Here is a 144,179-nt window from a genome sequence, read left to right on the forward strand (position 1 = left end):
TCTTGAGCACGATCGGAGATATGCCCTAGGAGGAATTATGTTGCTCCGGCAGAGAGAATTTGTCCCTGGGCTACAGGCACGTGAAGGGGGAGGGTCCGAGACATGAAATACTGTGGTCATCACACAAGGGGCTTGATCATTCTAAACTATTTTACTGGAACATATATTGGTTCGTTTAACCACAATTTCGTAACGGGGAGGGTGGGCGTGACATGAAATTCTGGAGGACCAGGAGCTCTATCAATCTAAACTACTTTACTATCAACATATATTGGTTTGTTAGGACAATAAAATGAGGATATATTGATAAGGATTTTAATAACAAACTATGAAGAAATCTCGGGTAAAATAATTAAAAATGTATTGAAATTTTTTTTTACAATATTTACGTCCTTCCTCTGTTCATTCAAATATAACAATTTTCCTTTCATTATGATCTCAACTATTATTAAAAAATACATATTCACTATTATAAAAAGTACGTGCTCAATAATGTCATGAAAAATATTTTACAATATTTGGGTTCCTTTTTCTGTTGAATCAAATGTTAACAGAACTTTCTTTCCACATAAATTTTTGTTTTTATTATTTCATCAACTACTGTCTGCTCCAAGTGATAGGTTAAAGGAGCAGTAGAAACTTGTTTTTGAAATAACATGTTTGACACTGCAAGAATGTATTGATGAAAAATTATGATAAAAAATATCCACGTTGTTACACAACGGCTCTATGCTTTCGGAAGCTTGAAATCTCCCTGACTAGTAGCAGAAATTCTGAGAATTCCGTAACTTTACTAGAAATTTCAAATTCCCTGACTCTCCCAGGATATCTCACTCACCTCGCCACCATGTATTGCAAGTAATACAAATCTCCTTATAAGAAAGAGTAACCAAAAGCTTCCCGTAGTTTTTATTTTTAACGATGATCCTTCTTTTTCTTATTTCATTTTGTTCCATCCTTCCTTAATTTTTTTATTTCTGGTCTCGCAGGGGGTGGTCCGGGCCCCCCAAACCCCTTGGCTGCTTGCCTGTGGGCTAACACTTGAAATCAACTGAAAGAGGTATCAGTTCATTTAATCTCACGTTATACATAACCTCTGGTTCCCTTTCTATCATATTTTCTTATATTCGTTATTCTATTTGAGTTATTCACCATAATAATAATAATAATAATAATAATAATAATAATAATAATAATAATAATAATAATAATAATAATAATAATAATAATAATAATAATCTATATACTAAAATGTTAGGTTTATATGTTCGTCTCCAATCTTTTTGACAATGATATATCAAAAACCACAAGTGCTAGAAACGTGTCGTTTTCACTGGTCGATTCCAAATTTTGTGTAGATTGTCCAGTTCTCATTTAAGTTTTCAAAAAGCTCATTATTCTATTCAACATTTCAGGGGTCTTTTTGAGCCCATAAGATTAACATTGTTGCAGGCCGAAACTACGGTGTTAGGCAACTAGTAGAGAAGTTACGTACGGCGGGTTGACGGACATTGCAGGCGCTTCGCTTAAATCTAAATGGTAAAACCTATTGCGTGCTGGCAACTTCAAGGACTTCAAGAAACGCTATGAGGAGTACCCGGACGGATATGTATTTATTAGAAAAAAATATTTCCACTTGATATCGTGTTACTTCTACAAATTTGCTAAAAACTCACTCCAACATATATAAATAGGAATTCATTTCCTTTGTGAGTCTCCTATCCTTTACTTGTGTGAGTAAGGACACATGCACAGTGGGATGGAGACTTCTGGCCATAACAGAACGATGCACTGAGTAGACAGTGTAGGTTCAGCTAGTCTCTATGCTAAAATGCTAGGTCTATAAGTTTGTCTTTAATCCTTTCGACAATATCTCGAAACCCACAAATGCTACAAACGTACCGTTTTCACTGGTCAATTCCAAATTTTATGTAGATTGTCCACTTCTAATTGAACGTTTAAAAAATCATGGCCGTTATTTCTTTATTACGTTTTAAGAGGTACACTGGATATTTTGAAATTTTAAAAATAGCATCATATCCTACGAGTTATAGATTTCAACACCCCATAGTTCTATACAGGGATTGCATGTCTCTCAGGCGTTTCTTTCATGGCCAAATGATAATGAAAAACGAACGATAACCATTTCACCAGTCTAAGATGAATCTTTATTGTTTGGAGTGTTTTGCCCAATGAACAAAATATATATCACCGACATTATAATTAATTTTGTGTGCAATGTATTTCCTTATTGCATACTGCATGCAAGAAGACAGAAAACACTGGTCATACATGAATTAGAAACTCCAACCGAAAGTAATCTCAAATCTTGCAAACGATGCGAGACATTGAAAAAATAACGAAAAAATCTCCCCCTTTATGGTACCCTTTGCCGATTTTTATCAAGACGTTTTTCACTTGTGTCTATAAAGGGACATGTACTGATGTGAGGAATGACGAAGAGATTCATGCCCTATGTGAATGATATGTTGTGTAGAGAGTGCTGGTTCAGCTAGTAATAATAATAATAAAAGTACAGATAGTGTGAAAAAAGTTTCTAAGGTCTAGATCAATTATGTGAAACACCCGGACCCCGGGCAGTTCCAGCCTGCCTGACCAGTTATGGAAAGTGTATTTTTTACTTAATTTCATAAACCCAATTTATTTTTTTTCTGGTTAACTGATGTCTACATTGAAAATATTCTCCGCATTGGAACATCCAGTGTACCACCGAACATTGAGAGACTAGTTCAGAACATAAAGGGTGAAGTTTTCCATTAAAATGGTACTAGATAAGTAGATTTATCTGCTTTTCTTTAGTAAGTAAATATGTTGGTTATAGTTATAACAGATTTTGTGTCCCTATGATATTATTGTATGATGAGTGAGTTTCTCCGTTGAATACGTAAGGCCCTCGATGATAGTAAGCCCTCTGTAAATGGACCACTCCCTGTTCCAACTTGGACATGCATGATGTAGATAGAGAACAATCCAAATTTTATAGCTGCGATTGTCGTGGTTTTATTACTTCTTAACTAATTAATGGTCTCTTTATGAAACTACAATAATTTAAAACAGACCAGAAAATTTGTGATATAGAATGAATATTAGCAGGTTAAGACCCTTGTCAGAAGTTTAATATATTCACATTACAAGGTTAAAGCTGATTACAAAACAAGATTAAAATAGATATACTCAATATCATAAAACACTATTTACAGAAGTATGGAAATTAAAGCTTCATTTAACTATCGTTTAAATAATAAGTCAACTTTGCTTAAAATTTCGTATCATCTATGTAAAAGATCCTGGTTACCTATTGTCACATTTCCACATAAAATATTGGTTCTTTGAATAAAATGTTATAACTAAAGATATTCTGAAGACATATAATAATATTAAAATCAAGACCCTTGTCATGAAGTTAAAACAGTTTAATCTTTGGAAAAAAATATAATTAAAATAATTGTTCTATTGTTTCTCCCAACATATGTTCATTTTAAACTGTTATAAGAGATTGCCACTCTTCTCAATATTTCACGGATATTTCTCAGTATTGAATTTAGAGCTACCAACGTTGACTGACTTCTTACCTATAATGAACGGCTTCTTACACTATACTGCTTGGAAAATATAGGAACCGCACTCTTATTCCTATATTTTTCAAGCAGTAGTCGCTACTATATTTATTATATAATACCATTTGAATAAAGTATTTATCCATAAAATTTCTTCTTTGTGCTAGAGATTGAAGTCGCCAAAAGGTTAACCAGCATTCATAGTCGTGTGAATAGTAGTTCTTTTTCATTTTATAACATAGTAGTCGTATAAAACATTTCTGTACTGCTTCGAGTTTGTTCATAAGTATATTAGACGAACTGTTCCAAACGACTGAACCAAATTCAAGTTTGGATCTAACAAGTGTCTTATATAAGTACACATAAGAACTGCCATTTAAAATATCAGGCCATTGATTAAAGATAAAACCTATTGTTTTTCTCGTTGGTTGCACTAAATCATTTATGTGATTACTAAATTTCAATTTTCAGTCATAAATAATACCAAGATCTTTAATTTGTTCTACTTTGTTTATTCTTACTTCATGAATTTTATATTTACTCACAAAGTAATGAGTTTTATTAGTAAATGTCATATATATATCTTTTTTTTCCAGAGTTAATTGTTAATAAATTATTCTCGCACCAATGATTTACTGCATCTAAGGCTTTCTGCAGGAGATAAATATCCTGTTATGTAATAATAATAATAATAATAATAATAATAATAATAATAATAATAATAATAATAATAATAATAATGCATTGGATCACAAAAAATATATCTTTACGATTCTTTAGTTAATGAAAAGTTAACAGAATACAAATAATTTTCAGGCTTACAGATAAATTTAAATAAACTATAAACACAAAAATTATAACTAAGGATGTTACAAAAATTATTTAAATCATTAATTAGTCTTCCTTCTTTCTCTGTGATGTAAGGGATAATATATATTTTTGTATTGTTGATACATATTACTGAACTTTACTTTGTTGGATTACAAAATATTTGCGACATGGTAAATAGTTAATGAATCTTTCCATCAAATACTTTCTTATTCTACTCTTTAATTTTTATTAAGAACAAAAAATTCGGTATTAGGTTGCATTTACAGGAACTATCAGGATAAAATTTGCATTCTCTGTTACTATGTCTTGGAGAACAATTACGCTATTACGTCATTTCCCATCCTGTTATTGTCATTTCACAAGACATGAGTCGTTCATATTTCCTGTCGTGCTACATTCTTGTCATTTCAATAGGAATAAAGTAATCAATACTATGTTACAATTCCAAGAAAACCTACACCATTATGTTTATCACGTGCAGTTTCAACTTCTGCCTCCATAAGTCACGTATGGTAGATGTTGAAATACACCGGGAAACAATGCAATATCCGGTAAAGAAGATTCTAGAAGGAACTGGAATGTTCTGGAGTCACTCGACTTCCTATAATAGCTTCGTCATTTGTTTGCAGAATTCGACACGCTGATTGGTTCTTGGTGAAACACCTTGTATGTAATTGGCTGAAGAATTCAATTTAAAGCTCACTGGTGGCTACACCCTTATTAGTCGTCAAGACATTCTCTTAGTGTTCAGCTCGAGGAGAGGATTTGCAGGTAAAATACAATTCTTTTTACTTAAGTGTTTCTCAAAGTGATTGTAGCTACTTTTCTACGTAATAATTTGTACAGTACGTGAATAATTGTTTTTGAGTAGTTTTAATTAATATTTTTAAAATTTGAGAAGCTTAATTATACAAAATAGAAATATGATCTTTCTAAAGTGTGTGGATCATTTCCGAATACACTGTGCTTTTAAATACGTTTTAAATACATTTATTTCTTTATTCTTTAAAACGTATGTGATATTAATTGGGTATTTTATACATCGTGAACTGCCAATTAATGCTATTGAGAACCTGCGACACTTTGGTTACTCGTCAAGTTGACTGCAAACTTGAGACATAAGGAAATATTCTTGTCTATCGAGAAAAGCATGATTCAGAATCATTTGGTGGTAGTGTAAGCGAATTCCCAAAAGAAGGAAGGTATTCCAATATATTCATCCAGTGCATTAAAAAATATAGATTCAATTCGTGACGTACGAAACGACAGAATGTTGATACCATGAACGCAATCAAGATGACGAAATATTTTTCACGTGTTGTGCGTAGTTGCATAGTTAGAGGAGGAATGAATGTGGTAGATATAATTAATTTAATCCTTTTCTCATGATTTTTTTAGCAAAAAAAAAAAAACTGTATTGGAAATCCTCATATGGGAACTTGAAAAATGAATTAAAACTTGAATTTTAGATTTTTCACTTAATTCCATCGAGAAATAAGTAAGTGCCATATATGACACACAACTCACAAATAACACGTCAGATGACACCAAAATCTCTTATTCATACACGTTAATATCTCACACAACAGACAAAACAGTCATTTGATGCCTTTGATAAATCGCAAAAAAGCTAAAGTGAAAAAAGAGTGTGTGCCATATATGGCACGGCATGCGGTAAAAGGTTAAATAAAATCTTTAGTGGCTTCGGGCCACGAATATGTCCTGTTGCCTATTGAGGACATGTGCTTAATGAAAGATGGTGATCGTGGAAGACTTGACGTATCAATAGTAAGCATGTTGGAAGAAGAGGGAGTACTACAGAAAACTCACGAACATGATGCTATCTATCACAAATTCACTCATCCCGGGATCGAAAGTAAGACTGCAGTAGAGGTGAACGGTATAGCACTTAGTCACAGTTCCCCCTTTCCCCAGACTGTAGCAAACAAAAACCTTTCTGACATCATTTTGGAGGCAAACAAAAACGGCTATATAGTAAAAACTTTCCAAACCGCTTAACAAGGTAAAGATCTCCGAAAGCAATGGAACATGAATAGTCGAAGCAAGTAATGACATGAGGACAATACTACAGAAGTATGGTGTCAGGCAGAATGTAGAAGAAATTAACATTGACTGTCGAGGTACAAAAATTAGATGTCTAAAATGAGTGTACTCTGCTGTGCGCTATCGTGTTGATACATGAATAAAAGAACTCAATTTAGTTTCCTCTTGATACGTCCATGATTTGTATTATGAAGTCAATTGTAAGCCCTGTTTCTTTTTTTCATTTCATAGTTGTGCTTTTAGGCCAAAGGAGACGCTTGATTAGTGAATGATAAAAGAATTGGTGAATCGAAAAAGTGGGGAAAATGAGAGAATCTTGAGACAACGTACGAACACAATTTTGTCTAGCATAATTGACTAACAAATCTCCAATGGGAATACGAATGTAGAATAGTCTTATTCAGATCTATTCATATAATTTCCTATGTTGCTGGAAACTTGGCATTTTAGCAAAGATGCAGCCTCCGGTTGTGGAAATGAGGAAATAATATCTTCTTTGTCTTTTGTTGTTTCTCATGCTTTAAGAAAAATGTTCAAGGTTAAGAAGAGGTCTTCTCACTCTACAAGGGGCGGTCCCAATTCCAAAATACCTTGTTTCACGAGTATATGAGCTCTGGTTCTCCACCCAGACTAATAAAACCTAAAATAGAGCGTTTTATAAAGATGATTCTGTGTTTGTCTACACACGGTGAATATAACATTGTAGAATAACAGAAGCCCGCGAGAGGTTGCTAAAAAGTCAGTAAGATGGATAAAATATAACCATGTTCTACAGCTTAGAGAAAACAGAATCAGTACCGAAATCACAGAACCTGCCATGCCCAAGAAGGAACATTCTAGGGTAATTTCTGGCCAAGATATGGATTTTTCAAATTTGACTGATTTAATGAAAGACTTAGCTTTGGGTTGCCATACGGTCCATTAAGAAACCTTGATGTTTCAACAACAACTCCAGCCGGATTTGACGGTTATAATGTGCGGTGTGTTCGACAGTACTAAAATCTGATTTGTACGAAATGTAAAACTGTCTGTAAATTCAAACTGTGTTGTCTAAATTTGGTCTAACTGTGTTCTTTAGTGGGTAAGTCGCAACCTGAACGAGAAATAGAAAGTAAAAGCGTAGTTTCTAGCGTCAGTTCAGCATAATATATTGTTTTGTTTCTTGAAAGCTCAGAAGTTTAACGATAATTTTAACATTTTCTGTAAATTGTCATCAATTCTAGTGAGAGATAATCTTGGAAAGAGCTGAGACAAACGAAACCCCTTTTACAAGCATAAACTATAGCTATTAGCGTTAATATTAATATCATTGAAAGAGTATTTAAATTTTCCCGTTTTTCAGGGCAAGTTTGGTTAATTTTGACGTTTATTTAAATTTTTCCTTTTACCTGAAAGTTAGATTTTATACCATCTAGCAAGTTTGCCCGATGAGAATTACACCGAATTTTGATCTGTGGACCTCAATTCAAGGTGATTCTCAATGATATTGAATTTTCCCTGAAGTTCCGAGTAGTCTACGACAATTCTGATATTTTTTGAAATTTTCTTGAAATCTTAACGCGAGTCATGTATGGAGTCCTAAAATATTTTGGGTCTGTGGCTATTTTTGAATATTTAGAGGAACTTATGATCAGAACGAAATTTATATGAATTATACATAACGATGGTGCCTAAATTAATTCGATTTAATGTAAAATTACTGCTTTCCGACTTCCCGACACCAGTAACTGCACTCACAATAAAGGTATGGTGTTGGCCCACTCTCGCTAATGATGAAAGGTATCTGAAGGACTAGAAATGACTTATGGGGATAAATTAAAGTATACATTGCGAAATTAAAGAATTGTTTCGGCCCTATCACTCGGTAATCATTCCGCTCTTATACAGGGTGTTCATTTATTACGTAGCCAAAATTCATTGCTGAAATCCTAAACAATAGAAAATTCTATATGAATATAGGGCGAAAAACGCGTTGCTTCAAAGTTACAGGATGTCGAAATCGAGAAAACTGTAACTTTGAGTCTGCCTAGCTCGAAAACTATGAGAGATATCAACGGCGGTCAAAGACATAATAGAGGAACTAGTACACTGTCTATGTAAATAACCATGTTTCAGAGTTAGATTGTACCGGCACATATGATTTTAGAGAGAGGGGAAGAAGAGTTGAACATAAACTGCAGCTCCCTCTATAAAATCCGTTGCGCCGATACGTCTCAACTCTGAAACATGTTAATTTAGATAGACAGCGTACTAGTTCCTCTAATATGTCTTTAGCCACTGTTGATATCTCTCATAGTTTTCGAGCTAGTCAGACTCAAAATTACAATTTTCTCGATTTCGGCATCCCGTAACTTTGAAACAACGCGTTTTTCTCCCTATATTAATATATACTTTTTTGTTGTTTAGGTGTGAGGATTTCAGCAGTGAATTTTGGCTACATCATAAATGAACATCCTGTATAAGTGTATGAGTATTTTACCAATAAATCGATCTAATCGATATGTTGAATTTAATTTCTAGAAAGACCCGTAAGAAATGTCGTAAGGAGAAGACGTAAAGTTCTTTTCTAGGTTGAAGTGCATGCTATATGAATTAGCAAATACCTGCATAACGATCACACACCCGTCTTAGTGCCAACTATAACTAATGCTCTTAATAACTCTGCTACTTCTAGGTTTCGATGGTGCAGGGTGGATGCCGGCTCTGTTAAAGAATCTGAGTGAAATTTGATCGCTTGCAGTAGACCGAACTATCGGCTGAAATTGTGATATACCAGAAATTTTTTGACCCGGGCACCATTTAAGATATGCCTTTGAATAGTTTTATCTTCTACGTTGTGCCCCCCAAAAAACTGCATCACAGTATCAGCAGTATAGTTAGAAATTCAGCATAGCGTGGGCAACTTTCCCTTGACATAAGCGCAAGTTCTTCATGTATAATTCATTTGTAGAAAGTAAAAGACATTTAGTAGACTTCAGAAGTCAATGAAGAAACCATTAGACTTTTCGTTCATTTTAAAGATATACCAATGTTACGTATTTTTCTATAAGTTCCATAGTTTTCAGTTTTCAAATAATATATATTTCTGCCACTTTTAAATACAATTCACATTCACATCTACCCACCTTGCAATTCTTATATCCTACTTTCAAAAGCGTCCGAGAAATCGTTTCGTAGGTATGTTCAGAGACTGGAAAATGACCCTTTAGAAAGCTTTAAAACGCTTACCTTGCAGTGAATCATTCAGCTTTGAAAATAGACAGAGGTAGGTCACTGGAGCATAGAATTTGAGAACAGAAGCATGTGTGAGGTATCACTTTGGTGTTCTTATTCTGTAAGAAACCTTTTACTTATCCGGGAGATCTTCTCGTCATCGAGCTATCGGAGAACGTAATTGTGAACTAACCTTCGACAAGTTCAAGTAGTCTGTAAACATTATTTCCACGATGCAATGAGAAAATCCTGTAAGGTTACAATTACCTCCAACATTCAACCTTCTGTTCTCCATAACCAGAGCCTGGACTTGAGTAGTTTTTTGCAGTAGTTACACAAATTGAGCACATATTACAAGATCTGCAGTTGAACCCCACTGTCCATAAATTCACGCATGCACTTTTGCAAAATAAAATGTACAGGTAACAAGGGCACTATCCCTACAAACATCTTTAAACTAGCGAGGAATATCGAGCCGTTTTACACAAAATGTAAACAAAAAATATTTGAACCCTCTACGGGGAAATTTCAGATCAGTATGAAAACAGGCTGTTCTTCAGAATTAAGTCTATTCAAAATGTACATAGAAGTTTGAAATTTTGCACATTTAAGGTTTAGAGTCTAAGGTTAATTCGTATCTCATTAGCATTAATCTATCCTTAAAAGTATAAAGCTATGACCAATTTTTTTCAATATCAAGTAAGCGGAGTACTTTCCCCTTATAAATTAGAAGGCTGATAAAACTAAACAGTACCGCTATAAAAGCCATATAATCTTTTCTGATTTTGAACTTTTTCTTTTTTAGGTACACAAGATGAAATTCCACGTTATTGCATTTCTTGCCATCAGCATTTCAATCTGGTAAGATAATAATTACTCGTACAATTGAATTTGTTTAATTTATTTATAGAAGAAGAAGCAGAAATCTGGAGACTTGACACGTCATCTTCATCTGCGACCGAATTAAGACGTCAGTTTTCTTCGTATGTTCTAATGTGTTTATCACAAGTATAATTTCTTCAAGAACATTTCTCTTGATTTCAATAATGTATATATACTTATCAATGGAAATTCTAGTACGACTACTCGTGATTTAAGAAAGTGCAAATTAGCATGTTAATATTTCGCTGCAAAACAGCTTTGATGTGACGCGGAATGGAGCCATGGGGCTCATGAATGGCAGAAAGTACATATTACAGCATTCTGCGTGCAGTGTATCACTCAGAGATAGTTGAGACGAGAATGTGGGAATTGGACGGGATGTGGGGATTGGACAGGCCAGAAAAGGTATTTTGCAAAGCTCCTTAGACCACGTTGCAACAGCTCCGCTCTATGAACGAAATGTCATTAAGGTGTTCTTCTGCCTATTGTTTCACTTTACAGATAAAGTTTCGATATGACTTTTGTAAGCCATCATCAGTTTGAACACTTCAACAATAGGAACCCACGAAACTCTAAGTGGGATTCATCAGGAGCTTAACAGGAATGTCTGTAAAGGGATTGTATGAATTAACATTTCTCGTGCTATATGCTTTGATGTACACCAATGTTGACTTCTATTTAAATCTGTATGCCTTGTCCTATTGAATGCAACGAGAGATCTGTGGCTTCAATATGGGATGGAATATCATGGCGATATAGTGGTTCCAAAATGTTCGTCTGCAAATAAACTGCATTGCTTTTAGCTTTTTTGTCCACTCTGCGTAGCGAAAGTTTGACATTGCAGCAGTAACCACCAACAGCCGTAAAGCCATGTGAAAATCTTCCCACATATTCGCGTATCCAATTAGATCTACTTCTGGAACCACGAGGCCGATAGAAGATATCCCTTTTCTATAATCACATTCCGACAGATACACCTCTGTCTGTCCTCTCAACGAGAGTTGACAGACCTCTCTTCTGTTTGTCTTTCACTCCATGACATATGACAGACGAGGCCACGTTGACTGGCACCTTACACTTCTTTGCCAGGTGTAACTTGCAGAGTTATGTAGTTGACTATCGCGGAGGAATGTTCTAATTCCGTTACTATTGCTCTTTGAAAAAGTAAGTTCTGACATCGCTTCAAGGAATCAACTTTCTGCGTCACATTGTTAGTACGTCTGGGTCTCCGATATCTACGGCACCGCAGCTATAACAGAGATGTTTTTTTTTTTGGGATTGAACAGTGTTGATCCCATTTTTCACTCATGGAACCCTTTGGTCAAATACTGTTAACTAACTCTATGGTCTATGGAACCCAAAGGTCTAATGACGTTTTCATGAAACCTTTCCATGAATTTTATCCTTAGCCAACTTGATCCAATTTCTACTTTGCATTCCTATTTCTACGAGATCCATCTTAATATTGTTCTCCCGTCTGCACCTAGATCTTCCTAATGGTCGGTTTGCTATTGGATTGCCAGTTAAACTTTGAAAGCGTTCCTACTTTCTTCCATTCTGCTACATGAACTACCCACCTAAGCCTCTTAGATTTGATGACCCTAACAATGTTTAGTAACAACATAAATTGTGTAGTTCCTCTTTTTGAAGTTTCCCCACTACCCCATTCTCCATTCCCTTTCCTCTTGCGTCTGAATATTCGTCTTAGGATCTTGTTCTCAAATATTTTCAGTCTATGTTCTTCCCTCAAAGTAAGCGACTACGTTTTGCAATCATATGGGACAACAGGCATGATTATCGTTTTATATATTTTAAACTATAAATTCCTTGACAGAATTCACGACAACAAAAAATGTTTAACTGAATAATATTTATAACATGAATTCTTTGATTTTAGTCTACATTTAATGTCTTCGTGAATATGGTTGATAATATTGATCCTAGATATTTAAAAGTATCCACTTTATCGAAAGTATTATTTGGTATTTTATCGCATCCATATACTGTTATTTCAATATAACTCTAACCAATATTGGCTGTAATATAGCCCTCCAATACGGCCGTAATTTTTGAAGCTACATGCCAATTCAGACACACAACAGCCGTCCTTTGTTGAAGTCAACATACATCAATTTCGAACTACCTACAATAGCTTTTCTGCGTGCTGCTTGTATGAGGCACACATATAGCTATATTTTATTTTAATTATAATTTCGGGTGAAAATGTTAATTTCACCCGAAATTTTTGCATAATATTAGATTAATTTACATATCTATATGTTAATTAAGAATATATAAGTTAGTTTAGGATAAGAGCATTTTCTTTTCACTTATTTCTGGAATACACCTACATATAAGAATCTATATGTAGGGAAGAAAACTGAACTTGGAAAAGCACCACTGAGTATTTTCTTTTTTAAAAATGTTCCCTAGCAGTTGAGAGCAGCGTACGTGCGCACAGGATTGCTATCTACACCTAGAAAGGATTGTAGTAAGAGAGAAACTTTTATCTAGGTCATATATTTAAATCATACTTCTAACATAGTTAGGTAGAAGTGAGCAGAGCTGCTAACGTTGCTGCTTTGGCGACATATATCCTATTCCTAAACCTTTGTATATTTCTGCTCAGATATTTTAGCAAGTGGGTTAGAATGCTTGGGAACAATAAGGTGCTAGATTTTCTTCAAGTGACCAGTTTTCACACCAGAAACTTCGGTAGCTTGGGTTAGATCCCGCCAGCAAATCCAGTCTATAATTTTTTCTCTTCAAAGCTCGGTTTCGACAGTGAAGAGCTTATGCTCTTCCTGCGAGTGGGTTTCTTCCCCATTGAAAATAATGAATGCAGTCATATCCTAGCGTTATTACATATTTTAGAATTGTAGAAATTTTATATGAGATGCAATTTTGGGTCAGAGAAGAAGTTTCCGTTGTTATGTTAACTTTAAAGCAAAAGGTTATTACTTTGCTGTGCTTTCTTTTGACATTAGTGTGATTGAGACAACAGCGAGACCTAGTACCGTGAATGTCATAGCAGTCGACATGTGTATATTTACTGATTATTAATTCTAAATTGAATGTCACTGCTGGAATCCGATGTAAATATAATCAGAGGAATATTTAGCACAATGTAATATAGAATATAATGTCGATTCATAATAATTATGGTGTAAAAAAGTTATAAACCATGAGCAAGGGTGTGTGCGGAGGTTGCGAGAGATCACCACTAGAGTACTCTGGCGAGGTAAACAAAAGCACATATACTGGGTTCGGCAAGGAATGGGATTTACAAAGAAAATTGATAGTGACGCCGGGGAAAACAATATAAACAAGTATTTAATAATTGGATTTTAAAAAAGTGTATGATACACCGTTTTATAGCTTAGTATTTCCTCTATTCGGTGGTTAAACTCAATACAGATGACAAGCAACAATATTCTAGTAATAAATGAAAGATTACGTGAAAGTGTACTACCCAGACATATTAGCGACAAAACCATTAGAGTCCGCGAAAAGTTGCTATATATTGAATTTTGGGTAGATCAGGAGCGAGCCTTTAAAAAATCATGTTCTTTCCTCTGTAAGAAGAAGGTATGACAGGAAAGGAGTTAGTTGATGTTAAGACGCGATACACAGAGGTCTTCGTCTGTAATAGTTAGTGCAAGACTCATCGTGACAAAGGTCTGTTTTGTGAGATAGGCACATTTAAATAACAGAATCGCGAGGTTAATCGATATTGAGGGTATTTTCTTCGTCTCGATGTGAAATATCAATTGTCGTAAGTCTGTCTCAGAACTTCACGTCATCTCAGTATATGCTTTACGGCCAACACATGTTGCAAGAAGAGGTGTTAAAAAGGGGAGAGTTAGAATATTTTGTAATAATGTAGAGACTGAGTTTTGAATCTGTAGCTAGGACAAAAACTACTAGCATATAACTCTCATATGTAGTTCGCCATGTAAAATATCCATAAAATCCAAATAGTCGAATTTTAAGTGGGGGGTCGCGGTGGCTCAGTGGTAGAGCGTTCACCTCTGGTGCTTGGTTCGATCCCAGCCCCCGCCAAGTGAATTTTGTGGTGGACAAACACCGTGTGCGTGGGTTTCCTCGGGGTTCTCCCATTTCCCCCCGCTTTCTTCATTCCACCATTTCATTCATTTTTCATAATCACCGTCTCCTTTAGCCTAACCGGCATAACCGTGGGACGTAAAACTTAAAGATTTCATTTCATTTCATTTTTTCGAATTTTAAGTGCGTCATATGTGACCAATGTAGTGTGAACTTTGGAACTGAATCGTAGAAGCAGCACATTTCAGAGACTTTGAGGCAATCCAGATGAGAATCATCCAGTGACAGTGCATAAACCTGATGTCTTCGACTAGATCCAGAGATGCTAAGAAAGAGAGGCCAGTGCAGTGAAGAACAACCAGAATGGCAGCCAGGAGCAGCAATTAATATCATCAAGGAGATTACAGGATTCCGAGTGAACTTTAGTGAGAAGAGAGAGGAATTAAGAAAGGAGACAATGAAGAACACATCGAAACGACACGTACACGAAATATGAACGAAAATATATAAATGCCAAATTTTCATAGAAAAAAATTAATAATTCATTTTTTATTTTTTTGTTTCGATCGACCGGTCACTTTTCAATTTAATATTTGTGTGAATATAAAATAATTTTTTTGTGTGTTTGTGTATCAGTGTGTAAAATCTGTATGATATGTGTGGGGGAGTGGAGTGTCTACTTTATCACCATGAAAAATCTACAAAATCGCATGGAAGTCTTTCTTGTGCGGATTCCAGACATTAATCAACGTATGTGGAAAATTTCGAAAATGTTATTTCTTTTACAGAATGGCAAGAACATAAACAGAAAAGGGTGTATGGTTGCAATCTGACCATTTCAACGGAGCATCTGTGTTGAAGTAAAACCACAGATTACCTGAGGTTAAGAGTATCTTATGTATTAATAAACCACATAATCCTTTTTTTAAAAAAAAACAAATATTTTAAAAAAAATGCTCTACCGCATCTTTTTTTTATTTCTAAAAATTTAAGTAATGACAAGCAATTAATATATTTCATATACATAACTTCTGTTAATTACTCTATTTAAATACTTCTTGGGACTGTCGATTAAGGGCACTCTACCATTGTGGTGCTAATATTTAAGTATTTCATTGTGCATATACATACGCGCACACCTCAAAATCTGGCTATGCCAGCGCGTTCAATTCAGCCCACCACATGCTACTTAGTGATCGAATTTGTTACTATACACTGTTTGTATTGCTTGATATAAGCAGTTGTAGAACTCTAAAATATCAAGTGTCTTCTGTAATTTTTATTTTTCTTGGAGCAAACTAGAATGTAAATACATCATTAACAACAACACCAAATTATATTCCAATATCAAAATTTGATTTCAGCTTATTGTCAGCAACTTTTTTAGCAGATAAACTATGTTCTGAAAGGTTCTACGACTCCTGAAAATAATATTGGCTGCTAGATGAAATGGAAAAGTACTATTAGTAATTTTCAATTTCTAGCAAAGAAATGAAATCACCTTTATACGGTATCTATTAGATAATTCTATTTTATGTTTAATTAATACTTCTTTTTCTTCGTTCAAAATTCCTACTACGATCTTCGTGGTCATCAGTATTGTAGCAACATTGATATAAACAATGACTCTACTATTTGTTCACACAAATCATTCCTCAAACTAAGTACAAAATTATTTTCATACTTGTTTAGTTTCTGTTAGGAAAGGGTAAGAAAATTTAAACAAAATCTATTTTGCCTTTTGAAAATATAACGGAGTATGGTAGAAAGAAAGGAAGATAAAACTTTATGAAATAGTTGACTCTAATTACTAAAGCTAAATTAACTTCTTTATTACCACTGTGTATAGCTATCCTTGGCACGAACAACTGCTTGTATTCTTTGAGGTATCGACTTCACAGATGTATACAAATGTAGAAGTCGAAATAGTGATGCAGGCAGTTACTGTGCGACATCAAAATTCAAGAGATTCAGTGTCATCTTTCTGCAATAGCAAGGATATTTTGACATCAACTCAAAATTGTCAATCAGGTTGAGATAAGATTTTGGCGGATACTCAAGTAAGTGAGATCACTCACTTCGAAGCAATGTAATGGTGACATTAGCACCGTGTATGTGATCGTTATCTTGCTGAAAGACAAAATCAGATTATGAGTTGCCCATCAGCCCGTCCGCAGGATGATGTGTTCTTGTATTGGTGGTCATACAGCCTGCCAACAGTTTGTCGGCATCGTCCAAGCCCCCAAATGAACAATTCTACAGCTTAAAATTGCTTTCACCAAACTTTGAGAATATAGGATACATATCAGAGTCCTAGAAATGTTATTTGGATTTCCGTAAAGGTCATTACTTCACATCAGAGCCGAAACAGTTAATTCTAGTATCATCAAAACAAATTATGTTTGCCCAGTCTGCCACAGTGAAGTGTTTCTAACGCTTAGTAAAGACCAGAAATAACTATCAACAAGGATTTTTTGAACTTTGAGCGGCTCCTAAAAACTCGCTCTGAGCACTTTGTGCTCTGCCTCTGATGTCAGGAAGATTAGTCGACGCAGACCAACTCCAAAAATGCTTGTACGGCATTACCGAGGGTTACCAGGGCAATTTGCTGCCAAACGCCTTTGCATGAAATGAATCATTCGTATCTTCTAGCCTAAGTTTGATTTGGGAGTAATGGGCTTGTTTGTTATATCTGTTTGTACTAACGCTCCCATTTACTTTTCTTAACGATTTTATGATGTTTCACACTTTCTCCAGCAACTGTACAACCCTACTTTCCTTGGGTTTACTGCTTTAATTTATTTCTAGAACACAAAAAACTATTAATTATTACAATATTTTTTTTTTCAAATCAACGCCAAATGTAATTTGTCTACGTATCGCTGAGAAATAGTCAAACTAACATAATTTTCATGTTTTCACTCACAAACGACAGTGTAATTCTTACCGTAAGGTTACAATTTTCTTTCAGCTTTTCATTGTCAGTATGGTTCTTCCATTCTGTTCTAAGGTAGCGGTTTCTGACGTAGGGCTACCGGGCTACAGCCCGCTTCCTATGTTTGTGTATTTCTGTCAGATTAATTTTAGTTCAAAAATTTTCATCTATTCATTTGTTTAAACTGTTCGCCAATTAACAAAATACAGAACTTTCCCATGACGACCTTTTTCGAGCGTGGAGCGCGATTATCAGCGCCTTCAGCAGTGTGAAAGTTGTACTAACGAACCGAGCGGGCTGTACTGAATGGAGCCCGCTTGAACTATACAAGCCTACTCAACAAATATATCTCTAGCATGGAGCAAAGATCTCAATATGCCTTGTCCACTTCCCTTTTTTTTTTTACACCCAGAATAGCTTCCACCGTGCTGAGTTAGGTTGAGCCCGAAGACATTCTGCGCAAGCGCCAAGTATTCCTCTTTCTCGCTTTCTTCTTCTGCCCTCTGGCGGCGGTCGCCGCTCGGCTCTCTCTTTTTTCCTCTTTTTTAATTTCTTTAATCCTAAAGGTCCTGGAACCCAGAATTGTCGGGACTCGGGAGTGTATATTAAATGAATTGAACATATTTGACACAGATTCAGATCGTAGCAAAATTATAGCACATACATTTAATGGGTCATCGGTAATAAGGGGTCAATTAATGGCGTACAATCTAAAATTAAAGAACACTTTCCTTTGGCACACTACGTCCATTGTTAACCAATTAAATTTGATAATGGAAAGAACTGCATCTCAAAATCAATCGACAAGGGTTTTTTTCCTGTAGTCTTTCAGGATTTTCCACATTTTCCCTACTGCTACCCCCAGCGTTTATCTGTTTTGGAAAAAATGGCTGTACGACGTATTCCGAGTGGGTCAGCTACTCGATTGAATTTGAAGTCACGAACCGTCAATTCCGTCTATGAAAATTAAAATTTTTCTAAAGAATGCTTTTCAGAACTAGAGAAATCCAACACCGGGAATTCATCTTTTGGTTAGAATTTTTTCACAAAATAATGCCGGATGTGAATATTTTCTATAATCAAATTCAGTGCAGGCCTACCAATAAAGTACAAACAGCACTTAAATATTTCATTGAAGCCATTGAGAAAATTCGGAATGACATATTAGGACACGTGATATGTTTCTTCCAACAGTTGGTGAAAACAAATGTGGGCGGATTATATCTTGCAGAGTACCCAATGCCAAAGACGTATGTGGTCGCATTTCTGCGCATGCGCGAAATCAATTTGAGAAAACAAGCCATTTGGATGCCGTCAAACTTCTGGATTCTGCAAATTTTAGTAATTTTTCCGGAACATATTCTAGACACTGCGGTTGAAAGCTACCTAATGTTAGGTAATCAGTGACTTCGCACTAAGCTTTTGGTTCTGTCAGCTTATCTTTAAAAACAACTTACAGGACAATTTTAGCGAAATAAAAACCCTTTTGTAAATAATAGTGACCATACCAATGTCCACAGCAGAGCCTGAGAGATGCTTTTCGTCTCTAAAGAGAATTAAGACATTCGTAAGGAATTTCCGTAGGTCAAGAAGGTTAACTGCCCTTTCCATGCTCTAGATAGAAAAAAGTTTGATCAACAGCATGCTAGATTTCAACTCCAGGGTGCTAGAAAAGTTTGCCAGCATTAAGAATCGAAGGATGGATATCAACTTCCGCCTGCAGTGGGTAAATACACGTGTATATATATATATATATAGACTATATTGTAGCACGCTTTGTTAATGACAGTACGAGCCGCCACTGCTGTTCTCATGAAACAACTGTACAAATTTTCTATATTAACTATTTTTTAAGGAAAAAATCGTACTAAATATAAGATATACTTAATTGATCATATAAATAATCGTTAAAAAGTTTGTTAGGCTATCTGTAGAGTCTTACTTATTCTTTTCTTTGAGATGTATCTCTTCCTAGTACCGTACCGCGGAACATCAGCGCCCGGGGCGAGAGTATACAACGGCGCCCCCGTACATAGAAGTAAGGCACACAGACCAGCCGCTAAGCGCCATCATGGTTGACGCGAAGCGTAAGAGAATGTTCAAAAAAAAAAAAAAAAAAAAAAAACCTGCTCTTCCTTGATTTTGAGCACCTTTTATTACTTTTATCCTTCCATTTTATATATGTTCACATGCATTTTCCTAACATGAGTAACATTTTTCCTCTCTCTGGCCTCTTTCCTTCTTTCTTTTCTTTTTCCTCCCGAATTTTGCTCCTCCTTTGCTTCGGAGCCCGGGGCCATCGTCCCGTTTGCCCCGCTTCCCCACGGCATGGCACTGTCTCTTCCTTAACAATGTTAAAAATGAAAGGACTAAGCAATGTCTCCGTAACTTTTTTCATAAAACAGTACAAGGTACTGAAAATAAGTGATACACAATGTTTATTTTATTTGAATTCCTGCGAAGAGAAAAATCCGTTCTCCGGACTGCGGTATATTGTACAAATATAAGGTATCCTCTTGCTTACTATAGAAATCAGTACGGTTCATACGTTATCCGTATGCTACATCATGCCGTTGCAGGATGTCTGACATCTAACAGTTTTCCGTATACCACATGCATATACTTATGTTACCTTCGTCAGCTATATGTTATATACGTCCATTTGTATGTGAGATCCTTTCCGCCTACATTGTTTCATACGGAAAGTACGTATAGATGGAACACTTATACAGAAAGTATTATAAAACATGCGTTTTCAGTTATACGTCTTCTGTACGTTAAGTCCAAAAACTACAGGAATTACGCATGTAACCTATCTTTTTAAGTACACCACCCACATTTTTTTTCTCAGTGTGCTTTCAACTTTTTGCATTCTTCTAAATCTGTCTCGAGTTTTGAGCTTTGATGGAAATAATAGAGTAATTTGCAATTATTAGCGCAATTTTATTTTATTTCATTTCTTTGTTCATGCAGTTAAAAGTTCAGAAATACAACATCAAAACTAAAGTCTACATAGTTTAAATAGAGTTCGCTTGGTTGAATTGAGGATAGCTCTGACGTTACTTAGTTTGAGGAATTCAGGTCTAGAGCCTCTCGATTGCTAGGATGGAACTGTAACCATTTACTTATCGTAGTTCAGAATAAAGTTATTTCTAAAATTATTACTATGATTTCCATTTTTAGTGACGGTCTTCTGAACAACGAAGGCCTTGAAGAGCCTGAAAACAAATGTCTGTGCGGTGTCTTCAATGCCAGCGCCATCGACAACAGCGTAGGAGATCAGAAGCCATATTTTGTGGCTCCAGTGGACGCCGATGTCAATTGTGAAAAGGAAAACCACCTGAAATGCACCAAGAAATGTATTAATGTGGTAAGTACAATTATTCATTTTGCATACGACACTTTTATGTCTTAAAATAATTAATTTCGGGATTCTTAATTCTTTATATCTCTCTAAATAACAAAAGCAATAAACTATTTAAGAGTTTGGCCTTCATAGCTGCAATAATTACTGTTACAAAGAAGTATAAACAAAGCTGCCAATGGTTTTATAACACATGTATTTTGTATAACAACGTAATCTCACCATTTATCAAATAGAAAACATACAAACGATGGTGAATTACATAGTTGAGGCGTATAGCAAGACAACGGAACAAATGTCAACGGTGCTTTGCTTGGTAGTGCTTGTCCTGTTGGTCAGTAGCAAAATATTTTGGAAGATTATTTCTTAAGATAATTCATCATTTCTAAACAACCCAATACTAATTTCTTAAGGATAATTCACACATAAGATGCAGTTATCTTGCCATGCTCCGCAAATGTCTGGCCGCCGTCATTCTTACATACCGTGCCGCTACTGCTTAGGGTACACCATATCCAAAGATAGATTTCAAAGAGATAGACTCCGTCCACTTGAGCTATCCTGCGTTGGAACTGTCTCTGATAGTACGCCCCGAGTGATGCCCATTTTGCTTTACACTCCTCTCCTGTATTGTTCAGTTTCTTTTTCTTTTCTCTTTTATCTTTTGCCTAAATCGACCTAAAAATATTTAAAAGATTATTATCATAGTCTTTGTAGATTCGTACTATTGCGTCATTTTCTAAAATAACACGTGACGCTGCTCAAACTCAACCACAGCTTGGCTGGGTTCACTCAGCTATGAGAACATTTGGTTTCTGGTCAACTTTATGTCGTTTCCTTTACTCCCAGGAAACCAGAAGGATCGCGGCGTTGAACCATTACTGAACTATCCAGGTGGCACTGTCAGGGGAGGAAAATGGCACATCGTACAGTAGTCGAAAACTTGGGAAAAGTGGACAAAAATAGTTTATTCCGAAACAATGGAAGTTGACCTACGTTCTCTCTATCGTTCTATACATAATTGCCCTTTCTAAATCGATGGCAACTACAGCGAAAGTGATTCGAAGAAACCCTGCTGCAATACGTGCAGTTATATATACAGGGTGGTCCAAAGATATGGAAACCCCTCGTATACATGTCAAATACTACAAAATATAACAAAAGGAACAATGTAGGGGAGTAATAAAGGTGAGAAAAAATTTTGAAGGACACAGAAAAATGCAAGCCGCCACCTTGAAATCCACTATTGTGAATCATACATACAATTTATAAATTAAAAACATGTTGACGCCTTATGTGAATTGGACATCGCTAGCCAGTACGAAGATATGACAGGTGTTAATACGCATCCAAGAAGCGGTTACAGGTTCAATCTGCTCTCCCTCTAATTGTATGTGCAGCTAACAAAAAGAAGGTGAAACACAAATGTGTGTTTGGATTTAGGATACAAAATTAAAATTCGCGGTTACTCTCAGCATCTTCGAAGAAACACTAATATTTACTGGAATGTAATTTAGTTGAGAATTATGTTGTTTCGGTAAGATTCGAAGATTCAGTATAGAATCTTCCTATATACTACTGCACTGACGGGTAATATTCAGCATCTCCACATGGCTGATGATTTATCACTACAATATGTATGAGGCTTTCACTACAATTTTGATTCAGGGACGAAGGGCAATCCAAATTAAATACAAGACAATATGCCTCTTCCCTTTGTAAGGCTCAGATAGTGGATCTCGATTGCAATCACAACATTACTCATCACTCATTTCCAGTTAGATGGAGCTGAGTCCTTCAGCTGCAACTGGTGCAGCTACTTCCAATGCTCAATCTCTGTACTACCCATGGTCAACTCAAGAAACCTTATTTTGCAGATAAGCAAGGATAAGCTTAGACTGCAGAGCTATTAACATAAGCGTTTATGTAACTTTTCGATAACACTAACAAATCTATCATATAAACCAATGACAATGGATAACAAATAAAACTCTTCACTAAACACACAGTATTTGAGTCCACTGTATTATCCAACCGCTTTCACCGACCTCAGAAACGATATAAATGATTAAAACATATCATATTGTTTGGTTCATTTTTACTGAGTTTTCGTCCCTTTTATTTGTTTATGTTTACATGCATTTTATGAACAGCGAAAATATTCCTATGTTCTGAAACTACGGGTTTAGAACCAGGAGAGATACTTATAATCAAATATCAACACCGATTTCATAGGCGACGAAGTTGACAAAATCGTTTTTTGACCTCTTTTTCCAGTTTCCAACTACTGTGCAACGTTGAGAATTAAACAACACAACCTAAAGATGTTTTAATGTTACAGTCTGAAAAGGACCTTCCTGTACTACGGTAGGAACGGGACATGGTACACACTGTGTGAATCAGCCTTAAATGAAGTTGTCCATTTCCCTCGAGAAGATTACGAGCAATTTACCAATCGGAATCAACGTAAACCTGAAAGATAATAACGATTTTATATCATAGTGCGTTTTAGATACTAGAAAGTTATGAAGTCCTATCTCGTGATATTGTCCTTTGCTTCTCAGTATCAAGTTGTCAACTACTTTCAAATTGAATTTGAGTACCTTGTTCAAGAGATTAATTCTGTCACCGTCACGGAAACATGTAATTATATCTACTGTGTGTACTATTACCGTATTTTCTGTTAGTCGACAATTGGTGTTAACTTAGACATTTTATAAGAAATAAGAATTTAGAGAAATTTAACTGTAGTTTGAAATTTGAAAAAGAAAAAACGCAAGCTAGAAACATTTTCCCTTAAGATATATTGTATTTTATCCGTAAATGTGGCAAAATAGATTAGGCAACTCCCATGTTTTAATATCTCATATCAAGTTGCCATTTGACCACATCAAAGTTTTGCCTGAAATATCATGAAACTTTGTGCACAAGGAATCTGCAATTTTATTCCGTCTTATTTTTCCACCTTTGTACACTCCGCATCAAAAAAATTGCGACACCTAACGCCGTGCAGCTAGGCCACCCAATATACACCTTCTTATCCCATAATCTTGTCTGGTAAAGACCCCCCTCTCTCTCCTCCTTCCTTATCTCTCATACTAAAATTAGCTAACAACATGAACGCAATTCTAATTTCAAACCACACATGTATTAGTATCGATAAAATGAAACAACAAAACCGAGACGAAAGAAGATTCATAACTTAATTTAGGGAGAAACTGAAACACACACAATGAAAAATTGAAACCAATGGATGTCTATTACACAGAGATTCAGAAATGAGATAGATAGAGAGAGATAGAGAGAGAGAGAGAAGGCGAGAGAAGAAGAAAAAGAAAAGGGAGAACAGATAAAAGTGTGGAATTTTAAACTTAGTAAGAAAAGCACCTAACATTATAAATTTCCGTTACTAGAAATCTAATAGTAATATAGAAATAACGATTGTTTTTTTATTTATTTTTAAAAGACCATTCGAATATATAGAGGATGCTTGAAACATTCATTAAGTCACTTTCGAAAACGATAGCATACTCAAACTCAATTTCCAGTAGAACTGTAGATCTCACAGACATATCTAAGATAATGTCAAAACTTTAACACAATGCTTTGTCTCCGCGTGGTTCGGTTGTAAATTCGGTAGTGCTCATTGGACGTACTGATGCAAACTACATTCTAATAAACCCAGTAGGTAGCCTAGATCATATCTTCTATTCCAGACTACTAATGCAAAGTGAACAAAAGAAAAAAAGAAAAAAAAAGAAAAAAGAAAAAACGAAAAGAAAAAGTAAGGAAGAAAGAAAGATAAAATTGAATGAGTGCTATTTTAGTGGTAAATTTTATCAGAAATATCCTATATTAAAAGTCCAAACCGTATCATAATGAAAAGTTACAAATGTTCAAATGAAAAATTTGATATTCCTTATAGATATACCAGACCTTGCATGTTTCAAATTTCAACGTGAATAAATCACATTGAATTATAGGATGGAAAAAAATTTGTGACGAACTCTTATAAATAAAATTTTGTTTTCAAATAACCAAAGAGGTTGCCATTTTCTAGTCTTTTCCGAAGATTTATCTGTTCCGAAATCCAGCATCACTTTTATCTCTTGCGGATAAAACGGTGTAATTTGCACAGATAAAATAATCACGCTAGAGCTCAAATCGATCATAGTGTCAGTCGGATGATGTTGGTTAGCTTATGGACCAGCATTGGATCATACATTCAAACCAGTCGTGACCCGGTAATTCGACTGAGACTCGGTAACACAGATGCTAAAAAAGATATGTTGCTTATTACGTTGCCTTTTCAGAGATGACCAGGACTGGAGATGTTATGCCAGAGCACGAAAAACTCGACGCTGAAGTTGCCAGTTAGTTACATTCTCTAGACCAGTCTATCGGTCTCTTGCTCCGATTTAACTTTGGTACATGCACACACACATGAAGTGCGTGTGCACGTGAGGGTGGGGAGAGAAGTGAAAGATGCAACGACAGGATAGGGAAACGTCAAGAAAGAAAGAGAGGGACAGGGAGGAATATAAATATGAAACATACTTATGATTACAGTGTATGATTAAGAACGCACACAATGTTTATTCGAACTCTCGCCAGTGATGCGTTGTAAGTTCTCCAACAGAAGATAAATCTCTAATTGCAGCCGTTGTTTTATCCGAAAAAGTTAAACTACCTGACGAACAATCGAACCCAGAGTTTTTGCTTAGAAGGTTGGTATTTTACCACTACACCACCGATTGCTTTACCCAAACTTTCTTCAACAAATGCTGTAATGTTTCTTTCTGAGAACGATAACACGAAAAGTCTTTACTGCAGATCAATAAAATGTCTCGAATGTCCTGGTAAACCCCTTGCGTTTTCCCAACCAACAATCGTAAATCGTTTCTATCCTGATAAAGGTGTTTGCTTCCACATTTTTAACCATTGCACGTCTAATATGAGAAATCGATTCTTCACTATCACTTTGTAAAAAATGCAACTTTGGCGTAAAGAAGACTTGAACCCATGCTGGACAGCTGTATTACTGCTAACTCCATTACGTTACCGCTACGCTATTTTGCCACCTGAACCCAGAAACCAAATATTATTTACTTTAGCCTTGATCTTTGGAAGGCTCAAGCTTCTTTCTGTAAGGTTATTTGCACCTAAATGCACAACGAAATTCATTTATTCGACGACCTAAAGAGAAATTAGTGCCCACGAATAAAGGAAACCACATTCAATTCAGGAAAAAAATACAGAAATAAAATATATATTATGCAGTAATTTCGCCATGCAATTTCAAAAGTACACGCATAATAATAATAATAATGATAATAATAATAATAATAATAATAATAATAATAATAATAATAATAATAATAATAATAATAATAATAATAATAATAATAATAATAATAATAATAATGACCTGTATTATAAAATTGAAAGTTACTGTGACGTATAGTCTCTTGAACCACCCGATCGATCTCGATCAAATATTCAACATTGATAATGTTCGAACCTGGGAATATTTTATCTATTCGTTTTGATGGTGTTACTTAGGAGAGGGGGAGAATGGAAAAATATAAAAAGTAAAGAAAACTTAAGTCTTGAATCAAACGACCAATCTGAATGAAATTTGCAATATAGATTACGTTTGTGCATGGAATGCTTTTAATCATTTCACTCTGTTGGTGGAATGTAGGGAAGGGGGAGGACGGGGAGATATACAAAAATCAATGTAAATTAAAAATAAAAGTGACTATGTTAATGAGTTAATAAGTCTTGAACCACCGGACAGAACTGCATCAAATTTTCAACATGGATGAAGTTCGAGCCTGGAGTGATTTTCATCATATCACTTTGACGGTAAAACTTAGGGGAGGGGAGGGGATGGGAGAGACCTATCTCGATCAAATTTTTAACATAGATGAGGTTCGGGCCTGATATGTTTTTTATTACTTCACTTTGACACTAGAACTTAGAGAAGGGGAATGGGAAACGGGGATATATATATAACATAAATAAAATTTAATAAGTCTTGAGCCACCATACAAATCTCGATAAAATTTTCAACCTAGATGAAGGTCGAACCCGAGATGGTTTTCCTCATATTATTTTGATGGTATAACTAAAGGAAGGGGGAAGGATAGAACATTTAAAAGAGAACGAAAAATGACCGATATTAGTATCGAATGTATAATTTTTGGAGTCATTGAGATGAACAGTGACACATCTGATGCCGTTTAAATCCAAATTCAGCCTACAACATGCAGGAGGAGAAGACATATAAAAATTATCAAAATAACCAATATCATTGTCGAATTCATAGTTTTCCGGGTGGCTGAGATGAACAATGACACTGGAAATGCCGTGCTCCGCAACATCTGAAGGGGAGGGGATATATAAAACTCATCCGAAATGACCGATATCAAATAGCGCTCTGGTAATAGTAAAAAGTGACTGAATAACGGAGCAGAGCATATTATTATCATTTCTCAATTTAGCCCCGCAAAGCGGCCAATTGATGCTAATAATAATAATAATAATAATAATAATAATAATAATAATAATAATAATAATTATTATTATTATTATTATTATTATTATTATTATTATTATTATTATTATTATTATTCACGTACTTTTGAACTTGCATGGCGAAATTACTGCATAATATATTTCTATTTCGGCAATTTCTCCTGGATTGTATGTTGTTTCCTTTATTAGTGGGCACTAATTTCTCTTTAGGTCGTCGAATAAATGAATTTCGTTGTGCATTTAGGTGCAAATAACCTTACAGAAAGAAGCTTGAGCCTTCCAAAGATCAAGGCTAAAGTAAATAATATTTGGCTTCTGGGTTCAGGTGGCAGAACCACAGTTCAGCGCTCGCAACGAGGCGAGTAACATCGTCTCTGCCGTCGCTCTAGTTTCGAGTGTTTGTTTACATCGCTATTTTTTTTTTTTTTTTTTTTTTTGTGAGAACTTGAAGTTTCAGTGTGACTTATTTTCAGTTTAAACGTTCTAACTTTAAAAGCATTTTCAGTGCATATTTATTTTGTTCATAGTTTGGTGACGTTTATCGTCGAATTACTGACATGAGTTGCATACGAGCTAATACATTGCGTATCAACTTTGTTACGGTGAGTCAAAAGCCCACGTCTATTGCTGTTCATGAATGGATACGTAAGGTATTTAAGTTAACCCTTGATCAGGTGTTGTCCATTGAAATGGACTTTCTACGTAAGAACTTATATCTGAAATTAATTAACAAAGGGTTATGTGAACAAATCCTAGCTAGTACTAATGGAGTAGTGACCTACTCAGATAATAATGGGGAACATGTGTTGCCTATTGATTTGGCGGATAATTCTGTGGTGATAGTCAAGGTGTCCTTATGCCCCATGGAACTTAGTGACATGCAATTAACGCGTGTGCTCTCCCAATATGGCGATGTTACTAGTATTGTCGACGAACAATATTCAAAGGAACATGTTTATGCTACCCGAACGGGTCGTAAGCTTGTTAAAATGACTATTAAACGAAACATTCCTTCGTTTATCACGGTCTGTGGTTTACGTTTGTTTACCAGCTTTCCTTGTCAAATTCAAACTTGCGCCATCTGCAACTCCCCCGACCATTTTGTTCAGGGATGTCCCAAGAAGAGGAATTCACGTCTTACTGTGCCATCTTCATCAACCAGTTTCATTTCTCCCATTGTGCGAGTACCTCATAATTTACCAGTGGATCCATCAGCTCCTGATACAGGTAGTTACAGTGTTTTTCCCGTGCTTCGTAAGAATGTTCTGGAATCACTTCTTCAAATCCACCGAACGAATCAGACAACCAGCCTGCAGATCCCCCCATTCACTCCGAATCGGCTCCTGCAGAACCTGTACCATCTAATACCATGGAAGTGGAAGAAACTCAGGATACTAAAATTATTCCAGCACCCATAACACCCAGCACCGCACCAGCTGTTTCAACAGTTGTCACATCACTTTCTACGGTAAGTGATACTGGTTTAGTCGAAGAGACTTGTTCGGTCTCTCAGACCGTACCTTTAGCTGTTCCACCAGAATTCACTCTCAACATAACATCACGCTCTAGCGGTAGTGACTCCACAAGTGACTCAGATACAGAAATTACTCATAGTGATAAACGCAAACTCAGTAAAGAAAAAGTACTCAGTAGTGTATGTAGTAAGGACTTGCGTCCTATACACGATCTTTCTGTCAATCATGCACGCCAAACGCGAGCTTCCACAAAAAAGTTGAAATCAGTGGTTAATTCCGAAAAAGGGGGTACCTAAAATTGTAGTGGCATCATAATACTGCATTGTGGTACTTTTCTTTCTTCTTTCTGCAGTGATATTACCTACTATTTATCATGTGTTGTAACGCTCGCTTATATTTCTTGTCTCTCCTCGTTTTTATGTTTACGTTCCGTTTAGCGACTGTTAATCTCAATAAGTTCACTTCTTTAGCTAAGCAACATGCCCTAAGTGACTTTATACACCAAGAAGAAATCGATGTTTTGTTCGCCCAGGAAGTCACAGTCACGGAATTCCATTACCTACCGAATCATTCTCAAGTTACCAGTGTTAGTGAAACAGCTTCAGGAACCGCCATTATTTACCGCAGTGATCTCAATTCTTTGGCACCTTTACAACATCCCAGTGAGCATATTACCACCGGAGATTTACAAAATATTAGTTTGTGCAGTGTCTATGCTAAATCTGGTTCTTCGTATAAAAGAGAACGAAATAATTTCTTTGCTACTGAACTCCCCCCGGCTTTGTATAATGGTAACTCCCCATGCATTCTTGCCGGGGATTATAACTGCACACTTTCTCCCCTCGATGCTTATCCTCATTTCAGTGATTCGTCTGCTCTCCGTCAACTAATAACAACTTATGACTTAGTGGATGTGTGGCGCCATTTTCATCCTAATGAACCAGGACATACATTCTTCACGTCTGGATCGTCTTCCTCTCGATTGGACAGATTCTATATCAGTAAATCTCTTCTTCATGGGGTTCGAGATGTACAAATTACACCCATCTGCTTTACTGACCACCTGGCAGTTACAATGACCATTGATCTAGCCGTCTCAAAATTTTTTAAACGAAGTGGCTTGTGGTATTTTAATACCTCCATCCTACAGGAGCCTGACTACATCCATCTTATTCACGAAGAATGGGCAGATCTTTTACACCGTCATCAATATTACAAAGGATCCCTTATGCATTTATGGGAAAAGAGAGTCAAACCGAAGTTTCGAGTGATTACTCAACAATATTGTCGGAATCGGAATGCTTCATATTGTACTCATTATCAATATTACACCACTCTCTTAAGAGAATACATGAAAGAACACCTTCAAGGTAGCAATTTTCGACCTCAAATTCAAGAAATTAAAGCCCACCTATTAGCCATGCACAAACGCCGCATCCAAGGTTTCACAACTCGCAGTAAAATACATCAATATGACGACTTAGAAACTCCCGGAATTGTACAAATCAACAAAGAACTCATGCGTAGAAAGCAGAAATTTATATCTCAGCTTAAAGATGCCACCGGTCAAGTGTATGTAGGTGCGCAAGTAATACATTGTGTCACAAATCATTATAAACAGCTGTATGCTAAGCCTACTTCCTTCTGTGACAGTCCCGGACTTCTCAACTATCTTCCTACAGTCTTACAGAAACAGGATCAAGAATATCTATCTAGTCCATTTACAGTAGAAGAGGTTAAATCAGCCATTGCTTCCGGCCGTCGAGGAAAATCTACGGGGATTGATTCCCTACCTCTAGAATTCTATATAACCTTTATCGATATTTTAGCACCCTTTCTTACGAACATTTTCAATGAATATAGGCAGACTCTAGTTCTAGGTGAATCTCTCCGCACAGGTGTTACAGTTTTAGTACCTAAACATTCTCGCACTTCCAGTGTTAATGATTTAACACCTATTTCCCTTCTGTGTACGGATTTAAAAATTTTAACACGCTGTCTTACTGCACGAATAAAAGTGTTTAGTGACAAACTGCTAAGTTCACATCAATATGGAATAGGCCAAAAGAACCCGATCTATAAGGCTTTATCAAATCTTAGAGATTTCATTTCCTACCACGAATCCACTGCTCCTTCACCCGTTGCTGTTTTAGCCACAGATTATTCTCAAGCTTTTGATAGGATTAACCATGACTACTTATTCAAAGTCCTTGAGAAATATGGTTTTGAGTCCTCCTTTATTTCTCTTGTACGAGGAATTTATACGCATAGATTGTCAAAAATTAAAGTTAATGGTGGCTTAAGTAACCCAATAAACATTAATAATGGTATTTTGCAAGGTGACCCAATGTCAAGTTTATTATTCAGTTTGTCCCTTGCACCACTTATATACGCGACTGAACGTTTACTCCCTGGTGTGTCTGTCTACAATACCAAACTAACTGTACAAAGTTATATAGATGATTCCCACTATTGTTTACAAAATCCGGCCGACATGAATTGCCTACAACGGTTATTAACCTTATATCAACAGGCTTCTGGAGCGCAACTCTAATCACAGAAAAACAAAAATATTATGTATTCATCCAGAATACAATGCTTCATATAGCAACTACTATGATACGGTTCAAAGTGTCAAAATACTTGGTGTATGGTGGTACAATAATATCAATCAAACAGTAGAACAGTCATATAATCTTACAGCAAATAAAATCCGAAGTCTTCTTATTACTCATAGACAGCGAAACATGAACATTTTTAGTAGAAACTTATTTCTCAAAACGTCTGTTTTTAGTATTTTCAGCCACATTGCACAGATTTTACCAATGCCAGTTAAAATATCTAACCAGTTAACCAGTCAAGCTTTGTTTTTCTTATGGCATTCCAAAATCTTACGCGTGGCTAAGAATCAACTCTACCTCCCCTCACGTGAAGGAGGCATAGGCTTTTTGCACATAGAAGCACAGGCACGTGCCCTTCTTATGCACAGAAGTTGTAAGCTGGTCTGTGAACACGGGACTTCGATTACGGCTGCTGTTATCAATGTCTGCTTCCACTGTTTAGACCTTCAGGCGCCAGTACACGTGTTTCCTTGGAGCTACAAATTTCCTCATTTACGTGATGTCATACTTGATATGATATACGCCTTGCTAGCAAAAGATCCAATTGAAACTGGTTCGGTCACAACCTTTACTGGCGCTATGTTCGCTTGTGGGTTACTAGTATACCGACTGTTGTCTTAAAGCACCCACACAAAAATTGGAATGCTATATGGAAAAAGATCAACCCTTCCTTTCTCACCCACCACCAACGTACAACCTGGTATTTCATAGTCAATAATGTATACGAAACATTGGAAAAACTTCACAATATAGGTATTGTAAATAGTAATATATGCCCATACTGCAACAATCTTGATACACTAGCACATAAGTTTCATGCCTGTTCCAACGAACCAATCATTTGGACGTATTTTTGTATTTTAATTAGTAAAATTTGTCGTCTTTCACCTCATAGCTTTACTGTAACAGAACTTATTTTGTGGCCTGCTTTTAATTATTTTCCGACATTTAAAAACAATGCTGTTATCTGGATAACTATACAGACAATTATGTTTCTTGTGCATACTAATCGGCCTTATCATATAGAATTATACAAGCAATATTTCAATATCAGACCAGCCTTCTCTCACCTGCACGAAAAAGGAAATTTTTTGCTAACTATTTAACTGTTCTTACAGAGTCTTTGTCCATGTATGTAATGTTATAAAAAAAACAGAAAGATGACAAATCTGTAATACACTATTGACACATCAGCTCATGATACTGTAGGAATAACTCGTGGTAAATCTATTAATAATAATGTAACCTGCCTGCCCCGTACAGACACCTACATCATGTCAGGTATGTAACCTACCTACCAACCTATGTATATATGCATTGTCTTTGTTCATTATGTCAGTTTTTTCTTCTTTTCGTTTTTTTTATTTTACCATATTTTTTTACAAATGTCTTAATTCACTTTTTTTAATTCTTAATATGTTCATGTACTTTGTTTGTTCTTCTCAATAAAGAAGGCTTTAAAAAAAGAATAGCGTAGCGGTAACGCAATGGAGTTAGCAGTAATACAGCTGTCCAGCATGGGTTCAAGTCTTCTTTACGCCAAAGTTGCATTTTTTACAAAGTGATAGTGAAGAATCGATTTCTCATATTAGACGTGCAATGGTTAAAAATGTGGAAGCAAACACCTTTATCAGGATAGAAACGATTTACGATTGTTGGTTGGGAAAACGCAAGGGGTTTACCAGGACATTCGAGACATTTTATTGATCTGCAGTAAAGACTTTTCGTGTTATCGTTCTCAGAAAGAAACATTACAGCATTTGTTGAAGAAAGTTTGGGTAAAGCAATCGGTGGTGTAGTGGTAAAATACCAACCTTCTAAGCAAAAACTCTGGGTTCGATTGTTCGTCAGGTAGTTTAACTTTTTCGGATAAAACAACGGCTGCAATTAGAGATTTATCTTCTGTTGGAGAACTTACAACGCATCACTGGCGAGAGTTCGAATAAACATTGTGTGCGTTCTTAATCATACACTGTAATCATAAGTATGTTTCATATTTATATTCCTCCCTGTCCCTCTCTTTCTTTCTTGACGTTTCCCTATCCTGTCGTTGCATCTTTCACTTCTCTCCCCACCCTCACGTGCACACGCACTTCATGTGTGTGTGCATGTACCAAAGTTAAATCGGAGCAAGAGACCGATAGACTGGTCTGGAGAATGTAACTAACTGGCAACTTCAGCGTCGAGTTTTTCGTGCTCTGGGCATAACATCTCCAGTCCTGGTCATCTCTGAAAAGGCAACGTAATAAGCAACATATCTTTTTTAGCATCTGTGTTACCGAGTCTCAGTCGAATTACCGGGTCACGACTGGTTTGAATGTACGATCCAATGCTGGTCCATAAGCTAACCAACATCATCCGACTGACACTATGATCGATTTGAGCTCTAGCGTGATTATTTTATCTGTGCAAATTACACCGTTTTATCCGCAAGAGATAAAAGTGATGCTGGATTTCGGAACAGATAAATCTTCGGAAAAGACTAGAAAATGGCAACCTCTTTGGTTATTTGAAAACAAAATTTTATTTATAAGAGTTTATACAAATTTTTTTTCCATCCTATAATTCAATGTGATTTATTCACGTTGAAATTTGAAACATGCAAGGTCTGCTATATCTATAAGGAATATCAAATTTTTCATTTGAACATTTGTAACTTTTCATTATGATACGGTTTGGACTTTTAATATAGGATATTTCTGATAAAATTTACCACTAAAATAGCACTCATTCAATTTTATCTTTCTTTCTTCCTTACTTTTTCTTTTCGTTATTTCTTTTTTCTTTTTTTTCTTTTTTTCTTTTTTTCTTTTGTTCACTTTGCATTAGTAGTCTGGAATGGAAGATATGATCTAGGCTACCTACTGGGTTTATTAGATTGTACTTTGCATCAGTACGTCCAACGAGCACTAACGAATTTATAATCGAACCACGCGGAGACAAAGCATTGTGTTAAAGTTTTGACATTATCTTAGATATGTCTGTGAGATCTACAGTTCTACTGAAAATTGAGATTGCTATCGTTTTCGAAAGTGACTTAATGAATGTTTCAAGCATCCTCTATATATTCGAATGGTCTTTTAAAAATATATAAAAAAACAATCGTTATTTCTATATTACTATTAGATTTCTGGTAACGGAAGTTTATAATGTTAGGTGCTTTTCTTACTAAGTTTAAAATTCCACACTTTTATCTGTTCTCCCTTTTCTTTTTCTTCTTCTCTCGCCTTCTCTCTCTCTCTCTATCTCTCTCTATCTATCTCATTTCTGAATCTCTGTGTAATAGACATCCATTGGTTTCAATTTTTCATTGTGTGTGTTTCAGTTTCTCCCTAAATTAAGTTATGAATCTTCTTTCGTCTCGGTTTCGTTATTTCATTGTATCGATACTAATACATGTATGGTTTGAAATTAGAATTGCGTTCATGTTGTTAGATAATTTTAGTATTGGAGAGAAGAAGGGAGGAGAGAGAGGGGGTCTCTTTACCAGACACGATTATGGGATAAGAAGGTGTATATTGGGTGGCCTAGCTGCACGGCGTTAGATGTCGCAATTTTTTTGATGCGGAGTGTACAATTTCAAACAGAAATACAATTTGGTTGTTTAAACACTTGAATAATGTAAAGGACTTCTCGTTATGTGTTAAAAATGGAAAACTTGATCTGTCTATTTCTGAATTCCGAAGGCCTATAGTGTAAAATGTTAACAGGCAATGCCGTTTGTTATTAATGAAAATTTTATGTTTGGGCAGAAACTATTAATGCCATCCTCGCCGGTCTAGTGACTAGCGCGCTCGTCTTTGGTGCACTGAGTCCAGGGTTTGATTTCTGATAGAGAAGCATTCAAATTTGAACACATTATGGTGTTTCGGATTCAATCTTAAACTCACGTCTCGCTGTTGACAAGAGATGCGGAACTCCTACCAAGAAACTGCTAATAAAATGTAATAAGTTAAATTAACAAAATATTTACAAAATTGATATATAAGCGTTGTTGTTTATCGTATTTAAAATGAGGATGGTGTTTAAACAAACAAAAAAGTAGCTTATAAGTGTACAAAGAGATAAAAGTATTATTTTAAGCAATTTCATTGTAAAATACAAAGTACAAAATACCGAAAATATGTGAATATACCGTTAAAATAGCAATCGCATTTGAAACAGTGATTGATGAATCACTGCAATATTTAATCTACTAGATGCTTTCGAAGGTCACGTCTTAAATTTCCTATTGACGATAGGAATTTCACGTATATTGTCTTTTGTCTTATTTTTACAATGACTATTCACGTCCGTAATTGTTCTTCGTACTATCAATTGATTTTTTGAATTTCTAGCAAACATTTTATTAACAGAAATCAATGTTAATATTTTTTCCGTTACTATAAAAGCTAACGACTTGAAATGTTTCATCAATGTCTGCCATACAACAGGTCACGCTCTCTCTCTCTCTCTCTCTCTCTCTCTCTCTCTCTCTATATATATATATATATATATATATATATATATATATATATATATATATATATATATATATATATACATATACATATACATATATATATATATATATATATATATATATATATAAGTGTAACCAAGAAAGTTCTGTCGCTTTTTAACCCACCACCTTCGAACATCGATATGTCTCCCGGACTTACCTGGAAGATCTAAAATAGTCCCCGTCAGCATCAACGACCTTCTGCCAACGTTCTGGAAGGCCGTTGATTCCATTGTGATAGAACTTGGTGGGCCGAAGCAAAGAATGTATCAAGTGCATTTTGTACCTCTGCTAGGTCCTTAAACTGGAGTCCTCTAAGGTTATTGTCCAAGAAATAGAACAGGTGATAATCGGACGGTGCAATGTCCGGAGTGTATGGCGGATGCAAAAGTGTTTCCCATCCAAGGCGTAGAAAGTGTTTCGGGTCACCCTAGCCTCTTGGAGCTTAGTGTTCTCCTGTAAGAGAAGGACCCCTTTGCAATTCAGAAGTGCTGGCTCCAGAGTTTTGAGTTTTTCGTGAACATACTCAACTGCTGACAGTACACAGTTGCATCGATGTTCTGACCAGCTGGTAGCAGTTCCCGATGCGCGATGCTGCGAGCAGTCCACCAAACACACAGAAAGACCTTCTTCTGGTGCAATGCTTTTTTTCAGCTGCTTTCGAACCGGTTCATGGGATGCTAACCAATGATGACGGCATCGTGGAGCATCGTACAGGACCTATTTCTCATCACATGTCAACACCCTGTCCAGATATAGCTATTTCCTAAGACGAGACAGCAACCAAACACAGGTATCTGTTCGTGTTGCCTTTTGGCCTCGAGTCAAATCATGTAAAACCCATCGACCCGACTTGTAGTGCTTCCCAAGTTGATGGAGGTGCTGCCGAATGGTTTCTGCAGTCACACTGAATTGTAGTCCTAGTTCCTCATATGTCTGGCCACTGTTCGGCTCAATTGCTGCCTGAAGATCTTTATTTTGTACATAAGTTGGTTTTCCGGTACGTTGTGCGTCTTCGAGTGTGTCGTCACCGTTCTTAAAGTTGTTAAACCACCGCTTCACTGTCCGCGTAGTCACGACACCTTCACCAAAGATCTGGCATACATTACGTCCCGCTGCGAGTTTAAACTCGTACAGCATACACGCCCCTATGACACTCTGTGGAAGTCCCATGTTCACTCTGTCCTTACGCAAGTTCACAATGTAACTGAACTGCTACAACCAGGTAGTATGTTGGATATGAACACACCAACAACTGACCTTTGCCTTATCTCCATTCGCATTTAACTCACGTTGTGAGGGCAAATTGAACACAGACCTCCCCAAAAAAGAATAGACTTTCTTGGATACGTTATATATTTTTTTTGTCTGATTTTGCGACAATATTGTCATCCAATTTCACGCAAATAATTCGAAAGAGGGAAAAACTTTTCGAGACAATTTTGAACATTTCCTTTTATAAGTTTCCTATCAAGTGTATTAGTCTGCATCTACCAACAAATTGACAACCAGAAAAAAAAAAAGAAGAGAAAGAAAACAGAAGAAACTCGTACATATCTTGGAAACTGTTTGTTTGTGTGTTCAACAGAATGTATCATTGCGAGGAACTAGAGACTGGGGTCGAATTGAGTTGTCAACTCCCAAATAGAACGATGGTAAGTTCACGAGCCTCCTGCGATATAGTGTCCGTGAAGTACGTGAAGAACATTATTTACAAAATAGTCCAAAAACTGCACGCACACTAGTGCTAAAATGCAAAATGATTTAATAAGTTCACTGTTTAAAATCGTGAATAAAGTAAAGCAAAGCAAATATTTCAGTCTTCTCGCTGGTGAAACAAATTACATTCCTCAATCAGAACTGTTCTCTCTGTGTGTACGAAATGCAAATTTCTATGAGTACGTGCTTAAAGAAGACTTCTTACGTTTTGTGCCTTTATATGATGTAACCATAAACGACTTATCAAAAGTGATAGAAGAAAGTGTCAATAGTCTCGTGTTGGGCGAATAATTTAAGGGGACAAGGCTAGGATGGAGCTGTAGCCATAAGAGGGAAGTTTAGATGAGCAGAGTTTAATCAAGCAAATGTTCCTTGTATACATACTGCATGTCTAATTGCCTTAATTTATGGCTTTCTGATGCTTCTAAGGTGCAAAATATTCATAATCCCTTTTATTCGTGCAAGTGCGAAACGAACAAAAATTCCGGAAGACAAAATTAAAGAGCTTTTGCCAAACTGTGATAAAAATAGACTTCAAAATGATTGTGAAATTCAATGGTACGAGAGGCATGAAGCTGTGCTACTATTCTAAGAAAAATTAAAGCCTATTATTGCTGCACTTGAAGAAGGGGTAGGCAAAGCGTCATTGAAGGCTTCCTTACTTTTTTATAGCACCCATTTTCAGTGCCTTTACTTGTGTTGTGTAAGTTACTGAATTTAACATTCACAGTTTCGAAATGGCTGCAGAAAAATGACATTGACCTTGTGAATGCTTTCAGTGAAATCAACCTTTTTTTAAAAAAAAAATGCAAGCTATTAGAATTTCATTCTCGACATTAGAATTTCAAAATATATTTAAAGACCTTAAAGACATTGCTTCCGAACTAGAAGTCCACAAGTTTAGAAATTCCAAAAACTCAAACCGAACATTTCTACTTCGAAACCGGAAATCTATTACAAGGCTTCAACTTTCATTCCATTCGTTAACGATCTAATTTCTGGCCTAGAAGATCGATTCATTCACTACGAGGAAATCATTTCATCACTGCAGTTTTTCATCCCTCGCTTCTGTGATGTTCGATTTAAAAAAAAAATAAATCAGAGGCTGTGCTGTTGGTAATTCATTTGAATATTTTATGCAGGAGGAGTAGAATTTGAGGAGATTTAAGTGAAGTAAGAGCACAGATAGTCCAACAACAGCTATTGTCAGACTAACAGCTTGCTCTGCATCCCAGTTTCTGAACTTTTATACAATGCTTTATACGCTAGCCATCTTACCCGTGGAGAGAAGCTTCTGTACTTTGAAGCTCCTGAAAAGTATTTAAGAAATATAACTAGCGAGGACAGATTCACTGGACTAACGCTTTTATATATATAATGTCACATGAACATAACGAACGTTGAAGTAATCACTTTTTTGTTGAATCTTATGCCCAGCGTCTTCACTTAACTTTATAGGTCTCTTTTATTAAATTTTATATTCCTACGTAATGTTTATGGTGGTAGATTTACGTACATAATATATGTCTGATGCCTTGTACACATATAGGTGAAATTCATCCGATCCCCACCCTTGCCTAAAATATTCAATTCGCACACTGCCTAAGTTGATCAGTATGGAGACAATTAACATGAAATATATATGGTTGTATTTTTATAGACACAAAAATGAAGACTAGATGCTACACTTGTGTAACGATGACCAATTTAGTTGTTCGGTTGAATTAAAATTTATACATTACGCCACATTGAGTAACTATGATTACCTGTACGAGGGTCACTACGAAAGTTTTAAGATACGCATTGTTGTGTCACAGTATTTGAATTCCAACAATTGCGTTCGGTAGTGGTATCCAGAGCGAAGAAGCGAAGCAAGTTTCAACTCTTCTCGCTTATCGGCATGGCCGTATCGCCTTCACTTGGTTGTTGATGTGAGCAGTATTCGGCTGTCTAGAATGGAGATCGAAAGGGAATATTTTCGAACAATGATCCTTTACGGTTTCGAAAGTGGTTTGAACGAGACACAAAACCTTGACCGTTTGCAGGGGGCATTTGGGGACCTTGCTCCTCCCCGTGCTACAATTTTTCGGTAGTTTGGTGAATTCAGAAGAGGCCAGACATCCTTTAAAGATGAAGAGAGAGCTGGACGTCCGGCAACAGCTGTATCAGATGAAAACATTGCCGCTGTGGAACAAATGATTCGAGAAAATCCTCGAACAACTTTCAAGGACATTGAATCTACAGTGAACATTGGATCGCCAACAGTAACAAAAATTCTTCATGATCATCTTCGCCTCAGGAAGGTTTCATCTCGTTGGGTGCCTCAAACTTTGACTGAACAGCAGAAGCGCATGCGTGTGGAATGGTGTGAAGAAATGCTTTCAAGATTTGATGGAGGCAATTCTCGACGCGTCTCTGACATTGTTACTAGTGATGAGACTTGGATCTATCAATTTGACCCTGAAAATAAACGCCAGTCTACAGTTTGGATCTTTCCAGACAAAAATCCACCCACGAAAGTGAAGCGACCGCGAAGTGTGAGGAAGAAGATGGTCGCAACTTTCTTCTCCAAATCTGGCCATGTTGTAACTGTTCCACTTGAAGAATAATGGACTGTTACTGCTCAGTGGTACACCACTGTTTGCCTAACAAGTGTTCCAGAAGCTCCGGGAACGCCGTCCAAGAACTGGATTGCGTGGGATCCTGCTTCATCATGACAACGCGTCCGCACACACGGCCAACATCACATTTCAGTTTTTAGAATCTACGGATGTCAAACTTATGGTTCATCCGCGTGTAGCCCTGACCTCGCCCCGTGTGATTTTTTTCTGTTCCCCAGGATCAAAGATCGCATGCGTGGGAAGAGATTTTGCAGCCCTGAAGAAGCTGTAGTGGCTTACGAGAATAAACTTTCAACACTTGAAGAAAAAGACTGGCAACACTGTTTCCAAAAGTGGTTTTCGAGGATGCAAAAGTGTGTACAGTGTAATGGTGAATACTTTGAGAAAATGTAAGTGTTAAATTGATTTTAAGTATGTAAGTTATTTCACATCTCAAAACTTTGGTAGTGATCCTCGTATCCACATTGATTCTGATTTACAAACTCACTAGCAGAAAAATCTTTCTGAATCATTTTACCTTCCCGCATTTAAACCAGCGGCGGCTGGTACTATATGTTGCATGGTTGTGCAACCGGATATATTTTTTTAATACTAAAAATATTTTTAAGTATTAAAGTACTGTATCAGTAAAAAATAAACCTTTGCTCTTGAGTGCAAAACAGTATTGATGCATTTCTTTAAAAAAAATCAATTAAAAAACTGAAAGAAATAGAGAGATTTACATTTCCAGTGGCAGCGAGCGTTGCCACTGGAAGCAGTAACATTGAGCATATGGCAGCGGGCTCCTATCTCTTAACATGGGGAAGTGGATTTATACTTGCATCGCTCCTATCTTCCCGTATTGGCGGCTTACAGTTGCACGTTATCCCGCAACTGGTCAGCTTCTGTAATAGTTACGAATTCCTCCGCTTAGCAGCGCTTGACTCAATTGATAGGGCGAGGGAAATACAGACGCTTGGAAGAAAGAAGTTATTCACAAAACAAACTCGCAAAGAACAAATATAAGTTTCTGGTGGTAGAAGGGACGGATCCAGGATGAAAGTTTGGGGGGCGGTCCTTCGAAGTTAATAGATTTTATTTAACATTTATAATACAAAGGTAAAAAGTTTTATTTTTAAAAAATCCTATTCTGGGGGTGGGTGGGTGGTGTCCGATCGAGTCTCGAAGAAGAAAATGTCTTACCATTGGTCTAATTCCTAGCTCTGTGTCTTTCGTGCACATGATCTCGTGTTGGATTTCTGGCGGAGAGCATAAACTATTAATATCAAATCAAAAAGAATACTCATCGGTCTTCTTTAGCCTAATTTGCTGGAATGTTAAACTATTTTATTTTTATTTTCATTTTCGAAGGAAAACATCTTAGACTTCATGCTTCTTTATACTAGAACAGCAGACAAAAATACGTGGTTTCTGAAAATGCACATTTTGTATCGTATATTAATACAAAGAAATGCTATCAAAATGCATATTATCGGAGGAGAGAGTGTTTCTGGACCCTAAAGAAAATAAAGCATAAAATGTTTGCGGTAGCGATGCTTTCTATTCAGAAAAATATGGCAAGCAGCATTTCAGATTTCAATGAAGTCATAGAAAAATTTGAAGCCCAAAAGAACGAAAAAAGATCTTCCATTCTAAAATAATGCATAGTTTATATAATTAAATAATTTTGTTTAACTGCGTGCTTGCAATTTTCTTGCTTTTTTTTTCTTCTTTCTTCATTTCGGATTAACGCCATCATTCATGGCGTACAGCATATACTATATATTTGATTTATCGTTTGTTCAATAACATGAGTGTAGAGGTTTTGTATAAAATAGTGTATAAACGTACATTGATAGTGGTTGTTTGAAAAAAAAGGAAATAGCTTATATATTAAATCAATATTAGAGAAATAATTTAATCAATAATATACAAATAGAGCTTAAAAGACTTTCCTCTTCATAGTTCCTGATTTTTATTTTTATTTATTTATTTTTTTGGATAAGACTCAAGAATGCTGGGGGAGGGGAACACTTGCGCATACATAGATACCTTTGATATTGCAACATTGCAACCGGTGCTTGTACAGACCACGAACCGCTACTGATTTAAACTCAATAACTCAACTGTTGTAGTACTTACATATCTGTACGCTTAAGAGTCGTTTCGTGTAATACTGGCATGGATTAGCCCAGACCATGGTCCTCAAAAAATTCCAACTTTTCTTTTACACGTCCAGCGAGCTTCGTTATTGGTATCTTGGTCTTATTGTTAACCTCCTCTTTTTCGCGTTTCTTAGGTACGGTGCACACCGCGAAAAAAATGGCAAATTAACGCCATTAACACTAAAAATAGATTATTGTTACTAGTAGTAACACTAGTAACCCTAGTTGTTTTGTAGTTTAATAAAGACATCTACAAAATTACTGCTTATAGTTCGAGATTGAGCGCCAAAGCTAAGATGTTCTTCTGCCCACTAGTGTGTCGGTTGGCTGGTAACAGATCAAAGAACGAAGAGTTTTCTCAGAGATTCTATTTATTCCTTTCTAGACTTTCCTCGTTGCTAAGCGGTAAGCATATGCGCCTCTGGCGTGGAAGACCCGGGTTCGATTCCGGCGGGAGCTGATCTTCGAATTCCACGTTAAGTTGTAGATCCACGTCTCATATGCCTCGCTGCTGAAAGGGATGCTAAACTAAAACTCAAATCAAAAGCAATTTATATCTTCCGTTACTTAAATGATTGTATCGGTTCCATACAGTCAATTGGCGTGAGTTAGTTCTGCTGCTTCTACATTAATTCTTTATAAGTAAGCGGTTATTGCACATTACTTCCTATTATGAAAACGAACCCACTGAGAAAAACAAACTTACATGTTCATAGGGTTATACATGTTGTTAGACATTAATAGTGTCTGTCTTCATTTTTAAATTAAAACAAGTCTAAAACATACCTGAAATGCACATCTGAATAAAATCATTTTCTTTTATATCTCTTCGTCACTATTATTTTTTGAGAGTAATGTAATTATTTATACAATATAATATATTAGAATGATTCTAATGTATTTGTTTATTTCCAGGCCAATGTTTACAAAAGTGTCTCTAATGTTATCATTTGTGGTGCTATCGAGAACACCGAGACAGGACTCAAGGTAAGAATTTTGCCGTATTCTTTCAGATTTATAGGTTTTCTACTTTCCAAGCGACAGATAATATTATTGTCGTTTGTAGCTTAATGATTAATATGTGTGGTTTCGAGTTCGATTCCAGGTAAGGGTTCTTGCCTCGTGTACAAACACAGTAGTAGTCGAAATCCCACTTTAAAAAGTTGATTCCGTCTCATACACCCTCGGTGCTGAAGAGAGATGTTAATCTTTAATCAACCAATCATCAAGAGATAACATTAAACAGCGGATTGAAAACGTAAGTGGACTAAATTGCTATAAACTACATCCCAAGTTTAATATTTCCACTTTCTTATAACATTATATCGTTCGCCCTCAAATAATTTAGTATTGACTGACGCTAGCTTAAGATATCTTCTAACATTTGACTCAACTGGTATCTGTGTGTTTGTTCGTCCACTAAATCTCTGTCTGGTTCGCAACAACTTTCATAAAATTGAATCAATTTTAAGTTAACTTTGCATATACTTTATTTCAGCGTTGTAAAGTACATCAGTTGTTTATAATTAGAATCCGTTAAGAAAGTGGTTGTAAAATGAGATAAAATCAATGCGTTGTTACAAGTTTGCGTATATCCAAAATATGATTACAAAACAATTATGCACCATAACTTTCGAAAAAGTTACTTGACTTTTGCTCAAATATGGTGTATATTTTATTTAGATAATTTTAATCGTTCCCATTTCCGCTTTTTTTTTTTTTTTTTTTTTTTTACTTTTAAAGAACTAGAAATGTCTCACAAAGAGATTTACGAAAGTGTAACTCACCGATTTGAATGAAACGTTTCGTACTTGTTCAACATCGAAGAATAATAGACACCTATTTTTTATTTCGGCAATGGGGTAGGATTAAGGGTAGAAACCACCTGTTGAACGTTAGGGATGGCCTTCAAGCATAGACAGAAAACAAGCATTTATTGTAGAAGAAAAGATACTACCAGGGAGCATTTAGAATAGCTGATTCAGAACTGACATCAAAATTGCAAAATTCAAAATCTCGGATCCAATATGGTGATTATAATTACTAAAACTCTTCTGGTTTGAAATCCTCTGCAGCTAGCCAAGAACAATTATAGTTGGCAGGGGTTAGTGCGAGGAGGTTGCAGACCGATTTGAAACTTCTTTCCGTATTTAATTTAATGTGATGCTTGTTTAAAGTGCGTCTCTGCACCTCTCAGTATTCAGGATGCTTATTTATAATGAGTTATCTTGCCTCACACTAGTCGAGGTGCTTATTTATAGTGAGTGCCCTCGCCTTGCACTATGTCAGAACTTCATATATCGTGAATTGTTATAATTATGAATTTATTGAGCAAACGTTTTACAGTAATGATTTTCAGTTATAAAAAAGTGCCTGATGCATAAACATTGTTTACACTACGCACATCTTTAACGGCAATAACTGTGCACAAATCGCAAAATACTGTACAATATCTGGAACAAAATGTTTCTGGATTGTCAAACACAGATGGTTTTTCTTTGAAATAATCGCTTTTGCACTACGCATACCTAATAAGATTTGCAAATCTGGGAGAAGAAATCTGATTATGTTCAGAGATTGGATCTTAATTGTATTGTTACGGCGATGTAAATTTATATTATAATTGTAGAGAAGGACAATCTCAGAAAAATGACCCAAGAAATTTTTCCACAGCCTAAAGAAGGACACATCAAGAGGCTGAATCCTACAAATGTTCCTGCAGGAGTGGTTTCTATTTTGAGGTACCCTTTTGAGGTTTATATTTAGAATCTTAACATGGGACCCAAATTTTACTATAAATCACTATAAATTAGTACCCTTACTAGTGAAAAGCGAGGGAGCTCTTTTTAATAAGCACCCCGAATAGTGAGAGACGAGGTTACTCACTTTTAATAAGCACCCCAAATAGTGAGAGGTGCAGAGACTCACTTTAATCAAACATTCCGTTAAAATAAGTACAGAATGGGCTTTCAAATCGGTCTGCAATCGTCTTGCAATAGTCCCAGCCAACTATGATTGCTTTTGGCTAACTGCAGAGCATTTCAAACCAGAAGGTTTTTTGTAATGGTAATCACCATATTGGATCCGAAATTTTGACTTTACATTCTGAATCATCTGTCCTAAAATCCCGCTGGCAGTATAATTTCTTCTACATTAAATAATTGTTTTCTGTCAATGCTAGGAGAACACCCCCAACGTTCAAAGGGTGGTTTCTACCCTTAAGCCCGCACCATGGCCAAAATTAAAAAAAAAACACGTGTTAATTATATTTGGATGTCCTATAGTTATGTAAAGTTTCAATCAAATCGGTGAGTTACGCTTCCGTAAGTATCCTTGTTAGAGAAATTCCCCAGGAAACCTCATTACCAGAAAATAGGTGGACATTTGAACTTTCCGATATCCCTTAGACATATAGGTATGTCATGTACGAAGCAATTGGGTCAATCCATATGAAGTGGTCCATAGGAGGTTGCTCGACTATTTCCGAAAACTAAAAGTTTTGAGTGTGATGAATCTTGTGTATAAGAATGTCAATAACATCATTCACGTTGTCGTATATACAAGTGTTCCTGAATGGTGGCCAATTTTTGTTGTCGGTGGAGTGCCAATTTTTGCATTTGCAAGCGTTTACGAAAATTAAAGTTGCTCAGGAAGTACAAATCAGACGAACAAAAAACAAATACCAATGTTTACAGGAGAAACAGGTACACGAAGAATATAAACTTTTGCGTCTAAATAAATATGCAGAGTTGCAAACCAATACATGAAATCAACAGAAAAACTACAGAAAATTACACTTTTAAAGGGGCTGTATTTTGGAATGGCATAAAGTGGGGGTTCATAAGTTTTGTGCTGAATACTATTGCATGTAACGAGTCTGCAGAAATACTTACAGCTAAGATACTACTAACACCGTAGATTTATTGGAGTCCGAAATTTGAAGTTTGTGATTTTGATGAACTTTTTGGGACTTAATATCTCAAAAGGGCAAAGCGCTAAAATTGCTGCTTATGCCACAAAGTAATTCTGTATGTGAATAAACAATTGCAAAAAAAATCATGACTAATATTACAGAGAGAAAAAGTGAGGATATGGTAAAAATTCGAAGAAAGCACGTGCGTGACGATGGTTGTAACCCGGAAAAAAATTAAATGTTTGGATATGTTTCATGCTAGATCTCAAAAACTATGTATGGTGCAGCAATTAAGCCCGGTTTTGTTTGTGTTCAGTTTTGTAAAAGCTTGCGAGTGGTGTTTCACCTTTCATCTAGCTCCTGCTATATCATTCGGTGACAATTGTTTTCTTCATTAAACTTTCGTTTGTAATTCTCAATCGTTCTTAAGCTTATTAAATTTTTTGACTTTCCCTCGTCTATACAGAGCCGAAGTAGTGTCACATCCGGTAGCAGCTTGGAGAAAGAGTATGAAGTCTTTCATGTGAACCAAAGATTATTGAAGTGCTTTGCTACTGTATATTCTCTGAGGATATTTCCCCTTGCTTGGAGCAAACATGTAAATATCATTCTGAGAAGGAGCATGCGTAATTCGTAAAACTAAGAAGTCTGTATCCTCTCCGACTATAACCGATCTCTTTTCGGTATGTGCAGAATCAACTGCAGCTGTCATAATTAATGTATCGGTTTCTGCTTGCAGCACTTTAATCCCTGCTAGCTGTAAATGTTTCTAAAGTGTTAATATAAGACGTGTTTTGTTCTTTGAATTTGCAAAGAACACATCACGAGTAGTGTTGCAAAAAAAAGGTTTTTTTTCTGTGAAGTTTTTTTTCAATAAAAACATCGTTCTTTTTCATGTTTTTTTTTGTCAAATGTGTTTTTTTCTGGCAACTATTATTTATTGATTTATGTTGCAGATTATTGAAGTAATCAACAGAACTTGAGTCGAAGCCCTCGTAACTTATAAATCGTTTGTTTCTTTGTACCTATACGAGCAAAATTGTGTGATTATTCCTTTCGGAGCCAAGTCATTTTTGGCGTTTTCATAATTTTTCAGTTAGTGACTTATTGCTCAAAGACTATTTATTCGATTGATATGGTTAAGGCCTTGTTGTTTAGAAAATGGATGTGGCTATTTTTTTGGTGTAAGTTATATTGCAGTGTTGCCAACGGGTGGGAAATTGTTGAGGGAAACGTAGGGGTGAAAATTTACAAAAAAAATACCTAACCGGATTTCAAAATTTTTTGAATCTAGTACCACTGCTGCCATATGGGTTCAAGTCACCTAAAACATTCTTTGGTATGTTGACAAGTTACAGTGAAATCCTGAAGTCGCTGGCTTCCATTCAAAGAGGGAAAGAAAAATTCTCTGTCATCATACAAATGGAATTTTGACACTTTTTACGCTCAGAAGCAAAAATCAACAGATATTTCGGGGCTACAGGTTCTCTAATTATCCTATTGAAACTTTTTATGATGCGTTCTGTAGGGCAAAGGGGAAGCTTTCAGGTAGTGGTACGTTTGTTTCAATGTAGCCAGCAAGAGGGTAATAATAGAGGGGAAAGGGAAATTTTCCGAATTTTTCACCTAAAATCGGGAATTAACTGTTTGGCTGGCAAAACTGTCATCAGATAGACGAAAACTATCTAAAAATAAACCTTGGTATCCCAAGGATATATCCTACAAGTACCACGGCGATATCTAACAAAGTAAGAATAAAATTTAAAAAAAAAAAAAAGCTCATTCTATCTCAGAAATTCACCATTTTCTTACCATTTACAGAACATGGTTTATTATAAACCTCAACTGTACTTCGCCTAATTATTCTAGTGAAACTTTTTATGGTGCGCTGTGTAGGCTAAGAACGAGGCTTTTAGGCACTGGTACGTTTTTTCTAACGTAGCCAACAAGAGGGAAATAATAGAGACAAAACAGATAATTTTCCCAAAATTTCCCCCTAAAATCTGGAAATAAAATTTTCTGTAGCTAGCAACACTGCTACCAGACAGACGCAAATCACCTTAAATTAAACATTGGTACACCACTAATATATCCTACAAGTATTATAACGATATTTAATGAACAAAGCTTCTAACTACCAAAAATATATTACGATAAACAGAAAAATAGGGAAAAACTAGAAAAATCAAGGGTTAGATCTTAAATACAATTTTTCGTGCGTCCCCTAATTACTCCATTGTAACGATCTGTACCCGCGTTTGTTCAGTAAGAACAAATGTTCGATTGCCGTAAGCTGACTTATTAGACTGAAATAGTGTGACGTCACATCTTTCTCGTTGCCATGGTGATCGCCATTTTATTTTCTAAACAACAAGTAGCCTAAATATCTAAAAAAAAAAAAACCTATGTATAAAACGAAAACAGTGATGAAATATTTCGGAACTGCAAATTAGAGTGGAACAAATACTTACGTTCGTTTTTAAATATTTCTAATGATTAAAACTGAAAAAAAGGTAGAAAAGATATTAGAAAAGAAATATGTTAAATAATGTTACGCGCATAACAAGCATTGCCACTGAAATTAGCGAGGTTCACATGTCTTGTGAAATTTTCCCTCTGATGTATATTTTGAGAATTTCTATATTTTCAGGTTAAATTAAACCTTAAAGTGTACTCACCCTGTTCATAATCAGATATTAACTTTAAATAATTCTAGAAACTTTTTGATTCAGTAATATGAGTATGATATACTATTGCAAATTTGAAGAGGATTATTGTTTAACGGTTGTTTAAAATATATACTGAACCATTCATAATTGGATGTGTAATTATTGTACGTTTTCTAAATGCTTTTTTAAAAAAAAAATGTTGATAGAGAATATCAGAGAAGAAGTTACCTATATCCACTGATGCTCTGGATTGAATATTTCTAAAGGCTAGTCTTTTCTTTCTTTTGTAATGTATACTTAGAAATAATATTGTGCACTCCCATTATAAATAACGTTATTCTAAAAGACTTTTTGCTTTTCTAAAAATCATATATTTTTACTGCTTTCTCTGTGCCGACAGTTTGTCAATCTACATGTTAGGGAGTTTATATTGCGTACAATTGCTTCTTATTGTGGATTACATGATAATTGTGCTTACATTAACTATTCGATTTCTACCTTATTACTTAGGGATGTGGAGCTTTTAGAAATAAGTTCTTAAGCTCCATTAGCTTCACGCGTTTGTATATAAAAAAAACATGGTGATCACCATGGTAACGGGAAGGAAATTACATCACTATTCCAGTCTATATTCTTCACACAGACGGTGGCATTGTAACTATAGATTCAGTCTTTGTTAAAACACAAAAAGCTTTCTGCTCTCCAGTCTCCATCTTTGCTACTTGCTCTTTCTAACGGCAAACAGAAGAAACAATGCATGTGAATGCGTGCGTACAAAACTGTTTGAGTTCCTTCATTTGATATAATATTTATAATTGTAAGTTAATTGTAATAGATACTACAAAGTTTCAAAACCTTAATATTAATTTTGAAACACCCTGCATTACTTCAAATTGTGTCGTCCTATATTCATGTCTTGTATATACATATCATCAGGGCTGGCCCTAGGCAATTTTTCGCCCCGTGCAATGGCATAATTTGCCGCCTCCCCCTTTCTCCAGAAAGAACAAATCTTAAAAGTAATGATTTTAAGTATGCTACTCCAGCATGAACAACGAAGAGGACGGTAAGTGCAGTCGCAACCAGAAAGGCTAATATACTTTCTAAAATACAATACAGTTGCGTCTTTTTTTCTTTAAATATTAATCTATTATGATAGTGAAAGATAAAGCAAATACACCTACAGAGGAAAGATGGTAATCCTTTTTATAGAATTCACTATCGAGCTTCAATCTCAATGTATCAGTTTGCAATTCCAGTGCAACTAGCTCTTTTTTCTTTATTTCTTTATTTTTCTTCTTCATCTGTTAACATTTAAAAAAAAAACTTGTTTCTACAATGACAAGGAACTTGTTTCTGACAAAAACAAGAGTAGTTGTAATATCAAAACTATGATAACTAACTAAATGGAACAGATATTCGCCACTACTCGAGAATTGAATTCTTGCATTTGACAACAATCAAGCAATTTGTGCTCGGATTTATTTGACCATTTGCTTTAGCATTGTCCATGTGACCTTAAACTAATGCGATCTAAACATAATTTATAAATGTAGTATTCAGATAGAAGGTCAGCTTAGTAAATGTAACTACCATCATCATGAAGTCTGTTTCCAACAAGAAATATTTCATTTAAATAATATACTTATGACAGAAATTGCCGGACCCTCCAAACTTGCCGCTCCATGCAAATACACGTGTTACATGTATGGTAGAGCCTGCTCTGCATATCATATATATCTAGTCGACAAATTATTTATATATGACATTTAGAAAAATACTATTAGGCAAATTAGTATTAGTTTTTACCTTTAGACAAGTTATTTGAATTTTATACTGTTCGTGACATTATTTTCGTACTTATTAAAGGCCTGCTTTCACGGAATAACAAAATTTCATTTCTACTTTTATTTCTTAGTTGATATTGATGAAAACTGCTGAAACCCGAATTGTTAGTAGGTATGCTATTCATATAAATTGTAAAATATTTGTAGCATATCAGTATCTAGCGTTTAATTTGTGTTGCATTTTACGGTGATTACACCTACATAAAAATATTTCATACTTAAATAGACGTAATATGTATTACAAATGACTATTTGAAAAAAACGAAATTTAGAAAAAAACGATCTAGAAAAAACGATTTAGAAAAAAAATTTAGAAAAAAAATCTAAAAAAACGTACATTTCTGAAAAAATATGAACTTTTTTTTCTATTTACAACACTAATCACGAGAGGACACAACATATGAATTTCCTCTACAAATATTTCGGAGGATGTTCCACGACGAGTGCTCTCACTTTCCTTAATACACTTATTGTAATCATCAAACACAATTGACATGTCCATACCGTAACAGATTGTAACGAAAGTAACATATTTCTTCACTATTTGTTCAAATGTTTGATGTTGTTGCCAATCGTCGGGCAAAATAAAAACCCAATACTGTAGAGCGATGACGAATTATGTACACTAACATTGTTTTTAAAAGCAATTATCGACGAATTTACTCGTCACAATATTTTATATGAGTGTAATCATCATCATAATATTTTTATTGATTTTTCGTGTGTGAAGAAAATATACATAATTCAAATACAAAATTTTCGAAGAGTATAGATAGTATGGGCTGGTATATATATATATATATATATATATATATATATATATATATATATATATATAGGGTGTTAATGAACTATATATACAAACTGTAAGAGGTGATTCCTCACATCAAAATAAATTAAGAGAAAAAGTTCATGTTGACCTGTAGGGAAAAGTGCATAGTTTCAGAGCTAGAGCTGTCCAAAATCGCGAGAAAGTCAAATTTCAATAGGCACTATTTCGAATTCGAGTATTCCTTACAGGGTGAAATTCCCAGACATGCCATCAACCGAATTTTGAGATATGCTCTAACTTTATGAGTGGTACAAAGTAGGCAAACGATAAATCTTCATAGCAGTGAACACACAATCTTTTTGCGCTATGTCGGAAGTGTTAAGGATCGTCAGTAGCACTGTCTCTCGTACTCGGGAAAACACATGCTGCGATGTTTTCCTTCACGCTTATAAGTGTAGAAAACGTGAAATATATGGTGACGAAATACATCACATCACACGTTATTCTGAACACAATAAACATGGAGCTGCCGGTTTCTAACACTTCCGACCTTTCCCCAAAGCACTGAATGTCCATTGTTGTCAAGGCTTACCTTCTGCCTACTTTGGACCCTCCTTGAAATCAGGGTATATCTGAAAACTCAATTGAGAGCATATCTAAGAATTACAGCCTGAAGGAAATATCCCGTACATCTATTGAAAATTGATCAAACGTGCACTTTTGGATTGTGTATGCGAGGCTTTCTTTACGAAGATAAGGACCACCATCCACAGTTTCTGGAATTGAAAATAGAGTCTGTTGAAATTTAGCTTTTTCGCGATTTTGGACAGCCCTAGCTCTGAAACTATGAACTTTTCGCCATAGGTCCATATAAATGTTTTTTTTTTCTTATTTTGATGCCAGGAATCACCCCTTACAGTTTGTCAGTATAGTTCATTAACACACTATATATATATATATATATATATATATATATATATATATATATATGAATTCAACATATAAACTACAGTTGACAATAGCTACTTAGTGAAAAATGCAATATAAAATAAGAATACCCGTATACAAATAAAGACAGACAGGCATCATGCAGTAATCAATTTTAAGAAACCAGTAGCATGTGTGAATGAATATTATATCTGAAACAGTTCACAGGAAGATCAGTTGAGGGTTTATTACTTTACTTTTTCATATGGTAAAGTTTGAAGCATAGGTTTAAGCAAAGTTCTACCTTGCAATCTGCACACCAATATCTACTTTCTTTTCGAAGTCCTTTATCGTAGCAAACTTTACACCACCTTTGGAGTTCTTTCTGGGACATGCACGCACACTGGATTTCATGTGGAAAATGAGATTGCAATATACCAAGAAGGCTGCAAGGACGGACGTCCTGATGGACCAGGATTGTTATGCTGTACTTGTTGAATGTTTTTCTTGAAGAAATTCTTGACATGCTCGATGAGAAAAGACAGTCTTTTTTTTTAGAACCTCCACATTGCTTGTACAGGATGTAAGAGTTGAAACAAACCATGTCTAACACATGCATAAAAACTTTGAAATAGCAAAAACTTTTTTACTCTTCCTCGCTACTCAGTATACCTCAATTTGTGCATTACTACGAACCTTACCCATCTTCTTGTTGTAATCCAAAATAACTTGAAGTTTCAATTCAGACCGATTATGGGTTTCCACTTTAACCATCGAGTTATCATGGGTTGAACTAATTATTGTAACATCCCGCTTATCATGCTATCGCAAGCTCATGAGATTGTCCTTCAAGAGAACGATATGCTCACCTTTCTTCAAACATTCAGAGTCCAGTTCGGCAGCAATTTCTTTCCTGTTTATTCGCATTGTGCCTATAATGTCTGTTTCATTTTCACATAAAGTCTCGACCAATTCAACACTAGTATATGCATTATCTAAGTAGATAGTGTAACCCTTTTTCAGTAAATCATTTGCTTATTCAAAAACAACTCGACTTGACTCAACGATGTTAGGGTAGTTGGAGCCGTAATATGTAACTCTCCCTGTATAAATAACAAAATTCTTAATATATATTGAAACACTTTCACATAGTTCAAAAAGTTTGACGTCAAATCTATTTATTTTTGATGGACTGCATCTAAGATAAACGACCTTTCAACAAAAGAAGGGATTCATCTTCACAGATTTCCTGCTGAGTTGTGTACAAAGATTTGCATTTTCCCTAACGTGGTTTATTATATGGACAATTTTGAACAGTTTCTTGTTTCCGGTGTAGGTATTTAATGTTGAATTATCTACAAAAATATGAACTTTAGTAATAACACGAAACGCTTTTCACTCATTACTTTCTGGAAAATGTTGGTAGCTACAGATTCTCTTCGACTGCAGTATAGACCATAGCTTCGCTTTTTGACAATACTTTGAAGTATTAGAAGAGCTATAAAAAGATCCATTTTTTCAGGGGTTGTAGAAACCCAGTTCCAAGAGCAAGACTTCGGCTTGAGATTTGAATGTGCATGAAAGAAGTGATCGGTGTATCAATTAGTCTCATTAGAAATAAGTTGAAATATATTATCATAAAATAGTGTCTGAAGTACGACAAAGGATTTTGCTTGTTTTCTTCTTCAACTTCTAAATTCACATCAATCACTTTCGGAAAAGGAAAATTAATCCTAACTCTTGTTGAAGAATTCCACTGATCACTTGTTTCAGCGCCACCTGTTGTATGGCTAGTTCCTACTTGTGAAGTTTCACTGTCAGACTCGGCGGTATCACAAATTTCAGTGTTCGAATTCGCCACTAATGCCAAGATAATCATTGTTACAATCCTCAAATAAACCACTGCCATTAAGCATTCCTGAAACAGCACAATCTTGAATAACTTTCTTAGCCATTTTGTCTGTTATTTGGAAACTCCACAGGAAAGAAAATAATCTCTTTCACAGCATTATCCTGTAAACAAAAACCTATAGTGTCTAGGTTACTGCCATCTGGCTGACAAATTGAGAAAGATTACGGTTTTCATCGCTTGAACTGGAGACGAGAAATCTCGTCGCGTCCAAAGCAGCTGAATGTTTTAAAATACATTACAACTGTAGTCGTCAGACTGAAAATAAAAGCAAAATTCTCATGACGAGTTGACTTGTCATTGAATGTTAAGAAGTTAACTACTTTTAATGGTTGGATACTAATAATAGAGAGCGTGAATGAATCTAGAATTGCAGATACCTCCACTGTTCAAAATGTGTCATTTTAGCAAAAGTGATTTTGCAAAATGGGCGAACAGCTGCAAAGTTAATATCATACCATATTTAAAAATATAAAATGACTCCCTAGAACGTTATCATCAAGAAATTAATTACATTGTATATATGTATTTTAGTACAAGATTATGTACGTTTGTAATGCACCTCCCCACAAAAATGTTTCACCGAAATTCACTTATTTTAGGTCAAATGTGGGAACTCTAAAATGTATCGCTGTAATTTCCAAATTTTTATACAATTAATAAACTGCTAAAATAAAATAATTTCATGTTTAGAACTCGTACATCATAATCATTAAAATTTGAACGCTAAAGCAATAATTGGTTTTTGTTCATATTTGCCAAACTTTAGACTCTTTGCGTGAATTGAAGATAAAATATAAGATTTTTCAATATCTTTCTCTCCATTAGTACCCGAATACGCAACTTTTCCGCACTTTTAGATTACATGTTCTAAAAATTCACTTCCTTTGATCCACCGTACTCTACATATATACCTACAAAGAGCTCTGTGGTGAGTAGTTACACTTTATTACTAACAGCAAGAATAAGTGGAGTGTAATTCTAGAAATCTTAGAAGAGTAAGATGGTTAATGCAGTTTAATGTAGTATTGCTTCAAGTTTAAATCAATACCAAAACACTATAATTATTTAATATTATTATTGGAGAACTAACCAAAGTGGACTTCCTCAGATAGTTTTGGTTTGCAGAATTTAGAGTCAGCATTCCTTCTAACAACTTAGGTGACCTGGGAAATAATCTTACAGTTTAATGTCAAACTTGAACCACATGTACGGGACAGTCTCTAACGCTAGCTCCGGCTTCGATCTCTTGTGGTCGTACTTTCCTCGGATACAAATCCAAATATTGGTTTGGTTCTGAGGTTAATCAGCCTCATATAGTCTTGATACGAGAGTGCTGGAGACGTAACAAAGAATGTTCAGTAGAAGTTGCTCACCCCAGATATATATATATATATATATATATATATATATATATATATATATATTACGTTACAGAAGATATATTTGCGCAAGGCTAAAGGGAAAATATTCCTGATAGCTTGGTATTCCAGCTTCATACTTATATACTACAAGGGGAATGCATCAATGAGAAGGATTTTTTCTTTTTTTTTCTTTTTTTCTTTTTTTTTTGCCGAGCTGATAATTTTGTCTCTTGATAGATACTGGTATACCAAGGGACAGTGATAGTTGTACCTAAGAACACTATTAAATATAAAGATAATTGATTGTTTTGAACGACTAATTTATTTATTACAGAATTAACTGCACTGTACAGAAAGCATGCCTATTTCCTCTTTCTCATTAGAATCAGAATTTTTGCCCCATAACAATACGGGACACAATATGCATTTAGAAACAAATATATTGTAGCCATTTTTAGATCATTTGTTGAAAGAATATGTAATGAATATGGTATAAGTTATGTTGGTTTCAAAGCTAATCATATTCATAAGATCATTACAACAAACAGTGCTCATTATATCCAAAGTATAAGGCTATCCCTTGTTATATAGGAGGATTGTTACAAATTTTCTAAGCCTACGTATGAACGGAGTAGCAGCGAGTTTATGGATGGTGCTACTTTTCAACATAGTCCCATGATAAGTCAACACATTTTGCCCGTCGATGTTCAAGTCCATTAATGCTACTAGTAAAAAATATGTAATTTGTCGAAGGCGTGTAAAATTTCATCTACGATATGCATGACATCATCATCAGTGTCAAAATGAGTACTTTCAAACTTCTTGAGATTTTGAAAAAGATGAAAATCAGAAGGTAACAAGTCAGGAGAGTAAGGTGGGGGAACAATCCGTAGCCGCGATCGTGAATTGCTACCATTGCAATGACTGATTTGTGGCTGGAGGCATTGTCTTAATGGAGAAGCACATCTCCTGTCAGTCCTACGAATCTTTTGCCGAATATTATAGGCAGCTGCCATAGAAGACCTGCATGGTACTCGCCAGCCACTGTTCGCCCCTTTAGAAGATAATCTGCCATCATTATCCCTTCCGAAATCCAGAAAACTATAGCCTTATCTTTTCACCTGAGTGCACTGACTTGATTTTCTTCGGAGGGGAATGAGGGATGTTTCCCTTGCTTGATACTTTGATTGTACTTTAGCTGGTAATGGCGAGCCTAGGTCTCATTAACTGTTATGAATCGAGTGTGAAAGACATCTGGATTTGCCCGGAAGAGATGAAGATTGCTGCTTGAAATGTTTCGTCTGGGGAGTTTTTGATCAGGAATCAAAAGTTTTGGCATCCATTTCGCGGAAACCTTGCTCATTTCGAGATGTTGGGTGATAATTCTGTCAACGCTTGAGGAGATAAATCCACTGTGTCAACAATCTCCCTGATTGTCATTTGCTGATGATTCATGATGATTTCATGCACTTTGCCAATGTTCTCCTCAGTTAGTGTGTCCACGGGCCTTCGTGATCGACTATTATCTTCAATAGAGGTTCTCCGTCTTCTAAATTAGGTTGTCCATATATTCACTGTGGTGTATGAAGGGAAAGTACAACCTAAAGTAGCAATCATGTCACCGCGGGTCTTCTATGGCTTTAAACCTTTCTTGTAGAAATATTCAATAACAGCTCTCGCCTTTAATTTCTCCATTGGGTCACACTTTGCTCACTCTTCTCTCTTTTTGGACTTTTAATAACAGAATAATAGTCGATATTAACACCAAATTTGGTATGACATCATAGGTACGTTTGATAAATACTACCAACAAGTATTACATGTCTAGTTCTTATATTTCTTGGTTAGGCTTAGAATTTATGTAAGAATTTGTACATTAAGACACGTTTCCCTTGTAACTAAATCATAAACAAGATCCAATTCTAGAAGAAATGAGTAATAAGTTAGGATTACTTAAATGTGGAAATAGTAGATAGACGTCCTAAATATTTTGTAGTATTTGCTTGTTATCTACTTTTATATGTAGTAAAAAATAAAAACTCTAAATATCGAAATTAAATTTACTTTTATACATCTAAGACATTAATGTCCTTCTACATAGCTAAATTGTTTCGTTGCCGTATGTAATTATTTAATGGTACGCAAGTTACTCTTACTTAGAGAAATGACTTCACTGGAGGGAAGGAAACAGTTCTTAGGAAATTCAGGAGGACTATAAGTGCATTGCCACCTGGTACGATATACCCATGAGATGAACAACTTCCCCTATTATGTATTACCTGTATCTTAAATACATATTGAAGAACAAATGTATAGTACGTCACTTTTAAAAACTGATTTCAGATTATGAATAAATTAATTTTATGTATAATAAGTACTTTTATGTACAATTAACTAATAATTAATAACTATAGTTTTATTTCTTTTTTTCAGATGGCCCTATTCCACAATGTGTGCAACACTGGCTGGATGTACACAGGGTTATCTTCTCCTGAACCCTTGTGCTGCAAAAACTCGCAGCCCATACCGTGCCCCAAATAAAGGCTCTTTGATCAGAGAAGTAACGGACCCTTTTAAGATGATGACTCAGGCTTGATTAAGGATTGTTTCTTTTGTGAACTACTTCTTCTTCTTTCTAATAAAAGCAAATTAAAAACGTATTTTCATTGTATTTTTTAAAACTTTTTAAAATACAAATAATTCAGTTTCGTTCATGAAGAGTGCTGAATTATGTCGTATTAGAGAAAAAACTTGTGTTTCATACCATTGTTCATATTCCTGTCATTTCTGATTTTCCTAAATACAAGTTGGTAGAAAATTTTTCACTTTTTTTTAAAGACGTAAAGTTCTTATCGAAACACGCACATGTACAAACATACACACACACAAATACATATAACTTCGAAAAAACAGCAGTTGAGAATTAATGCCATTTGAAATTTTACACTCTAAAATAAACACATGTTCCGTATATCGATCATTCACGATTGTGTGATATGCAGTGGTACTTGTCTTTGTGTATACACGGAATACACGTAGCTAGTCAGGCGGGCGCCAGTTGAAAGAAAAATTAACAAGTGTAGACATGGTAACCGTGTATCAGTGAAAAACAGATTGTAATTTTCAATGCGGCAGAAGAAGTAAGCGTTCTCTTTGTGCAACATTAAGTTTTAAATATTTTTAACGATTTACGTCAATAGGATTATGATTCCGTAAGAAAAGCGCATTGATAATGTAGTACGGCTCCTGTTTTAGGTCTAAAAAGGATATTCGAAACACATTTCTAGTGTTCGGGTAATACAGCCGTCACCTTGTCGGAAATAACGCCACTCCATTTAATTTATTAATATAAAATAATTCTTACGTTGAAAATGTATTTTTTTGTGTCGAAGAGTGGGTTGTGAAAAGTCTCATGTTTTGTGGATTTTCTTTTCTAGATAGGAAGAAAATGTCAAAACATTTGGCCCAAATAATCTGAAAATGATTTACGTCAAGTTCTATGGCTTTCTAGCAAGGTATGAAAGTCGCATGTGTTGCATGTACGTTTAACACTCCACGCAGATCTTTGAGAGATTGGTAGAAATGAAAGCACCAAGAACCGTACAAAAACATGATCGCAGTTCTGTATTGTCCAAGGAACACGAAATAGAATTAAAGCAGAGAATAATTCGTTTACACTTATATTTGGTGTGACTGATAAAGATGTTTGTGAGGCAAACTGCAGAATATGCTAACAAAATGCCATAATCAATAATCTTCGTACTGGTAGAGTTGGAAAATATGATTTTATGTGGCATTTATCGTAATGTCAAGGAAGTACCGAGCAAGATTTTCTCGGGTGAGCCCATGACTTTTTCATAGGGCTGGACTTTTGTATACTAAAAGCGAATTGAAAGTATTGTTTCAGGGTGCAAAAGCATTCATAACTCGCCATGTATGGATTGAATTGTAATGTTTTTCTTGTCTATAGGGTAGAGCAAAAGATGGTACACAGGAGTTTGGACTTTCCCATCACCTTTTATTATAAAAGTTATCCTTTTGAATACAATATATTACCAATAGTACAAGTTTCCTCTAATCTTTGGAGGTTTGTTGGTGAAGTTCAGAGGAGTAAAACAACCATGCGTCCTAGAGAATTTGATGATTATCTGCCTCTCAATTACTGGGTGTCTTAGAGAGGTAAAAAGGAGCTCAATGAGCAGGCGTCTTAGAGAGTTGGTGGTTTGATCGACCGGGCGAAATTGATGTGTTCTGTGGTGTGGTCTCCTCTTTTATCCTAAAAAGTCGGCTACCTTCGTTGATATCCGTCATATGCTGACCGTTCGCGATGGTGGACGACTCTCTTCTACGGATATCGTCTGATGAGTGTTTCGTTCGATTACGTGTTGTAAAAACACATGGTTACATCCAGCATGGTGTGAAGACAAGTGGAACCTTACAATAGACATATTATTTAGTAATTATTTGCAGTTGAAACATGGGTTTTGACACTGTGTAAAATTAGAAGGACATGCTGTAGGAAATGTGTCAATAAATTATACATAGGAAATGAAAAAATGTTTTAAGAAGTTCATTTGTTTGACTTCGCTTTTATATAAGTGAAAAATTGTAACAAGTGGAAAAAATCACACTTGGGCACTGTTATCCAAGAGTATAGTAATAAAACCGGAACCGTGTGTAGTGAGTTAGAGAAATAACAGTATAAAAGTTAATGATTAATCAAGCAGTGATGTAGGCAGGGGACTGAATCAGCTCAAGCGCTTCTCACTGTAGTACAGGAATGCCGAAATAGATTCTGCTTTCAAGTAGTACTATAATTCATTTGTGATTCCCGATGTAACAACTTACAAGGTTAAGTCATAAGTCTTGTAATATTTCCACAACCCAAACAGCAGCCACGTGTATCTGCAGTGATCGATTTAAGTACAAGAGCCAACTGACTAAGAGCTTGGCTGAGAAATTTCCAAATCTGCGTAAAACCACGAAGATTTTTGGCTCTTACGGAACGTTCAGCATATCTCTGTTTACATAAGGCCAAAAATGCCCCTATGGCCGCTCTTAGAATACATTAGGCGGGTTCTTTGCTTTCTCAACGAAGGGGTTACCTTCACTACGAAGAAACTCGAAAACATTCTTGGTGTAGTGCGACGTAGCAAGATCAGATCAAAACAAAACATTGTCTCTTCGGCGTCCGGATAAGAAATGAATCAATCCCTTCTTCAAACATTCCAAGAGGTACACGTTCGCGTTGATGCTGTTTTCATATATAAAGTGCTCCGAAACTGTCCCTTCGCTGTCTATTGCTTACCACACCAATATTTTCTTACAGGACTTGCTCCAGCTCTTCGATTTTTCGTCGTATCAAAGGGCAGCTGGATCCGAGGCATGGAGATACCTCCTTCCTGGAACTTCAACTCTCTCCCAAGACACATACATCTCGTCATCCCCTACGAGGACTTCGCATAGAGATTTTTTGTAAACGTAACGGCACTCTCATTTCACACGCTCCTCCTGATTGTTGGTGTACTTGGGTACAGTATTCTTTACATATACGCTAATTCCAAACCTTTTCTGCTTTATAAACTGCAGAGTTGACTGCTTCAACTTCAACTTCTGTGCAACACGGCGAGTCAACATCGAGGGATCCCTTTGAAACAACTTCTGCACTTCGCCACCATCTTCGGCCCTGATTTCACGACTGGACGACTAGTTCATCTCCGGTAGCTTCTTTGCTGGGTAGCCCCGAACCTGGAGATCACTGTATATCATGCTTTTTGGAACACCTTTGTCGCAAAAATGAAGCAGGTTTTGAACTTATTTTTGCGTGTTTCATTTTCGTAGTATGCAATTATGCTTTTTGCCACCACTTCTTTCTCCTTTAATGACATCACGAATACTGAAGTTTCAAATGGATAATTGTGGCCTAGAGGTAGACAGAAACACTGAGCATCTACTCGTGTTTACAGTTTGGTCAAATGGTACGCCTGTTTCATTTGCACATACGGCTTTCCAGTCTAACAATTTCTTATTCCCGCTTTATTTGATGTGGGACTGGTATCAATGGGTAAGATTTCTCTGCACTGTTCTGACCCGGTCCGTTCCTTTATATTTCCTTATGTCTTTATTACTTTTACTCCTATTTTATCTTCGGTGAACAGGGAGCTGAAATAATGAATTCTTGAAAATGCAAAATATTTTCAAGAATCATAATTCCAAGCACGTAAAATGATTGTTAAAATTCCTGAGCGTGTTAGTATATTGTCTGGAGCAGTAATTCCCAACCGGTATGTCGCGAAATTTTAGAAATTAAAATTCATGAAGCACTTAACAATTAGTTAAAAATCAATTTTGAGACAGACTGTGCCAGTTAATACCTCCAACGGCAGAAAAAGTGCTCACTTCTACCTAGAGTCACTACTTTATAAAAAAATTGTAGTTCTACACTATTAAAAGTTATATTATTATTATTATTATTATTATTATTATTATTATTATTATTATTATTATTATTATTATTATTATTATTAAAAATAAAAACAAATGTGTCGCGACGTTCGTGGGCGTTCAGTAGTGTGTCGTCAATAAAAAAAGGTTACGAATTACTGGCCTAGAGTGTAATAGCTTATCTTACTGTAATATTATAAACAGGAGACGTACCATTATAGGGATTTTATATAAATAGGAAGATTACTTCTACATGGTAAGGTAAATGCGAATCAAATATCAGACAATTTTTACAAAATCTGTGTGTATTTTCTCAACAGTATTGCAATACAAAAGAAACTTGATTACACAGCATGAAAGCATTTCGTAAGGTTCGTAATATAACTTGAGATACAAACGCTAGCTACCAAATAACAACCATAAATGAGAACTAGGACGAGAAAAATGCATTCTCTACTTTATTTCTACTACCACTATCACTGACTAAGGTTAAATCACAAAAACTAAACTAAAACAAAAGCAAATCAATACGATGAACATAAAAAGGAATGGAATTTTATCACTATTCCCATGGTAAAACCAGAGTTTCAACACTGAAGGATTCTCCAGGTTTCTTTAAGCATTACAGGGTAAGAAGAGTACATGCTGCACTATGATATCATTTATGCGAGGTAATTCGAAAATAGAAATTATTTATTGACATTTACAAAAAAAAAGTATGTCCGTATATAAACTTCTCTTTCACTTAACATGAGACTTGTCCATTATTTAGTAGTACATTAAAGAGTTATAATACAGGAGTCACATTTATTTTTCCCTCCTACTATATATATATATATATATATATATATATATATATATATATATATATATATATATATATATATTATAGATAGATATCAAACCTGTATATAGGAATAGGTATCAGGAACATGAATAGTTTTCATTTTGGACGTGTCGTTTCAGGCTTTATAAACTGCAGAGTTGACTGCTTCAACTTCAACTTCTGTGCAACACGGCGAGTCAACATCGAGGGATCCCTTTGAAACAACTTCTGCACTTCGGCACCATCTTCGGCCCTGATTTACGACTGGACGACTAGTTCATCTCCGGTAGCTTCTTTGCTGGGTAGCCCCGAACCTGGAGATCACTGTATATCATGCTTTTTGGAACACCTTTGTCGCAAAAATGAAGCAGGTTTTGAACTTATTTTTGCGTGTTTCATTTTCGTAGTATGCAATTATGCTTTTTGCCACCACTTCTTTCTCCTTTAATGTCATCACGAATACTGAAGTTTCAAATGGATAATTGTGGCCTAGAGGTAGACAGAAACACTGAGCATCTACTCGTGTTTACAGTTTGGTCAAATGGTACGCCTGTTTCATTTGCACATACGGCTTTCCAGTCTAACAATTTCTTATTCACGTTTTATTTGATGTGGGACTGGTATCAATGGGTAAGATTTCTCTGCACTGTTCTGACCCGGTCCGTTCCTTTATATTTCCTTATGTCTTTATTACTTTTACTCCTATTTTATCTTCGGTGAACAGGGAGCTGAAATAATGAATTCTTGAAAATGCAAAATATTTTCAAGAATCATAATTCCAAGCACGTAAAATGATTGTTAAAATTCCTGAGCGTGTTAGTATATTGTCTGGAGCAGTAATTCCCAACCGGTATGTCGCGAAATTTTAGACATTAAAATTCATGAAGCACTTAACAATTAGTTAAAAATCAATTTTGAGACAGACTGTGCCAGTTAATACCTCCAACGGCAGAAAAAGTGCTCACTTCTACCTAGAGTCACTACTTTATAAAAAATTGTAGTTCTACACTATTAAAAGTTATATTATTATTATTATTATTATTATTATTATTATTATTATTATTATTATTATAATTATTAAAAATAAAAACAAATGTGTCGCGACGTTCGTGGGCGTTCAGTAGTGTGTCGTCAATAAAAAAGGTTACGAATTACTGGCCTAGAGTGTAATAGCTTATCTTACTGTAATGTTATAAACAGGAGACGTACCATTATAGGGATTTTATATAAATAGGAAGATTACTTCTACATGGTAAGGTAAATGCGAATCAAATATCAGACAATTTTTACAAAATCTGTGTGTATTTTCTCAACAGTATTGCAATACAAAAGAAACTTGATTACACAGCATGAAAGCATTTCGTAAGGTTCGTAATATAACTTGAGATACAAACGCTAGCTACCAAATAACAACCATAAATGAGAACTAGGACGAGAAAAATGCATTCTCTACTTTATTTCTACTACCACTATCACTGACTAAGGTTAAATCACAAAAACTAAACTAAAACAAAAGCAAATCAACACGATGAACATAAAAAGGAATGGAATTTTATCACTATTCCCATGGTAAAACCAGAGTTTCAACACTGAAGGATTCTCCAGGTTTCTTTAAGCATTACAGGGTAAGAAGAGTACATGCTGCACTATGATATCATTTATGCGAGGTAATTCGAAAATAGAAATTATTTATTGACATTTACAAAAAAAAAAGTATGTCCGTATATAAACTTCTCTTTCACTTAACATGAGACTTGTCCATTATTTAGTAGTACATTAAAGAGTTATAATACAGGAGTCACATTTATTTTTCCCTCCTACGATATATATATATATATATATATATATATATATATATATATATATATATATATATATATATATTATAGATAGATATCAAACCTGTATATAGGAATAGGTATCAGGAACATGAATAGTTTTCATTTTGGACGTGTCGTTTCAGGTATTCAAGTCGGAAATCTGTTCTCATTATAATAGTGTTCCTTATTTTAGTGCCTTTGTATATAATTTATGGGCATGGTGAATAAATGTGACTGTGCTCTGAAACGTGACAAGTTCATCAGATTTTTTTTTCAGGCACTTCAATGTAGAATTTTCTATTTTAAAAAGAAGTTTCCGTATAATAAAAGACTTTTCGTACACAGGTTGGAACTGCCTCCCTTCGATTCTAGAAATCCATCACCATGATTAAACCCACTTGGCCACGGAGGCAACTTACAAGGCAATGAGTTTAAATATTTCTAATAGAATAGCTCCAAGCGCAGGTTCACACTTGGAGTTTTAAATAGCCATTTTGTTTTACAGTAATTTCAACTAAAAATATTAATTGATATTGGAACTGTGCGTGAAGTGTGAATTGTATACTCATTACAGAAATACGTAGTTTGATCTTTACAATTTACATATATCTTTGTGAGTGTTCCTAATACCTGTGAAGTGTGTTCAGTTATTTTCCCTCTATGTTTCGCATAGTTATTTGACTAACTAAAGTTTCATAACAATAAAGGGTTTTTGCTTTATTTTCCTCAAAAATCATAAATAATTATTCATTATTATACTAGTCTATTAAAGAAAGGGCAAAGAAGCAATAATATATGAACAAACCTGAGTTATTAATGAAAATATGGAAGTTACAGTATATGCGAACCTTTTTTTATGACAGTACCACATATGATGATCTTATATACTGATTCACTGTTATCTTGAAAACTTTTCTTTTGTTAAAATCGGTATGATCGAAATCTTGCAGTCAAATATTAAAACAAAATAAAGTGATTACATTCTTTACCATGAGTTTTTGGAATCTACATTTAAAATTATATAAAAATGATTTGTAAATAAAAACGTTAATAGAAACAAATTTATTGCAGTAATAATACGGAGATTGTGTATATTTCTTCTGTGAATATTGATGACTAATACGTTGTCTTCTGGTCAAGCAGTTGACATACAGAGACGATAATGATGTGCAAGTATACATAAATGTCTGTATCCAAAAAGTAGGAATTTTAATTTTAACATTTCTTAGTAAAATATATGTAACTCTGCGAGAACATAATGTCTGTAACAACAGAATAATCTTTGTGACTTACGCAAAAGTACAAGTAAATTTATTGTGGACACTAATTCTGAAACAAGTAATATTATATAAGAGTTTGACAATTTATTTCTCTTTGGCACTTTGTTCTGCAATATTTTCAAACAAAGGAACCTTTGCTATCTATGGACAATTGTGGTAATATATAACTTTATCTGGTGACTTAAAAGTAGAGAGTTTTCCCTACTCAATCGTAAATTTCCAATTTTAACGTTTAACGGGTATTTTATATCTCACAAAGGTGATAATGCAACAGGTTCACTTAGTGTTGCAGTATAGTTTAGGATGAAAATTAATATTATTTGAGATTGACAGGAAGTGAACACTGAGAATATGGGTACATATCATATTAGATATATAAAATAATTATTATTTTTAAATATTTATGCATATCTGCATTATTAATCCTTCGTGGGGCGCAATGTGAGTGGTAACACCATTGGAGACTCTAATCTATCAGATTAACGACATTAACTTTATATTTGCTATGGTCTGAAAATGTAGTAAAACAATTACATTTATTTAAATTGCATATTAGAAACTAAAATTTAAAAATAAAACTTCATTTCGTTCTGAAATTGTCTTTAATCTGACAGAATTTCATACAGAATATACGGTTAGCCAATTCTTACGCTCAAGTATTATGGCATATTCGTAAAGAGAACAATTACTTTCTGAAAATATCGACAAATTAAACGATTGGGCGCAAGTAATCTCACAGATTACAAGCTCACTACTACAGAATGGATTTAACTATGATAAATGTCAGTGGGATTATCGTATAGACAATGAAAAAATAAGAAACTGTAAAGAAGCGAAGACCATTCTAATTTCGTGAGATGATGTTTAAATGTTTATTCTTTATTTCACAGACTATAAGCGTCCGAATCAGAGGTAATAGAGCTCCACTTTCAAATTAAATCTATTTCGATTTTTAAAAACTAAGTGTATAAAATTCCATTAACTTCATAAAAATATGGAATCCGGAATAGGAAAAGAAGGAAATTCAAAGCAACCATCTGGAATATCAAAATAGATCGTAAATGATAGTTATTTAATTTCAAATTCAGGAAATAATTTGATGTTTTGTTTTAAGTGGATCGAATATAATTCTGACTTTGAATGTCACCCACCTTCTGGAACAGGTAACACGTGTAGTAGTTATATACGTAATTTAATTATATAGTCTGTTAATTTTTAAACTTAATACTGCCCTATTTCGTGTACAAATTTCAGGAGATTTTTTTCTGAAATAATGATATCCTGAAATTTAGATTCTTAATCGAAAATTACCTCTGTCTTTCCTGGCACATCATCAAAAAATTCCTTCCTTTTCCTACATTCTATCTAGTGTTTTCCTTAAGTTGCTTTTCGTTCTCTGTTGATAATTCAGGTTAACTTTGTTAAGTAGATTCTACTACAGAAATGGCGTCATCCGATTTTCTTGAAAAAGCCATAACGTCACTACATTAAAATTAAATTGTATGCATACTCTTCAATTACACATATTTTGTACTACTGTCTGAACTACCTTTAAAAGTCTACTCTTTGCACAGAAGGAATTAAAACACATTATTATCAGGTCATTGCATAATTTCTAATGTCTTTGTTATAAATATTTTCGATATATTGTAATAGTATTGAAACAATTCCAAAAAGAACTCTACTGGAATCATTTGTTTACTATTGTAAATGTTATCTTAATTCTTGCTGGTTTGTTTCTGAATCTTGTGTACCACATGACCGAAGTTGATAAACATATATTAAGGCACTGTATTTCATACGAATTTTAGAAGAGTAATAATGCAACTGTTATTACGAAATCTTTATGTAAACACTGGAGTAATATGTTATTACGTTTGAAAGGTTTAGAGATTCTTCACAAAATTCCTTACTAAAAATTGTAATTTGAAAGATGACCTGTAGACATCCTTTCAGTTGATGTAGTGGGTGGTGCGCTTGTGTTTGGTGTCTCGAATTCAATTTCCTATGGAAGAACATTGAAATTTAAAGGCGATAGGCCGATTTGAATTACGCCAAAAGTATAAGTGAACGTTTCAGATTTTCTCGGTTTTGAAACGAAATGCTAAACTTGAATAACAACAATAAAAATTAGTCGCACACAAAAAAGGATTCTGTTTTTAATGATAATCCTCTAAAATATCTCTTATCCGTAGATTCGTTTTTTGGAATTAGAGAGGGAAACTAAGAACTGACCTTGATCTCATAATCATATCCCGGTATTTCAATATATTAGCGTATATTGAAATGCTCGCAAAAGCGAAAATTTGCCCAATTGAGTTATTAAATGACCTCTGTTGACAAGGTTCAATTGTCACCTGTTTCAGGACTGTTTAATGAGAAACGACGAGGTACTTATTTTGTATGAAAATTCGGTTGCAATAGATCAAAATGTAGAAAACTCCAACTATTTCTATGTTCAGTGTGGACCAACAGACATACACTGTTTATGTGTTCAGCAAAGACGCATTCATAGTGGACCACTGCCATCTTTGAAGATCATCATACTGGAAGTGCGTTCTGAACAATTGTCTTAGTACGGTACAGAAATGAAGGAACAAAATACCTGCACTACATAATCGGGACGGAAGCATCACTCAACTCTAAAATGTTCTACCATATTTCGCCGAAAAAAGAAATCTGTATGAATTTTACTATAAAGTTGTAATTCATTTCTCAATCATTGTGCCTTCGAACTATCATTTTTTTTATTTCCTACAATACATTTAAATGCGATAAGTTTGAAAACAGAGATGATGGAGACAATACAGTCTGATTTTTTGCGTCAGAAAGATGGCACATCTTACGCATGGGAAATTATCAAGCAGAGCACATTTTGTGAAAAGAATAGTCAATACACAATGAGTCAAATAAAGATATTTCCAAAATTCTAGAGATTTAAATTTGACTCGAAAATACGTCGTAAATCACAGTACGACCTAATATAGCTTAAATGTTTCAAGATCCTTGTTCACTTCACTAAATGAAAATGGCAAATGAAAGTAGTGAATATAAAGAAAATAATGGAATAAAAAAATGATATCACGAGGAAAACAAAATTACACATAATAATATCGTGTTGAACGTTTGCACAATTTATTTTGTTGTAATTAAAGTGGATAATCTTATTTTATATGAATAAAGAAAAAAATGTTATTCTTAGGAAGTAATTAAAGTTTGCCTTAAAAACTGTGCATGTTACTTTTGCTCTTCAAAGCGCTAATCATACTCATTCCTATCTCTAGTGATAAATGTGTGAAATTTTAGAACATATTTTGATTCAATCCTGAATCTCAGAGCAATATTTTCTATCCAATCATTGGCGCAAGTTTCACGGAGGTGACATGTCATACCCCAAAATTCTATAATGCTTTAAACGTTTAAGCCTTCATCAAAAATTTCGAAATTGAGATTCTACTGACAGATATGCCTTCTATAATAATTGTCTTCTTAATTCACCGCTTCTTGTTAAACCCTCCAAAAACATGCAAAACTATACACACACAATTAATATTTCCTCATCAAAATTACGTTAGTATCAAGCTAACTCAGTTTTTGAAACTTCGTTTGCAGTGGCGTACGCAAGGCGAGGTTTCTGAATGTTACTCCGTTGGGGAAGATATGAAAAATAAACATTTACCATATTAATATGCATGTAAATAGCTAAAATGATATGAATTTGGGAACTTGAACACCGACTTGATGAAATTCTGCGTACACCCTGCTCAAATATATGTAGTAAACATATATACATCAATTTCTTTTTTCTTCACCAAGTTCTTCTTTGGATGCATCACTACATTCACTTATCTTGTAATTCGTACTTGTTGTATGGTATCACGAAAATGCGTTCAGTTGTTTCCAACATTTTAATTACCTAACATAAAAACTGGTTATTGATTCAGGGAGTTAAACTTTCCTATATCCATTACAAAACAGAAAAAATGGTCTCAGCAGGACATAATAAATTATCTCAACCACACTCAAGAAGCTGACTCCAATAAAGAAGGAGAATACGCCTCCCAGGAATACTGAAAACAGAAAAGGTCGCAGTGTTAAATAAAATATTTAGTAAACCGATTGTCACTAAAATAATTAATTATTCTAATTTTGTTTTAGTAGATTATTGACGTACGCGTTTACCCAGTATATTCTTTTGGCATTCTTGGTGTTTGTGATAACAGTCAAGAATCATAAAACCTAATTACACTCTAATATTTTGGTTTAAAAAAAATTACACGTATTTGAAACCATCTGAGTATGAACAGTAAATATTCGTGCTCTGCTGCATTCTTTTACAATTCTGACTAGTTATGAATTTCCATAAAACGATAACTATACAACATTGTGTACAGAAAAGCTTTTGGCTTCACTTGGAGAATCTAATTTTCATCAACTATACGAGTGTTTTCCAAACACATTGTTCCACTTAACTATGTTGGTAAAGTACCATTAGAAATACGCTTGACACAATTTTAGTAATTATTTCTTAAGTAATCACAGAACACAAAGCATATATAAATACTGATGCATAATTCAAGTGAAACATCTTAAATTTTGATCATTTACTAAAATATTATTCTATCTCTATAGGTAATTTACGGCACAAATTGAACCTTCTTCATGTTAAGGTCCTTCGACACTTTCCTTTCCATGATGAAAGATTTATCCAATGTTGCTAAGCTATAGAATAGGTATAGTAGTACTTTCGTCAGTTCTTTATCTTCTACCATATTATTTAACACTTTTCTGTATTCTCAAACATTATTCTAACCATATTCCTCATTGCTTTGTTAATATGATATTTGTTTGTCCTTAAAGCAGGTGATATTTGTCTTTAATTTCTATATCTACATTTCCAACACCTCCCGTTATTTCCCGTTACATTTTAAAAGTAATCACGTTTATAGCTCACCATAAACCTTGAAAATACTGAAAATTTTATATAATATACTTACGACATTTCCTGTATGTATTATAACGTGATAAGATAAATGTAACTTTAAAGTTTAGTCGAAAATTAAGAAACGTTTAATAGGAAAATTCACAGTATATTTTATGTTCTAGTTGTTGCTATTGATGATGATAATGCTTAACATCCCTTTCAACACAGAGGTTATGCATCTAGGTATATAATAAGTGGCTATATAAGCTAACGTGGAATTCGAACCACATAAGGTCGTCGGAAATCAATCCCGGTTCTCCTATGCCGAAGGTTCGTACGTTAACCATAACCACGGGAAATCTCCATTTCATTCTATGATTTAGAACAATAAGTTGTTCTAATTATAATCTTCATTTTTGTAGTAATTTCGTAAATAACTATAAATAATGAATTTTACCTTTTCTAAACTTTCTCTTACATCGTAATCTCTTTTGAAATACAAGTACTGTCAAATATAAACTAGAAAACTAACAAATTTTCATACTTTTATAAGGTATTATTTTTCTGGCTGTTTTTAAAGATGTAAAATTGTATATATCATTATGTTAATATTCACACTTATCACACTTATTACAAAAGCCGGAAATAGAAACAAAATATTCTGAACAGAAAGCGATCAAAACTATACTTTCAGAGGATATGCACGTTGTATGTAGACATATTTTTCTCCTTCAGAAAAGTTATGTAGTAGAAAGGTCACAAGATTAATTTATTATTATTATTATTATTATTATTATTATTATTATTATTATTATTATTATTATTATTATTATTATTATTATTATTATTATTATTATTATTATTATTTGGAAAGTTACAAAATATACGATAAAGTAAAGGTTAATTAAGGGTATTTTATGTTTACCAATTTATAGCTAAAACTTTCACTTTATCGATGTTTCCACGAAGTAGCGAATACACTTATTTCCATTCCAAGTATCACGATCCAGCAAATGTGTAAAATATTGATTCGAGGAAAACAAAGTTACTTGCGAATCAACGTAAAAATTTCTTGAACATTACTTGGAAGCTTCACTCTTTTTCTGAACAAAGTACAAATTGTTTTCAATATAAACAGCGATGAGTATATATAACAACAATATATAAAAATATCAAATCTTCCACATTCTCTGGTTCGCGATGCGTAGAGAAATGGGATATTATTCACCTTGAAAACATCGATTCTTTATATATTACTAATTGTAAAATAATAATATTGTACCTGCAATGTCAAGTAGTCCACGCATAACCTTTAGGCGTCGTCTTTGTTTCAAAGTATTTCCTATTCCGGTGAATTCACAATAATCACCTGGTTGAACATTACCATGGCTGAAATTACGATACATGTTTATGGTAAATATTATGTAGTTTCAACATACAATTTTCTTACATAAAATTTGCACAACTAGAAAATATTATTTTGTGTCAGGGATACATGTTTATTTTTTAGAATTAAGTTATGTGTTTATTTGTCTGATTTCCATAAAAAATTCATATAACTTTATAAAAACTGATAGAAAATATTTATGAACATCACTTCTACACAATCTCTAGAATGAAACTGACATAACAGAAAATGCGTCTGAAGAGAGCATGGTGGTCTTAGTTTGAACTACTTAGCACATTTTCGACAGTAGAGGATAAAGTTGGTGATTGTACAGTCTTCTGCTTGTAGTTCGGGATTCCTAGGATAGTATGACAAGTGCAGTTGTGCGTAGATGCTGTGTGTAAATCACAGTCTGTGTCTAACAAGTTAAAACAACATGAATAAAATGGGATTTGATTTATTTAATACGAACATTACTGTTCAGTGAGATTGCAAACTCAAATTGGTTCTGCCCATATTAGCTCGAATAGATTATGAGACGTGTTAAGGGTCCGTTGGTGAAGTACACAATACGTAGAAGATAATCTTTTCCTCTGAAAACGTGCTTCCAAACATGATGCACTATAACAGAAGAGTCGTTCAGGACGAAGTACCGGACTAGACAAAAATCGTCAGTGCATCGTCACGGTATGTTGCGAGCAAGAAAGACTCTATTCTTTGAGGCAGCTTTGCGTTCCTGTATCAGACTCACACGCTCAGTCCTGACATGCTCATCACTGGAAACGCCACCGAAAACTAAAGAGATAGCAGTGGCGAGTAGAAAGAAGAGCGGTGCTGTTTAGGAATAAAAACCATTATGGTCGTGGAAACAATGAGAATCGTGCGTGACTGTAAAGATATGTAGATAAATGTGATAAGTCATTTTTTATGCTATTACCATACAGAATCGGTATATGGAATTTCCGTAGGAAGGAATACGCTTCATATTCATCTAGTCTTTAGGTTTTATTCATGGTGAGCTTAACTTGGTCGTTGTATATTGACGGTGTCATCAATCCAGGACAGTTTGCGTAGTCTGCTTTTCCAGTAGTAACTCGTTGTAGGCGAGAAGCTTACGATCCTGATTTCTACGCCATTTTGCTTTCGTTTAGTTCTCGGAATTTGAAAGCAAATCAAACCGAACTATTCTAATATTCATTTCCGGCAAGTAAGACATGTGATTCCATTCAACCGGAGCAAACCTATTCTGTTTTACTCTACATACACATTCTGCTTAGTACACCACATCTTCAGAATTAAGTACTATCGTTTATATGCATAATATGCTGGGACGCCATTTGAAAGGAAATAATTCCTTAGGTACCATGGAATACACTACCAGAGAAAGAAAATCAGTGTTTATAGCTCTAGTTTTCTACATGAACAGTTGCTTATGTGTCATATCAGATTGTTACATCTACTATTACTGTAATTATTGCATGCATTTCAATTGTGTTGTAAAAAAACTTTTTTTCTGTGAAGTTTTTTTCAATAAAAAACATTGTTCTTTTTCATGTTTTTTTTTTCAAATTTCTGTTTTTTTTTTCTGGCAACTATTATTTATTGATTTATGTTGCAGATTATTGAAATAATCAACAGAACTTGAGTCGAAACCCTCGTAACTTACAAATCGTTTGTTTCTTTGTACCTATACGAGCAAAATTGTGTGATTATTCCTTTCGGTCCCAGGTCATTTTTGGAGTTTTCCTACATTTCCAGCTAGTGACTTATTGCTCAAAAACTATTCATTCGATTGATATGGTTAAGACCTTGCTTTTTAGAAAATGAATGTGGCTATTTTTTTGGTGTAAGTTATATTGCAGTGTTGCCAACGGGTGGGAAATTATTAAGGGAAATGTAGGGGTGAAAATTTACAAAAAAGTCTCTAACCCAATTTCAAAATTTTTTTTGTATCTAGCACCACTGCTGCTATATGGGTTCAAGTCACCTAAACAAATCTTTGGTGTGTTGACAAGGTACAGTGAAATCCTGAAGTCGCTGGCTTCCATTCAAAGAAGGAAAGAAAAAATTCTGTCATACACATGAAATTTTGACACTTTTTACGCCTCAGAAGCAAAAATCAAATATGCCGGGGCTACAGCTTCTCTAATTATCCTATTGAAACTTTTTATGGTGCGTTCTGTAGGGCAAAGGGGAAGCTTTCAGGTAGTGGTACGTTTGTTTCAATGTAGCTAGTAACAGGGTAATAATAGAGGAGAAAAGGGAAATTTTCTGAATTTTTCACCTAATAGCGGGAATTAATTGTTTTGGCTGGAAACGCTGCCATCAGACAGACGAGAACTATCTGAAAATAAACCGTAGTACTACAAGAATATATCCTACAAGTATCATGGCGATAAATAACAAAGTAAGCATGAAATTTAAAAAAATCTCATTCTACCTCAGAAATTCACCATTTTCTTACCATTTCCAGAACATGATTTATTATAAACCTTAACTATACTCCCCCTAATTATTATGGTGCGCTGTGTAGGCTAAGGACGAGGCTGTTAGACACTGGTACGTTTGTTCGAATGTAGCCAACAAGAAGGAAATAATAGAAATAAAAAAGGGAATTTTTTTCAAAATTTGCCCCTAAAACCTGGAATTAAAATTTTCTATAGCTGGCAACGCTACTATCAGGCACACACAAACTATCTTAAAATAAGTTTTGGTATACCTCTAATATATCCTACAAGTATTATGACGATATCTAATAAAGTAAGCGTGTCAATAAAAAATATCTCATTCTACCTTTAAAAAAATCACACTTATCTTTCCAATTAGAAAACAAGGTCTACTGTAAACCTCAACTGTACTTCCCCTAATTATCCTATTGAAACTTTCTATAGTGCGTTGTGTAGAGCAAAGACGAGACTTCCAGAAACTGGTACGTTTGTTCCGATATAGCCAACAAGAGGGAAATAATAGAGACAAAACATAATTTTTCCAAAATTTCCCCCTAAAATCTGGAATTAAAATTTTATGTAGCTGGCAACACTGCTACCAGACATACGCAAATTATCTTATATAAAACATTCGTACACCACTAATATATCCTACAAGTATTATGGCGATATTTAAGGAAAAAAGCTTCTAATTACCAAAAATATATTACGGTAAACAGAAAAGTAAGCAAAAACTAGAAAAATCAAAGGTGAGAACCTAAATACGAATTTTACGTGCGCCCCCTAATTACCCAATTGTAACGATCTATACTTGCGTTTGTTAAGTAAGGACAAATGTTTGATTAGCGTAAATTGACTTGCACTCGGACGTATAGGTACTGATTTATAAACAAAAATTTCTAATTTTTTGCCCGAATATAGGAGAATTTTAATTCCCTAATTGGCAATACTGCACGCAGGCCCGTCCAATTGATGTCAAAATTTAGGCATCCATCCGAGGCATCTACCTGGCAAGTCTTAAGGAGGTCTTTCTACAACGAAGGAAGCTACAAGGAAAAAAGAAGTAAAGGAAATTCGAAATTAGAAAATTCTCGAATTTTTGACGGAAATTCGGAATTTTGAAATTTGAGAAGGAAATTCGACACCAGAAGAAAAAGAAATTAATATGATAAACTATAGTCCAACCATGTTTTGCAAGAATAATATCCCGATATCTTAATTAGTGTCCACACAGGAGCAGTTTAAACAAGTGACACATCCGTGTGTGCCACTTTGGCCACCTGGGCAACCGAGTATACATTTGATTACATTTTTTTTTTACTACTAACTCGTGTTGTTGTTGTTATAGTCTCGACTAATAATAATATCGTTGTTGTAAACAATAGCTTTATAAGGAAAATGTTCTCTCCTTTTTACATCTTAGTTGGTGAGAAATGCAAGGTGTTTCAAAATGAATATCGGAGTTTTAAGTCTTCGTAGTACTTATTACAATTTACGTACAATTATAAGCAATGCATCAAGTAAAAGAAAACCTCAAACAGTCTTTGCTACAAGTGTTCAATGTGAGATTAATTCATCACACGGCGCACATCTAGTCGATAGGCGAGAAAGGTCCATAAACTTTCCGCCATATGGCACAAAACACATACAATTTAGGGGAGTCTCGTTTCAACTGTACCATCTCCTGAGGATTTGCTGACGGCCAGATGCAACATTATGAGTGTTCACATTAGCTCTTAGGTGAAAGGTCGATTTATCACGGGAATTCTGCAGTTCAACACGAAGCAGCCACACCTATGTCATTGAGAGAGACGTGGATTAGATCTACAAACAAAACTTTTAACGAAACATTTCTAATATGTCTTATTACGTGCATTATCAGCGAACTCCAAATATATGAATCTATGCTAAGTATTAACGTATAGATAGAGCAAATAATGGAAATTACGTATGAGAAAAGACGAATTCTTAGCACAATCGTAATGAAAAATCGTCTTTACCGTAGAACAGGTTTAGTTCAAGTTAGAAAACAAATAGCTCAGTTAGTTAAAGCAACTAGTGTGTATGCCGAAGGTAGTGGGTTCGAACCCCATGGAAGTGCTGTTTTCACTTTTATTGCTACGGTTATTTTATTTATTTTTTTATGTGGGAAAAAATCAAATTGTAACATATGTGTAAAACTAATGACGATAGCAAAAAAAGAGAAAATGTCGTTGTCGCACTTGCATTAGTGTCTCTAATTTTGTTTGCAAACAGTTTCGTAATTATTTCCCCTGTGCTCACTGCTCACAACATGCTCACTGGCGCATAACAAATGTTTTCCAGTAAATCTTAATTCTAATTTGGAGAATTTTATAAAGTTTCACAATGTTTCTCACTTGATAGTCTTCTATCTACTTTTTTGGACACTTTGATAACAGATTTCCCTATTAAATGTTCAATTTTCCCTATATATATTTAATTACATGAAAGTTTTGCAATGTATTTGTATTAAATTGAATTACGTATGAAAAAAGACGAATTCTTAGCACAATCATAATGAAAAGTCATCTTTACCGTAGAACAGGTTTAGTTCAAGTTAGAAAACAAATAGCTCAGTTAGTTAAAGCAACTAGTGTGTATGCCGAAGGTAGTGGGTTCGAACCCCATGGAAGTGCTGTTGTCACTTTTATTGCTACGGTTATTTTATTTATTTTTTATGTGGGAAAAAATCAAATTGTAACATATGTGTAAAACTAATGACGATAGTAAAAAAAGAGAAAATGTCGTTGTCGCACTTGCATTAGTGTCTCTAATTTTGTTTGCAAACAGTTTCGTAATTATTTCCCCTGTGCTCACTGCTCACTACATGCTCACGGGCGCATAACAAATGTTTTCCAGTAAATGTTAATTCTAATTTGGAGAATTTTATAAAGTTTCACAATGTTTCTCACTTGATAGTCTTCTATCTACTTTTTTGGACACTTTGATAACAGATTTCCCTATTAAATGTTTAATTTTCCCTATGTATATTTAATTACATGAAAGTTTTACAATGTATTTGTATTAAATTGAAATTGTTTTGTATCTATCACATGAGGTAAGTAGCCCGAAGGAGGGGAACTGAAGTAACTGATATTCTACGTAAAAGCAGCCTATTGTAGAATGATTATGCTTCTTACCTTCAGCACATAACCTTTACGTTAGAGAGTCAGACAGAGAAAAACCTGTTTTTTCCTCCCCTGTGACCACTCATCTTAAAGCTCTACATGTAATGATTCGTGTCACATAATTTCGGCTCTCCAAAGACATTCATATTATTATTATTATTATTATTATTATTATTATTATTATTATTATTATTATTATTATTATTATTATTATTATTATTCCTGAATATGCCACCCTTACATAATGTAGTAAATTTAGATATCTTGGCTTGAAGTGCTTTCTTTAGTAATACAGTAATTTGAGCAACCATGTAACAAAATTTAGAATGTATGAGGGGGCACGATTTTTTATTTCCCCCCTCGCTTTTCAGCACTGTCTCAACAGAAAGTATATAATTTCTCACAAGAGGGCAGACAAAATGAATAAGAAATATATTTAAAGTATCCTTTCCTCCTTCGTGAATGGAATATCACGTAACATTTTTTTATTCTACTGAAGACGACCATAGGCCGTTATGGTTAGGTAACAAAAGAAATACCTAATATATTTATTGCGCCCCTTGACTGTAATATTACCTCTTCTTGACAAAAAAGAATAGAAGTGTCTAAAGATTACAAAACATTTTATATTTTGTCAGAAACAAGGCAGTGTATGCGCAGCATTGCTATCGCTAACAAGTGTTTCACCGTTGAGTCGCTTATAAAATTAGGCACAATAAACTTTTGCCGATCATTATTCTGGAGAGATTTGTCCAGGATGGTTTGGTGTCGGGCTAATAAGGATGAGTATGTTTATTTACACCACCGTTAAAGAAATAGCAAACTTTCTGAGAGGAACGTACTTAGGAAACATCAGATCCTCCTTCTACTTATTTACATCTGGCGTTCTGAGTGAAAGTTCTATGGCACTATTAGAAAAATATATATTCCCGTTTCCACGCTGATGATGAATTTCTTAAGCAGTTATTGAATTACGTTCGAAGCATATGCGTAAATAGCGCCCCGCAACCCTGTGGCGTAGGGACCGCACAAGCTGCAAGGCCAAAAAATATACAGAAAATACTAAACAGGCCAAATTTTCACCCGGGCAAAGTGACTTTTTGGCACCCTCCCTCTAGTACTAGCCTATATTTTACATTTTATCAGTGTTTTTAATATTTTAAACCCATTTTTCAAAAAGACATTCATTACCTAGGAAAACTTCACAAAGAATATGGCCCGCTATAAACACTACGAACTCCCCCCTCCCGCTTTATCTTGTGGCTAGCACGCCTGCCTTCTGTGGTACCGGGTCCAATTCCCGTTGGATTACTGTTGAACGATAAAAGTGGTTCGGATTCCACTATAATTAGTATCCACATCTCCTTTGGCCATTAAGGCATAACCGTGGAACGCTAAACTCAAGTAAACAAACAAACAATACTTACACCCTGCCACTCTTTATTCTACATGCCATCTCTCCATTTTTCGATACAACCCCCTTATTATGAAGCTCTCCTCTTCCATGGTTATGTAATTGCCATTACTTTAGAAGAATATAAACCAAAGAAGTCAGTAGAAAACACGTTATAAAATTTACTTTTTGAGGCTCGTTTTGGCGCCCCGGGCAGTCGCCCGGCTCTTGGTACGCCCCTGAAAGTACGGACGCGTAACTAAGGACTGCGGAGGGGAGGTTAACCTTCATGTTATGCCACTGGTTTGACGTGTTTGAAATGTTCAGTGACTGATCGGTTAGTGAAATAATTTCGACGGTTACTTACGTTTCAAGTTTAGCTAAGACTGTTACCTAACCAAATACATTTGATATCGCGATGTCACAATTTGATTTTTCCTCACATAAAAAAGATAAAACAATAGTAATAAAGACCCTTACTCGTACTGGGCTCGAACTAACAACCTAATTCGTACAGAGTAGTTGCTCTGACCAACTGAGTTTCGATTTCTTACACGAAAGAAGTATGTTATATTAAGAGGCATGATTTTCATTATCAAAACTGTTCGAAGTAATACGAACATGGCTTAAGAACAGAGACGGAACTGAATTACCACTCGATTGACCTTGAGGGCAAATCACCAAAGGGTAGCTATAACCGTAAGTTCAGCATGCATTTCTGTGGAGTTCTGTTCAGTATTCCTATCTGCCAATCACGCTTGTTCGTAGGAGTAATATTTTACAAACCTAACCTTTCGATACAGCACAATGACAGAGAACCAAAGGGGAGGTATTCTTGCCCTTGTGAACGTTGGATACCACCATGTGCAATAAAACTGTCGCGTCTCCTTGAAGTGATATTTTATCGAAAATAACTCTTTTTCCTTTATATATCCGAAGTTTTTGAGGGTTTCAAAATGAAGAAAAGTTACTGACAAACAAAGACGCATTTAGGGGTGGGTCCAGGGGATCCGGACCCCCTCTGAAATCCCAACTTTCCTGTATATTTAGCCTAATTTTGGGGATTATCTTTTAAAATTTTATTACAATTTATCCTAATATTGAAGTCAGACCCCTCCTGAAATAAATTACTGCATACGTGCCTGCTGACAATTTTCAATATATTCGTTAAATAATAAAGTAAAATAATTAAATTAGGAGCAAAAAGCTTCAAAACGGGCTAACTACTGTCCACTGCCAATATTGTTAGAAGGGATATTAATAGCAAAAACTGCTAGTCAATGCTGAACCTTGGAACTTCACCCCGAACAGCAAACCTATTATTGAGAACTACATATGAAACATTCTATCAAAACTCATCTAGCTTTTATCTGGCATGAAATTATTATATACACCAAAATGCACTCTCTTAAAATATGTATCTAAACATCGCTCTACGCTTCTACGAAGCAATGAACATTTTTTATCGAAATATGTGGGCAGGAAACTCTAACAGTCAGCCATTTTATTTAAATCGTAATAAACCCTGTAACCGTGCGTTAACCTGAACACAAAGCTTGGTCCATTGGTAAAGTGTTGGAAAAATGAAAACTCATTGTTCGTAGGTTCGAATCTATCCACTCACCACATTTTATTCTTATGTGTAACGATGAAATAAGAAAGAAAAAAATGTATAACCGTTAAGACAAAACTTCAACCAAGTCTGAAGAGAACAATACTAAGATAGTAACACAATGACGTCAACCAAGAATTATTTCATGTAGCGTTTGGACGAAATTAAAGCTGTCAACAATTGCAGAAGTAAAAACAGGCTGATAGGCGTAATGCAGTCTAGACTTCTAAATGCATTTACTTCCTGAAAACTTCCGTCTCGTCATTGGTGTGCCGTTAGTCATGGTAAAACCTTTCAATTGGAAGTGAAATGATGGTGAAATGACACAAACTAAAACAGTTTTAAATCAATAAATGTCTATGTGTAAAAGTAGGTGTCTCTTATCTGTAGTTCTGTGTTCCTTTTACTTTGAAGTGACAAATGAAACAAGAAAGTATGGTGATCGAAAAAAAATCAAATTTGAGATTTCAACGAATTTACCGTATTATATCCCCTAATACCGAAAAAGTTATTTTTCGATACATGTCCATCTGTTCGTCCGTCCGTTCGCTATACTTTTCTGTGCACTCGCCTAGAGGTGAACCGTTCAGCTTATCTGCACAAAATTTTAGTTTAAGATTTTCATAGTATTTCCTATAGTTTCTTTTATTTTCCTGCTACTCCCAAAATAAGGGTAGTTTCCTGTACGATGAAAATAGAAAAAATATATTTTCTCATAACTGGCCCTAACGGTCTTGTTTTCTTTCTTTTTTATATAAATCAATATTTAATTAGCAACCCTATTTTGTGGTATAAGGCATTTATCTGGGAAAAATCTAGAAGGGGTAGTATATACTTAGGGGTGAGTTTTTTCTCAGTGATTTTCTCAAAATGGACTCAAGTGTTTTCGTTCATATTTTATAAATAAATATTTCATTCATAACTTAACAATATGGCATGAAGAACTCGTTTGTCCTAAAAAAAATGCGAGGGGTAGTTTATTCTTGGTGGAGTGTGTTGTCTGGACGATTTTCTCAAAAATGACTCAAAAGAGTTTATTCATATTTCAAAAATACATATTTCGTTAATAACCGAACAATATGGCAAAACTCGTTTGTCCTGAAAAAAATATATGAGGGATAGTTTACTCTCGGGGGTGTTTTTTCTCCACTGTTTTCTCAAAAATGAGTCAAGCAATTTTGTTCGTACTTAGAAGTAAATATTTCATTAAAAACCTAGTAATATGGAATAACTCGCTTACCCTGAAAGAATTCTCAAGAGATAGTTTATTCGAGGAGTTATTTTTCCCTCACGATTTCTCAAAAATTACTCGCACAATTTTATTGTTAATTTATAAATAAGTATTTCATTAATAACCCTATATTTTAGTATAAGTCATTTCTATGAAAAACTATTACGACGGATAGATTATTTTGGGGGTGAAGGTTTTTCCTGACGATTTTCTCGAACGACAGGCGATTTTGTTCAAATTTCGCAAATAAATATTTTATTGATAACCAAAAGTATATCTTAACTCATTGTTCGAAACAATTCACAAGAGGTAGGTTACTCCTGACGTGTTCTTTTTGAACGACTTTCTCAAAAATGACTCATTTGATTTTTTTTTCATATTTCATAAACAATTATTGCATTAATTGCTCTATTAGATGTCTAATGAAAATGTGCTCAAAGTGTGAGTTAGATTTTTAGTGTGGATTTTCTTCAATCGAAGTTTTTTTATTCGATAATCTGACATTCGATGTATTTGAATAATACGATATTTTTTTTCGTATTATCCAAATACACACTTCAGTAACAACTGCGGCCTAACACAGTTAAGAAATTGAATTGAAAATATTTAGTGCGGTGGCCCTGTAATTGAATATTTTTTGGTAAATTCCCTAGCTTTTTGTGGTAAACTCAGGCTTTTCTTTTTTGAGCGACAAGAAAGAGAAGAAAATATGGTGATTGTGAAAATAGTATATCAAATTCAGATTTCAACGGATTTACGTACTTCATGGCGTCTACATACCGAAAATGTGATTTTTCGATACCTGTCCTTCCCGTCCGTCAGTTCGGTACACTTTTTTGTGCACTCGCCTAGAGGCCATACCGTTCAACGTATGTACACCAAATTTTAAACTTAGGGTTTACATAGTATTCCTACAGGAGATTTTTCAATTTTTTCCTACCGCCTAAAATAAGTGTGGTTTACTAACAGCCGAAAATCGAAAAAAGCTATTTTCTCAAAAATGGTTTTAACAATTTTGTTTATTTTTCATTAATCAATATTTAATTAACCCTATATTGCAGTATCAGATATTTCCCTTAGAAAAAATTACGAGGAGTAGTTTATTCTTGGAGGTGACTTTTTCTCGACGATTTTCTCAGAAAAGACACTGGCAAATTTTGTACACACTTCATAAATAAATATTTTACCTTGCAACATGATATAAGTCAATTGACCTGAAAAATATATGAGTAGTAGTTTATTCTTGGAGTTGAAATTATTTCCAGTGAGTTTCTCAAACAAGACCAGTTGGCAACCCTGTATCTCGACAACAAAGCTGAATTCGAAAACTGCAAGACGACCATTTGTTTCCTTTTGATGTCACGAATCATATCACGAAGTTTGTGGACAGCTTCCAGGTTCACCCTTAATGAAACTTCTTTTCGAAAAGTTAACTATTAACTTTAGACATTGTTTATCTTTTTTAAATCACAAATGACGTTATTAATTTTAAGGCAGAGAGCTACTTTTCAGAGAATAGATCCTGAAAAATAATTTTAAAACTTAGACTTTTGTTTTCGAGACATTCCAGACAAGACGAGACATTTTAAAAGCCATCTCTTGTCCAAAACATTTGTCACGTCTTATTTTGGATGTCACAAAGCGCGTCTCGTCTCTTTCTCGAGACATGTCTTATCTCGGGCGCATTCGTTAACACTTGGAAAGGATTATCTTTCTACTCAAAGCATTGTTTTTATAATGGTTGCATATTTATGATAATTGCCGTCAACATAAATTACAGTCCTTTCAGTTTAATTAATTGTTTATTATTATTATTGAAATTAAAATTAAATGGAACATCTAGTTTAACGTTGCACGATTATGCACCTACGCTAAGGGAGAATGATGATGAATGAAATGGTGAAATGAAGAAAGTGGGAGGAAAATGTTAAATCCCAAGAAAACCCATACCCATGCACACGGTATTTGTCCACCTCAAATTTCACTCCGAATCGAGCCACGGACCCCATGCACCAAAAATGAATGCTCTATTATTTTTATAATAATAATAATAATAATAATAATAATAATAATAATAATAATAATAATAATAATAATAATAATAATTGAAGTGAGCTTAACGAGTTTCAACCGTCCGACTCAACCAATGTTTGGTGCCTGTTCGTTCGTCTACTCCATGACAACTTCTCATAAAAGATATTTTATTTTAATGAAACTAGTAAGTGCCTTCTTTTAGCTTTGAGAAGTAACTATTGCTTGGAATTTGAAATCTGCAAAATATAAGAGGTAAAATTAACCAAATGGTGCAAGTTTCCACTCAAGTATACAAAACAATTTTGCAAAATCAACTACGTGAATCTTGTCCCATAAAGAAGCCGAAACCCCTACACCGAAGAGCCCTCCGAGATTTGATCATTGTCCACACGGACTGAAATTGTCATTTGAAGCCAAGACTTTAATATGAAGCTAATAATTTTTTGAAAATAGACGAAAAATTCGAAAGTTATAAGCATTTTCATATTTTTGCCTTTTCCCATAAGGGAGCCGTAGCCTACTATACTGATGAGATCCCAATCCAGGATTTGATCATTGTCCACTCGGACTGAAATTGTCATTTGCAACCAACACTAATACGAAGCCCAACATTTCTTTAAAATAGACGAAAAATTCGAACGTTATAAACATTTTTAAATATTTTTGCCTTTTCTCATAAGGGGCCCGTATTAGCCTACACTGAAGAGCCCCACGAGATTTGATCCTTGACCACTTGGACTGAAATTCTCATTTGAAATCAAAACTTTAATATGAAGCCAAAAATTAAACTTTTACATAAATTTAAACTGACTGGGTTCCGGTTCAACCCACTATTATGTTTAGTTTAGTTAAGTGGTAATTTGTGACAGTTTCATATCATCAAAAGAATCTTTCACTCCCCCCCCCCCACACACACAGAAGTTTGTGCGGGATCCGCCACTGGAATCAATAGACACTTTTCCTATTCTTTTTATCACCCTTATAGGGGCTCCCTCGCACTGGCGCAAATCCCGGGGGGACGAGGGGGACATGTCCCCCCAATGTTGGACCTGAGGGGACTGTCCCCCCCCAATAATCTGACTTAAAAAGTGCTTTTTGGGATAAGTGTGATGATTTGTGTCTGACTTCCACAAAGGAATGTGAGATGATATTGATTTCTCTTAGCTTTTCCATTTCTTTTAAAAAGAATCGTATTCTGTAGTATTTCAACTTTGTGCTGTAGTGCGTTTAGTAGTCTCATCAATATATATTAATTCCACTTCAGCTACTTGGGTACAAATTGCAATAAATGCCAGAGGAGGATAGTTGTCTCAGCTGTAGATACGGGCACAAATTCCGGGGAAATGGGAATATGTCCCTTCCCAAAATTGGAACTGGAGGCTCTCCCAATAATCCGATTTGAAAAGTGCTTTTTGCAGATAAGTTCTGTTTCTCTTTATAAGGTTTCTCTTGGTTTTTCTATTTTTAATAAAAATGAAGCTGTGCGACTGTATGTGACGTAACCTGATATGAAATCTTATCTTCTCCTTCTCTCCTCTAGGCCCGAGAACACGAAGAAAATATAGACTATCCAATGTCAGTAGAACCCATCTTTTCAGTAAATGCGCATTTCATCTATTTGTATTATCAGCCTAAACATCTACTCATGCTTCGCAAGCCAACTCTGTGGCCTATGGAACCCGGAGGTTTAATGCCGCGTTCACAAAAGCTCTCCATTGACTTCTATCCTTAGCCAACTGGATCCAGTTTCTACTTTGCATTCCTATTTTTGCGAGATCCATCTTAATATTGTCCTCCCATCTGCGCCCACGTCTTCCTAATGGTCATTTTCCGATTGGTCTTACCGCTAACACTTTGAAAGCGTTCCTACTTTCTTCCATCTTGGCTATATGTCCTGCCCACCTAAGTCTCCTAGACTTGATGACCCTAACAATGTTTGGTAAACCGTATAATTTATGTAGTTCCTCGTTATGAAGTTTTCGCCATTCCCCATTCCCGTTCCTCTTGGATCCGAATATTTGTCTGAGGATTTTGTTCTCAAATACTTTCAGTCTATGTTCTTCCCTCATAGTAAGCTACCATATTTCGAAACCATACAGAACAACAGGCATGATAATCGTTTTATATATTTTAAGCTTCAAATCCCTCGACAGAATTCACGATGACAAGAGATTTTGAACTGAATAATAACACGAATTCCCTGTTTATAGTCGATATTTAATTTCTTCGTGAATATGATTTTCGTCTGTTAATATTGATCCTAGATTTTTGAAAGTATCCACTTTATCAAAAGTATTATTTAATATTTTAACGCATTCATAATTTGCCGTGTTACGGTCCCGACGCACTTCCATGTATTTAGTTTTTTCTGCATTTCTTTCTATTATTCTCATATCATCCCCTATTAAATTTACATTATCAGCGTACGCATAACCTGGTGAACACCGTTCAACTCTAGGCCCAGGTTACTATCTTTGATTTTCCTTATAGCGTATTCCAGAACAAAGTTGAATAATAATGGCGACAACGCATCTCCATGTTTCAGGATATTCTCGACATGAAGGCTCGTGTACAAAAATTTCTCTACCCGGACTTTACTTTGGGATTCATTTAAACATGCCTTAATTAATCTAATTAGCTCTTTCGGTATTCCAAATTCTGTAAGAACGTTCTACAATGTTTCTCTCCAAACCAAGTCGTAAGCCTTTTTAAAAATCAATAAATAGTTGATGTACCGGGGTACTGTATTGCCACTTCTTTTCGAGTATTTGGCGAATGGTAAATATTTGGTCGATAGTTGATCGATATCGTCTAAATCCGCACTGATTATCTCCAATAATTTCATCTTCGTATGGGGTCAATCTTGCTAATAGAATATTTGAAAGGATTTTATAGGATGTTGACAGAAGAGAGATGCCTCCCTAATTATTACAGTCAGTTTTGTTGCCTTTCTTGTTGATTGGAACAATGATTGATTCTTTCCACTCTTGTGGCAATTCTTCCTTGTAAATAAGGAGGATGAGTTTGCTAATCTTGTTCCACAATTTTTGGCCTCCAGGTAAAATTTACTGAGCCGGAATTTCGTTTACACCCGGAGATTTGTGTTTCTTTAATTTCTTTTTAGCGATTTCTACTTCTATTCGGTTGGGTTCTGGAATATAAGGTTCTGCGGTGTGTATCCCCCTTTATCCACGCACATTAGTTTTTGACTGCGTGTTAAGCAAATCGTCAAAGAAATCTTTCCATCTATTTAAAATGCTATCTGTCTCAGTGAGAACTGTTCCATCAGCTTTATTAGGTTGATAACAATACAAGCACGAGGTTGATAACCTTTCTTAAATTCGTTGATCCCTTTTTACATGTCCCGAATGTTTTTATTTTCACTATTATCTTCAAGTTCCTTAATTTTAGCTTTCAAAAAATCGCGTTTCTTTGTTCTAAAAGTTTTGGAAGTTTCCCTCTTTATGTCTATGAAATTTTGTGTAGTTATTTCATTTGGATTTTGTAGCAAACGTAATTTTGCCTGTTTTCTCTTCTCTGCTCGTTCGAACCAAGGTTTGTTCCTGCGTATTTCTGCGTGTTCCAATTTTTCTTTTGAGAGAGGATGCTTTGTAAGCAAAAGAAAATAATTCAATTGCTGAAATATTTTTCTCCATAACCTTAAGGTTACATCTGTTAACTAAAGAGTATATGACATGCATCAGTATTCTGTAACGATTCCTGTAATGTTAATAAGATTATCATATTTTGCTCAAATACGAGTATTGTTGCGTCATACATAATTGATATTCTTTCTTCATAAATTTGGGGAAATCATTATTTATATTATTATAAAACAATTTTAACGTTGATCTTTGTGGATGCCTAATTAGAAACATACCAATTTTAAATATGCATGTATTCAGATTTCAGAATGTGTTCACAGCAGTGATTTGTAATACTGATATGTACTGCTATATCTACATCGCCTAATATATAATATATTCTACAACAGGTTCACCTCAGAAATCAGATTCATCTACCGTAATATCAGTTTCATCTCCCTTTTCTAGAATAAACCTCAAATCTGCCAACCACCCAATGTTGAAGACAACAAATGGCGTATTTAGGATTTTGTTTCGAGGGGCTATGTCCAACACAAGGAAGGAAGTGGGCAATTGCCCACCTGAGTTAGAGAATTAAATATATTTTAATTTATGCATAAATTGAAATTAATAATGTCAAGAATTGCAGACCGATAAATCTTATGTGATGTGATACAAAATTTTAGGAGTGAATCTAACCTTTTATTCTATTCATACAAGAAAAAGGAAACATCCTCTTGGCCTTCCTAATTTCCCGAGCTAGTTATTACCCCGTTTTGATTTTCTTTAATTCAAACATTTCCTTCTTTTAAAAATAACTAAACAATATAATTTTTCCTTTGTTATAATAACCAACGTCCTGTCATGTTGATATCCGCGCAAGTTGGTGTGGAACACCATTTTCGCTTATCAACTCCTCTTAGTTTTGGTGTTACTGATGACGGCCGACTTGAATCACAACTGACAACGGTCGATAAAGCAAAATGAAAGAAAGTAACATCAAGAAAAAAAACAGAAAAGTAGAAAGGACGAAAGAAAGAACAATAGGACGTAGTATTTACATGAAATGAAATTTGACATGTATAGTATTATTTCTGAACAAAGAGCATAAGAAAATGGAGAGTCAATGATATTCTTAGAAATGGTAAGTAGGATTATTATTGTGCTTGGAATGCGAAAAACTAACAAATTTATTTCGGGGGAGCTTGAGCCCAGCCCGATAGCCCACTAAATACGCCACTGAAGACAATTCTGCTCCCCTGATCATTCACAGCATTGTTTTTCAACTTCATAAATATTTTGATCATCGCTTATATATATATATGGGAACGGTCTTACCCGTCCCCCCCAATGTTGAACACAAATTTGCGCCTATGCTCCCTCGTACAAATAAAGAAGCGGTAATATTACAATCAAGGGGCGCTATATATTAGGTATTTCTTTAGTTACCTACCCCTAACCGCACAGGGCTATCTTTGGTAGAATAAAAAATGCTACGTGATATTCTAATCATGAAAGGGGAGAGGATGCTGTAAATATATTTCTTATTCATTTTGTCTGCCCTGCTCATCACAAATTACTTTCTGTTTAGTCTGGTCTGTTAAGGATAGGATCGTGACAGACCGGACACAAGTATGAAACTTGGCAGACTGAAAGTACTTCGGCATTCAATTCGTTTTAGGGTCGGGTGCCAAAATTTTCTGGCCGCCATTTTTTTTAAATATGCCGCCATATTGGATTTTATGTAATGTTCTCTTAAAAGATCATTATCTCGGTAACCAATGGTCCGATTTTGATTATTATTTTTCTAAATTATAAGTTAAGCCCGCATGTAATCGATTATAACAGTAATAAAGTCAAGGTAATATGATAAAAACGAGAAAAATAGAAATATTTAAGATTTTTATGAAACATATTTATATATGAATGAGTTTTTCTCCAAAATGATCCATTTTATGAAAGCATGCACCATATAACGTTTGAAAGAGCATAAAAAGAGCTTTAATTTGATGTATAATACGTTAAAATGCGATGAGAAATAGTCGAAATATAAGTCTCGAAAACAAACCCAATGCAAATAGGAAGACTGCATAATCGGTCAACTTTGTGAAATTTAGCGGTGTCTGGCAGAAATTTTTATAATTATATTATCTAACTATTATTCTTATCATGATTACTTAATAATAACTACATTTAATCATTACTTAGTATTGTTATGGGAGTTTTCATTGCAGCAGTTCTATGTAAACATGAACATTTTTTTTTCACAATATTGGTTATTATAATGTAACTGTGAACACATTAAAAGTGTATAGTGCCTTTTAAGATGAAAAATATAATTCCTTGCAGTATTTGAAATAATATGTTTATTAAGTGTTTTCTAGGCGATTCGTGTTCAGAATTCCTGATGATCTATAAAGATTTCAATAACTTAGAAGAAATCTGTGAAACTTGTCACTGGAAAAGAAGAATTAGTAAACACACTAACTGACAATACAGCGAAGTGGCATAAACAGTGCAGACTGAAGTTTGTTGTCTCAAAACTAAAAAGAGAAATCGGAAAATGATAGAAAACAAAAAGTAAACTAAAATCAACAGAAAATAGTGAACCAAAGCGTAAGAGGAGAAATGAAAGTAGAGGAAATTTAATTCCACCGGTTTATATTTCTTGTAATTCTGGGAAAGGGGTTAGAAGAAACTGTCATTTACATTTGTCTAAAATCTTAAGGAAATGGCTTAATAATTACAGGATATATTTCAGCTTTCTAAAATTTCCGGAGGAGACTTGGTAGCAATGGAGACTACATACCACATACAGTGCTTATGGATGTATAAAAATAGGTACAGAAGTTGGAAAAGGGAGAACAGATCTTTAAATGAAACCGAAAGTCAAGATGATGATGTTTTAGAATGTCGTGTATTTGCTGAACTCATAGATCACTTGGAATGTAAAATAGAAAATGTTCATTTCATTTTCAATTTGTCAGAGCTGCACAGTCTATATGAAAACAAGTTGAGAGCGGTAGGTTTATCAAAAGCAGTGAATAAAACAAGACTAAAGAACAACATTCTTGTTCATTTTATATCTGATTGTACTAAACAATGATGGCAAAATATGTTATTAGTATTTAAAGAAATGACGCTAGAAATTACTCAAGGATTTCATGTCTAAACGATCAAATGAAGAAAGATTTTTGCCTTCTCAATGTGTTCAAAGTCTTTAAGAAGAAATATGATAAACTGGGAGTGCCAAACATTTTCAGGATATTTTACAGAAAACTGTCAAGATGAAAGTGTTCCAGAAAGTCTAAAAAATTTCGTTCAATTGCTGCTGTGTGGATCTAACATAGAAAAAATTTCTATAACATATTCTCAAACTGCCCTAACAATAAGACAATTAATATATTTTAATTTTAAGAACAGAAGATTAGCACCACGAAAAGAAGGCACAACATATCTCATGAACCGCAGCTCCCACCGTACATAGGTTTACGGGTACACACTCTTACTCGCTAGAAAAAGATTGTCAGTAATTTACATAACTTAGACATTTTTGTAACATATAATCGTGTAATCCAAATTGAAGATCAGACAGCAGCAGTGACATGCAGACGTTACAAATGAGAGGGTCTTGTGTGTCCCTTTCCATTAATGACTAATGTGTACACCGTCGGTGCATTGGACAATTTAGACCACAACACATCATCAACTTCTTCGACAGGATCTTTCCATGGAGCAAGTATTAGCGTATTCCAATTACCTTCCAATTTCAACTCTGGTTTACCCCCAATGCGAATTGAAATTTCTTCATCAGTAGATTACCTATTACCAGATACCTATGCTATTGTGCCATCAGTATCATCATGTGATTTAGATAAACTGCAAGTTCCTATTTTTGTTCAAGAACAAATACGGTCAGGGCTCGAAGAAGCACTTTAGACAGAGAGGCGGTGGATTGAAAGAAATTCTCCGCTAGGTGAAAATAAATGCTTGTGAGCAGAGTACCATTTAGCTCAATCAGAAAGTGTACGTACTGCTAAAGGTATCAACGTCGTGTTGCTCATTTTTACTGAAAAAGTGGCGTCTCTTTCAATGGTGAAACACAGTATGTCTGTCATAAAGAAAATTACTTATCGATGTAATCCTAATCAAATACCGGTTATTGTCCTTGGCCAACCTCTCTTTGCAATACCAAAACAAATAAAGTAGAGATGGTCCGATTCATACTATGGAGAAGTTCTATCATTATGTTTGGTGGACTACAAATAGAAATGGCCCTTTGAAAATGTTAGGCCACATACTAAATGGTACTGGATGGACATCGTCCTTAGCTGAGGCCGGAGTAGCAGGTTCAGAGTCAGCTGATTCATTCCTGGACTACTCACACCTAACCAGAACCAGAAGAGCACATCAGAAACCAGCTGTATTCTAGGCTTTCATCAAATGTCAGAGTTTCATACAGAACAAGAGTCCAGAAACTATAAACAAGAATTCCAACAGTGGCGGGAAGGAATGATATAGAAAAGATCTATGTTTTCATATTGGGAATTAGAACTTCTAATTTTGATATTTGTTAGAGCTCACCGACAAAGTAACTTCCTATTATATGTAACTGTCTTGGAGCGTCTTCTGCCTCTATCTGTGCATCTCAGGGACATGAAGAGTTTAAATGAAGGAAAGGCAGAATTTAAGAGAACTGGGTGTTTTCAAAGACTAACCAAAAGTTTTGTTTCATGCCGTTCGACCAAAATAACACAATTGTTAGGGACTCCAGTGGAGCCATTAATTAAAAATCCACGTGCTTTTCAACGATGGACGCTCACTGCTCCTGAGTTATGCAGACCCACAAAAGAATTTGAAGATGCCGCACACATTGAGGAAATAATTAACGAAAATTATGTTGGAAGTGATATAAGTTTTAAGAATCTTTGTCAAACATTGGATGACACAATTTCTGCTGCAGGAAATTCTATTTTAGATACGTAACAGGTAATGAATCTATCATCACATGCGTATGCCTTACAGGATCTTCAGAAACTGTTGCAGAAATAAAAGTGATTGGTAAAAACCAATATGAAGAGTTTGTTGACTCGGTGTTTGTAAAACGAAGCAAGTCAATTTAGTCTCCTATAAGAAGGAATAGTTTTTTTTTTCTTAAAAAAGTTTAAAGAAGGTAGATCATCCTAACAAAAGATAAATGAATTGAGAAATGATTACAGTTTGTTCAGTGAGCTGAATATGTCATGCAAACCGCGTGAGGGTGATCTGCAAGACTTTTTTCTCATGAAAATCGTAGTTGGCTATCATCATTGATCACGAGAAACTTTTACTGTCGTCAAACAAGTCTGAACTACTGAATATTTTCAAGTCCAGAAAACTTCGGCTGGGTGAAAGAAGGTGGATCGTGGAAGCCCTTATGGATGACCAAACCAGAAATTTCTACTAAAAGTTCAAGAGAATTGCTAAACTATGGCTGCAAAGCTCTTCCTCTTTGCTCAAAACAGTGCGTATGTTCAACGAATGGTGTTCAATATACAGATCTTTGCTGCTGCGGAAGCTCCTGTGATGAACAGCAATGTGACTAAGAAGTATTTTTTCTTTGTGAAATAGGCGATTGGATGTTATCAATTTTTGTCACTTTGTTAGCATTTTGATTTGGAATATCCAGTTTTTCAGTAGCTATTTATTATGTTTGAAAGAGTTAAATTTAAAAATTAACATATATGCAAAGACGTATTTATGATGTTGCTTTTTAGTGTCTTACATAATATAATTTATATGAACAGCATAATGTTCATTTAATAACAATAGCAATAATGCAAATAATATTGATTTGAATAACAATTTACAAAAGTGGAGAAAAAATATTAATTTGCAGTTTCCGAGCATGCTTGTTATCACATAACATCAAGATTCGTCTAGTTGACTCTGCACACTCTTTGTATTCTATTGTACTGATCATAGGCGCCGACTTGAAGAAAATATTGGGGGGTCCAAAACAATGAATAAATATATCATCATATTCAGCCGTTTTCTATCAACCGCTTGATGACCCTTCCCCCCCCCCCGCAGTTCTTGGTAAGCTGCATCCACTCCGCTGCATCCAAATTCACGACCTAATGTAAATTTGCCTAAAGGCTTTAAAACAAATACAAGTTCAAAATTTGGGAACTTCACTGCAAGTTTGCGCTCACATTGATCTTCACTTGTCATATCAGTGCTGCCTAGTGTTGTAAAATTTCCGGAAATTTTGAACCGGCTGGTAAAAAACCGTTTTTCCCGGTTTCTTTCAGGAAAAATTGGGAAAATAAAAAAATATTTGTATTAAGTTAGTTTTACTAGTAATGGAACAGTTATTTTTTGAACGCATGAAAAATGTAAATTTCAATATTGTGAATATTTTAAAAAAAGAAGCATTCTAAAATAAAACTTATAATTGTTCTTGAAAATTAATAGTATGCACTCATTTCCTTTAAGTGCCTTTTAGTCGTTTACTCCTGGTTGTGCATTAATTACAGAACTTTTACAATTGCATACACATCTACTATCATGAAGCGTTTCTGTTGCAACAAATAGGGCTCTTGAATGAAACTGAGTTCTTAATATACTCTTTGATTTGGTGAAATTTTGTTAATTTTAACTATACCACTTCTTAAAACAAAGAGCAGTAAGCAAATTTCACTAATATTCATGCACTAAGACATATTATTATTTAATACTCAAATACAGACATTAATATAAACTTTATGTGCAATGTAAACAAATACCTGTTTTCTAATGCGACAAATTATCTACATATATAAAATGAAAGTGACTATATTTGCAACTTAACAACTCTTGAACCACCAGACTGATCTCGATAAAAAAATTCAACATAGATGAAGTTCGGGCCTGGGATGGATTCGAGACCTTTGAAAGTGAAACTTGGAGAAAGTGCGGATATATATTGAAAATTACCGATCTTAGTGTCGAACTCATCGTTTTCGGAGTTGCTGAGATGAACAGTGATATTTCCGATGCTGTTTAAATTAAAAAATCAGGCCCGCAACTTAAGGGAGGGAGAGGGGAAAGGGGAGATGTATTTATAAAAATGATTCAAAATGGCCGATATCAGTGTCGAATCCATAGTTTTCAGGGTCGCTGAGATGAACAATGACACTTTCGATGCCGTTTAAATCCAGATATATGCCCGCAAACTGGAGGAGATATATAAAAATGATGCAATATGATCGATATTGGTGTGAATCCATAGTTTTCAGGGCCGTTGAGATGAACAGTGACATTTCCGGTGCAGTTTAAATCAAAATTCAGCGCTGCAACTTGGTACAGGGAGAATGGGTGGATATATAAAAATGATCGAAAATGGCCGATATTAGCGTCGAATACATAGTTTTCGGGGTGGCTGAGATGAACAGTGACAGTTCCTATGCCGTTTAAATCCAAATTATGCCCCATTAGTTACTCATAATGGGGGAAAATTACATGTAAAAGTAACTGAAAATGACTGATACTAGTATCGAATTCATAGTTTTGGGGGTTCCTAAGTTCATTGGTGACAGTTTTGGTGCTCTTTATACCCAAAATGAAACGCATTCTCGCCGTGCGAAAAACGGGTATTTTGTTAGTCTTTAGTAATAACGAACGGAAGTTTCACATGTTAAATTCTTTAATATATTTGTCGCTGCTTAAATTTACGCACTTGTGCGGTATATGCGTATATATATAAGTAACATCCTCTCTCTTTTTGAGTTGTTCGAAAAATATAAGTACAAATAATAAAGAGGTTTTTTTTATCAGAAATCAGAAAACTAAAAAGTAAAATTAAAAGCTGTTACTTTAAATATTTCCTGCTAGCGTAATACGTTGTATACGTCAGGGGCGGATCCAGAGGGGGGCGATCGGGGCGATCGCCCCCCCCCCACAAGAGAAAACTTTCTTATTTTATATATAAATAAACCCATCCATAACAAGTTTGGAGCTCTTAAAAGTAGCAGTATTACCGCCGACCGCCCCCCCCCCCAGAAGTCCGTCCTGGATCCGCCCCTGGTATACGTATATGCTGCAGACACGTTACAGAAAATAAGATTAGTATCAGGCGAAAAAATAGTTTTTAAATTACATATATTTTCTGGGTTTTGCCAATATTTCCGAACAAAAGATTTTTTCTAATGGGTTCAAAATTTCCGGAAATTTTACACAGCACAAGGACAATACGTATCTCCATAAACTGCACAGAGTGTTTCAAAACGACACCGACAACGTTTGGGAGGTGATTCCTGACACCAAGATAAGAAAAAAAAAAGAATAGACCATCCTGGGTGCACAAATGCTTCCTTTCGGAGTTATAGGATGCCAAAAACATGAAAAAATGAACTTTAAAGGTCCATAGCTCCAAAAATATGGGACCTACCGTAGTCGAGTCAAGATTTCACTTAGAAACTAGTATGTGCCCTATCCAAATATCCATGTTTCAGAATCTTGTGGTACTTCCACAACAATTTTTATAGAGGCAGTTGGAGAGTACTTCAAATTATATTCCCGTAGCCAAACTCCCTCTATAAAAATTGCTTCGTGAGTACCTTAGCATTCTGAAACATGGATTTTTGGATAGGGCACATGTTAGTTTCTAAGTGAAGTCTTGTCCCGACTACGATAAATTCCACAGTTTTGGAGCTATGGACCTTCAAAGTTCATTTTTTTCATGTTTTTGGCGGCTTATAACTTCGAAAGGAAGCATTTGTGCACCCAGGATGGTCTATACTTTTTGTCTTATCTTGGTGTCAGCAATCCCCTCCCAAACGTTGTCGGTGTTCCGTGTTCTTTTGAAACACCCTGTATATTTGATTTTAACATACTGGTATTAACTAGAATGATTCTGGCCCTGTTATTTAACACTTTCCTGCCATAAAACGGTAACTTTATAAGATTACTTAAGATAATTTAAATACGTCTATATTAATTATTCTAACTAGTATTACATTTTAGGATCTTTTGTTGCCATGACTCCATTCTATCACGGTGCAAAGGAATGGTACAAATATATTTGTTGACACAAAATTTTCCTATTCTAATACAAGAAACATAACTATTCAATGATCTTAATCGTAAACTAGTAAATATCGAATAGTTTTCATTTTAAAAGCATAATGTAGTAAAATATTCGAAAATTTCAATTTTTCCCAATTTTTCCGTTTGTTTCCAAGCTCGGGAAAAAACGGTAAAAAAACTGATTTTTTACCCAAAATTTCCGGTTTTTCCAGGCCTTTACAATACTAGTGCTGCCAGAGTGTTGGTTGAAGCTTCAGTGCTCCATTCTACAAAGTTTTGAAAATGGCGTTTTTTATCGAACAAAAAGGTTCTTCCTATTGAATTAAAAGCACGACGAAGTCTGACAGAAATTCTTGCTCCTCTTTGTTAATTCTTCCTCGACTGGATTATATTGGAGGGGCGAGGACCCCACCTATAAATATTGGGGGGGCCAAAAGTGTCTTGCCCCCCCAAAGTCGGCGCCTATGGTACTGATTGTTAATTGTAATAGATATTACAAAGTTTCAAAACCCTAAAATTAATTTTGAAACACCCTGCATTACTTCAAATTGAGTCATCCTATATTCATGTCTTTTATATACACATCATCAGGACCGGTCCTAGTCAATTTGTCGCCTCGTGCAATGGCATAATTTGCCGCCTCCCCCTTTCTTCATAAAGAAGAAATCTTAAAAGTCATGATTTTAAGTATGCTACTCCAGCATGAACAACAAAGGTGAGGGTAAGTGCAGTCGCACTCAGAAAGGCTTAAATACTTACTAAAAATGCAATCCCGTTGTGTCTGTTTTTTCTTTAAATATTTATTATGTTAGTGAAAAATAAAGCAAACACACCTGCAGAGGAAAGATGGTAATCCTTTTTATAGAATTCACTATCGAGCTTCAATCTCAATGTATCAGTCTACAATTCCAGTGCAACTAGCTCTTTTATCTTATTTCTTGATTTTTCTTCTACATCTTCTAACATTTAAAAAAAAACAACTTGTTTCTATCTTCAGTGATAAGGAACTTGTTTCTGACAAAAACAAGACTAGTTTCATATCAAAACTGTGATAGCTTACTAAATGGAACAGATATTCACTACTACTCGAGAATTGAATTGTTGTCTTTGACAACAATCAAGCAATTTGTGCACGGATTTATTCGACCATTTGCTTTAGCATTGTCCATGTGGCCTTAAACTAATGCAACCTAAACATAATTTATGAATGTAGTGTTCAAATAGAAGGTCAGCTTAGTAAATGTAACTACCATCATCATGAAGTCTGTTTCCAACAAGAAATATTTAAATTAAATAATATACTTATGACAGATTTTGCCGGATTATCCAAGCTTGCCGGTCCACGCAGATGCACGTGTTGCATATATGGCAGAGCCGGCTCTGCATATCATATATATCTAGTCGACAAGTTATTTCTATATGGCATTTAGAAAAATACTATTAGGCAAATTAGTATTAGTTTTTACCTTTAGACAAGTTATTGGAATTTTATACTGTTCATGACATTATTTTCGTACTTATTAAAGGCCTGCTTTCACGAAAACACATTTTTTTTTATACTTTTATTTCTTAGTTGATATTGATGAAAACTGCTGAAACCCGAATTGTTAATAGATATGCTATTCATGTAAATTGTAAAATATTTGTAGCGTAGCAGTATCTAGCGTTTAATTTATGTTGCATTTTACGGTAATTACACCTACATAAAAATATTTCATACTTAAATAGACGTAAGATGCATTACAAATGAATATTTAAAAAAAACGAAATTTAAAAAAGAAACGAGAGGCAATGTTTTTTTTTCTTAAAAAAACGTTCATTTCTAAAAAAATACGAACCGTTTTTTTTTTCTATTTACAACACTAATTTCAAACCACTTCATAATATATTCCAAATGTTCCACGGTTCCAAGTTTGGCTTCCTAACACACGTGTTTACGTTCTTTTTGCCAGGCCAGTGAATTTCTACTTTTTGTGCTCTGAAATGCGTTTCCTCCACTGTTTGTATTTATATAATAATATCACGAATGCTACTATATAATTTTTATGCTATATATTTTTTAAATGACACAAAAGTTGTGTTGTGTATTTATACAGTATTATGAAACATTTGACACAATTTCAGGATCTTTTGTATGACTTACCTTTTCTTAAACCTTTAGCACACAATATTATATCGTGCACTTTTTTACAAAACCAGCCCTAATCACTGTAAGAAATCACTTTTATCATTTGTACATACATTTATGAAAATATCATTTTATTAGCTTCTCTCCAAACAAAAGATGAAACAATTTATTCACTATAGTTAACTAATGTGTAGTAGCTTTAAATCAAACAAGTAAATGAAACAAAAGTTTCAAACTTTTTGCGCTCTAAAGTTAAAAAACAAGGAAGAGAATCATAGATCTACCTTTAAATACAGGGCCCGCCTATTTAGAGAGGGCGCTGGGTGAGTTGTTGTAAGGATACAGTGGTGGAGGGGCCGAATTGACAATCCGCTAGCGGGCCGAAAGCGGCCAAACACAGGGCCTCGTGCCAGTATCGACAGCGGCCCGTCAACGGCTTTACACTTTTTCCGCCGGCGGTGCACTTACCGGTAACGAAATGTCGGACGCAGGTTGGTCAGCGATTTGTGGTTTCTACGATCACAAATCCGCAAGCAGGTAACCGGATGAATAAATGCCTGGGTCTCAAGGACCAGGTTTCGAAGGAACCAAATTAAAGTACCGCTAAATATTACCGTTTTTCTGTAACCAAACTGAAAAAAATAATCGAAAAATTGCTTTGTAGGAACAGTAGTGTGCATGAAACAGTTATCACGAATCGGCTAACTGCTTTCGTTAATGCTAATTCGACAAATTTCTGCCTAACGAAAACAGTTAGCCGACTCGTGATAACTACTGTTTCTAGAAAGCAATTTTTTGATTATTTTTTCAGTTTGATTACAGAAAAATGATAAAATTAGCGGTACTTTAATTTGGTTTATGAGGCCCCTTAACACACAGCAACACATGTATTACGCTAACTATAGTCATTGGGAAGAAACCCGTGAAGGGACACAATATAATATTTACTTTATTCGTCGTCTTCCCCACCAGTCATTTTCGCTTAACCAGCAACTTGGTAGAGTTGCCAGACTATTTTTCACTTGGAAAAGCACTACGGTATAATTTATGCACATTTCTATCACTAACAAAACGTCTTTTCCCACTTGTACGTGTAAACTCTTTCTATAAACGTTTGAAGGAGTCCACCCCACTCCTTCACCATGTAACAAACGGAGAATGCTAACCGAACATACAGGCAGCGCCACCAGATGACAATTTCTCCAATCAGGCTCCTCAGCGGCAAAGCTGTTATCGTCGCTGGCGGGGCGAAACATGAAATAGCTGCAAAACTGCATCGCGAGCACTTTGGCGGAACAGCTGTTATCAGCGCAAGCGGGCTGCCAGCGGAAGAGAGCTGCAAAACGGCACAAGCGGGCAACGCCCACATCCCGCCTTGACACCGCTTGTGTTGGCGGCCTGGCCACTGAAGTAGGAGGTGGTCCGCCATCGATGGCGGAAAATTGTCATTGGGGGGTATCGATCGATAGTGGTATAATGCTATTTTTAGTAGCCGCAATAGCGTGACGCGGTGAGTATCGTGCTTTTGTTGTGAAGGAATATATTCATAATGATGCTTCTGATTGCTACTCAGAAGACATTTCTAATTCGGTTCGGACTTCTAATTCCGATCTGATTCTATTCCGGATGGAAAAACTATTCAAGTTTGTTCAAGTTTGGATATCAAACTTTAAAGCAACAGGTTCTGCACTGAGAAAAAATCATCTGGCCTACCTCGGACCGTAACAACGCCGGAAAATGTGGCGCTTGTGACAACTTCTGGGAAATGCTTCGTCAATGTGTCAGTAATGGAGGATGCCATTTACCGGAAATAATTTTTAAAACCAAGTAACGTAAAATAACATAATATTTGTTATTAACAAATAAAAGTATTTTCTTTGTAACTTTCTTTCTTTCTTTTTTCGTAATTGTCTTTTAAAATGCGGGAGGTCTTTTGCCAGATCCTGCATTATAATATGGAATATCCAGCTCATAATGTTCACTATTTCATGCTTTCGGACTCATATGTATGTATTGCTGCTTGAAGGCTTAAACTATGTTTTTGTATAGACATTTAAGATACTTAGTATTCAAGAATATTTACATAGAATACATTATGTTCATAAGTTCTCATTCTAACCGAGATGAGCAATTTTAAAGCTTATTATTATTCTGCATATTTTGTGCAGATGTTTACTACTTACATAGATGCAGCCACAACTGAAATGCTTTGTTCGATGCAGTTTGGAGGACAGTTACATCGAAGACCTCTTCCTGGTCTTGCAGCAGAGTTGATAGGTTTCAATTCGTCTAAAGAAATGCATGAACATTAATAAATGTTATGATTATATTTGTGTTTTATATATATAATGATAAGTCTAAAATATTTTCCCGTAGTTACCATATATATATATATATATATATATATTGTTTGTATCATACTTGGAGAGAACGATCCATTGAAGTTTTACAGTATTTTCTATGAGTACATTGCTCTGTCCTGATCATACCACCCTGTCTGGGTTCCTCATTCTTTACTGTACTGCCGGGTTCAATGATAGAAAACTGCTGAATTGAACCTAGGAAGTGACTTCTGAATAAAATCCAGACTACAGTAAGGCTAAGGATGATTCTGGTTAGAACCTCGGTCCGTCGTCTTTGTGATCATAAGTGAAAAGACATACAACATTGGAGAAGTAGTGGGCCCGGTATGGACAGGAAAAGAGGTATGTACACAAAGTCTCTCTGAGTATGATATGACTTTCATCCTAGGCCAATAGACTAATTTCTCAATAGGAATATTCGTATATTAAAAAGTATAAATTTGAATCTGTTCATTTTATTCGCTTAAATGTTAGTTCATCAGTGCATCCCCAATTCCTTACTACTCTCGCATAAGACTTGCTACGATCTCAAATAAGCAATATATATACAAGTCAAAGCATTACAGAAATATTCGTTGATAAAAGGTTAATTCATTAAATAGTTTAATATGTATTACACTAAATGCTGATAACAATAAGAAGCGTGAATATATGTTGTATACTGGCAAAAGTGCTTATATGGCATATGCTATGGAACATATCCTTGCAAAGTTATGTCGTCTGTTTCAAGAATGACATAACTCAAAATTCCTAGTTTTTCAGTAGAAGCGTCTGAAAGTTTCGAAACGCAATGAAAAAATGGACGCGAGAACGACACAAAGTGCTCTCGAAAGCCCAGCTTTGGGGTGCTATCATATCACATTGATTATAATAGTATACCAAGGGTGAATAGGAAGGAGTCCGAATTTTTGCAAAAAAAAAAAAAAAAAAAAAAAAAAAAAAAAAAAAAAATTGAGTATTCGCCAGCTCCTCAACTTAGAAAGCTGAAATTCATTTTTTAAATAAGCGGATAATTATATATATATATATATGACATAATAATATATGCCATTTATGTACCAGAGCACTATGGACAATATTTTAAGAACTTCGTTCAATAAGTTACCTTTCAAACATAAAGACGGTACCGTACTGTCTGTAATTTATTCATAACGAGTGCAAATGAGGAAGTAACAAAAGTTAAAATAGTAAATTTGCGTATTAAAGTCGAGGATCATTCAATCAGTGCTGAATTATGTAAGCATGAAAACCTTTTTAAAAATTGTCAAATAACAGTGGTCAAAAATATATTTTTGATAAGTAATGAGAATGGACTAGTGTACATGGAAATCAAAAACACATATTTTCAAGAATTTGAGTCAATGGTCATTATACAACAGTATCATCCAATTGTCAGCCTCATTTTATCTTGTATGATTGAGAACAACATATTATTAATAGTTGTTTACTGATCAAGAAACTTCCATAAAAACTGTTACACAATACATTACATTATTTGTTACCAGGGCTAGTGATCCAAACTAATAAGTGCAATATAGCAAATATGATAAAAGAGAAAAATAACTCACCGGGCTCTAGAAGTGAGCACAGTAGTGATAGGAAATGTTAAATATAATTTTGAACTGGAAATTACAAGAATTCTAAATTATAGTCCCGATAATATAGATTTCGAAACCGAATTTCCCACCTTGCTCAGTACATTTTCAGTAACTATTAAAAAACACGTACACGACACAAGGACGAACTAATATTTAGTTCCGACAGTGAGATTACAAATAAATGCAATTCTTTTATCGAAAATGATCCATAGAAACAAATCAGTAAAACCAAATGAAAGTCTTAAAATGTCGATGATAATACAGTTATTGTGTGCAACACAAAGGAAACAAATACTGTACCCAAAATGTAGGGTGTGGAAGAAAACAGTGCTTGATCATTTTCTTCAAAGAAGAAAAGGAAAGGGAAGCTAAATCAAAGACAAAATCAGAGTGGCATTGAGTAGGAAATATTCAAAATAAAGAGGCAGAAAGTGTACAAGATGTTTCCAATATACATGACCTTATCCCACAAAGTAGTGTTTTCTTTAACTTCGTACATTTCGATATTATAACACAACACGAATCTATAATGTTACGTTATACTTCAGTACTTTAAACATTTACACGAAAAAATATAGAACGAGTACACATTAATAGGTTTATTTGTTACAGGGAGTTGCCTTTTCAGAGTTTGACTTTCTCCGAGCTTAAAATGGATACATGAATATGCATTTAAGTGGGTGCTGTAGTTCTTTCCTAATATAGAAAATTCCCGATAGATCACCTTCACCGAATAATCTCAGGGAAAGGCATCAACGTGGTATGTGGTAATGTCTTACACACTAACATCTATAGTCTGTCCAAAGCGACGAAAAGTCTTAACATGATTTTTTGTTGAAAACCATATGAACCTAGTACATTTAGCAATGAACAATATTGTCTTACGTGGCAATTTTAACAGTGTATTGAGATAAGAAAATTCAACAGGACATCTTAATAAATGTCAAGCTTTGGAAAATTTACTGCGGCAAATTAACCTAAAAGATGTTTGGATTAAGCAATATACACATATTGAATATGCTGAATATACATACGTAACTTCAAGAGTTAAATAAAGGCTGTACAGAATATGTGTCTCATAACAAATGTTACAATGTGAATTTATAATTTCAATTGTATTCATTTCATTTTCTGGTCATGCTGCAGTGTATATATAATATTAAAAGTTCAAGGTATAACTCGTAAGACATATGGACGCTCTTATGGAAAAATAAATGAACAACTTTTGTTAAAGTTACAACTATTTAACGAAAAATGGCAGTATTGGTGAAAACAACGGAAAGACAGACTTTTCAGGCAGGGATTTCAAGAAAATCGTAGACCTTTACTTTGGCGGTCCTAGCACCCCTCCTAATTCTTCCATGCGTATGAATTATACCTTGTTGGAAAGCTTATGAAACAAAGATTCTAGTAAGATAACCTTTGAGGCTATCGTATCCAACCCGTAGAAGAAGAAGAAGAAAAAGAGAAAAAGGAAAAAAATTATTTTTTCCGAAATTTGTGAGAGTCTGGCAACACTGTTTCTAGTCGTACACTAGAAAAAATATTCTGGCCTGTAGGCCAGACATTGATAATAATTATACCAAAAAATGAAGGACAAAGGTACAATAGCTAGGTAAAAAAATCTACGTGAATCATCCTGTTCCTATTTTCCAGAGAAATTTTCGTCTACCCTTACGTTGGCAGGCTTGGCGACGCCCCTAAATGTCACACATAAACAAACCATACCTCGTTGGAAACCTTATAGAACAGACATTTCAGCAAAGTAACTTTCGTGTCTCTCGGACCAAACTAGTAAAAGAAGAAGAAGACGAAAATATTTTTTTTTTCAAAAATACATTTCTTCAGATTTTGTCATACTGTGGCAACGCTGTTATATACCGTACGCAAGCAAAAAAAACTCAGATTTACGCCATACACTGGGGACAATGATATCAAAAAATGAAGGGTTTAGATTCAATAGGAATGGAGGAAAAAATTCTGAACACCGAACCTACGTGAATCATCCTGTATTTTTTCGATAGATTGTGGTATACGCTAACATTGGCAAGTCTGGTGATGCCCCTAATTGTCACAAACATATCAGCTATACCTCGTTGGAAACCTTATGAGACCCATTTCAACAGGATAACTTTCGTGACTCTCGGGCCAAACTAGTAAAAGAAGAAGAAGACAAAAGTCAAAATTTTTGCGAAAAAAACTATTTTTTCCAAATTTGTCCGACTATGGCAACACTGGTATTTGTCGTATGCAAGGAAAAAACTTCTCACATTTACGCCAGACATTGAGAACAATGATATAAAAAATGACGGGTTTAGGTACAATAGGAATGGAGAAAAAAATTCGGAACATCCAACCTACGTGAATCATCCTGTATTTTGCTCGAGAGATTGTGGTATACGCTAACATTGGCAGGCTTGGCCACGTTCCTAATTGTCACAAACATATCAGCTATACCTCGTTGGAAAGCTTATGGAACAAACATTCCAACAAGGTAACTTTCGTGTCTGTCGGGCCAAACTAGTAAAAGAAAAAGAAGACAAAAATGAAAATTTTGGGGGGAAAATCAAGTTTTTCGAAATTTGTCTGACTATGGCAACCTGTTGTTTGTCGTATGCAAGAAAAATAATTCTCACATTTATCCCCGTTATTGTGAACAATTGTGCAAAAAATAAACCGTGTAAGTGCAGTAGGAATGCAGATCTTACTAACGGCAGAGAATAAACTTGCATTGGTTCACCTAACATTGTTCGTCAAAAGATCATTGCTTTTCTTTCCTTTTGCTTCGGCAGGAAGATTTTGGAGTTGAAAGAAATGTATTGCATATTTACGACCCTTAGGTTCAACTGATAACTATAGCTGACCTTGACTAAGCTAAAAATAGAACGGTGCGTTCTGAGGTGATAACTGTTTTCCTTTCGCTCTCTTTTTTTTCTCTCTCTCTCTCTCTCTCTGTCTCTCTCTCTCTCTCTCTCTCTCTCTCTCTCTCTCTCTCTCTCTGTGTGTATGTGTTTGTTCAATAAGTTACCTTGTTGGAATATCTGTTCTATAAGCTCTCCAACGAGGTATAGCTGATATGTTTTTGACAATTAGGAGCGTGTCCAAGTCTGCCAATGTTAGCTTATACCACAATCTCTCGAAAACATACATGATGATTCACGTAGGGTCGGCGTTCCGAATTTTTTTCTTCACTCCTATTCCACCTAAACCCTTCATTTTTCTACATAGTTGTTTCCAATGTCTGGCGCAAATGTGAGAATTATTTTCCTTGCGTACGACAAATAGCAGCGTTGCCATAGTCCGACAAATTTCGAAAAATTTGAATTTCCCCCCAAAATTTTCATTTTCGTCTTCTTTTTCTTTTACTAGTTTGGCCCGACAGACACGAAAGTTACCTTGTTGAAATGTTTGTTCTATAAGCTTTCCAACGAGGTATAGCTGATATGCTTGTGACAATTAGGAGCGTGGCCAAGCCTGCCGATATTAGCGTATACCACAATCTATCAAAAAAAATACAGGATGATTCACGTAGGTTCGAGGTTCCGAATTTTTCTTCACTCCTATTGCACCTACACCATTCATTTTTTTATATCGTTGATCCCAATGTCTGGCGTAAATGTGAGTTTTTTTCCTTGCGTACGACAAATAACAGCGTTGCCATAGTCCGACAAATTTCGAAAAATTTGATTTTCCAGCCAAAATTTTGACTTTCGTCTTCTTCTTGTTTTACTGGTTTGGCCCGAGACACACAAAAGTTACATTGTTGGAATGGCTGGTCTATAAGGTTTTCAACAAGGTATGGTTTGTGAGTCTGTGATAATTAGAAATGTTGCTAGGGCTGTCAACGTTAGAGTATATTACAGTGGATATTGAATAATATACAGGATGTGTCACGTAGGTGTGGGGTTCTGAATTTCTTTTTCCATTCGTATTGAACCGACGGGTTTGAGTTTTGTGTTTTTTTGTCCCAAATATATGTCGTAAATGTGAGCTTTTTTTCCTTGCGTACGATGAATAACAATGTTGCCAGAGTTCCTCAAATTTGAAATATATTTTTTGTCTTTATGAGAAAATATACAATAAGAAAAAGGGTAAATTCAATACCCCTCCTATTCACCCCTCTCAAGCCCAAAAGTCATGGACTGGGTATGGCTAGTAAATATGTTCATTTGTCTCTATGGATGCCATTTTTTATCCTTGTAGCTCCATCAGGGGGGTACCTCCCCCCAAATTCTGAAGGGAGAGAGGGAAAGCTATAAACACCCAACTTTGCCCCCTCCCCCTTCAAGGCGGGACCCATTACATGACTGATATACACAGGATTAGAAAGCTCCATCCTTTCTGAAGAGATACATATCAAAATCATATCTCTAGGTTAATTAGGAGCTGAGCTAGAGAGGTTTGAATTGCTGGCTCAAGGGTTGAGCCGTTCGTCCTGAAAAGGTAAATACGTTAGAATTTTTATATAGTGTATTAAATGATTAGAAAGCTGACGTGTCTGAAATCAACTATTTTCATGTGAAAAAAAAACATTTATGATGAAAGAAAGTCAATGCCTAGATAAATACAAACAAAATATTCAATATGCATATTAATTGACGAATGAGTGAATGACATTATATTATGTATTTAAAGCACACAAATGTAAAACCAATGACTTTATGGGATATATAGCTACAAATAATTGAAGAAAACAAGCAGTGTTCTCAGAGCTTATGAATTATTTTTAGGAATGATTTACACCAGATAAATCCAAATTACCCCAGATTCAAAGTTCAGATTCAAATACCTGTGCAGATACGGAGATGTCGATACATTGGTTCATAGACTTATAAAGTGAACTACAGACAATGATATTTGGAAAAAACTTGTAACGATGCTAGCGTTAATATCTCGTACATTATCAAAGGATGTTTTGCCTCAAATGGTCATTTACACTCTGACTATATCATATGGAATCTAAAAATAATCGCTGTATCATTGTCAATTGCCAATATTCTTCCACACAGCTGAAGCCTACAAGGATTATTTTGATAAAATCCAGATGAAAGACATGGTAGCAAATGGAGGAAACTAAAACGTTTTCAAAAGGTCATGTTGAAGAAATAAAATAACATTATGATTAAATATATCAACTTGATATGATTGTATTCTATTGAAAACGTAATCTGTAAAAACATTTTCATAGAGGACAATAAAGTGAATAATTGAAAAAAGTGGCTAGCGAGTGTCTTTAGTAAATGTGGTCCCGGTTTCGATTCCCGGAGAAACAGTACAAAAATTAAATTTCACAATCATTCTCTTTTACTATACATCCGTCTCTTTTAGAATATAGGGAATAATCGTGGTAATACTGAACAGTAAGTAATTCTCTAACTTCTACTATATGTTGGACTGAGAAATATTGAGCCTTATCCTTCACACAATCACGGTTTTCCTCAGAATATGGATACTTCTATCATTTCTTTCCCCAATTCTAACCTTGTGTGAATGTATCCTTCTCTGTTCCCATAACTGATTTTCTCATCTTCCTCTCTCTCTCTCTCTCTCTCTCTCTCTCTCTCTCTCTCTCTCTCAAGCCGTGCACAAACTCACATATCCTTGGATCAAATCTGCAACTCTTGGTACCAGATGTAAGTGTTCTAGCAATGGGCAATCGTGGCTCCCTATAGGTTTGTTGTTAGTAGGCTGTGGATATTTAAACAGCCAAGATGATGTTATTGTGACGTGCATATCTATTGAATACTTTCTATTTTATATGTGATTCCAATATTGTGAAGGGCGTATCATTCCATTGAGTATTCTCATGCCCGTCGAGAGCCAACTCGGGCCCTGGGGTTGAGTTATCATCGGGCTTCGTGTTAAAATTTACAAACTATATCTCAGATATATTTATTAATTACATTAAATATATATATATATATATATATATAATTACATTACTAGAGTTACACTTCGCAATTTACAAAACAATATTTCTTGCTTTTCTCCTAGCAAATGTATCTATGATATCACAAAAGTTTAGCTGACGGACTAAAGTAGATTCCATTATAAGAATTCCCAATTCGGATAATCTTTGTTGAGTCATCGATGATCGAAGGACATTCTTTATTCTTGCAAGTGCACTAAACGATCTTTCAGCCTTCGCCACAGACACTGGTAGAGTATTAAAAAAATATGAAGAGCAATAGTAACACTCAGAAAAATGTTGGCTAGTTTTTGGTCAAGAACGGCGTTGAGCAACTGATATGGTGGAAACTCTGAAGTCGTCCCTAAGCAGTCTACTGTATATCTCCTTACGGTGCCATGCACTAGTATTTCTGCCATTTACAAATTCCGTGATTATCAAACAGAAATTCTATTCGGGATTTTACTGCTTCATATGTTATAAATTGTGAATTCGAAATTTTATGCTTATTACTTTAAAGTGTCTTCTTAAACTTGATACCTTCTATTATGAATGTGAATTATGTAAATTATGTATGACTTGTAAACCAAACTGTACCCACATACGCATATCCTAATATCTTCACTGCCCAAAAAGTGAATTAACATACATTCGCATTCGAAAGGAAGTATTAGACCAAGAGGGTGATAACTTCTCCCCACTTCGGAATTTTTGCCATTATATTAGAAATGTTCCCTAGGGTCCTTAGAATAAAAAATAGTTGTTGGTTAACATATAAGTGCAACACCTGGGTCCTGGTGCCCTTAACCCTTTAGCACCCGTGTATATTTACACACATCGATGAAATCTTTTAAATTACCGTAGATCAGACAGTTAGTGCAACACTGGAACAAGTTATAGGCCTACTCCGATCGATTTGTAATAGTGTAGGATTTCAGTTTTATAATGAACGAGAAATTTCTGCGTACAAACGAAAAATAGTTGAGGGATATTTAAGAACATTTTCCTAAAAAAAAAAAAAAAGTCCCATCTCGCGATTCTGTTAGTTATTACGTGGCAACACTGCAAACTAGGTGAATAATAAAATGTATTTATGTGTCCCATTTTATGTTCAACTTAAACTAAAAATTTTGTCTTGATCCATGAAATAGCAGAGGAAATATGTATTTTATATTTTCACATGATTCATAATAATTGATTTTCATGAAAGTACGAGTATGATTTTGTGTCAATGTTCCGTTTTATTTTTCTATAGAAAACAAATGATACAAATTATTCTAGTTGATTTTCTCATTCGTTATATTATGACAGATTCCCAGCACCGAGAAATTCCCCAGGAAGGTTTTATGGTTTGTTGGCACATGGTATAAATGAAAAGAATTCAATGCAATAATTTTACTGTTGTGCGGTTACATAATGTTCTTTTGAAAATACTTGTTGTTCTGCTATTCTATAATGAATACAACTTTCAAACATGTCTGCTGATAAATGTGAAGTTATCAAAAACTTTCGAAGTTATTGCGTAGGGCATGTATTCTTATTACATGTGCACACAGATAATCGAACTTAATATATTTTAATTGCCTTAATATTAAACAATTCGTTATATTCTTTATGTTCTTGTGTATCAGTAAGTTGATAATAGTAGCACATTCGCCAGAACACGTGTGCACATCCACGTGTTCTCAGTTATTTAGGAGAAGAATCGCAAACAAAAAGAAGAAACAGACGGCAATTGCAACAAGAAACGGTATTGCTGTTGTGAAATACCGAAAATTCTGTGTAATACACTATGCATAAAACGAAACTGATATGAGGACAAGAAATTTAATCGAAAAAGCTTCCATAAAAACATTCAGTCAAATATTTGGGGCAAGACAGTGACAGTGCAAATCTGCACCGCTTAACACCAAAATGCAACCAAATTCATACAGAATGCGATACAAACAATCACGGTCTATCGCTTAAACTACCAAAGTTTCACAAAATTACCACAGTTCCTAAGTAAATCTGCTGAATCATGTGTGGCGGAAAATTGTACAATCTTAGTGGATAATTCACCATATTTGGAGCGTACTGCGATACGACAGTATGTAGCAGACATCCTGTTTAACGAGGGGCAGTGCGTATTTTCCCACAAATAGACCTAAAATGGGAATCACGAAAAAAGGGAAAGGATGTTTCATGGGAAACTATAATGACATGTGTCATTAGAACAGCTGAACGTGCCATTAAAGGAACACGTGGCACGATTCATTCGATAGGAAGATGAAACACTACTGTTACAGATTCAAGAAGTGGATCTCATGCCAGCCGAAATGACATACCAGAACTTGTTCCAGATCGTCCAGTTGAAATTGTTCATGGACGAAACACACCTAAAGGTAAATTCATTGAAGGCTTACTCTGTGCAGGTATGTCAGTAAGTGTTTTGGTTATTGTAAGTGATTTGCTGTCACTGCGAGCGGTTGTTAATCACCACCAATAGGTGTGAGTTCCTTCGTGGCACCTACGGCGAGAATGCTACATTCCAAGAGCTCATATTTACCTCATCTCTCATGCAGTTTATACTTACCCTTTTAACTGAAAGTAATACGCAAATCCTCGGAAATTATATCATCAAAAGAGAGAGAACATATATGAATCTTTTAAGACTGGTGGCTGGAGGTGATCATTGCTTTCGACAACACAATCACAGATTGTTGTTACTAATTCAGATATTTGTGAAGACGAGTGGCCCGTACAGTTGAGCGGAGTTATTAATTCCGTACTGCTTGTGAGAATTATCTAATTGTAATACCTAGGAGCATGTGTTTTGACACCTGAATCAGCTGAACAAATATCTTGCGTTAAAATTTTGGCTACACTGTTTTTTTAAAGACTTGTGCCTGTATTAATTGCAGCTAAAAGGATAAACTAAAAAAAAGTAGATGAGTTAAGTCTGGAATGTAGCATTTTTGCTCAAAAGTAGCATTTTGAGCATTTTGTACCATTTTGTAGTAGCTCTTGGAATGTAGCATTTTTGCTGTGGGCAGCCACGAAGCAACTCACACCTGTTGGTGGTGATTAAGTACAGCTCGCAGTAACAATACAGCTGCTTCAGTAACCAAAACACTTACTGACATACCTGCACAGAGTGCGCCTTCAACGAATTTATCTTTTGATATGTTTCGCCCATCAACAATTTCAGCTAGACGATCTGGTACAACTTGTGGTATCTCATTTCGACTGCCATGGGATCCACTTCTGGCAAAATACGCAATGCTCCTCGTTAAACAGGATGTCTACTACATACTGTCGTAAAGCAGTACGCTCCAAACATGGAGAAATATCCACTAAGATTGTACAATTTTCCGCCACACATGATTCAGCAGACTCACTTATCAATCGTGGTAATTCTGTGAAAGTTTGGTAGTCCAAGCGATAGACCGTGATTGTTTGTGTCGTATTCTGTAGGAATTTGGTTGCAAATTAATGTTAAACGGTGCAGATTTGCAGTGTCACTGTCTTGCCCCAATTGTTTGGCCTGAATGTTTTTTTTTTTTTTTTTGAAAGCTTTTTCGATTAAACTTCTGTTCCTCATGTTAGTTTCGTTTTATACATAGTGTATTACACAGAATTTTCGATATTTCACAACAGCAATCCCTTTTTTTTGTTGCAATTGTCATGTGTTTCTTCTTTTTGTTTGCCATTCTTCTCCTAAATAACTGAGAACACATGGATTTAATGGCGAATGTGCTACTATTATCAACTTACTGATACACAAGAACATAAAGAATATAACGAATTGTTTAATATTAAGGCAATTAAAATATATTAAGTGCAATTATCTGTGTGCACATGTAATAAGAATACATGCTCTACGCAACAACTTCGAGTTTTGATAACTTCACATATCAGCAGACATGTTTGGAAGTTGTATTCATTGTAGAATAGCAGAACAACAAGTATTTTCAAAAGAACATAATGTAACCGCACAACAGTAAAATTATTGATTTGAATTCTTTTCATTTACAACATGGGCCATCAAACCATAAAACCTTCCTGGGGGATTTCTCGGTACTGGGAATCTGTCATAATATAACGAATGAGAAAATCAACTAGAATAATTTGTATCACTTGTTTTCTATAGAAAAATAAAACGGAACATTGACACAAAATCATACTCGTACTTTCATGAAAATCAATTATTATGAATCATGTGAAAATATAAAATACATATTTCCTCTGCTATTTCATGGATCAAGACAAAATTTTTAGTTTAAGTTGAACATAAAATGGGACACATAAATACATTTTATTATTCACCTAGTTTGCAGTGTTGCCACGTAATAACTAACAGAATCGCGAGATGGGACTTTTTTTTTTTTTTTTTTTTTAGGAAAATGTTCTTAAATATCCCTCAACTATTTTTCGTTTGTACGCAGAAATGTCTCGTTCATTACGTAAACTGAAGGCCTGCACTATTACAAATCGATCGAAGTAGGCCTATAACTTGTTCCAGTGTTGCACTAACTATCTGATCTACGGTAATTTAAACAGATCTCATCGATGTCTGTTAATATACATGGGTGCTAAAAGATTAACTGCCCCAGGACCCAGGTGTTGCACTTATATGTTGACCAACAACTGTTTTTTGATTCTAAGGACTCTAGGGAACATTTCTAATATAGTGGCAAAAGTTCCGAAGTGGGGAGGAGTTATCATCCCCTTGGCCTATATGTTTTCAACATATTTTATAAAATTGTATTACTTTAAAAACAGAAACTTTCGAGGTACCCCGATCTTGCCTAATTAGCAATGAGTACCATTTTTCATGTACAAATTGATAAGTTTCTCTTTGAAAACACTAAAAAGGCATAGAGGTTCTGTATTTCTGCTGAGGTACACTTAAGTTCAAAAAGTCCTGGCATAGCGGTAGGGAACTTGTTCGAACTAGTTTCAATGCTACCAGTTTTACTTTTGTGAGTGCAGTGAAAGATGACGTTCCATGGCAACCCAATGGGAATTATCGGTGTTGAGTGCGGGATGATAGTTGTTGCTAGATCAAACGAGCGCGCGATTTTGAAATTCGTCTAGATATTGAGCTTTTCACGCTGCACAGTGTCAAAGATAAACCATGAGCATTAGATGCCTTATGATGTACCAGTGACAACGCAATGGCCACCAACTTGTGTTGAATGAACGCGAATGGTGATGTTTGAGAAAACATATTCAGGCAAGCAAACAAGCAGCAGTGTGTAAACTGATAGCAAGACGTCCAGCAACGTGTCTCACACATCAGATGTAAGTGCACTGCAGTTTGATTTCCATGAGATATTGCAGCCGCACACCAACACGAGTTCCGCTACTAACAGCTGGTCATCGGCAATGGTAACTAATGTGGACTTGGGAGCACCTGGATTAGATCTTAGATGACAAGCAACTTGTAGCGTGGTTAAATGAGTCAAGCTTGCAGTTAGTACAAAGCGGATGATGGAATCTTGGAATGGCGCAAACTCCATTGGGCCATGGGAAAGACGTTGTCAACAAGGCACTCTTTAAGTTGCTAGTGGTTCCGTCATAGCCTGGGGCGTATTTACCTAGCATACTTTGGTTATTTTGACCGCTTGAACCAAACGTTGACCACCAGTCGCTGTGTTCAGCTGCTAAGTGACAATCTCCAGCTATAATGGATTTATTTATATGTTACTAACAGTGTTAATTTTCAGAATGACAATGCATCATGTCACCGGGTCCTCAATAATGGTACGTGACTGGTTTGAGAAACATTCTAGTACTCCCTACGCGCCATGTGGCTTCTTAGATATCTGAATATGAAACTTATCGAGCACATGTGGGATAATATCGAACGTGCCAATCGTGTTTGGCATCCTCCACCTGAAACAACCACTGAATTTTGGAAGTCAATCGAGGTTGCATGACTGAGCATTCATCCAGTGGAGTACCACTGACTTGTTGTGTACATATCATTTCGAGTTGCTGCACTTCTCCGTGTTCGAGGAAGTCCCAGGATAGGCATTCTGTGACTTTTGACATTTCAGTATGAATCAATAATAGTCATTCTTTTCATAAAATATTGAAAAAATGAAATGAAATCTTAAGTTTTACGTCCCATGGTTATGCCGGTTAGGCAAAAGGAGACGGTGACGATGAGAAATGAATGAAATGGTGGAATGAAGAAAGTGGGAGGAAATCGGAGAACCCCGAGAAAACGCATAAGCACGGTTTTTGTCCACCACAAAGTCCACACAGCGTGAGCTGAGATCGAACCAAGAACCACAAGCACCGGAGGTGAATGCTTTACCACTAAGCAACCGCGCCCTCCTATAAAATATTGAAATTTGTATTTTAATATGTATGCTATATAGATTATATTTAATCGTATAAATAAAAAGAAATAAGTTACCTTTGTATTTCTGTAAGCATTTGATTTCTTCTTCGTTGCACAGTTGTTGTTTCACTGAAATTCAATAATTAAATGAATGCAACATACAGCATGATTATATGAATGCTAACAAAGTGATTAATACACCCTGTCGTGGCAAACCATCCCTATCAGATATTATTCCAACATAGATTTTATAATATTTTTCAATATTCCTTTCAGATGACCTGAACGTCACCTTGTTTTTTTTTTTTTTTTTTTTTTTTTTTTAGATAATTACTAGTTATGTAAACAGCGGTCAAGTATTTACAATACAAAAAAATGTTACTCAAATTGTGGAAACCCTGATTTAGAGGTTCATTCTCACCATGTATGTTGAGTATATAACTGGTTGAAATTCACGGGAGGAACACCTAACTTTTGATATTGTTGTCTAGCTGTAGTTATGGGGTGCGGAAATTAAGAAATACAAAAATTATTGTCTTTAGAGCTAAGAATGGAATCACTTAGCACTTTATTGAAATACACTGATCAGTCAGAACATTGTGATCAACTACCCCATGCCAGAAACGTCGCCAACACCTAGTGGCCCACTTGCCAGTAAATGTCGATCATCGCTATAGTGACACGTCAAAGGGCTGCCTCTAGTGTGCAACTGGAAGCAGGGTTTCGCCTAGTAGAAAGAGATATCTAGAGTCGGAGTATTGAAGTTACCACCAAGTAGCAGCGAGGACTTCATTTTGGCCCGCGCTTCTTCGTTTCGTCGCGGAGAATCGCAAAGGAACAAACACGAACTATCGCCAGTCATGTGTATGCGGTTATTGTTATATATTATTTTTCCTGACGAATTGTTCCTAAAGTGAGCTACGAGGGTGAAGAATAACCCCTGCCTCTACTTCATGAAGTGAAAATTTTTTTAGATGAGTGCGTATAATTGTATGAATTCAGATGACAACTGTAACTGATCATTTGAAAGTGAATATGGGAGAACCATGAAATAAAGTAAATAGACGCGCGTCAATTTGTTATAAAGTTATATGGCTAACTGATTTTTATCTAATCTCAAACGGTTATCGTCGAATATACATGAATATAGGAGCACTCTGATTAGCTAAATTAGAAATACCTCAACGATTTATGCTTCTACAAGCGACGTTTTCTTCATCGCCTCAGTGGCCAAGTTGGAAGAGCACGCGTCTAGTAAGCTAAAGGTTGGTGGTTCGCCCCTACGCTGGGAACGTATTTTTTACTTTTTAAAGTTTTTTAGACTCTCCTTAATGTATCAAATTACGCATATAGGCGATTTAACATATTTTGAGGAAGTAATTTTGTTGTTCATTGGCGTTTCGTCGCGTTTCTGCCGCTGTTGGTATAATTTTCAAAACGGAAGTGTGGCCACCGCGGATGGTAGCTGCGGGGCCGCCAATTTTTGGCGAGATATCTCCATTTGTCCATCGGTGGTCCTCCAACGCCTACGGCATGGGGTACCTATTTATCTGGTATGTCCACCTCTGACTCGCAGATAGTAGCAATGTGGATTGACATGAAAGCAATGAAACCTTAATAGATAGCTGGAGGCCTTTACAGACAGGTAATTTAATTCTAGTAAATTACCCCGAGGGAGACGATCCCAAGTAGAATGACATTCGAAAGATTTTCATTTAAGTAGAAAGATCGGGTGAGTTTGGGTACCATTACAGCAATTGATATTCATCACTGCTCTCCTCGAACAATTGCAAAAAACCTTTGTCTTGTGACAAAAAGGATTGTTCTGCTGAAAGATGTGATTCCCAGCTGCAAATATAACTGACATAAATGGATGTAGGTGATCAGCAATGACCTATCGATAGCTAGAAGCTGCCTTGGTGGTCTCCACACGCACTACCAGACCAATGGATGATCATGCGAGGTTTCTTCACATCATAATGGATCCACCACTACATCATCATAATGGATCATTCTACTGTGTGTCTAGAACAACTGTTCCTCTGGACTAACGCTAGCCGCACAGTACCATTGATAACAACTGTAATAAGCCGCCGAGCAATGGGACAACGTTGGATGCTCTGGTGAATCATGATAATCCCTTCATCACATTGATGGCCGGTAAGTTAAAGGTGGAATCCGAACCAGCGTAATGTGTTCAAATTTAATCCTTTTACATCCGAAATCGAACTCGGGAACATGTGCAACAATGCCAAAGTCCAGTGGGTATAGCATATTAAACAGGGTGATTTTTTTAAAACTCACGAATATCATTTGGGTCTAGAATTTCTAACTGAAATCCGATTTTCATGCGGTTTGTGGCAAATGATCAAGGAAGGATGGGAGATTTGTAGGACTGTGATTACTGGTTTAAATTCATCCCGGATACTATAGGCCACGCCTCAAGAAAAACAGCAAATATTCGCCAGTGTACCATACAATTGAAATGATGTGCGGTGCGGTGTGGAGATTTGAGTTGTCTTCGTTAGATGGCAACCTCGCCAAGATCAATAAGAAACAAGAAACGGGGCCGGTGTATTGGAAATTGTGTTGTAAGTTCTGTTCTACTGTGTGAGTATAATCACGACACAGTGAGAATAGTGTATTTTTTGGAGCAACATGAGTTTATCGTTAAAAGTTTTTGGAGAACGGAATGTTTTGTTGCTACGCAAAGGGTATTTAGAAACAAATTTGCCTTACGTTCTGTTCCAGAGAGAAAAATAATATGGTCTAGTGAATAAATTAAAAGAAACAGGATGGCATCTTTCTGAAGGGAAGCATCGGACCCCGTAGACGGGTATTGTGGAAGATGTCAGTTATCGACTCCTTAGGTCGCCGATGAAATCTCTACGTTGTTTGTCGCAAGATACCAGCTATACTATTCAATATGTGATTTATGGGTGTTACCACTAACACTTAATTTGTATTCTTACTAACACTTAATTTGTGTTTTACAATTCCGCTTCAAAATCCAAAACCTCATTCCAATTGTAAGGTACACTGACAAATATTTGGTGTTTTTCTTGAGGCGTAGCTGATATTACTCCGGACGAATTTAAACCAGTAAACATAGTCCGATAAGTCTCCCATCCTTCCTCGATCATTGGCACAAACCACATGAAAATCGGACTTTATTTAAAAATTTTAGACCCAAATGAAATCCTTGAGTTTAAAAAAATTGCCCTTTCGATTGTATTGCTAATTTATTAGTTACAATAGAAAGTTTAACTTGATGTGTATGCGTTTAGTAAGTCGACTAAACGGAGTGGATATTATCCATTCATTTAATTTTATTCTACGATTTGCGTAAATGACTTTTAACACCGTGCGTTTGCTTCGTGATATGCAACAATTTGTATTGACTATTTAATTTAACGTTCATATATGACAATAATATAACAGAGTAAAACATTTAACAACTTTGAATTGTCTTGAATACGAATAAAGTATAAGCTAAGTATATACTTAATTTAATAAACCAAATATGAAATATTTAACCCTTTTACAACTAAATATCTACGTAACAAAGTAACCCACTTTAACTTTTGAACCTAAGTTTATATTTTGACCACATTTTTTTAAAAATTGTTTTTTTAGGCATATTAATAAAATTATTAACTTTCATATACACAAGATATAAAGATAATTATATTGTTTCATGCACACAATGCTGTACTCGAAATCCTATGTAAATTTAATGAAAACAATGGAGACAACCAGTTTTGACAGGATTAAATTACATTGCAAGTAAACTATTACTACACATTTCAACGTTTATTATGTGAGAAAAATGTGTAGGGAAGAAAGCACAAGCCTAATCAAAAATATGTTAATCTGAAATTGGACTAAGATTAAATATATTTTGTAAGCTAGATATATTATTTACCTTTGTTATTTCCTACAAGAACACTTGTACAGTTGCAAAGAGACATACTTTTCTCTACCAAGCATTGCCACAAGCATGCAGAATAGCTGTAATTGTTCGAAGTCCATATTCCATCATTCTCATCTGCAAATCTACAGTTTCTTGAACTCGGTGGAACAGAACGGACATCTTCGTCAGAAACCTCGTTTGTTACAGCAACTGTAACGACGATAGTTTTTACATACTGTGAGACGTGTGCTGCAGTTATCTCCAGACTCTCTGATGGTATCTCATTCAATCCATGGTATACAAGCTAAAATGAAATGGTAATGTCAGCCTTTTAATTTCCGATTTATGATTCTGATCTATTTTGAACTGATATTAAAATATGTAACATACTTAAAGGTATGTTTAAGATATCTGAAGTAGAATACCAATATCACCCCGGAAAGTATAATTTAAACATGTTCCATGAATGAAACATTGGTCTGTTTCAATACATTTTGCATTGAGCTTTTCAAAACTCGGAAGTCAGAATTAATAACACGCATAGAGATATCTGTATTGCTCGGTGTTTGCAACGCAAAATATACCATCGAAAAATTCTTTTGCAAGGAATGTTAGAGTTGTTTTCTTTCAATGAGCAAACTCTCTACAATTAAATCGTTTAACAAAAGTGCTTCAGTAATGTAATTTGTTTAATGAATACATAAAAAATCTGGTAAAAGTCAATCTATGATAAGCTGTTTCTGCTCAAAGGCGTTCGCGTCCAACCTCGAAATTAAGCCTTCCATAGAAAACATAATCAACAAAACTTTTGTCACTCTTCTTCTCCCTAGACCTCATTTCTTATTTGGTTAATTGCGGAACAACTTATCTTTTTCATTCATTCCAGACCTATTCTTTTATTGTTTGTAGCTCTATTAGGCAAATTCAGGCTATCTTTTGATAACCAAAAAGTTGTTCTCTGAATCATCCTTAAGAAAACTGCAAAGGATAAACTTCCGCTGTGCGTCGGTCCATACATTTATTACTGTTTCATATCTATAGAACATATGTATACATAGGAACTAATCAACTTTCTCATCTTAAGGAGGGTAAACTCGTTCAGGTTAAATAATAGTATTCAACACAATAAAGGAAACATTGTTTCCTACGGAATCTTAACCGAATGTTTGTTGAATGCATCAATATTTATGAAAAAAAAAAAAACATACAACAAAAGAAAAATGTGCGTAAGTTCAATCATTATAGTTTTGTCGCTTTTTGTCAATAACCGAACAATAACTGATGATTAACTACTGTCCACAAATGGTGCACATAACAAAGATTATAAAAACAAAAATAGAAACTTTCCTCATAACGCTCCGCTAATCATCAATTCTCAGAGTAGTACCTGATAAAACTAACGATGTGGATAAAATATTTACATCTCTTTACAATGTCTACAATCAATAGTAGATTTTCAATCGTCTCTTAAAGTGATGTGACAAAATGTAATTTTGGACTTTTCCTCTTAAGTTTCCTCCAGAAGGAAAATTTTACTCTTTCTCATTTCCCCCCTTTCTTTCTACTACAAATCCTACATTTGTGCTAAATTTCAAGCTTTCATTTTTCTCCACCAGGAATCGAACGCGATCACGCTACATGGGGCCATCTGTGAGTGATAAAAGAGGACAAGTGATCCCATTTTTTGATTGCGTACAACGAAAATGGCAACATATAACGAGAAGTGTTTTTTAGCAAACGATGCAGCGTCTCAAGGCAACATATAATGACTATCCATAACACTACAGAAACCAGAAGCAGTTCAAATTTATTATTACTTGAATGTACAATACTGATTTCCGTAGAGCAAAAGCGGTAAATCCTATCAAAATTTGTCATTTTACAATCGATTCGGAGTCCCTAGAGTAGATTCCATCCCATTCCCCAGACTTATATTGAAACCGGAAGTGATTGAAATAAACGGTTATTGGTTTCAACCTTTATCGCTATAGAACAAAAATAGTAAGGTATATCGAGTAAAGGCTTTTTAATATGGATTCAGCGTCCGAAGAACAGGTTCTATCTTTGATCTTATTACTCTATTGCAACTAATACTTATAGATTCAATACTTTAAGTTTGATATTGAATTCGCATAGTTTGGAAGTCTTAGTTTCACACTGTATAAAGATATTCACTTGTTTATTGTTGTATATCCTGAGTTACTAGGTAGAACTTTACTTAGGGGGTCACTATCAGATCTGAATAATGTTACAGCATGTAGAGTGAGTCGTCTGCGCACTACGAAAATGAAGATACATGTGTACGGTGACCATACGTCCCGAGAAAATTGGGACAGTCCCGATTTTAGGGTCTTTATCCCGGCGCCCCGAATAAAGACCCCAATGTCCCGAATAATTGATGGGGAAAAATAAAATCTTTTACATTGAGTTTTTACTTATAGAATCTGAATAATTTACAAAGGAGAAACCACATTTTGTTTTCGTTGGATCACAAAATTTGTTTACAGTTTTTCATCGAAAATTTTTTAAATGTATTTGTGAACTAAACGCGGTAAGAATATTAACTTTATTCTTTCGTCGCTGTGCAGCTCTCGCGACTGTCTTAGTTTAAACAATGAATGGGTTGGCTGCACTTGCAACTGCACTCCTTCTATCCTCCGCATATTTTTTATTCCTGTTCCAGTCTAGCCAAGGGTCATTTTCATTGGCTGATGGGGTCACCTGACAGCCTTCTTTTCGCCATGTATTTCATTGTATTTATCTTGGAACATAAGCCATGAGGCGGGTTGAAAGTGTATGCTAAGAGAATATTAAAATAAGACGGAGTGTGATTCGCAGGATGAATAATCAATTTTCGATGATATCCAAACAATAGAAAGCGATGAAGCAGATAAATTCGATAAAATAGGTTGTCGATCGATATTTACAGAGTCAGTTGCAATTCTGTAATCCGCCGATCCTCGTTGGTTGTGTGTTGAAGAAGGTTTTGGCGATAGTGTTACAAGGAATCTTTTTTCATTATTACCGCGATTACTTGTTTTACATTCTCATTAGTTTCATTACACCTATTGTATACTTAATACAGGTGAGCGTGAGCGTGAAGACGAATATTTTCACTTAAGCTTATTTCCGTAATCGACTCTTTTAGTTCATTGTATATTTCTGTTCACGTCTTTAAATTGAAATGAATATTAACTGCCCTCTATTATACCCTTTAATCTAAAGAAATTATTAATGGTACTGGTTTTACTCAAACGAAAGTCTACTGGTAGACCACTGGTCCCCCCCCCCCCATTGAATTTGCGTGTGTCAAAAAAAAAAGATAAATTGTTTCCACGCAGATTGCAGGTAAAAATTCTCTTCTCGTTTCTCACCAGGCAGATGCCAAGATGGTTGATAGCAAAATTGGTCTGCTGATACTTTCTCGAATCTTGAACTTTATTATTTGAGATTATCAACTGTAAAATAGTATATTGGTGTAAGGTTTCGGATCTTGGATCTAGCCTAGAAAGGGTTCAGTGATTGGAACGAAACTTAAAAGATTTATAGCTCTTCAACCTACAATAAAAGTGCGAAAAAATGACATTATCCATTTGCACATTCAAAGGCGGCAGGGGAGGGCATTCCTGATTCCTGTTCCTGTTTGGAGGGAGCAGATGGGACATATTTCCAAGTAAAATCCTATGGTTCGGCTCTTGGGTCTAGTCAAGGAGTTGAGCGATTGGAACGTAACTTGCAGGATTCATACCTCTTCAGCTTAAATAAGAACTTTTTCCATTTGCATATGCAAAGGGATACCTGGGGCACGACTCAAAAAAAGTGTCCTAATGGGAAGAAACTTAAAGATTTTAATCTGTGTAAAGTAGCAATGTGCCCAATCTTCGCCTCGCCTTTTTAATCCTTGGGATAGGAATATAGGTATATACGGGTTTAAGATACTTTTTATGTGCTTAGAGAGACCTTTTTTTTACCTTTTTGTGGACCGATAATGACGTAATTTTACCCATAATTCACCTGATTTTTCATTAAATAAACACAATTCATTTCTTATTTTCCCTGTTCATTTTTTTATTAGGCATTAGAATCCCCTATTCATTTTTTTATCAGCCCACAGAAAGCCCTGTTCATTTTTTATCAGTCCACAGAAAGCCCTGTTCATTTTTAGCAGGCCTGTTCATTTTTTATTAGTTAACAGAAAGTCCTGTTTACTTTTTTAACATCCCATGTTTATTTTTTATTACGCATTAGAAAGCTCTGTTTATTTTTTATTAAGCAATAGAAAGCAATGATTGTTTTTTATTTACTCTATAACATACGTGTGACCTTTGCGCTGTCGCCCTTACTGTAGGAGTCCGTCGCGACTTCCCTTTATACTTTTACCGCTTGCTTTGTATATCTTATCACGTATGTGTGACCTTTCCACTTGTGCAATTATTTTTATGTCCCTCTTGACTTTCTTTTTACTTTTACCGCCTGTTTTGTATATTGTTACCCGCTAGTTGCGCAGCACCGGACGCTAATGGTATGTTCCTTTATAGATACCGGCACACTTTGTATGTTTACCCAATACTTTAACTTAAGTAAGAAGACAATGTTCACTTACCTTTGATAACATCTCCGCTGCTGCCTATTCCCTGGTTGCGGCCGGTGGTTCATTGATGTTGACAATCTTTTTTATGACGTAGAAGAACTTGTTGCGCGAACCGAAAGCAAAGAAATATTGCGATACCGCAGTTGTAGTTTCCGGTTTTAGGGTATATTTATAACCTCGGTTGACTATTTGATTCAGGTTATTATTGAATTTAATAAAATAATAATTAATTGGGTGAATATATAAATTTGATATTGTAATTTTATGAAAAACATAATTATTGTGCACCTATGAATTGAAGAAATTTTTAAAAAGCACGAAAACTATACATTATTGCAATATGTAGCCGGATATTTATATGTTACGTGTTAGACATGTGGATATTATTTGAAACTAACTATGTTTACCGCGTTGCATGCTGGTAATTGTTTACTACTCTTTTCCGAAACTTTGGCTTATTTGATATTGATTGCGCGCACCATTTGATTGAAGGATATTTCCTGATCCTTACGAGCTTGAATCATGTTCTTTATAGACGACACTTTTTGTTATTGTTAATACAGTTTGAATTGGAATTTTATTTATTATTATTATTATTATTATTATTATTATTATTATTATTATTATTATTATTATTATTATGAAAATAAATATTATCTTACGTAAATAGAATTGGAACTTGGGCTCTTTGAATTACTACTCTGTTATGTCAGGATATATATGACTGGAAGATAGTTAGTTTTGTATGTTGCAAGAAATTATTATAAGAATGTGATTGCGTTTTTAGTATATGAAATTGGATATAGAAATAACAGTATATAACATGTAGATGCGATCGTTTTTATTGCATACCCCTATTATTTAAATGTGAAATTGCACGTTACAATTATTTGATATGTATAATACAGTTATTATTTGTTAGTAATTGCGGAGACCATATGATTTTAGTTTACTTTTGGATTGTGATATTTAGACTTTAATGTTTAGTGTGTGTATCCTACCAGTTATGTAATCGGTAAGATTGAACAAACAATTTGAAAATGCGTAGAAGTCTTGTTTACTAACCTAATTTTTCGCTGTTTAGATTTTATATTACATATGCATAAGAATAGTCATTCCATACTTAGGATGAATATATTTGAAACTGAAATTGTATTTTAGATATTTTGGAGGGTGGATTTTAAGGATACCCATTTTTTGCTTTGTTAGATACTTATTCTTTTATTTATGCTGCTGCATTTTTATTTACAATATTAATACATAGACATTTAAGACATAAGACCCGAATTTATTAATTTTATTACTAATTTAATACAGCTTGTATTCAAAATATTGTAGAGATTATGGATATTCAAGTCAACCGTGAAGTTTACTAATTAAACTATATTTACTACGTATGGCATTAATTTTACTAGAACTTGCAATGGTTTTAAGCTGTTTTGCTTGCATGTAACTAACATTAGCGGTTTGATTTACATTGGAGTTATTTGAATTATGCCTCGAGAGTAGAATTTTCTTTATAACGGGAAACTTTATAGTTGAATTTACTTAGAAATCCTGTTACAGCGTTTGAATGGTACATACGTTTATTGCATGATGGTTATTGTTTTTGTAGGTGAAATGAATATCTGTTTACTGAATAAAGATATGATTACAGAAATATTTGATTTTCGATAGTCTTATCAGGAATTGAACTAAAAATTTTACGCTCCAAAGGTTACAATCGAACACTAAATAATTTTAAGTTTATCGTCCTACTGTTATGCATGTTAAGGTAACTTGTATCAGAACACTTTGTGGTGACTTTCCCTTTTAAGATGAATGAAACGGTGCAATGAGAATGTAGAAGGAAACGGGAGAATCCCGAGAAAATTCCATATGTACGATGTTTTCCATTACAAACATACATGGTCCTGAATTGAACCAAGAGTATTGACGATACTAACTACGAAGTGTGTTCACTATAAGTAAGAATAGAGGGTATTCCATTGTTTGAAGCGAATTTAATGGAAAATTGTTGATAATTGTAGGGTAAAAGTTATTCACTTTATGTGATAGATAATGTTGCAGAACTATTTATATATTATGTGGATTTAAGACTTACAATGAATACAGTACCGAGACTATTGATTTAGCCAATGATCATAGTTGATGCCTTTTATAGGGAGTTTTTTAGTTTAAGCTTACTGAGGACTGTATTATCATACTTTGACTTAAATATACTATGGATATTTAATCTTGCACTCACAAGTGGGCTTGATTCACAAGCCTTTTGGTTAACACTTGGATGTGTTAGCTGATAATTTATTTTCTATGCTGCACAACAATATTTAATGTATATGCTTTATTTCACTCAATTTATATACATTTAAATTACTGACAGAATCATTATAGGTAAAAATTGTTTTTGTCCCCGAAATTTTATGTTAAGTGTCGTGATTGTTTACCGTAAAAATATTTTTATTGGAGTATATGTGAATTTGATTATATTTAAGACTATAATATATTGTTATTGACAGAGTATTTGACATAAGTTTAATTGAAGTTGGGAATCAGAGATTCATAAATTGACATGTGATGCATATATGGCACATTAATATTTAGTATAGTGTAGATATATTTAAATTTACAATGCACGATAATATTAGAATTTGACATAACTTGTATTGTGGTAAAAGATTACCCTACAGAACCATCATATGAAGATTTGGCTGATTACACTTTGTGTTTTGCTGAACTAGATTCTTTAGGAGATTATTTTGTATCTCACAGACTAACTACACGCTATTACTGTATGAGGGTGAAAATGATTGATACTTTATTGTTTGGATATTAGATATACGGGTTTATGGTTTATAAAAAAGAATTCACAGAAACTTGTGTGCATTAAGATTTTGGAATTTCAGATTGCAAGATAGAACTTTGTTTGATATTATTTGGTTTATTTATGGATGTTGATTTAAATTTGTTGAATTATAATTACACTATTCAAACTTGAAACTTGTTTAATGTATTATATTCATGTAACATTACCAGAAACCTACAAATTAGTTTGTTATATCACATTAGGCCATATTAGAAACTATTTATCAGAATTGGCAACTATATTTGAAATAAGATTGAAGACAAAGAACTATGCTTGAATTTAGTGATGAATAATATTTACTTATTATACTGATTAGAACTTTAATTATGTGTTATAGTGCCTCCACTGATTTACTACTTTATTGTTCTCACATTGCATACATTTTAGGATAAATTAGTTTTCTACGGCTATTTGTAGATATTACAGTAGGATTAGAATTATTTTATATTGAAATATGACACAAAATTAAGTATGAACTATTGATAACTAATACTAACTATGGTTTACTAGGAACACAAGTTCAGATTATACTTTGTAGGTTTCAAATTACCAGACTTTTAACAAGTAGATGGTTACTATGTTTTAAGAGCAAGGGCAATTGATTTGTACAATAGTAACAGCTATTATACTGGATTGGACACACTCTATTTATATAACTTTAATTTATTAGTATTGCAATTAGCAGATATAAGTACATTATTTATAAATATTGATGATACCGACTCTTTTAATTATCTATAAATGGTATGTTTATTAATGTCATTTAGATTTGTTTAACTGGAATCAACTAAAGTAACAGTCTTAACTATGACCAATATTATGATTTACTGGAGAATGTTTTGGGTTGACATCAGTGAAAATGTACGGTAGAGACTTATTATATCCTTGGAATTATAGTTTTTACTAAGAAATGCTATGATTATGAATTATTATGATCTTGAGAGATATATTGATATGTATTGCTTTAATAATAAGAATTAATTGATTTAGAATATTAGGATTGACAGATGATTCATGGAATATTGTTATTTATTTATTTACTTTAGATACAAACCACCACAGCTAGTGACAAGTATTATTCTCTTGAACTACTAAACACATAACCGACAGACTGCCACATAGTACTTTATAACATAAATGCATTGCAATTACATCTAATGCTAACTGAAGAGTCCACTATCGACATTTAATTAATAGATAGCCAGGTCACCACAAATAGTGACAACTATTGTTTTGTTTAAAGCTATTTAAATACAATTGACAGATAGGTATGTTTTGCTTTTATAATAAGATATATTTGGTTTACATTTATGGAGACACTTTTGTTTTTGGCATGAGTCTTACTTTAGATATGAGGCAGCGCAACTAATGACAGCTATTATTTTATTTGAAGTATTAAATACGTGAATGTTAGCGGGATTTGTTCTTTTGTCATAAGATGTATTTGCTTTACATTAATGTTGGATATTGTGATGATTACAATACTGAAATCTATATATGTTAGATAGAAGGCAATACAACTAGCGAAATCTATTAACTTATTTGAATTATTAGAATGTGTGAATGCCAGTTTGATTTGTCTCCTTTTGATTATAAGATATATCAGGTTTACATTTAAGGATTGATATTTGATTAGTATAATACCAAGATTACTCATGTTAGATAGGAGGTAGCACAACTAGTGACTTCTGTTGACTTATCTGAATTATTAATTGCATGAATGTTATATTGAATTGTTTTACTTCAAATGTTCATTTATTAAACCATAAATATTTTTAAAATGCCTGTATAGTAACAAGGTATATTGACGTTAAATACGACTCAGTATACGTCATTACCATGTACTACATCGTATTTAAATTATCAGGTTTTGAATGACAGACTAAGACGTTTTGCTGTTATACTAAAAGACTAATTATTTTGAACATTTATTCATTCAATCAATAAACACTATTGGATATGCATTATATTTTATTTTACATAACTTTATATTTCATTTATTTTGCTGCTTATATTAACTTGTTATTTTAGACATATTCTTTGTTAAAGAAATTTGATAAGATAAATATAATTGTATAAACGCAGGTAAATTGAAATTATATATTTATAGCCTAAATATTGAATAAATACAGGTTTGATTTACGAGTTGATGATGAAGACTTGAAGAAACACACTGAGAGTTTTATATTTGTATATCAGTAAGTATAACATTAAGGATAACTTACTATGAATATGGACTAATTTTCTTGTACTGAAGAACACTGTATCCTTATTGAACAGAATTTTTTTCAAATACATGAAGTTTAAAGAATCATAAGGAATATTTACAAGTAATTGGTAAAAAAATTAAACGTTGAGACCTGACTTTATGATGTGGAGATATATCAGGAGAATATGATGGATAAGGAAATAGCAATTTTTACTTATGAAGACTCTTTATGTATTTTTGTTTAATAGTGACATCAAGCATTTTATTTTAGATTGATTACAGACAAAAACTATACACTATTTTCACTATTGATGAATTACATGATAATTTAATTGTATTATAGATTATGACATTTACAGTATTAAGTGCTTTGAAGGTTTGAAATCCTCCCAAGATAATATTTGTAAATAGATGAATGTTATGTGCATTTATAAATGTTTTAATAAACGTATTAATTACGAGATCAGCACATTGTAGGATTTGATCATAGTTTTAACACATACAAAGAATAATTTTATTATTAGTAACTATAAACGCTTGTTCATCTTAGGCGACAGTTTTGAGACTATATTGACTTTAATAATTGAATAGAATTGTTTTCATTATAATGATTCCTTTATTTTCTGCAAGATATGTTTTATGTTACGTTTGTTGATCCTATTTCTTCAGTATAGTGACAAATGTTTTAACTGCATTGTGATATTTGAATGAAAATGATGAAATGATAACAACCAATTTGTTTATTCTTAGAGGTTCATTTTGCCGAAGAGTATGAAGGATATGAGGCTGTAATGAAGGAGAAAATGGATTGATTGTGTTGGATGGATGTCTATATAGAAATATGTGCGACTGAGTGGTGTGAAAATGTCTTGAAGGAAATCAGCAAAAGCACCAGCTTTGGAGGAGTATATCTATATAGGTAAGGCATCATTTGATAGTTGATATGCTGTTTTACTGTTTTCCGCAAAGAGCATTGAATATTTCCAGTACTTGTTTCGACGAGTGACGTTAGAGAGTATTACAGACTTTAATCCGACACCCTAGCTTGTAACTACAGATGTAATTCTTGACCATCCTTTGAAGTTATCGGTGATGACGGAGTGATTCTGGATTTTTTGTACGTTGATAGTTACGCTAAAAATTGTCGTGAGCGAGTGATAATTGTGAGATATTTTGTTGGCAATGTTGGTCGATAAGGCGTTGATGTAGTTACTGGTATGTAAAGTGAACTAGCTTCTTGGATTGAAGATGTGCTGATATGAATGTCATGATACAGTGCATCCATTGATGTACGGTTGTAATGGGTCTACTAATGCCGATAAATATGTTTTGTATTGTTTACAGTTGAATTTGTCAAAACGGAGGCTAGTTTTTCGAAATTCTGTACATTGAGTCGTATGATGAGTACTAAGTTGTAATTTGATCGGAAGAGGACCACTTTCTAATGGATTGAGAACATCAATTTGGATTTGTGAAACGTGATTAGCAGAAGTAATGATAGCATCTGGTATGTTTTGTGATACAGGCCTAGTGGTTTCGGAAGATTATGAATGATACCAGGTATGTAAGTTATGACAAAGGTTTGAAAGGTAGATCTGCCTCTTTCTAATCTGCTGTACATGTTGAACGCGGCCATAATTATGAAATTCTTATGTTTATCAGAAATGTGTTGCACGATTACAGTAGGTAGCGGTTTAACAGGTCTGATATGAACTGTAGCAACGATTATATTTATATTACGGAAGTATAAAGTAATGATGAGATATTCAAGAAGATCTGGCAGCCTACAAAAGTGTCAGCGTGATGGAATACGTGGAGAAAATTCCACAACTGTTCATCTATTTGTGCGTCTCTTAGGAAGGTGCTAGCCTGTAGAATTAATGTATATCCAGAAAAATGACAAATGATGGAGGGAGTGAGGAAAGTTTCGTTAAGGATAAACACTACAACTCTTTCTTCCACTAACAGCGCTTCGAATAAAGCTTTATTTTGATGAATGGATCTAATAGTGAGAAATATAAAGACTATACCCATGATCAGTAGGTTAGACAGTAGTTTCCAAAGGTATTGTATGAAAATAGATATTTTGACCAGAATAAGTAGTATGAAGTGTAACATGGAATATTTGTTTTGCTGCGTGGGTGATTTGTTTTAAGACATGTGAACGATGAATTGGTTGAATATTTTGAAGAGTAAGCGTTAGAAAGGCAACAATATTGCGCACTGTTATAGAAGAATCCAGTGATTGTAGAACGTTTGCAGAATAGTTGTATATACGCAGTGGTACCACCTACTCAGGGTGAACCTTGGTATGTACGGATTTGCCTTTACACTTGTAACTATATGTCGGGTGTTGTTCATGGCAAGTGTAACAATTTTGGGGTTGTAGATTGGGATATGAATAACTGGAGTGATCACCAGATCAATAGCTGCAGACAGAAGTATTTGGGCATATTGCGGTAGAGTGTTGATAATATGTATAACATTTTTTTACATTGAAGTGTTAGCGGGTGTTGGTGACCGTGAAAGTTTAACTCTGTTTTTTGTTATAAATGTATGCCCCACTAGTTAGAAGAGAATCATTACTGGTTTGAAAAGGTGTTAGTACTTGAACAATGTACGTGGGACATGAAACATTTCTAATTCGTATAACCTTCTGGAGTGTGTGTCCTTCGTAGGTAAGTTCATCCTGAATTTTTATCGGTATAAGGATCAACACCCCGATTCATCACAGAAAGGAGAGGAGGACGGCGAGGTGGTGGTATTTGCTTGCCTTGAGATGCATTGTGGTTAGTAAATTTAACATTTTTTGTCGAAGATATCTATCTGTACTTTGTTTTTATAGTGCTGACCAAGTTCGTATTTTCTGTTTTGAAAATAAAGCCGTTCCTAGTTTTAATTATTTCTTTGAGTGACGCACGAGAAAGGTACTTGTACAGTTGTAGAACAACTTGTTTCTCAGTTCAGAAACGTGAATCGAAACTGGTTATCAGAAACGAGTACATTGATTGAGATAAAGTTCGAGGTAAAGTTGGAGCCGCAGTAGAATTTGTTTCCATGTCCATAGTGTTGTCCACTATATCTGGTGTAACGTGTGCTTTCTTTGCAGCTGGTGAGGATTGCAAGCGGTTAGAATAAGTTTGCATGATTGAAGAACGGGAAGCCACAGACATAACAGAACTTCTGGTACGACCAGATATGGTTTGTGACGGCAATTGCATTTTTTCCACTTTAGTGGAGCAACCAGAAAATTTACGCTAATTATTGCTAGCTACTAAGGTTACGATTGATACTTTGATACATTTGACAGTTTATACTTGGGAGTTGGCATCAAGAAAGATATGATAGAGGATTTTTATTATCGATAGATGCACCATATTATAATTAACAATAAACATTGATGTGTTATGAAATATGGAGAGTTTAAATGAGACTTTAATGTGTTTTAGGTTCTGATAAGAACTATTTGATTTATAATATCACAGAACAATATTTGATAGGTATATTAGTGTTATTCATATGCAATAGATACAGCATATCGTATATAGTATCAATAATTATATTATTTGATATATGACAAGCACACATGATAGTTGCTAATTTCACTTCTAAAATAAGAAATGTTTTATGAATTCTTATGGATTAATGAAAAAATGAAATGAAATATTTGAGTTTTACGTCCCACGATTATGCCGGTTAGGCTAAAGGAGATGGTGATGATGAGTAATGAATGAAAAAGGTGGAATGAAGAATGTGGGAGGAAACGGGAGAACCCCGAGAAAACCAACGCACATGGTGATTGTCCACCACAAAGTTCTCGTGGATTTGATTACTACAGAACCGTTATGTATCAACATTAAGTATGAAGCATAATACCAATTGACAAATATTACCATATTCGAAATTTTAACTGCATGATGGTCAGATTGAAATGTTTAGTTTCACAAAAGCTACGTACATTACAATATTAAATCAAGAGTAATCAATATTATACAAATTTAAAACAAACAAAAATGTAAAACTGAAAAAAGTGCAGAACTAAAACTAAAAATAACTTGAAAAACAAAAAAATTAAAACGGAACATGAAAAAGTAGATGTAAAATCAAAACTGCAACTTGAAAAACAAAAAAAGAAAAACTGAAAATAAATATGCAGAAACAAAATTAAAAGTGAAACTTTGAAAAAAACAAAAAATGTAGAATCGAAATAAATACTGAAAACAATATCCAAATGCAAGTCTTGCAATGTGTGTGCAATTGCAAATTCATTACTTGTAAATATTCCTTATGATTCTTTAAACTTCATGTATTTGAAAAAATTCTGTTTAATAAGGAAACAGTGTTCTTCAGTACAAGAAAATAAGTCCATATTCATAGAAAGTTATCCTTAATGTTATGCTTACTGATATACATATATAAAACTCTCAGTGTGTTTGTTCAACTCTTCGTCATCAACTCGTATATCAAACCTGTATTTATTCAATAATTAGGCTATAAATATATAATTTCTATTTACCTGCGTTTATACAATTATATTTATCATTAGTTGCGCTGCCTCATATCTAAGATAAGTGACTAATGCCAAAAACAAAAGTGTCTCCATAAATGTAAACCAAATATATCTTATTATAAAAGCAAAACATACCTATCTGTCAATTGTATTTAAATAGCTTTAAACAAAACAATAGTTATCACTATTTGTGGTGGCCTGGCTATCTATTAATTAAATGTCAATAGTGGAGTCTTCAGTTAGCATTACATGTAATTGCAATGCATTTATATTATAAAGTACTATGTGGCAGTCTGTCAGTTATGTGTTTAGTAGTTCAAGAGAATAATACTTGTCACTAGCTGTGGTGGTTTGTATCTAAAATAAATAAATAAATAAATAACAACATTCCATGAATCATCTGTCAATCCTAATATTCTAAATCAATTAATTCTTATTATTAAAGCAATACATATCAATATATCTCTCAAGATCATAATAATTTATAATCATAGCATTTCTTAGTAAAAACTAAAATTCCAAGAATATAATAAGTCTCTATCGTACATTTTCACTGATATCAACCCAAAACATTCTCCAGCGAATCATAATATTGGTCATAGTTAAGACTGTTACTTTAGTTGATTCCAGTTAAACAAATCTAAATGACATTAATAAACATACTATTTATAGATAATTAAAAGAGTCGATATCATCAATATTTATAAATAATGTACTTCTATCTGCTAATTGCAATACTAATAAATTAAAGTTATATAAGTAGAGTATGTCCAATCCAGTATAATAGCTGTTACTATTGTACAAATCAATTGTCCTTGCTCTTAAAACATAGTAACCATCTACTTCTTAAAAGTCTGGTAATTTGAAACCTACAAAGTATAATCTGAACTTGTGTTCCTAGTAAACCATAGTTAGTATTAGTTATCAATAGTTCATACTTAATTTTGTGTCATATTTCAATATAAAATAATTCTAATCCTACTGTAATATCTACAAATAGCCGTAGAAAACTAATTTATCCTAAAACGTATGCAATATGTGAACAATAAAGTAGTAAATCACCACAATAAAGTAGTGGAGGCACCATAACACATAAATTAAAGTTCTAATCAGTATAATAAGTAATTATTATTCATTACTAAATTCAAGCATAGTTCTTTGTCTTCAATCTTATTTCAAATATAGTTACAAATTCTGATAAATAGTTTCTAATGTGGCCTAATGTAATATAACATACTAACTTGTAGTGTTTCTGGTAATATTACATGAATATAATACATTAAACAGGTTTCAAGTTTGAATAGTGTAATTATAATTCAAAAAATTTAAATCAACATCCATAAATAAACCAAATAACATCAAACAAAGTTCTATCTTGCAATCTGAAATTCCAAAATCTTAATGCACACAAGTTTCTGTGAATTCTTTTTAGAAACCATAAACCCGTATATCTAATATCCAAACAATAAAGTATCAATCATTTTCACCCTCATACAGTAATAGCGTGTAGTTAGTCTGTATCTCAATACAAAAATAATCTCCTAAAGAACCTAGTTCAGCAAAATACAAAGTGTAATCAGCCAAATCAGCATATTATGGTTTCAGGGTAATCGTTCTGTAGGGTAATCTTTTACCACAATACAAGTTATGTCAAATTCTAATATTATCGTGCATTGTAAATTTAAATATATCTACCCTATACTAAATATTAATGTGCCATATATGCATCACATGTCAATTTATGAATCTCTGATTCCCAACTTCAATTAAACTTATGTCAAATACTCTGTCAATAACAATATATTATAGTCTTAAATATAATCAAATTCACATATACTCCAATAAAAATATTTTTACGGTAAACAATCATGACACTTAACTTAAAATTTCCAGACAAAAACAATTTTTACCTATAATGATTCTGTCAGTGATTTAAATGTATATAAATTGAGTGAAATAAAGCATATACATTAAATATTGTTGTGCAGCATAGAAAATAAATTATCAGCTAGCACATCCAAGTGTTAACCAAAAGGCTTGTGAATCAAGCCTATTTGTGAGTGCAAGATTAAATATCCATAATATATTTAAGTCAAAGTATGATAATACAGTCCTCAGTAAGCTTAAACTAAAAAACTCCCTATAAAAGGCATCAACTATGATCATTGGCTAAATCAATAGTCTCGGTACTGTATTCATTGTAAGTCTTAAATCCACATAATATATAAATAGTTCTGCAACATTATCTATCACATAAAGTGAATAACTTTTACCCTACAATTATCAACAATTTTCCATTAAATTCGCTTCAAACAATGGAATACCCTCTATTCTTACTTATAGTGAACACACTTCGTAGTTAGTATCGTCAATACTCTTGGTTCAATTCAGGACCATGTATGTTTGTAATGGAAAACATCGTACATATGGAATTTTCTCGGGATTCTCCCGTTTCCTTCTACATTCTCATTGCACCGTTTCATTCATCTTAAAAGGGAGAGTCACCACAAAGTGTTCTGATACAAGTTACCTTAACATGCATAACAGTAGGACGATAAACTTAAAATTATTTAGTGTTCGATTGTAACCTTTGGAGCGTAAAATTTTTAGTTCAATTCCTGATAAGACTATCGAAAATCAAATATTTCTGTAATCATATCTTTATTCAGTAAACAGATATTCATTTCACCTACAAAAACAATAACCATCATGCAATAAACGTATGTACCATTCAAACGCTGTAACAGGATTTCTAAGTAAATTCAACTATAAAGTTTCCCGATATAAAAAAAAATTCTACTTTCGAGGCATAATTCAAATAACTCCAATGTAAATCAAACCGCTAATGTTAGTTTCATGCAAGCAAAACAGCTTAAAACCATTGCAAGTTCTAGTAAAATTAGTGCCATACGTAGTAAATATAGTTTAATTAGTAAACTTCACGTTTGACTTGACAATCCATAATCTCACCAGTATTTTGAATACAAGCTGTATTAAATTAGTAATAAAATTATTAAATTCGGGTCTTATGTCTTAAATGTCTATGTATTAATATTGTAAATAAAAATGCAGCAGCATAAATAAAAGAATAAGTATCTAACAAAGCAAAAAATGGGTACCCTTAAAATCCACCCTCCAAAATATCTAAAATACAATTTCAGTTTCAAATATATTCATCCTAAGTATGGAATGACTATTCTTATGCATATGTAATATAAAATCTAAACAGCGAAAAATTAGGTTGGTAAACAAGACTTCTACGCATTTTCAAATTGTTTGTTCAATCTTACCGATTACATAACTGGTAGGATACACACACTAAACATTAAAGTCTAAATATCACAATCCAAAAGTAAACTAAAATCATATGGTCTCCGCAATTACTAACAAAATAATAACTGTATTATACATATCAAATAATTGTAACGTGCAATTTCACATTTAAATATTAGGGGTATGCAATAAAAACGATCGCATCTACGTGTTATATACTGTTATTTCTATATCCAATTTCATATACTAAAAACGCAATCACATTCTTATAATAATTTCCTGCAACATACAAAACTAACTATCTTCCAGTCATATATATCCTGACATAACAGAGTAGTAATTCAAAGAGCCCAAGTTCCAATTCTATTTAAGTAAGATAATACTTATTTTCATAATTATAATAATAATAATAATAATAATAAATAAAATTCCAATTCAAACTGTATTAACAATAACAAAAAGTGTCGTCTATAAAGAACATGATTCAAGCTCGTAAGGATCAGGAAATATCCTTCAATCAAATGGTGCGCGCAATCAATATCAAATAAGCCAAAGTTTCGGAAAAGAGTAGTAAACAATTACCAGCATGCAACGCGGTAAACATAGTTAGTTTCAAATAATATCCACATGTCTAACACGTAACATATAAATATCCGGCTACATATTGCAATAATGTATAGTTTTCGTGCTTTTTAAAAATTTCTTCAATTCATAGGTGCACAATAATTATGTTTTTCATAAAATTACAATATCAAATTTATATATTCACCCAATTAATTATTATTTTATTAAATTCAATAATAACCTGAATCAAATAGTCAACCGAGGTTATAAATATACCCTAAAACCGGAAACTACAACTGCGGTATCGCAATATTTCTTTGCTTTCGGTTCGCGCAACAAGTTCTTCTACGTCATAAAAAAGATTGTCAACATCAATGAACCACCGGCCGCAACCAGGGAATAGGCAGCAGCGGAGATGTTATCAAAGGTAAGTGAACATTGTCTTCTTACTTAAGTTAAAGTATTGGGTAAACATACAAAGTGTGCCGGTATCTATAAAGGAACATACCATTAGCGTCCGGTGCTGCGCAACTAGCGGGTAACAATATACAAAACAGGCGGTAAAAGTAAAAAGAAAGTCAAGAGGGACATAAAAATAATTGCACAAGTGGAAAGGTCACACATACGTGATAAGATATACAAAGCAAGCGGTAAAAGTATAAAGCAAAGTCGCAGTATAACCAGACAGTAAGGGCGACAGCGGAAAGGTCACACATACGTGAAAAGATATACAAAGCAAGTGGTGAAAGTATAAAGGGAAGTCGCGACGGACTCCTACAGTAAGAGCGACAGCGCAAAGGTCACACGTATGTTATAAAGTAAATAAAAAACAATCAGTGCTTTCTATTGCTTAATAAAAAATAAACAGAGCTTTCTAATGCGTAATAAAAAATAAACATGGGATGTTAAAAAAGTAAATAGGACTTTCTGTTGACTAATAAAAAATGAACAGGACTGCTAAAAAATGAACAGGGCTTTCTGTGGGCTGATAAAAAAATGAATAGGGGATTCTAATGCCTAATAAAAAAATGAACAGGGAAAATAAAAAATGAATTGTGTTTATTGAAACAAAACGTAGAAAAAACAAAAAAGAAGTTAGTAAACGAAGAAAGAGCTGAATGTAGTGTAGAGGAGTCGCTAAATTAATTTTTTAACAAAGGCAATTACGAAACATCACCTACTAATTGAAATCATGATTATTTTCCAATAAAGTAAATTTCAATAAACCTTCTTATTATTGCTCATCTCTCAATGCATACTCATCTCATGGTTAATTATCCCATATCGGACTTCCGAAGAAACTCATCGAAACAACTTATTGACCGTGCCAATAGCGACTACTCTCAGTCATGACTCCGTTTTCTTTCTTTCAGAAATAGAAGAAGAAAGAGAAGAAAGTAGAAGGGTAAAAGAAGGAGGTAGGAAAAGGGAGGAAAAGAAAGAAAACAAATAGGGTATTTTAATAAGAAAACAGATTACTGGATAATTCCGGAAATGTAGTAAGAATCGGGAAAGTCGTTGAAAGATGAATCATTTTAAGCGTTATTAACGACTAATCAATTTTAGAATGCTTCGGAATAGACACATGTTCCTCCATACCACCCCGACCTAGCTCCAGGCACCACGTTCGTGGGGTTGCCTAGACCTAGACCAGGAAAGGAGAAAATCGAAATTATTCTTTATAATGTTATTCCAAACGATGATTGGTAACCATCCAGTATCTGAACTCTGTTCTCTAGGATCGACCACACATATGAATTAGCCAAGAAAAGAAAAAATCAAAGTTATAAACTCAATATAAATTTATGTATCGTATGAATAAGGGTTTCAACTTCCTGGAAGAAAGATGTCGTATTTAGGCTCATCCTGCTATTTTCGTCTCACTCCTAGAGCCGATTTAAAACGTTAGTAGCGGTCCTTCATGACCTAGGTTATTTACCTTAACACATATATTAAAACATGACACATATATTATAGACGTTAATATGAGAAATGATGTTACTAAAATTACTTAAATTAAATCTATCATGCATTCACTCGCTCACTCACTTAGGACAGTGTATATATGTTTAAAGGAAACCAACTAACTACAAAAGTACAAATAGTTTATTACATTCATAGTGAAAAGAAAAAAAAATAATTATAAAAAAAATATTAAAAGCACAAGTTCTTGGTTATATATCAATAGAATACATAGAGTTATACTTTAGTAACTCTATATATTTGATCACATTGACAAATGGAAAGAAAAAAATAATTACATATATTATATCTTAGGCATGCTAAAGCGAAATTATGATTTGCTACATACGCAAAGAAGACACTTATTTTACTTTTTAAAAAAATTGGACAAAGAAAGAAAAAAATAAGAACTTTTGGGTGTAATAGAACTTATGAGTCTCTACTTCACATTGAGCAATATAATATTAATAATTCTGAGCGTTCAAATCACAAATCGCGCACTACTCGTAGCGTCCAAAACATTTCGCTCCATTTAACTTAGTTTGTGTTTATATATATATATATATATATATATATATATATAACTATTGCTTTATAAAACTATTCATCAACTATATTTAGTTTGTGACTATTAGCAGTTTATATCTGCACTCGCATACTGCGACGTTTATACCCATCTAGGGATTTTGAAAATCACCTTCCGCCAGAGGATGTTTCTCCTCTTAGTCAGTCCATTTACAAATTTATTAATCAGATAATTTTGAGTTACTTGTTCATCACTGGGACACGTCATGAGACCTTTCATTTATCCAGGATCACTTTTGTGTATATATATATATATAGTTCGGATTTGAGATGATCTTCCACAGGTGTAAGGAGTATAATGATTTAAATTAAGGAAAAACACTGGTCAAGTCATAGGATACATATGCAGGTGAGAGGGATTAAAGGTACACTTTCCACAATAGTTTTAGGTTGGTAGCTCAGGGATAATATTCATTATGATGTGGGTTACATTTAGACCTGCCGTTACTTCTTAATACATGCCATTAAATAATGATTACATAGGTTATGATTTACATCTATTCAGAAGAAAAGAAAATTATTTGAGTGCACGGCGGTATTCTTCACAAAAATCTATATTATTATATTCGTCGGAAACTTACTTGTAAACTATAGCAACCAATACACGTTTGAGGGGACAGACACCAGCGCTCTTACATATATCCATATAATACATTTAATATCATACTTTTACTTTAACATCATATTCACATACTAAGCACATGTACATTTCGACGTATTCATTTATCTCTCTATATATATATTTATATTTAATAAATGCGCACACATTTAAAGTAATAACCCCAACAATAATTTCAGAAAAGGTTGCAAACATTGTACAAGAAAAACAAATGACTTCCGACATTACATATGAAAAAAGAATTGATTTTTTTTACCTAATACCACGCGTGTATAAATTTTAACTTTCATATAGTCAATTCGTGCGTGAATAGTAAAAAAAAACTTTGTGAGGCAGGCACGTAACACAGAACATTCCTAAAGATATAAATAGATAAACCAAAATACAATTTCTGAGCCCAGGTTAACTACGAGATAAACGAAAAGCAAAACGGAAGGAAAGTGACCAATGGATTAAAAAAACTTAGAGGAACGACGGTGAAAGAACGTAATTGAAGTGTCGTCAAATACGAAGTCGTTATTCATTTTGGCAATAGGTCAAAATGTGATGGAGGACCCAATCACTATCTACTTTATCCATGAATCGTGTCTTGCAACGTCTCAGCTGGTAATTTCAGATCAGAGTTGTACGTTAAATAAATTGTAAGCGACAAGTTCAAAATCGGATCGGGGGAGGTTGAAAATTTAAAAAAAACTCTAGAGAAGAAGTAGAAGAAGTATAGGTAAAGAGAGAGGAGACAGAACACTACAACTACGAAAGATAAGTGGTCGAATTTACGTATACAACATACTATAACCAAATATTCTCTTTTGTGCCAAAAAGGGTTGGTTTACTTAAATACGTAAACTCAAAAGTTATCTCCAAACACACAACTAGTCTGTGCCCGCAAGGGAATTTTCAGAAAGACGAAAGCTTTAAGGAAATTCCCCTCCTCGCTGTATCCGGTTGAGTCCTTGGAGATCGCGGAATCTCCCGGAAGGTTGGAGTAGAGTCTTCATTTGGAATTTCAAAAGAAAAAAATCATCCGAACTCTAAGAAACTAGGAGAGTCCAGAATAGTAATGAAACTAGAGTAAAATAATATCTAAGATATCCCTAATTAGTGATTTGCCAAAATAAAAAAAATTAAATAAACTGAATTTTGGATCGGTGATTTCAATTACCAAAACATTACCGATAGCTACCCTGCGCAGACATGACACAGTCTGGGATGTCGTTAATTTCCCTCATCTAATTAAACTAAGAAAAGAATTGAAAATACTTAAGGGGACTAGGGGTCGACATCCGGGTACGCGAAAACAAATTTCAATAACTAATTGTTTTGATTCTGTAACCCTGTCAGAGCGGTCTCCTCCATGAATACTGTAAGCTAGCCTGAGTAGGTAACGTGAAGAAAGAAAAAAATCTCACGGAGCAGGATATTCTATTTTAAAACCGACCAAAAAATATAATTCACTACAGCCCCGTTGTATAACTATTGTCTTTCCATAATTGATTATTAAATATGTCCAGTCAGCGATTATATGATGCTACAAATATTATTAAACGAGATTATTATGAACGAATACGACTGCAATAACAAATTAAGCTATTAAGCACTAACATAGTCCGGCAATATCTCATCCACATGTTCGCAGGATGCTCCGGTGTAGGGGCCAGAACCCGAGATGTGGGTAGCTACACATAATACTCAAATATATATATATATATATATATTCTTTTTTACCGAAACGTGACTAATCATAACTGGGCTTATATATATCTATACCTATATATGGATATGGGTGTCCTCTCATACATTTTGTTTCACAATATATTCATACTATCATTTTATTCATTCATTACGACGTCGTATTTCATAAACACCCTATTTCTTTAACTACACCCAGACTATATGCACACTTCGTCATATACATCTAAATCTATACATCATTGCCAACATTTCGTGTTCCGCCCACCACACAAAACATCCCTCGAACTCAAGACTCCCTTACCACGCAAACAATACTATGTTATACTTCGCAGCTTCATGTAAAAAAAATGCGTATGTATGTTCACAGAAAGTAGAGTTCTCCGCGATATTATTCAATTTTATAAAATTCTGACAACAATGAAATTATTCTGCAGCCACAGAGGAAAAAAAATGAACATTTAATATAATTTCAAAGCGAAAACTAGCATCATATCGCCCGACTTCTGTTAAGAATTTACGTATTGTTTATTTACTTAAATATTTCGATTTCTAGACTAAGTAGAATGTTGTAATTTTCAGAAAATATTAATTTTGGATCACTTAACCTAACTGTATATGCATTTGGGCTGGGAATTATATTTACTAGGTTTTATTTCGAAAAGAAAGGTCAATTCCATGGAAACTAAATCACTAAGAGCATCGACATAAGAATGACGGTTAGTACTGAATATTGACACTATGGGGCTAGCGACGATATGATCAACCCTTGAACCACTGAATGTGACCTTGTACACGGAATTTTGATACTATGACACTCTCATTTTCTGATATTACTATAGATTGATATGTTGCGTTTAGCTATTGATCAAATACGAATGATACACTGTCCATACTTAATTATTTCACACACTCTTTCATCACTTAACTACAATTGCTACTGCTGATACTACCTTACAAACACATACATGCCACATCCATAACTACAAACTACATTAATACATGTTATAATACATATTAATCATTACTACTTACTCACATAAACAACATTCAAATTTTACCACTTTCTTTAAAATCGGCTCAAAAGGAAAGGGAAAGAAAGGAACAGGGCCAATTGGCCCTTGTAATCACTAAATCACATTCTTAATTCAACCTGTTTAGTTAATACCCAAACTATTTATTGAAAAATATATAGGCCCCTTTCCTGAAGGGAAAAGAACCTTATGACAACTATACGTTCAACCCATCCCTGCTGGAAGCCGTACCCCCAAGTTGGGAGTAAACAGGAGCCCTCTTGAAACTTTACACGTGCATTATGATCACTATCCTAACTACAACGAAATTAAATACCGCCATGTTACTACTAGATAAGTACAAAAAAGAAATCACATTCACTACATACACGAACACAAACGGCAGTGGGGCAGGCCTTACGTAACTCTAAAAGGAATAATTTTCAGGATAAAAATATTTTAAGGTAGAAAACACTACTCTTCCGAAACTGTTTATGGATCTTTAAGAACAACTAACGAACTGATGCACTTCGCTTGGTAGAACCTGTCCACCACTAATTATATCTGCAAAACATGGCGTCACTGAATTACACTTCCTATTTCTGCTCTACAGTCCGGTTTTTTACTATGAAATTGAGTAAATTATGGCTCCGTGGCTTCCTGGATGATAGTAATTCAACTATTACATTAGTTTTACCTTCTTAATGCAGCTTTTCTAGTTAATTTCTACTTTTGTGAGCTGGGAAAATCAGGGTCCACTGTCTTCGGCAAAATCCTAGGCAGGGAATGGGAATAATCGCGCTCTAACATCATAGCGTGGGTGAATCCTCCAATCAAAACAAAGCAATTTTGGCGGTGGGGCTTTGAAACGAATAAATTTTGGTAAAATCTGGATTGAACTAGATATCAGAAGGACATAGA

The 144,179-nt window shown here is 34.6% G+C and overlaps 2 protein-coding genes across 2 annotated transcripts; one reads left to right on the forward strand and one right to left on the reverse strand.

The window, feature by feature from the left end:
- Positions 1-5,047: 5,047 nt before the first annotated feature.
- On the forward strand, positions 5,048-58,614 carry LOC145684721 (uncharacterized). The gene is made up of 5 exons (XM_081757094.1): positions 5,048-5,180; positions 10,492-10,547; positions 20,752-20,938; positions 43,469-43,540; positions 58,388-58,614. Exons 2-5 carry the CDS (start codon positions 10,501-10,503, stop codon positions 58,493-58,495), a joined length of 414 nt encoding a protein of 137 aa, XP_081613220.1. The 5' UTR covers positions 5,048-5,180; positions 10,492-10,500; the 3' UTR covers positions 58,496-58,614.
- Positions 58,615-70,020: 11,406 nt separating this feature from the next.
- Positions 70,021-114,634, reverse strand: LOC145685303 (uncharacterized). The gene is made up of 4 exons (XM_081757673.1): positions 114,454-114,634; positions 101,445-101,550; positions 72,531-72,637; positions 70,021-70,394 (listed from the first exon to the last, which is right to left on the reverse strand). The coding sequence occupies exons 1-4, from the start codon at positions 114,632-114,634 to the stop codon at positions 70,273-70,275; spliced, it is 516 nt and encodes a 171-aa protein (XP_081613799.1). The 3' UTR covers positions 70,021-70,272.
- Positions 114,635-144,179: the final 29,545 nt, after the last annotated feature.

This window comes from Thermobia domestica, chromosome 5, assembly GCF_964235325.1.
Source record: "Thermobia domestica chromosome 5, izTheDome1.hap1.1, whole genome shotgun sequence".
NCBI lineage: Eukaryota > Metazoa > Arthropoda > Insecta > Zygentoma > Lepismatidae > Thermobia > Thermobia domestica.

Excerpts from the sequence above, each read along its gene's own strand:
- LOC145685303 (XM_081757673.1), bottom strand. The coding sequence starts at position 114,634 with ATGGAGTTTGCGCCATTCCAAGATTCCATCATCCGCTTTGTACTAACT. Across the intron at positions 72,638-101,444 it reads TCAGTTGTGGCTGCATCTAT|CCATGGTAATGTTCAACCAG; the intron begins GTAAGTAGTAAA and ends TCGTAATTTCAG. Across the intron at positions 70,395-72,530 it reads TGGACTACTTGACATTGCAG|TATTCCTGGGAGGCGTATTC; the intron begins GTACAATATTAT and ends TTCTGTTTTCAG.
- LOC145684721 (XM_081757094.1), top strand. The coding sequence starts at position 10,501 with ATGAAATTCCACGTTATTGCATTTCTTGCCATCAGCATTTCAATCTG. Across the intron at positions 20,939-43,468 it reads CCAAGAAATGTATTAATGTG|GCCAATGTTTACAAAAGTGT; the intron begins GTAAGTACAATT and ends GTTTATTTCCAG. Across the intron at positions 43,541-58,387 it reads ACACCGAGACAGGACTCAAG|ATGGCCCTATTCCACAATGT; the intron begins GTAAGAATTTTG and ends TCTTTTTTTCAG.